This window comes from Oxyura jamaicensis, chromosome 7 (assembly GCF_011077185.1).
Source record: "Oxyura jamaicensis isolate SHBP4307 breed ruddy duck chromosome 7, BPBGC_Ojam_1.0, whole genome shotgun sequence".
NCBI lineage: Eukaryota > Metazoa > Chordata > Aves > Anseriformes > Anatidae > Oxyura > Oxyura jamaicensis.
Window position 1 is genome coordinate 17,835,719 of NC_048899.1, and position 143,649 is coordinate 17,979,367.

Sequence of the window (143,649 nt, forward strand, 5' to 3'; positions counted from 1 at the left end):
CTTCTTTCTAAAAATACCCTTGGCAACTCCATGGGCATGGGAAGAACATTTGGCAGAGAAACACCATCCAAAAAAGCAGTTCATAACATGAGGACTAGAAAAACTTGGATCAGAAAAGTTGAAGCAAGTAGCACTTACTGCCTGGGCTTTCACCCAGGATCCTGAGGGACCACCTCATCTCTGCCCTTCTAAAAGCTGCTATTTTGAAAATGTTTCCTGTACAATGATGTCTCGACCTCTAAGGCGCTGGCTGACCCCAAGGCACCCAGAAGGACTGTGAGCTCCTCACAGAATGACACTTCCGTGAGCTTGTGACACGAGGGAAAACAGCAGCGTAGGGGCACCAGAAATCAAAGGAGCCTGGGCAAAGCTCTGCCAGATGCAACACTTCATTCAGGAGCTCACTGCCTACTAACTCCCTGATAAAAGATTAAAAGTCCTTTCTTCTCCATTCTCTGCAGGGCTGACAGAATCAGGATGCAAACAAAGAGGCCCATTAGGTGGATTTGGGAGGGTGCTTTCTGGTCATGCTGCCACTGTAGGATCTGGAGTAAAAGGTAGGTAGGAATTTCTATGAGCTCTGCATTGTCACCTACTTTACCAGCCCTTCAGTAACATCATCACTGCAATGTTGCAAGCAGGAAGTCTAGATAGAATTTTGGGTGTCTTTTTCTTCATAATCACACAGATACATTCACAGGCATTGCACCAACCACTAGCAGCACAACAGTTTAATTTAGCAACCCCTCCACTGTTGCTCCTGGTCACTCCCAGATATTCAACCCACTTACAGTGACCAGAAGATGAGTTTGGCCATTACATTTCCAAAAAGCACCCCAGAAATCTTTCAGGTTCACATTCTGGTTTCACCTGAGTATCCCAGTCCTCGTCCCTGCAGCACCACAGCGGTGACTGAACCACAGGGATCCCATCGCCCCAAAATGGGCCGTGCAGCTCTCAGTTTCCATGGGTGAAAATAACGTTTCCTCTTCTCTCCACATCTTCTCTTTTATGCTACAGCAGCAGTCCTGAGACTTGGCCCAGTCCTAGGCCGTCAGGAGGAGGCCTGGCCAGCCCTTGCCTCGTCCATCATGGTGCTGGAGGCAGAGCCAAGATGCCACAGCAGATCTGGTGGTCTGTCCAAACGGCTCGGAGGGGATGGGATTACATGTTCTGCTACTCTCCCATCTGTGCGATGGGGCCTCTACAGGAGGAAAGCCAAGTCAGCAGCTACCTTGCAGCACGCAGAGACACGGATACAATTCTCCAAGTAACGCGCAGTCACTGGACAGGAAACTTGATGCATTTCACACCAGAGGAGGAAAGAAGAAAATACACCCACTTTTACAGCAGCAACCACAAACTCCATAGGTAAGAGAGAGGCCAGGTACTGACAGCAGAAAAGAGAACGGTGCTGTTGTAAACCAGCACTGGCACCGAGGCAAGGAGACTCCCTCGCACGCTACAGGAAGATGAGAGGCTCAAGTACAGACACATTCGCCACGCAGAAGTGCCTCTGAGACCCAGGGTGTGTGTAACACAGAGCAGTAACAGAGGTAGAGTCATAACAAACAGACATATGCTAACAGGTACAGGATATACTGGGTTTGCTCATGTACCAGCCACACACACTTACTGGCCTCACTGCCCAACCAGCCACAAACAGCAGATCATCAGTTTAATAACTGGTAGCTTGAGTACAGACACACAAAATCACCGCACCCCAAACTTGGAGGGGAAAATCACAGGGGCAGGCAACTGTGTGCACTCCATGAGCAAACCAGTATTTCTCTGTGGGGGTAGGGCTAGGATTGGCACCTGGCTTTATCAGCTCACTCGTTTCGCAAACCAAACTGTCCCAGAAAGCAGCCAGTTGCCCTTTAACTGTGTTCGTGAAGTAAAAATTGTTTAATGGGGTCTGGGACTGGAAGGATATGGATCAGATCCAGACGAGATTTGCCAAGTATTCTCCGTACAGCTATGCGGCAGAGAGACAACAGGCTCCGGGCACACCCTGCAATAAAGCAGAAGAACTGGTGAGGGACAGGGAGAGGAAGAGGGAGAGATAACAGTGTGCACGTCATGCTGAGCTCCGGCTGGCAGCGGCGGAGCCACTGACCCCTTCCAAACGCTGAGGCCATGTCCTGCACAGCAACCTGAGGGCGGTACGGGAGAGCTGAGTGCACACAAATCCTCCCTGCACAGAGGCCAAATCTTTCTGACAAGGATTCGGAGTGATCACAGCTGCTACGTGGGCAGGTTGGAAGGGAAAAGTGGCAGCTGCATGGGGCTGTGGCACCACAGGGGGTTCAAGAGATCACTGCCCAACCCTCACCAAGCAAGGCTGTGGGAGGCTTTATACTAATTGCATCATTTTTAAAAGATGGGGACTTTCTTTTTGCACTAAACTGACCCCTGGAAATCAACAGCATTGATGGTCAGCTCAGGACGGGGATGTCCATGTTGATTCAGGAACTGGACCTCCAAGGCATCCCTCCATGGCCCTGTGCGTTACACCCAAGGAGTCCCTTCTGCCTCCTAAACACAGGCCTAATGAAAACCACCTGCTCCATACTCACATCTCTTCTCAGCAAGAGCCCAGGCAGGTTTAAAAACCAGGCATGTGCAATGTTGAATAGCTTTGGGGATGGGGTCTGGGGGTTGTATCCCACATCCTGAATCCTTTCCCAATTTCTCTGGTCTGGAGTGCAAGAGTGAAACCCCACTTCCAACCCTGGTGCAAAGCCCTGGCCTTCACCAGCTGAGCCTGGTGGTTTTACGAGGTGCTGCCATTGCTGGAAGCAGGGTACATGCTGAAGTGATGCTGCTTTTGTTATAAAAATACATAGCAGGTAAATTTAGGCATGTTTGAGCTTGAGGCTCTGGCTTTCTTCTGTAACTCATTTGCTTCCCAGAGAATGGTTAACCTCAAAAAAAAAAAAAAAAACACCTTTTTCCACCATTTTCCACCACCATCTAAGCTCCCTCTTTCCATCTGCTACCACCATTGCATCTTTACTTCCCAAGCAGCCTGCCCAGACACAACTGAGCACAGGGTCACTCGAGAATCATGAGGACACACCTGCATGGTGCTGGAGACCTGGGTCTGACTGGATATGCCTTAACCTGGCTGTGGCCCTGCTCTGACACCACCCCGCTGCTTAACCTTGCCTCAGGCAGCTGAGGATATCACCAGGCAATGGAAAAGAGCAGGGAAAAAAAATTTTAAAAAAGTAAAATTGTGGTCAGAGACTGGGATCACTGGCAGCTCAAGGATTCAAGAAAAACACCGTGTGAATGCACAAAATGCACCAGGAGAGAAAGAGGGAGCTAGACAAAACCAGTCGCTGCAGTGAGCCAAAGCCACTGACTTACCCCGTGCTTCTTTGAAGACCTGCAGAGCCTCAGGGTTCACTTTGACCCTTCCCGTGGAGTCAAATTCCAAGGCCTCCACTTTGACCAGGTTCAGGTTGGCTCCAAAGTCAATCAGGAGGTGGATGAACGCCGCGTCACAGCCGTGCCGCAGGACAGCGTCCATCACGCACACGGGGGAGCCCCGCGAGAAGCCCTGGAGGTTGATGGGGCCGCAGCAATTAAAATCGGGGTTGGCCCCGGCCTGGAGGAGCAGCCTGAAGCACTGCAGGTTGTGGTAGGCAGCGCTGATATACAGCGGGCACACCACCAGCGTGGTGAGGGGCCGCAAGGAGAGGCTGGAGACGCGAGAAGCCAGGTGGTGGTTCACATCCACGTCTGCGCCGTACCTGTGTGGGAGAGGAGAGACCCTCTGGACAACACCACCACCACCACAAGCAGCGCAAGTGTGGGTGCCCCTGTCCTGTTCTTCACTGACACACCAAGCAAGACAAAAATCGGATTAAGGCCACAGTGGTTCTGAAGAAGTGTGTCTGCAGGCAGGTTTAATGCAGCTTCACTTATTTACCTTCAAATTCGAGGGAAGCTTTTCATCATGCCTCCCTCCCAGGGAGGGGCAGGGAGAGGTTGGAGCAGGGATGCTGTATCCAGTGTGGTATGATCTTCAGGAATAAAGCTGTTCCTCTGCCAGCACCAGCACAGGCTCAGTGCAGAGGAGGAGCAGCTGAGGGACACCTTTCCTTGCCCTCCCGAAGGACGTGCCAAGCTCAGCCCGGAGCCAGCAGCACGCGATGCTGGATGCTGAGGGGCTGGCTGGGAAGCAGGGGATGCTTCCAAATGACTCAGTGGAAGAGATGCAGTGAAATAACTTCCCCACCAGGATAACAGGCCAAAAAGCAATACATGCAATTGATCTGACTGTCGCAAACAGCAGGGAAATGGAAACAGAAATCAGTGCATGACAAAATCCTGCTCCCAAAGGAACTTGGATGGCTGAAATCCCAACAGAGAGGGAAAGAGAGATTCAGCCAGTGTTAATCTCAGCTGAAGGGACGTACCTGCCAATTCTGAGCATGCAGGAAACTGGAAAAATACAAAATAATTGCATCAGACCTCCCGCTCTCCCCGTCCATCCTGTGCCACTCACCTCACAGGTTGTATTTCACACCAGATTAAACTTTTACATTTAACATAAGTTTTAAATTTTAATATTTAACACCAGATTAAACCAGGGAGCGAGCTAAAGCCCTGCTCGATGGAAATCAGCAGCATCATGAAACAGGAGCAGCAGCCACGGCCTACCTCTTATCAGGAAGTACAGGAGGCACTAAGTTTGACAGAGCAGAACACAAGGCTTACTGCCTTGGGTCCTTTTTATTTTTATTTTTTGTTTGTTTTAGGAGGAAGTGAAGAATACAGCCAAGAAAATGGGAGCAAGAAGGCCAAGTGCTGCTCTCTAGAAAAGCATGGAATTTGGTAACGTTGCACAAAGAGAGAGCAGAAGTAAGCCTTTATTCCCCCAGGGTGGGTAACACCCAAGCAGTGGGGACACTGTAGCTCCATCTGCTTCACGTGCAGCTTGGACTGGAGCAAGGAGGAAGACAACACAATCCCCTAAGGAGTAGCTGGTTTTAATTGCAGCCTTACAGATCAAGTCCTGCCCCTTCCCCACACAGGAACAGAACATTCCTTCACCCGACAGCCCCTCTCCCAAAACTGCAAGCCACGTGTTCAGAGAACTAGATTTTTCTGTCTCTGCAGATATCATATAGTATTCCTTCCTGCAGTTAATAAAACAAATAAGCCACCTGGGGACAAATTCTTCCTCACTGCAAGCACGACTCTTTCTGAACCCGGTAGGGGTTGGTCCCTCTCCAGCAAACACTTCACCAAGGGCTTCAAGTCAGAGGACAGGAAGAGTCTCATTTAAACTAATCATACCTAGAACAGGGGCTGAGGAAACTTGTCTAAGAGCTGCAAGTGGCATGCAGTGTATTTTTACCCCAATGCACTGGATTTCTCAAGCAAGAACATCTAGGCTAAGATCTCCGGAGACCTGAGGGGTGGAAAAAAGCAAGGGAAGGCTGCGGCGAGGCAGTAATGACACTGCTGAATGCAGGCTGGTTCTAGCACCAGCCACAGGACCAAGCTTTGCTCCCCAGGCCAGGCACCTGGCCTGGTGCTTGCTGCACACTCGGGACATTTTCCACCTCCCAGAGACTTCCACAGCACTTTGCTGAATTTGCATCACTTCATATTCATTGAGGATGGGATTCATCCCCGGGTGCTGAAAGAGCTGGCAGACGTCATCGCGGAACCTCTATCAATTATTTTTCAACGATCCTGGGAATTTGGAGAGGTCCCGGTAGACTGGAAGCTGGCAAATGTTGTGCCAATTTTCAAGAAGGGTCAGAAAGAAGACCCTTGCAATTACAGGCCTGTCAGTCTCACGTCAGTGCCTGGTAAAATCATGGAGAAGATGGTTCTCGAACTTATTGAGGCGCACCTGGGGGACAAAGCAGTCATTGGTCCCAGCCAGCATGGGTTTGTGAAGGGTAGGTCCTGCCTAACTAACTTGATTTCCTTTTAGGATAAGATCACCCGTATGGTGGACCAAGGGAAACCAGCTGATGTGATTTTTTTGGACTTCAGCAAGGCTTTTGACACGGTCTCCCATAGGATCCTACTGGACAAAATGTCCACCATACAGCTAAATAAAAACATCATACAATGGGTGAGCAATTGGCTAACGGGCAGGGCCCAAAGGGTTATGGTAAATGGGGCTGCGTCAGGCTGGCGGGCGGTCACTAGTGGGGTCCCTCAAGGCTCCATTTTAGGGCCGGTACTTTTCAATATTTTTATAAACGATCTGGATGTAGGAATAGAAGGTATTTTGAGCAAGTTTGCTGACGACACCAAACTTGGAGGAGTCGTGGACTTGAATGAGGGTGGAAAGGCCTTGCAGAGGGATCTGGATAGGTTGGAGAGCTGGGCGATCACCAACCGTATGAAGTTCAATAAGAGCAAGTGCCAGGTCCTGCACCTGGGATGGGGAAACCCTGGCTGCATGTACAGACTGGGCGATGAGACGCCGGAGAGCAGCCTAGAAGAGAGGGATCTGGGGGTCGTGGTAGACAGCAAGTTGAATATGAGCCAGCAGTGTGCCCTGGCAGCCAAGAGGGCCAACCGTGTCCTGGGGTGCATCAAGCACGGCATCGCTAGTAGGTCAAGGGAGGTGATTGTCCCGCTCTACTCTGCGCTGGTGCGGCCTCACCTCGAGTACTGTGTGCAGTTCTGGGCACCACAGTATAAAAAGGACATGAAACTGTTGGAGAGTGTCCAGAGGAGGGCTACGAAGATCATGATAGGCCTGGAGGGGAAGACGTACGAAGAACGGCTGAGGTCACTGGGCCTGTTCAGCCTGGAGAAGAGGAGGCTGAGAGGAGACCTCATCACAGTCTACAACTTCCTCGTAAGGGGGTGTCGAGAGACAGGAGACCTTTTCTCCATTAACACCAGTGACAGGACCCGCGGGAACGGGGTTAAGCTGAGGCAGGGGAAATTTAGGCTTGACATCAGGAGGGGGTTCTTCACAGAGAGGGTGGTTGCACACTGGAACAGGCTCCCCAGGGAAGTTGTCACTGCACCGAGCCTGTCTGAATTTAAGAAGAGATTGGACTGTGCACTTAGTCACATGGTCTGAACTTTTGGGTAGACCTGTGCGGTGTCAAGAGTTGGACTTGATGATCCTTAAGGGTCCCTTCCAACTCAGGATATTCTATGATTCTATGATTCTATGAGTACATGAGAAAAGGTGTCTGCTCTCCACAGGCAATCACATGTGCTCCCTGTAGATAAAGAAACGTCTTAAAATTGGGCTACACAAGCGTTTGAACAGACTCAGCTGTGCTGCTAGGGAACTTTCAAAGGAGGGTTGTGGGGCCACTGCCTCCTATGGCCACGGTTCTCACCGGGCAGCAGGTAGCCCCTCACTTCAGTCCTCTGCTTTTCTCTTAATTATTGTCGACCAAATTATCTGTAGAAACCCCTATTTCCAAGCAAAGCACACAATGCTGCTTTTATTAGAGCTGGGTACCTGTCTGAGGCACTGGCATGATTTGTCAGATCTCTTTCACTGCTTTTAGCATGGCAAAAGCATCCTCTCATCCTCAGTACACTGGGTCAGCCCTCGGTTGTGCTGCAGTCCAATGCCATCACAGCATGATCACATAACAGGCTGTTGGGAAAGTAATCTACACCCTGGAAATATAACCGTAAATATTTCCGCCAGTTGTCTTACAAAAAGGGATCACCATTCCCCACCTCCGTGGTATTTACTATTAATGGATACAGTTTCACCTATTGCTTGGTTAGCTGTTTCAGCAGTTGTGGTAGGGCTCAGGAATCCCCATTGTGCTGCCATGTGATTATAAAAAATGAACCAGGTGATGTTTAGACACCTGCAGCAAGCCTGACTGGGCTGGGCTTTCTTTTCAGAACACTGAGGGTCTTTCAAGCAGCATATTTCGAGATATTTCCTTGCATCTCCGCAGAAGTGTCTTCCTCACTGCATTCCCCCTGCCAAGTCCTTTAGATCAACATTGTGAAAATCTGAGTGAGCTTTGTAACATAAGACTGCATTTTAAAGTAAGCAACTCTGAGCAGATCTGTGAAATCCGTACTCCGAGATATTTGAAATTTTGGGCAATCTGACAATTTGGTATTAGCTTAGCAGCCTTGGGAGAGACATCGTCTAATAAAAAGATATTGGACAAACTCCAGTTAATTTTTAATCCTGAAAGTTTTCCAAAATCTTGCTTTTAATATTGCTGGCAAGGTATCCCAAGGAGTAGACACATAAATCAATGCATCAGCTCACCATGTGCTGAAATACCATTTGCTACATTTCACCCTGCCTTAGTGGATATCAGGGGAGATTCTCAGGAATGCAGCATGTATGCTGAACCCTGTACCAACAGGCATGGGGCGACGGGGACGTCATTCTCTCAGCTTGCACAAAAACGAGCAAGGAAGGGGCTGGTCTCCCCTTCTTTCTGCTTGCCAGCATCCTTAGAGCTGCACTTGTGTGAAAATTAATTTCCCCACCAGCAAAAATCCTTTCCATTGTTATTTTCTAGCAGCTACGGTCATTGAAGGGGTTCCTTGGAGAGTGTTTCTCTGTGAATCCAAATAAGCTTTCTACTTTTTCCTGAACTTTTACTACTCCTTTCTACAACCTGTATTTCCCCCCTATAATCCACTCTTATTTGGCATCAAAGACTCATATAGTTGCTCAGCACGGTCCCTTATACAAAAAAGCTTCCAGTTTAGAAGAAAGGAAGCATCATGGCACACCACAGAGGAAGAAACTCAAGTTCACACAGCCTACTGCTCAGCCCAGAGTCCACTTGCTGCTGGTGCACAGAGAGAGTCCTAGCGATGGGGTGCGTGCCTGGCAGCCAAGAGCAGACTGTGCTTGTGACAGACACCTCTCCTCCTAGGACAGGAAATGGTCACAGCAGCAGGACTACGCAAAGGAAGGATGCATTTCTGAACTATTTTCGGTTGGGTGAGTGATCCGCCCCACTCATAAATTCAGCCAGGTGGGGCTGAGCAACAGGGCGTGGGGCTGGCCCTGGGGGAGTAACAGCAAGCAGGCAGTCAAGATGAAGGCTGTGGGGAAGCTGCTTTCTGAGATTTGGCTCTAAGACACTCACTGGGAGCTTCTGCATTCTCCCTCCCACCCATCAGTGGCCACTCTCAGCCAGCTTTGCCAGGCCTATGGAGGCACCAGGCATGCAAAGAGGGAACAGATGCTCCAAAGATCCCAAGGGGAGGAGGAAAGGGAGGTTAGAACCATTCCTCTCCCCATCGGGACTATCCCCAGCCTGCACCCACTTCTTACCTGATCAGCTCCCGGAGGATGTCTGCCCGGCCCACACGTGCCGCATGGTAAACAGGGGTGCTGCGGTGGTGCCGGCTGCCATTGGGGTCAGCCCCAGCTTCCAGGAGGATCTTGGCACACTCGAGGTGCCCGTTGACCACAGCCACGTAGAGGGCAGTCTGCCCCTTGACATCCACCAGGTCAATCTCGGCCCCTTTGCGCAGGAGGAAGTCAACGCAAGGGCCGTGGCCAGCGGTGGCAGCGATGCGCAGCGGCGTGCAGGGCAGCCAGCCGCAGCACCACACCGACTTCTCGTTGATCCGGCTGGCATGGGTGGGAGAAGCAGAGGGTCAGAGAAAGCCCCCGGTCACCAAAATGCTCCCAAAAAACCCCGCCCCCCTTCTCCCTTTTTACAGGGAGATGTCCCAGATCAGAAGTGACTGAAAAGGGGACTACAAAGGTTTAATTCAAGCCGCTCCAAAAGTGGCAGAAAGTTGTCAAAGCAGCAGGGAAACAGGAAGAGGACACAGGAGGAGCAGAGAAATGCTTGAAAACGCAGGCTTCTGTATCCCTCTGCTGGTACATTCACGTGCTGAGCCTGGCACCATGGGATGACATAAATGCAAATCCAGGGAAGCTCAGCACAGCCCTGCCAGGAAGGAGCTAGCTTGGAGGGGCAGCCGTGATAAACAGAACAGCATAAATAGACCATTAGCATCCTTGTTAGACAGCCACGCTGGCAGAAAAGCTTTTTTTAATTTACACAAGACATGTCTCTGGTTGGAGGCTGCTAGGATCCCCTCTGAAATCACCTGTACTACTTGTCATACTCATCCAAATTTCAGGTTAGCCCTACAAATATCATTAATATCCAGACTCAGTCCCCAGTTCTCTGCAAGTCTCTGTGCAACAGAGAAACAGCATGCAGAGAGGAAGGGATTTCTTTAAGGCCAGCACAGGCAGGCAGAAGTGCACAGCAGTGGATTTGCTCTTCTAGCCCACTCCACGCCAGTCTGTGTAATTGGTACAGGACAAAGCAGTTTTCATACACTGCAGTTAAGGCAATTTGCTAGGAGAGCAATGCCACAATGTTTTTGTTCAATCATGTTTTAGGAAGAGGAGTAATATAAACCTTGCCATCAGGCCCTCAGCTGTGAAGTCTTTTGATAAAAAAGCTCCCTTTAATCCATGCAGGTTTGGGAATCTCCACCCCATACTTACTACCAGATTAAAAGAAGTCCCTTCTCTGCTCATTCCACCACCTGTGTGATGGCGCTGCAGGTTCTGCCAAATTTTGCTTTTTCCTGCAAGGAAGGATGCCAGGTTCAGCTTGTGACCTCAAAGGGCTGCCTGGCCCTGCTCAGTAGGGTTACCACATAGCAGGGTACAAAAATAAGGCAAAACCTCAGACCAAGGGACCAAGGAGTTGCAGTACAGCAGCCTAGGTGGCAGAAGGTGGGGCTAGCTCATTCTCATTTTTGCTGAAATTATGTTTTTTTAAGGCTAGTAGACATTTTGCACTCTAAGCAGTTTTCTCCACGGTGCAGGAAAATTAATTAACCATCCCCACGGTCACAGACTTAGCACTGGGCAGATTTTGTAACATAGGGTGTTTCAGGTTTATATTTGATTGTAATCCCTTTTGTATGTTTTTCCCATTATACGTAGACTCCTATTTTCAAGGTATTGCATTTCCATCATGATCTGAAAAGAGTTTGTGCATGGACGCTGCACACTCACAAACTGGCTTGAGATTTGCCTCCTGGGAGACCGACAGGGATGATTTCAAGGGTGAGCAGAACGGCCTCCCACCAGACACATCTCCTGTAAAAATGGAGCAGGGCACTTCTACCAGCAGGAAAGGTCTGGAAACGAGAAGCAGGCTGTGGGGAAAAGGGAGAGGATGGTGCGGGGTGGGCAGCCCCGCTGGATTTAGGAGTCATTAACCAAAATCTTCAGAATGGCTTTAAGTCAGACCTCGCACCTGGTCTCCCCCTTGGTCCCATGGGGATATCCAAAGCCAGCTACTGTGTGGCAAGCCACCAGGGGAGGAGAAGCACCCCTCACCTTTGGAAGCTCTCCTCTTGCAGCAAGCTCTTGAGCGTGGGCAAGTCCCCGACGTAGGCTGCGTCGTGCAGCCGCGTGTCCTCACAGTGCTCGATGGGGTGGTCGCAGAACTGCTCCCGCAGCCACTCCTTGAGATTACGACCTGCGCTGGAGAGAGGGGAGCTGGGTTGAGTCCTGGCTAGAGGCTGCTGGGGGAGGCAGGTGCTGAGGAGCCTCGGCGAGGCTCCCAGGTGGCCACAGGGCTACCAGGGGGCTGGAGGAGAGCCTGCCTTGCTGGGAGAAGCCACCAGCATCCCTGCAGGTGCTGTGACAAGGGAGCTGGGAGGCGAGGGGTTGCCCCCATCCCGCACACACCTGCAGAGGTGACACTAGTGCTCAGAGCCCGCCACCGAGCACTGCCAAAAACAACAGCGGTGGGCACGTACGTCCCCAGCCCCAGAACTCTGCACATGCTGAGGCTGACACCGAGCCCCCCAGCAGCCCCCGTCTGCAGGGGGAGCGCAGCAAGTCCCCAGAGCTCTCCCTGGGAGATCCTCCGCGCAGGGAGCTCCGTACCGAGCGGGGAACCCCTGCCCTGCCCCGGGGCTGCCCCAAGCAGCCTCCCCCGGCCACCCCCAGCCTCCCCGCGGGGTCTCCCCTCGCCTCACGGTACCTGCGTGCCCGCCCGAGGCTCCCAAGGAGGCCGCCGGGTCCCCGCCACCGCCGCCGCCCGGGGCGGCCCCGGCGCCGGGGGGGCTGCCCTCGGCCATGGGCCGCAGCTCGGCCCGGGGACCCCGGCGCTGCCGCCCTCGCACCGGCCTCCGGCCTCCTCCTCCCCGCCGGCAGCCTCCCGGCGGCCCTCCCTTCGCCGGGCCGGCCTGATTGGGTGCCCGCCGCGGCTTCCTGCCTCGGCGTTAAGGTGGTTTTCCCCGGCCCGAGGAGATGGCGCCATGGTGCCTCCCTCAGAGCACCCCCGGCATGTCGGGGGAGGCGGCGGGGCTCGGCTTCTGAAAGCTCGCCGGGGTAGGAGCCGAAATGGCCCCGTGCCCCCCGGAAGCCAAAATGTCGGAGCCTGGGTCTGCTCCCCCACACGGCATCGTTGGTCCGAGCCCCGGTGGCTCATAAGGTTTCTTTCTAAAAATGAGCATGTCAAAAGCACAGAGCTCGTTTGTTGGTATAGAGACCTGGGGGCACCTTTCAGCAGTCACCAGAGGCAAATGTGGCAGGATATCTGCCGAAAATGTGCCCAGTTCTCTGAAACAACCCCACAGCCACCACCTGCTGCAGGGATGTGGACCAGGTGTGTGAAACCTGCCTTGTTGAACTGGGAGATCAGAAGGATTTTCTGTTCTTAGGCGGGACAAGGTTCACCCATAACTCAAAATTTCAGCAAAACACATTTCCCTGTTTTTCCCTGCAGCGTAGCTCCCAGGGTCCTGCTCATGTAAACACTGCTAGAACAGGCATGCTGAGCATGAACAGGACTGGAGCTGAGCAGGAAGGAGAGCCAGTCATGAAAACATGACCAAGAAACAGCAAGGAGCAGGGTCTGAGCAAAAATCCACTACTTTGTGTAACCCCACCAGGTATTTTCAAATACATCACTCTGAGCTGCACCCTCAGAAAGCAGCGGAGAACTTGTGAGGTGCCCGCACTTTGGAAGTGCAAAGTGCAAAGAGAAGTACAGGTGTGTAGAAAGATGCACACGTGCAAAAGGTCTGCAAGGAGAGGAGTTGACACCGAATCCAGCCTCTTTCCATGGCAGCTCTCACAGGCGAGCTGTCATAGTGGCTCGCTGTGTTGGCGTGCTGGCACAGAGCCACCCTCCAAGCATTTGAAACACACCCTGACTTGTGAGTGCACGTTTGAGTCCCCAGTGCCAAAGGAGAATGGTGGTAATCCATCTAGCTTTCCTGTAGCTCCACTCCTGCTGCTCCATGGCAGGATATCAGTCCACAGATGCCAGACTCTGACTGCAAATATGGTTTCCTGTAACTTACTATTTGGTCTCAAGCGATCCAGAGGAGAGATGTGCAATCTGCAAGTCAACACTGTTTGCCTTGCCCAGTAAAAGATCAAAAAGGGAGAGGAAGCAATGGGATTTTCAGAAGCCACCAGCACTGGCTAGCACTGCCACCTTCCCCTGCTGCTGTCCTTATGCCATTAAACAAGGCAGACCTGGGGCCAAGGAATGTCCCCTGGAATGAATTGCCTGCCCGTCTGGAAATGTGACTCAAGGTCTGTTTGGCCTTCCCCGAGTCAAAGGGACCAGATCTGGAAACCAGACACTGGGGCTAGGTGGAGCTCCAGCCCTCAGTGTTGTCGGCCTGCGCTCCCCCACGTTTGTGGAAGACTCTAGGATCAAGATGGGATCCAGCAGGGCTTACCTCAGGGCTGGCCAGTCCCAGGGATAATGGAGCAGATTAACCACCCTCCAACAGGCTCCTCTGTGAGCAGCACGTTCCTCCTATGGTTTCTAACCTGAATCTACCATTTGATCCCACAACAGAGGGTCAGTGTGACCAGTCTCTTCTGCTTGCTGGCAGGGAAGTGGCCTGGCACTGGGCAGCATCACAGCGGCTGCCACAGTGCTGCCAGGGGCTAGAAATTGAAGCTGGGGCTTCAGCAACACAGGCAGGGGCTAAATCCATCTCGATGTACATCTCAGTTCCCTGTTGCTATGTCTGATAATAGCACAAGACAGACCAGAGCAACTTGCCAGTGATTGCATTGTCTGGTGCCCCCACAGATTTAATGGGACGAGATTTAATGAGCTCCCCCAGCTGCAAAGCATTGTGTCAGACTGCTGGCCAGCAATGAGGTCTCATCCAGAGGAAAAAGGCACATTAGTCCATGGGTTTTCATATACATGGCCACAGACCAGAAGCTGTAATGCCTGTGTGCACAAGGGGGTAGTTACTGCAAGGACAGAAACCTTTGTACTTCAGTGCCTGAAGTAGGAAGAACACGATGCCAGTTTTCAAAGCACTTAGGAACAGGCCACTCCTGCTCAGCACAACTTCTCTTTAAAATAGATTTGTTTATTCGCTGTGTGTCATCTGGAGCTGACTCCGCTCTTCTCCCATGGGTAAAGTGTGGATAGGAAAGAAAGGGGAGCAGAGGAGGCAGCAGTGTTTACTTGCAGTATGTTAGTTATCCCCGTGGACAAAGCACAGCCCCAGAGAGGCACAATGTGGCTGGTAAACAGTACAGACAAAGCTGGAAAGTGAGTGTCTGGATCACTTGTGATAATATATTCATTCAGCACTTCTTGTAGCAAATGCCTCCTGTTTAACTACTCATCTCTATATCCACATATTTGTATATGTTTTTATGTCCTTACGTGCTGCAATGAAAAGCAGGAAGATAGTATATACCATATCCCATTAGACTTCCTAGTAGTCTACTTTTTTTTTATTTTATTTTTTTATTTTTTTTTTTCCCATGAAAAACAAAAACAATGCATCCCAAGCTGTCCTAACCAGCTCTCATACAGGAGTGGTAGGAAGGGGTGACCATGGTTGTCTCAGCCTTGGAGATGGCCAGTACTGGGAATCCGTGGGTGTCTGAGAAACTCATAGAGAAATACAAGCTAATGTACATTTTTATCACTAAGTCGGTGCTATGGAAAAATGTGAATTTTGTGAACGTGTTAGCATTTAGCCAAGACCTAGGAAATGCCTTTTGCAAGTTTGGAGAAATAATTTTAGGTCCAGTGTAGCTAGCTGCTCCGACCAAATCTATCTGTTACAAGCTGAAGGCACAGGCTGTGGGCACCCTGGGTGCTCTTCCAGCCTGCTCTACCAGGAGGTTGGACTAGATAACCTCCTGAGGTTCCTTTCAACCTGAATTATTCCATAATCCTAATAATTTCTGTGTCTGGAGCAGTGCTGAAGAAAAGCAATGTAATTAGCCCAACTCTGTAGTGTGGATAGGCAGCAGCATCTGCTCTGGAAAACCACTTCAGCTGACAGGCAGTTTCATGTCATTTACATGTGAAAAAGTTACTGGGCTTAGACAGTGGATTTACTTAGAAATCCAAAAGAAGAGTCCCCACATGTATGCTGTGAGGAATGTCCCCATGATGGTGGTATCCAGGATGCTGCCCAGCTCCAGGGCTCAGCATCAGCAGTGATCTGCTCCCAGAGCATTGCCAGAGGTCTCCTCAGAACGGAAGATCACCGTGGAGAAGCAGAGTGTCAGCCTTCCTATCACATAGTTCACCATCAGAGCATGCTGGAGGATGACCTAAGCTGTGCTCCCGAGGTCCATGGGCTGTTTCCAAAAACTGCAAGAGGCAGTTGCTGCTTGTTTGAGGTACACTGGGTAGCTCCTCCACTGCATGGGGTTGCAGAGCTCCTCTGGATTCAGGCAGCCAGGGCAGGTGAGCTCACTTGCCCCCCTCTTTGCTCCATGGCAGGCAGTCCATTACCTGTGGGTGGCCTTTCACATTGCTGCACTGATCCCACCCCGTTTGAAACCAGATCCACCCAGCAGTCGGGGCCTGTTACTCTCTCAAGGAGAGCTTCCAGCATCTAAAAATACCCAGTAACCCAACACAGCCAACACACACTGACTCACTCATTAGACAAGACCTTTTCTCCAGCTCCTAACACTGAAGTAATAAAAAGAATATATGTGTGTATATATATATATATATGCAAAGAAAGCTCCTTCTATTTCTCCAGAGGAGCCCTCAGCCAGGGGCAGCCACCCCACCACATTCACTAATGTTTGGTTGTTCACCTGTCCTGCTCCTGAAAACACTCAGCTCAGGTCATACAGGAATCCTCACATCTTCTGGGGCGCAGCTGGAGTCCCTGCATGCCCAGGCCTGGCAAGCACCCTCCAACCTGCTTCTGTTTGCCGAGGCTACCTCTGTGTGCCCCTTGCCACCAGATCCCAGAGCCCAGTGGTGGTCTCCATTCTGCAGGGTGGCCCAAAGCCCCCGGCAGCAGCATGTGCTTGTGAAGATGATATCATGGGGCACAGACATACAGGGACCTGCAGCTGAGCCCGTCCTTCTGCACTTCTGCACAAAATGACAATTATATATACCTGGTGCTAAAATGACTGGTTACCCCCTCCATTCTCCCATTGGAGAATGCCCTTTCCAGAGGAGCCACCTTTTAAATCCCCCAAGGTTCCTTCCAGACCTGCCAAGCCCTAAAAGAAAGATGCATTATGAAATACTTAGCAATGGTATCTGCTTCAATACCACAGTAACAGTTAGGCTGCTCAAGAAGAAAAGAAAAGAAAGGAAAGGAAAGGAAAGGAAAGGAAAGGAAAGGAAAGGAAAGGAAAGGAAAGGAAAGGAAAAGAAAGGAGAAGAGAAGAGAAGAGAAGAGAAGAGAAGAGAAGAGAAGAGAAGAGAAGAGAAGAGAAGAGAAAAGAAAAGAAAAGAAAAGAAAAGAAAAGAAAAGAAAAGAAAAGAAAAGAAAAGAAAAGAAAAGAAAAGAAAAGAAAAGAAAAGAAAAGAAAAGAAAAGAAAAGAAAATGTCATAGCCATTACTGTAATTCACGCTTAGCTCAGTCTATAAAACTTCTCTCTTCCTGGATCTAAGCCAACAGCTTGAATTTTTAGTGAACGCTAAAGTTAAGTTGCCCCGGTGATAAATGCATCTGTGGGGAAAGAGGGGGAAAAATCCCTTCCACCCCGTTTTTAGCAGAGCTCAACAGTTTTCTGTGGGATTCATATAATTTCTGAAGTGGACATGAAGATGTACGTTAACAAGGGGCTGCGACAGAAAACAGAAATGAGCAATGGGAGGAGAAGTTAATTACAGCATCCGGAATTGTCATTAGGATTGGGGCTGTAATCACAAAGAAGACAACAGATAGGTTACTTGGAGTCTGGTGAGCTCCTGGAATGAATTTATGAAAGTGCAGAAAGTTAATAATGCTGCAAATGTGTCTTGACATTGCTTAATATGTCTGTCTTTAGGGAGAAGAGAAAACTGATGCTGTATTTATATGCATTTTGACCTTCCATCAGGTGTCTAGGACTTTGCTCCTTCAATTCTGAACACAGGAAAGTGGGAAAGATGGAGTGGAGGTTAAACTGAAACATGACAGCAAGGCAGAGACTAGAAAATCCCACCTATCTGTCATCTTCACCATGGTACAAAATGATGGAGATGAATGGTGATCCTACTGCTCCCAGCAGACCGGTATGGTTGCTCCTGCACATGAGGAACAAGGGCTAAGACTGGGTGAAGAACCAGCAGGATAAACCCAGATAAAATCAGAAGCTTGGACACAGGGGCTGGCAGGTCATGAACATCTCACCTGCAAGAGGGATCACAGCCCCAGCACAGGGGGCTCTCCTTTCCTAAAGGAAAGCTCACGCTGGCTGCACCAAGTAATGATGCCATTAAGGCAAAATGCCCCAAACTGCTTGTATTTCACACTGGTTTTGCCCAGAGAGATGTTGGTCTGGGCTCCTTGATGCTTGCTGTTTGCTATTTTTTGCTTTGAGGGTGCCTTTTTATGAGGGTACAGGCCACATGCCAGTTGTCCTACTTGCCCCCTTCATTTCTCCCGATAATATTATGAGACCTTTTGAGATAGAGCAGGTTTCCAAGCACTTTTTTTGAAATCCTGTCTCAGGAGCCTTTGGGTCACCAACCACTCTGGGAGCTGGCCTCAGCTCATGGATGTTGTCTGCTGGTGGCTATTTACTCTCCAGCACACATTACTCTGATCAGGCCATTTCCAGCAACAACTACAGGCAGCATCTGAGACATCCCCAGCAGGAGACAGGGGAGGGAAACACCAGTGCAGTTTTTATCACTATTTTCTAGGCGAAATTGCCATCTGGACCCTTCTCTGATGGCAGATGTGGGAGTATCAAAGGAGAAGCAGGCGCCTCCTTTACCTCAGTCAACAAACGAAACACCTCCTTGCAAGCAGGTTAGAAAATAATATAAAATCTGCTGAGGAGAAGTTTCCATTGACAGCAAAGAGCTGCCCAGAAATGAGTCACGCAGGAACATTTTAGTCAAATTTCCCCCACTCCCACCAGGGAATTTGCAGACAAAAGATACTGTTGGTTTGGGGCTTGGGGGGGATTTGCTTTTGTTTTTGTTTTTGGTGGGTGTTGGTTTTGTTGTTTGTGGGTTTTGTTGGTTGGTTGGTTGGTTTTGTTCAGAATATTTTCTTCAGAAAACATTCAGATTTTGATGGGGAAAAAATTGATTTATTTTTTTTTTCTTCTTTCCACTTTGAACAACTTTGTGTGCAAATGTCAGAAGAAATACCTGAAGGAAAAGCAAGAGCAGCAAGAAAGATAGGAGCTATCAGAGAAGAGGAGGAGAAAAGTTCACTTCCAGCACACACAATCCATGTACAAGCCACTCGTCTGCAGCCTTCCCTGTCCCTCCTCTTCCTCTGAGTCCAGGCATTACCTGCTTCAACCCCCTTCCAAGGAGCATCTGCCCTCGTGGTGCAGTAGGATCTGCAGCAGATACATGCCCTGTGCTCAGGGTCTTGCAGAGGAGCGAAAGACAGGGTCTGACAAGAAGAGATGAAGCAGGTTTCACCACCATGGGTGATAACCCAAGCACAGGAGAAATTCAGCCCCATTTCCTATGACTGGTACCACTGCTGGGGCTGAGCTGAGAGCTGGTGCCTGCCTCACACAAACCACCACCACCAGCACTGCTGTGGTGCTTGCATTTGCTCTCAGTGTTGAAACACGCCCAAGTCACTATGCTGAAGAACAAAGAAAATGGCTAAATCCCCAAGAGAGTTTTCTAGTTATGACATAAGCAAGCAATGGGAATGTTAGGAGCATTCCCTTGGCTATTAAATAAGCAGAGGGGTAAAAAAAAAATCAGTTATGCCCAGCATACCTGCATGGAACAGGGAGGGGATGTGCTGTCACCAGTGAGAAATATCCAGCAACAGGAAGCATTGATGAAAGCAATAAGCAGAGGTGATGTGGGATGGGAGGCCCTGCTCTGCCAGGTGCCTGATGGCCAGACTCTGGTGCTTTTCCCTCACCTGTTGGACCCACAGCTCTGATTCCTTTCACCAAGCACATGCATCCCTATGTAAATCTTTCCCATTTCATAGCTTTCCTGCAATAAACCAAATTGAGTATTTACATTCCTAGGAACAAGTTTTACTATAGGTACTTCAGTTAGGCTTAGAGATCATGTTGGCTTAAGTGGGACTGAACTTGATCCCCAAACAGAGGGAAAAAAAAAAATGAAAAAAAAAAAAAAAAAGACTGACACAATACACAATTTGCTTAATAATAGGGGAATGTTTGTCCCTTGCTTTGCTACTACCATTGCCGAAAGCATTAAAAATGTACTTAAGTTCCTAGGGAAAAATGTCAAATGTTTGTTCAAAGTTAGCGTTGGTCAACTGGTTTCATCCACTCTTTTGGCAGACTAGAATTTCCTGCACTGCCTCCGTCCTTGGCTGAATGAAGAAGCTGCTCTAACAGAAACACTTGGCTGGGTTTTGCAGATCAAAGCTGAGGAGAACCTAATCTGAAAGGAATCACTTGCATCTATTTGTAACCATCCAAAATTTCATCAGGAGCAAAGTAGGGAGCAAATTAACTCAAAGCAACAAGACCGGCTCATCTCAAAGCAGGGTTGCACTTCAAGAAGCTGAGGGCATCAAAAGCAGTAGGAAAGCAAACTTCCCACTCCTGCCCCTCGCTGTGTGATCTCTGGCAAGTCCTGGGTGCTCCCTGAGCCACTATCCCCTTCTGAATGTGAAGGCAGAGATTTCCTAACCCCCATGTCACAGCAGAGCCAGAGATGCTGTGAACAGCACTCGTCTTTCATTCAGAAGTATACTGTGAGCTTCATCAATGGGGAGAATACTTTGAAATTGTGAGTGGAAGGGCAAAAATGAAAAAGTTTTCTTTTTAAACCTGATGCTTTGCAATATCCATTTCAGATCAGGAGCTAAGGGTCAGGAGAGGTCGGTTTTATGGTGTCCCAGTGCTTATTGCTGGCACGACACTTCCTCTGCCTCATGGCTTTTCATGAAGGTCTCTCAGGCAAAGAACATGGTTTATTCTGTGACCCATCACCACCAGACCCACAGAGAAGAGGAATCACCACGGAATACTGCCATTTGAATGCATCCAGCTTTTCTGCATCAGTCCATCCCCATGGCACAGGGCCAGGCTTTTATTGTTTATTGCACTAGAAAGATGCAAAATGTCCCAAACCAGAGCTGTCTCTTGACACGCAGAGCTGTCAAACAGTGAATAATTGCCTCAACAAACTCATACAAACTCACAGGACATTGGGGATGTTTAGGATGCGAGGAAATCGCCTCAAGTTGCATCAAGGGAGGTTTAGGTTGGATATTAGGAAAAAAATCTTCAAGGAAAGGGTGGTCAGACACTGGAACAAGTTGCCCAGGGAGGTGGCAGAGTTCCTATCCCTGGAGGTGTTTAAGGGAGGTGTGGATGTGGCACTGAGGGACACGGCTTGGTGGTGGGACTTGGCAGTGTCAGGTGATGGCTGGACTTGGTGATCTTAGGGGTCTTTCCCAACCTCAGTGATTCTGTGATTCTACAAGTGATAAAAGGCTCACAGAGTCCCTTATGCCAGTATCTACACCTCCCTCGTCCTTCAGAGGCAGTGCTTTTGGAGACATCTGATTCCACCACAGCATCCAGGAACAGGCACCAGGACCTCCAGGGCATTGTACCTCTATGGAGAAAAAACACTGCGAAGGTGGCAAGTTCTGGCAAAAGCTAGGAAATGCCATAACTGTGAAAAACAAGCGCGGGACCACGTGAAAATAGGAGAATTTCATAATGTGCTCACATAAACAGATGCATTAAGTCTGCTCTCCAGACAGTTCTAGCCTTGCGAGTGCTTGACTTTCCCACCTTAACACCATGCTCTGAGCAGGCTTTTTTTTTTTTTTTTTTCCCTGTGCCTTGTATATAGAAAATAGGGCCGCCCACCTGCCCCCGGCCCCAAAGTAAGAGAATCCCCGTGCTGAGTGAGTGCAGGCGCTCTCGCGGGCTGACACAGCGTCCCCGCACAGCCACGGGGGGCTCTTTACAGATCCGGGGGGCTCTCTACAGATCAGCTCTGCAGGCACACGAAGCCCGGACCAGCCTAACCAAATAAGCGGAGAATAATAAACATCTTTCCCTTGGAAGTGCCTCGCACAGTTTCATTAAGCCAGACGATGCCTGCGAAGGAGCCGGATGTATATTTATTGAATTGAGCCCTGAGAGAGTACAAGGGAAAAAGAAGCCCCCAGCCGCTATGGTGAGGGGGATTTAAGGAAACTAAACAAAGCAAGAACTACCCCCTACTCCAATCCCAACACTAAAAAAAGAAACTACAAAGTTGTTTTCAGATGTGATTTCCGCAGAGGGTAATGCGAACACGCTGCGGTTTTAAAACAATTAAATGAAGAAAGGTGTCTTTGGGAAAGAGGGGCATAAGAATTACGAGCATGTTCCCAACCAGCGGCATTCCTGCGTGTTTTATGGTACGCTCTGGACGCGGGCCCACCTCCGAGGTGGAGTGTGAACATAAAACATTTCCCCAATTGTTTTCCCCACTCAGAGGCAGCGACGCCGCGCAGCTATGAAGCGACTGCAGGGCAGCGCTCCCTGCCCTGGCTTCCACTTGCGGTGGCTGGGCGAGGGGGCTTAGAGCTAATTAAGAAATGAAAATCGACTCTCGGCTCCACACATTGAAGCACCTCTCCCTGCCCCAGTCCTTCCCAGGGAAGAGGTTTCTGTTTCAAGGCATTTCAGATCAATCCATGTTCATTTTTCTCTGCTTCTTTTGCCTCTTTTTTTTCTTACTGGAAGCAGCTCTGGAGAGGCTATTTTAAAATGCTTCAGCCACTAAAAATCAGCTTCCAGTAAGGAACTAACATTGCCTGTTCTGATAACCCTTCTTACAGTGTCTCCTCCATCCAGTGTTACACATTTAACAAATGACCCCAAGGTCTCACCTGTCCCCTCACAACAGGGTCCTGGACTGGAGATGCATTAGAAATGTCACCCTGTTCTGCTTCAGAGAGAGAAAATACAGCCGTCCTTGCCTGGAGGACACAAAAGATCAGAACAGAGACAAAGCAAATTAGTGGCAACCCAAAGCATTTTACAGGTACCTTTATGCTGGTACAAAGGTGCAATTTTGGCTTTTGGCTCGCATCCCTACTAAGAAAGGATGAAAGATGTAATGAACAAATGGAAGAGGAAATAAAAGGTGTAACAAACGAGAGATGGCCTACATGAGGACAAGAGGGGCAGGCAGGGATGTGTCTTTGCCGCTGCACCAGTAATTCCCTCCAGCAGGTTCGGCCCCGCGTATGGCACCCTGGAATGGTGACTCAATGCCCTCCGTCTGGATGGATGCTGCGGGAGCTGACGGTAACACCATGCGATGCCACGACCCAAAAAGCATCTCTAAGCTATCTATGCTTTTAACAGCATCCCTCGCTCAGGTCAGGAGTATCATGTTACACGGTCCTGCTGCTGTGAGAAGTGGGAAGGAAGACAGCATAGCCTCTCCAGAATATTTCGGCTGGGCTGTACATGCTGATCAAGCGGGCTGCCTCCCCTCCCTGGTGCTTCACAAAGCTTCTCCAAAAGCACAGATCCACGCAAGGAAAAGGCTACTCACACCCCGGGCTGTGACATCTCGGCAGCCCTGAGGACCCTTCTCCAGGCAGAAGCAGGTGCTGAGGCACTTTGCACAGTGGGGTGAGTGGGTCTCCCACATGTTGCTGGACTCGGGTGATGGGGTATGATTATGGGGTAATTGTCATCCCCCGTTATCTGGGCAGGTGCCAGTGCTCCCTGCTCAGATGGAGCAAGGAGTGCCACCACTGCTCCCTTCTCAGATGGAGCGAGGCAAACCTCTTAAGGCTTCATTCCCCAAAGTGTGGCAGTTAAACTCTAATACAATGCAACGTGTCAGAGTTTAATTTAAAAAAAAATAATATATTTTTTAAAAAAGCTAAAAATAGAGAAAGGAGCAAGAAAAGCAGAAAAAAAATACAGTCATCAGCACCCGGTTATTACCCGAATCCACAGGGTGTGGAATCTGATACCCGCTGCCTTTATCAGGTCAGGGTTTGACAAGTGAAAGCAGCAGATTATGGCAGATTTTCAAAGCCTTTTTAACAGTGCAGACAACTGCAAAGCTGGCTACTCCAGTCTTAGCCTTATTAAAGGCTATTTTCATAACCATAAACTAAGAGAACAATGTCTCATTTTATAATTAATACATATTGTTATTAATAGATTTAAACAAAGCTGGCTTTCATTCCTTCATTTAGTGGTGCATTTGGTGAAGCACTTAAAGGGGGCCACTCCAGTGTACACATATAACTGTTTTAATTACATCCTGTGAATTTATTTTTCCAGGGAGAAATATTTCTTGGGGAAAATGTCTATAAAAGTAACTTTAGAAGCAATGTAATTTTGTGTGTGTTTCCTCTAGGAAATCTGTTTAGTTTAAGTCCCAGGTTCTAACACTCTCCTTTATGCAGCAGTGCGACCTGAAGAATGCTGCTGACAGCTGTATTAAGACCTTGTATCTCTTCTGAAATGAAATTGCTGATGGATTTGTGAGTCATAACTCAATGGTACCTTGCCTCTTCCTTCTTGACTGAATTTTGTTTGCAGGACTCCTTCACAGCCCCCCAGAAAGGAGGCAGCATACGTTAATGGGCACTCCAGGCGTTGATTTATCTGCCCATGTTGGTGTTGCATTTGTGAGTTATTTTTACTGTCATTTATTTAACCAAGGACAGCCCCACAGGAGCTTGGCTTTAGTTTCCCAGGTACAAGAAGGAAAGCTTTATGGATTTCACAGCCATCAAAGCAAGAGTTCCCAGGGAACATATCCTCCAGGAAGGCTTCACTCAGGCTTGAGCATTTCTTTCTTTCCCCTAGGAAGTGACAGACACAGCTGGAAACCCAAGTGCACAGCCCCTTTTTCACCCTTAAACTCCTAACTTCTGGGACTTGCATGTATCATTTCACCTCCTAACTTCATCCCCATCTTCAAGAGTTAGCAATTAGTAGTGTTTTGTTCCTTTGCCAAGGAAAAACCTCTGGGTGACTGGACACAGAGGACAGGGACAGGCATGCTGTAGGTCCTCCACTCTGCCAGTCTCTTCCCTGCAGAGCACAGGCTGCTATCCATGTGGCATAAGCCGTATGTCTGGGTCCTGGTCATGGCCAGATCCTGAGGAGCTTGGACTTCTAACATAAGGTGATGGAAAAAGTATTAAATGTCAGCTGCTGGAGCTAGCAAATCAGCTTTTTCTTCCATGATAACTTCCTTTTTCTTCCCTGATAACTTCCTCTGCAGCACTTAGGTCATCCTGATCAGATGTTGCTCTATGCCGCATCGCCATGGAAGAGCAGACATGCCCCAGCCCTGCAATGAGAAGACAGTGAGTTGTACCAGCACTGCAGGTCCTGCTTAGAAAGCCTTTCTCTGCTGTACTTCCTCTGGGTGCTGGTGTGAGGAGTCATCTAGAAGAGAGCACTTTTCCTCATTTGAGGAAATTACCCTGCTCCCGAGAACACCAAAGGAAAGCAAAAGCAGTCTTCATTCCATCACACTTTTCCTTTCCTCCAGCAGTTTTTCCTTGTCCATAATGACAAGGAAGCAGACACTGCAAGCAGCCCCTCACCAGCAGCAGGCTCAGGTTAAGCAAGGGAAGAAGAGTCAGGTATCCTTTTGAGACTCTAGGCTCCAAAGGAGTGGCCAGCTGTATGTCTGGAAACAGAATCCAGCTCTGTGCATGGCCCTTGAAGGAAGTTCATGTGGCTGAAAGTTTCTGATGGTAACAGTTGCCCTAATAAAAGGCAGTCCATCAGCTTACAGGAGGACAGTATTGTTGGGGTTCATTGCATTCTGCCACATCTTTGATGCTAATTCTCTTGGGCTGATTACGCACTACCTTGAAATTGGCTATAACTTGCATGCTGTGCCAACAGATCCCTTATCAGAAAGGTCTTCTTCCTTCCTTTCCCTTTCCACCATTAAACCAAGAGAAGTAAATGCAGTGTGTGTTCTTGAAAGTAGGCTTGATCAACTCTCTGTGAACTTCTTCAGCTGCTGTGAGGTTTCATCCGCCTTGAAAATTACATCCTTCCACTTAGGGTTTGAGTCATATTAGTCATAGGAAAAATAATAAAGTAAAATACAGAGAAATTAGCTTTCCTGTACGTAGGGTATGGTGGATCAGCTTTGCCAGCTATAAAAACCTATCCTGGTTACTTACTCCTTGTGGTGACAGGTTATTTTCACTGTTCACTTGAGACAGTGCGCAGTACATTAGCAGTACCACAAATTAGCCTGTAAGGACCATTCTTTAACTCCAGGAAAGCAAGTCTGTCAATGCCACAAAATGGGGAATGGCATTTCATTCTGCCAAATACACTTATGGAACGAACTGAAAGTGCTATAGGCCAGTAACACAGGAGGAAAAAGACAGTTGTACCTTATCATATAAGACAGCAAGTCTCCAACAGGTGGAGTCATTACCAGCCCCTGCTAATTCTTCTCTGCTATTATCGATCTGTTTGCACCATTGTAAAACCTAGCTCCATTGCTGTAAACAGCATGCCAGGATGGTACTGTGAGATCCTAGTCACTTAAAGTGATGGAAGGGAGATAGCCTCCCTCAATGACAGAGATCCATTGCAGAACTGGAGAGGAAGCCCATGTAGTGAATGTTATTGTGTTCCCTCGCCAGTACTCAGTGCTTTGGTCTGCAAGTCTTTGGCAGGACTTGATGTCTGATCTAAATTTATCTGGATTTTGGACTGACCTGGATGGAGCTGTGTAATCCAGCAGCTCAGTGGCTTCATGTTAAAAAAAATCTCATCTACTCATTCTTAGCTCTAAGAAAATCTGGATGGCAGACTTCAGATCATCTTGAAAGGCTGCACCTTCATCACATCAGGTGCTGAAGTTTGGGCTATGACCAGAAAGCACTGACTCACCTAATTAACTCCTAAAACTCAGAAAGGATGGAAGATACCCTATTGAACGGATGAAATGGAGAACAGCACGAATAGCAGTTCCTAAACACTTTCCAGTTGGATTGCTTTGAAGGAAAAAGCCAAGCTTGGAGCCAAGGCATTAATAAATGGCATGGAGCACTCTGGAGTCCCGATGGATATGAGGCCTAAACCATAAACCCACCACAGCAGGTTTCACACTGGTATTTTAGGCTCATGCTTTCTGGGAAAGCTTTTTTTTTTTTTTTTTCATAGACTCACAGAATGGTTTGGGTTGAAAGGGACCTTAAGGATCAGCTACTTCCAGCCCCTGCCATGGGCAGGGACCCCACAAGCAGAGCAGCCCCCATCCAGCCTGGCCTTGGGCACTGCCAGGAATGGGGCACCCACAGCTCCTCGGGGCAGCCTGGGACAGGGCCTCGCCACCCTCACCTCATGTTTTTGCCAACCTTGGACACACAAAAAGGTCCTGGCCTATAGCCAAGACCTGGAGGAAGCCCTTGTGATGCTTTCATGCGGAGCCCAACACCTCTTGGTCAGACTTTCCAGGAAGATGCCAACTTCCTCTGTAGATAGTTAAAAGATACATTGCTTAATGTGAAAAGAAATAATGGAGATGCTTAGGACAGAGCGTGAAGGTTACGACTCTTTCCTTTGATTGAGGCTAATGGCTTCCATGCACTGAAGTGTTCAGGCAACTGGCAAATTCTCTGTGGCTGGTGTGTCCCCTGGCTCCTCTGCCAAGGCAAGGATACCCACATCCTCTACAGCACAAGAAAAAGAAGTTAAGGCTTTATCTCCTGTCACCCAAGCCGGTCTCTGGCTTGCCTCTCCCTTGTGAGCCATCCTGCATTAGTACTGGGAGTTGGGTTGTTTTCCTCCTCCCCCTGCTCTCCAAGGGGTTTTAATGAGCATTGCCATTGTAGTCCTTAATTTGACTGTATTCCTGGCTTCCAGTTTAAGCCCCCCCCCCCTTTTCTTTTTCTTGTTAAGAGCCCTTTAAGACACAGCTGTAAAACTCTGCAGACCATATATCATAACACTTCATAATCTCACATTTTAGTAACACGAACAAGAATCAGCTCATTCCTAGCAACCTGGAGAGCCCGAAAAGCAGTACGCCAGTTAATAACAGAGCTGGGAGCGAGGCATTGAGCTGGAGCACCACTGCCCTCAGCCACCATCCCCAGTGGTCCTTTGGGAGGGCCCTGGTGGGTCAAGGCTGAGCCCAAGGGAGTCAGGCAGCGGGGAGCAGGACACTTCATCCCCTGCAGAGCCTCTCCATGGGGGCGGATGCCTTCTGGGACATTTTATCAGTGGGGCTCACTGGAAACCACCCAGTCAGCTGGAAAACACTGCTGCCCCTTTTCTGTGCAGACCAAGATCAGCATGGGACAGGGTCCCTCTCCTGTCATACAGCACTTAGCACAGCAAAGCCCCAGTGTAATTAGTTCCTTTGGCTATAATTACACCAATAACAGCTGCAAGACCTTCCCCTCCTGATCTTTTGCAGCTGCAGCTTCCACCTCATCACAACTTTGTTCTCCCTAGGACCATTTCCACCAGTACATCCCCTAGTTTTCATGGCAAAGGGCAGTGCGATTCCAGCTCTCACCAGCCCCTCCTCTAGCCCGCAATGTGCTGCAGCACACCGCTTATGTGTTTTTCTTCGTGGCTTCACGGTTAAGGCCTTGATCCAATGCTCTGGGAAGCTTGCAGTGCACTTGCTACTGACTCGAGCAGGTTTTGGATCAGGTGCCGCATGTAAAATTTGTCCCAGCCAGATATCAGTCACTAGGGTGTCATTTTTGAGGCTGAGTTTATATACTGAAGCCTGGGCCTGGAGTTGGCTCCCTTGCTGACCTTTCAGAAAGCTTCTTCTCATTTTGCTTGGCTGCTTTGCTGGTTCTGGAGCCGCCTGTGGGTTTGGTAGTGGTTCATGTTACTTGCTGATGGCCTGTTCTTCTACCTCTGCCTTTCAAGAAGAGTTCACTCCAGGATTTATAACAGGTTTTTGGTAGCACCCTCTGTACTTAAATCTGTAAAACCATTTCAGTTTAACCACCTGTTTTCACATGCTTATAATTTCACAAAGCATCCACCTTTTGGGATGAAATTTTCCATGCTTCAGCTCTTGCCCAAGGCGCTATTATTTCTTTAAACAAAATTCCAAAAATAAAAAAAAAAAAGTTTGATCCAAATCCTTTCCACATTTCTACACTTGACCCGAGGCAAGCAACTTTCCCCATTGAAAAAAACTTGTAACCACACTCATTGTTGAGGCCAAAGGGGAAAAGCTGATGCTCGGGAGCTGCCACAAACACCCTAGAAAGACAACTGGAGCCCCGTGGGCTGCCTGGCATGGGGAGGTGACGGCTGATGACCATGACCTTGGGACTGCCTCTGCTGTTCCCATCTCACAGAGCTGTGAGGGACATGACCAAGCCTCTTAGGACCTGGCCTGGCATCTTGTGGATCCAGTGGCAGCTTTTCTACCAAAATGGCCTTTTGGTCAAGCTTGCAACTGCACTGCCGAAGGGGGGCCTGAAGAAGTCGGTGGGAGCCTTTCCAGCGACCTCAGCTATCTGAGCAGCTGTGGTTCAAAGGGTTGAGGGGGTCTGTGGGAGAAGCCAGCACAGCTTGTAAAATACATGCCAGGTTTTATTTTAGTTTGCACTCCCTGCTCTTCAGGATGTCTTAGGAAATGAAATGCAAAGAAATAACACCAGGGCAATACTCAGGCTGTAAGATCAAGCAGTTAAAGTAATCAGGAAATTGTTTAAAAAAACCTTGTGTTGCTCCAGAAATGTTGTCTCAGCTTCACTGAGCCATTTCTGTTTTCCCCAGTGTTAGAGGTAACATATCACTTGTCTTGTTTGAATCTCTCCCCATTCCTATTTCCACAGTGCTCGGGTCCCATGCTGCCCCCAGGGCCTCTGACTGGGGCAGCCTGCCTTCCTGTAGTGTGCTTACAAGAGGCACAAGGGCCTTGCCCCCGGCAAAAGCTGCTCTCAGCTATCAGTAAGCAGCTTCACTTCAAGCAACCATGCTGTTCTGGATGCCTTTTCTGCCAAGCAAGGCAGTGTCCATTGTCTGGCCTCTTCTACACTTCCTAAGGAAGGCTTAGGATTTCCTGCTCATGAGTCCAGTAATAAGCCCCAAATCCTTATATTCTGGCTGCCTGCTTTCGGATGTTTGCAGAGATGCTGATCTTCCTGGACAGATAAAGCCTAGCATCACATTCAACACCTTTTTGCTCCATGTTACAGCAAAAAATGCCTGAAGATCTCTAAGGCAACCACCTCCAGAGGAGTCCGAGCCAATTACATATAAATGTGCCATTGTTGATTAACACCTGCTTTTGAGTCTGGGAACACACTTGGGAGGCTCTATTTCCATCTCCCAAAGCTTTGGAGAAGACAGCTCAGAAGAGCTTAAACAGCTTCAGCAACATCACGGTTTTCTGGAGGTCTTTACCACCCAGAGACTTCAATGCAAGAACCAGGACTGTCACCAAGTGGTCATATCAGTGGCTGAGCTTCTCCTTCAACAAAAACTCATTTGACCTCGTAGCTTTCCCAGTCAAACATGTCTGCAGCTTTGATGATGAGTGCAAGGGTGTACAACAGAGAGTCAAGCTCCAGGAGACAGCCAGAGCAAGTACTGCAAGTGTACGAAGGTGTGGGGGTCCAAAGTAGGAGCGATGCAGAGGAAAAGGGGTAGCAGTGATGCAAATTAAATACCTGACCATTAAGCCTCCTATTCCCCTTTTTCTGCAGAAACACCAGCAGGTGACCAGGACTCAACCCTGCCACAAAGCCACCCTGCCTGCGTGAACCTGTGTAGTACTTTACCCCACGCAGAGGGGCTCCTTTCCTCTCCAGGCTCACCTTCTCCCCGGGGAGACATCCTCTCCCTGCACCACACGGGGGTTTTCCCTCTGACCCCAGCCACCGGTGGAGCCAGCCCAGACGTGGATACCAAGGCCAGCGGTGGAAGTTTGTGCGTGCCTTTTATTGTGGGCCGCCGTCGCCCCGCCGCGGCACCGCGCTGGAAGCAGCTGGACGTCTCGGGGTGGTCCTGAGCTCCGGTTGCTCTCCACAGCCGCATACTGCGAGCCCACAAGCCCCGTGCAAACACAGCACATGATACTTGAGAAAGTGACATTTTAACATAATAACACGTTTAATGCGTGTTCCCACACGGCTTCTGATCGCTCCTTCCAGCAGGTATAAAACGCAGCACAATAGAACAGTATTTAGCTGCAAGAGACCCCGGTCTCTCACCCTCCATTTTGGCTCCTAAAGACAAGTATCCTATTAACATGGGCTCTGAGTTTACAGCCCCCAGTCTAACAGAGTTAAACATAAAACCAGCCCTTTCTTGACACTTCTGTGGACGGGAATGAAAAGCTGACACCCAGGGAACATTAAAAGTGGAGGAGAACACCCCTCCTTCCTCCCAAATTACCTGACTGGCAGAGGACTACACACAAACCACAGCCACTATGTGGGCCACGCATTCCTCCTGGCTCCAGGGCTGGCCTCCGGCACATGCAGGTCCTCAGCTACCCCTACAGCCACCAGCCCCCAGTGGGATGCTGAGGCCACCCAGGGGGCATTTTCTGCTCTCCTCTGCCTTGTCCCACTCTATCTAAGCTTCCCTGCATCCAGGCTGCTCAGAACCAGGCACCACTGGGTGTCACTTGAAAACTAGATCTCTTGGGGCATCCTCCAACACACCTATCCCTTTGCTCTCCTGTCAGGATCTTCTTGTTTGGACCCAAAAGCTGTTCACGGAAGGCACAGAGCATTGAGACAGAGAGGCACTTTTACTCAGCTTCCACCCTGCCAGGAGCAACAAGAAGCATGAATAAAACTCTTAGCATGACTAGAACAAATAAACCTTCCTGCTACATCAAGCTGCACGCCCCAGGAAAGGCTATGCATCTTCAGCCAAACTAAATATCATCTATCCCTCTTTGCAGCCCTCTTCTCCTCCCTTCTCCAAGAGTAACTAACGTTCACTGAGGAGAATGGCCTGCAAGAGGTGAGCACAAGAAAGTGACATGTGCAGAGGATGCTAAACAGAGGCCAGGAAGAAAATCCCTCCTGCAAGAACTGAAGAGGAAAATCCAAATGCAGTTGTACAGCAAAACATAACACAACAAGACATCTTGAAAGAAAGATGAGCTCCACATCAGCTGCAAAAGAATTACGGTCCTTTGCTGATATGTAAAAAGGAGCATTTTTTTCCCTTCCTGCTCTCTTTCTCCTTCTCCCAAATCTCCAGAGAGACTATGCACAAAGAGCCAGGTGAGTCTGCAGTAATGACAAACACAAAGAGCTTGTGCGCACGCTGCTGCACCTAGCACTACTTCGGCCAGGATGGGGTCATGGGCGACCATGAACCAATATGGCTATAAACCCAGAGCAAGAAGAAATGAGGTCTCAGCTTGCTCCTGTAAAGGCTAGAGTGATATGCCAGGTGAGAGCTCACCAAGCTCACTCCTGCCTGTAGCTTTACAGTTTCCTAAAATAAGAGCCACCATTTTTCAGTACATCCTGGGACCTTCCAGACACAAGCACCTCTGGGGTGATAAACAAGGTCTTTAGCTATTTCCACCACCGTTGACACAAAGCTACAGCAATTATTTTCATATTTTTATATGTTAAACCACTTACTTTTACAAGCATTTTGTTCCAGTTGCCCAAACTTACAGACATTACTATCCATGCAAATGAAGGCCAGGAGAAGAAGAATCGCTTTTTAATATTCACTATTTCTTGTCAGCCTGTTTACCTTCACCTTTCTCCCCATGATACAATTTCTGTATCTTTTTATTTAACCATTCAAGTGCTTTGTTGACACTGTCTGTTGTGTCATCAGACCTACTAGACTCCAATGCCATTTATCTGATATCCATTCATCAGACTTGCAAGACACTTCCCGATGTTGGTGGAGTCATTCTTTGTTCTCCGCATCCTCAGACGCTGTTGTAACTGAGAACTATTAAAACAGCTTTTGTTTCTTTCCCGTCTCCGCTTACAAGGAGAACTACATCATGGTGATGCATTACTGGGGTGGTCAGTGGAATAATCTGGGTGCTGTAGAGAGGAGTATCTCAGTCTCTCTCTTCCTGCTACCTCTCCAGAAAAAAAAAAATATATATATATACGTATATATATATATAATATATATAGTTGAACGGTGTTTGTCTGTCTTTAGGAGGATGTGAGGAGAAAGCCCAGCATGCCTGCTCATTCACAATCTGTCAGAGTCACTTCTGGTTCCTACCTACCAGTTCCTGTGCTCCATGCACTGATGCTGACCCAGGACCTACCTCAGGTTGATTCCAGTTTCCAGCTTTGTAACGTGCACTGCAAGTACCACCGAAATTATTTGAATTGGACAGAAAGACTTCCTTTCTCTCTAGGTTAAAGCCAGAGCAGCTTGGAGCCTCCTGCTCAAAGCAACTGCTTCTTATCCAAACAACTCCTCCTTCCCAGACAGCTCTGCACTACACCGTGCATCCCCAGCTCCTCCCAAGCACAGCCGTTGCTTGGTCTCCAGCATCAGCAGACACTGTTCCAAAAAAGCAGAGAAACCTGAAAGTACAGAAGAAATTAAGCACCTCTTATCCAATGTAAAGCTGCTAGCCAGAAAACAGTCCCTGTGGCTAGGCTGCCAGCCCAGGAGTTGAGAGATACTGTGCAGCTCCTTCACACTGCTTGCCTGTACCATTTCCCATCCATTTCCTTCTAGACCGAGTCAGTCTTCCAAAACAAAAAGAGCTCTGTTAAAATATGCCTTTTCCATTAAATCAGTAAAGTCCTTTCGGTTTGTATCTCTGTCATCTGGAAGTGGCTCTTCTGGCCTTTTTTGGGAGGGAGGAAGGAATTTATGTCCATAATTAGCCTTTCACACAAAAGCAGTTACACCGGATGGAAACCAAAGTTATTCCCCTTCCAGAGCAATGCAGCACGAGACCTTGCTAGATGTGGTTCAGCAGGAGGCCGAGAAAGCAGGTTCTGGTATACCTGGGCACACAGACTGTATCTGGTATTTTTCACAGGAAAACAACATTCCTCATGCTTGTCACAGCTTTTTGGGTTGCATTAGTTATTTCAGGTATTTAAGTAGATTGTACAGATTGTACAGATTCTCTTCTTCCTGTTATTAGCATTGTTGACCTTTAGGAGACCTTGCCGTAAAGATGGGCATATGAGCCTGCCAAGCTAGATTCATCTGTTCTTCCATTTGTCACCTACACAGCATCCTCTTGGGATGCCTGGCGCTGTCCCTCTGCAAAGCAAGAACAACTGGAAGTATTTACACTGCAGAAAAGGCCAGGAATCACAGGAAAAAAGAAAAAAAAAAGTTTTAAAAAGAGGTGAAATAAATAAATAGCCATTTCCACTACTTTTCTTTAAAAGAAATTTCCACTTCTTCAAAAGCTGAAAAAAAGATTTAAAACCCAGCAGAAAGGAGACTTTTATTTCTTACCAGACTTTTCACTGTGTGGAGACACCAGTTTTCCATGGAGACGGTGACCCATGTGCAGAACATGTCTGTTTTCTCTCCTGCTTCAAGGAAAAGGCTGTCACCATCCGCGTACGGGGGCTGCTTTTCCTGTAAAGCCAAAGACAGCTTTTCCACAAGCACCTTTGGTTCCTCCACTTTATCCAGTGCAAGGCAGTGAGAGTAAAGTAACGCAGCACACGTAGTCCGCATCCTTAATGGTTGGATGCATTTTCAGAAGGTGCCCTGTTTCACAACCCTAACTGTAACACTAAGCCTAACCCTAATTATGACCCTAGAAAACAAGTACGGCGCCAGTTTCTCCCATCAAAAAGTGCTCCCAACGGAAGCCTTTGGGTACACCTGAACTCACTTTGGGAGCCTTTATGCAACCCCACACACAACAGGACTCTGTGCCTTCTCTTTCCAAACAACCCTAAACATGCCCTTCATTTTATGTCCCCCAGTCCATTTCCCATTTGGGGGAAAAGTACCAGGCCAGGCAATGGCTGGGCACCCTCTTTCCATGTGTCCTGGGTGTCCCTGGTGCCGCACCTGGATAGAATACCTTGAGCACACTTACCACCAAGCAGAGACACCACGACAGGATCCAAGGCTTTCTAGGAGTCATTTAATCTGGCCTCACGTGCCTCCTAGCTAATCCATTTAGATCTTGCCACGTTGATTCTCAAACTTTTGGCTAACGGGGGAGGTGAGCTCCATCACAGCCCCAGTTCTGATCGGTTTTCCCCTCGGTGCAGAAACAAAGTACAAGTAGGATGAAAGGAGGAAGATGCCCTGTGTCACCTCTCGCCTCTGAGAAAAATAAATGGCCCTACAACTGCTATTACCCAGTGCCATAAATCTTCCTGGTTCTGCTGAAGTCCTGAGATGGGCAAGGGTTCTCCATAGGTCACATCTGGGCAGACACTGGAACTGGGAACAGAAAGCTCCCTTGTATCAACCTACACCATGAGACTGAATGATCCCAAAGGAAGAAGGCTTCTGGGTTCTTCCCCCAAACAGGGAGAATCCCATCCTGAGCCCCTCAGTCCAAATAAATGTCAAAAAAGGGAAACATCCTGGGAGGGAGAACCCCACATTGCAGGGCCGAACACATGCTCCTCGCATGTCTGAACACACATTTTGCTGTGTGTACAAAACCAAGAGACCCAGTGGCCCAAAACAGCACCTGAGCACACAAGTGACCTGTGAAAGCAGCCAACAAAATCAGTTTTCAGCCCATTCCCGGGCACACAACAAAGTCAAGTCTGTGGGACCCAGCGCAACATAAAATAACGCTAACCCATGCAACCTCTGCTTCACAAGTCGTAAATCTGGAGTGGAATTTCTCTCTCTTTTCTTCTCGGTAAGCATTTCCCTTCTGTGGCTGTCAGACACAATTCGAGGCCGGGCTGCCATCATCGCAGGTTGGGATATGGGCAGAAGGGGGAGGGAGCCGATCCTTTTTTCATCACATTAAATTAAACTATAAACCATACCTTTTAATTCCTTCTAATTAAGTTTCTCACTGGAAAACGGAAATATTATATCTTAATATTTTCTCACAAAACATGTCAGGAAGCATTTTGGAAGGGGCATGCCTCAGCCCTGCAGGCAGCTCCCCGGAGCACGGCAGGACACGCCGGGGGCTCAGGGCTGAAGCTCTCCGTGCATGGCAGCTCCACAGTCCATCACACGCACATTCAGACTGTGATAAGCACAAATTCAGCTGAATCTCTCTGCAGCCGTCTAGCCCAGCCCCTTGGACTCCACCAGCAGAGAGGGATGCGTTCCCTAAAGCCCTCAAAACTGCCACACAGCCTTGCAGCTGCTGGGCTCCACGCAGCTTCTGTCCTGCTCTTTGCTTCTGCAAATGCAGCAGCAACGTCAGGCAGTGGTGGTTGCTTCCTCAGAGGATGGATCCAAACCGTGTCAGGGAAAAAAAAAAAAAAATCACAGGCACTTTTTCATTTTTAAAGTGAAGCTGCCTGGGAGCCCATTTTCAACTAGCTTTCAATGGGCTGCATCCCCTAAATCACGTAGGGGCTGGCTGGCCTACAAATGCCCGGCCTTTCTCTACAGACACAGGATACCAGAGCTTTGCAGTCCTAAAGCATTTAAAAGTAATTGGCATTTTCCCCCTTCTGTTCCAAGATGTGCTCAAGAGAAGTAACCCAAGAGGCAAGAGGCTGTCTTTGAGGCCTCTAAACTATTCTGACTTCATGAAGGAAGAAACCCAATACAGCAAATTGCAGCAAGGAGACAGCCGAAAGCAAGGGCGTGCTCCGAAAGCAGCAACAACGTGTCCTGCTCTCAGTCCTCCTGGCTTAGCAAGCAGTGCCAGGACTCTGTGCCAGAAGGAGTTTCCATCTGGGCTTGAGATCTCCGACAGCACAGCACCTCAGCGCTGCTGAGCCAAGTCAGAGGCGACTACAGCCAGATCGGGCACCGGGTCAAGGGAAGAGAGGAACCCAGACTGACTCAGGGACACGTGCTCTTCAGGTCTGTTGGAGATGGGATATCCTGCGTCACACACACGTGATCAGGAATTTCAGATTTCTAAGCAAATAATAATAATCATAATGGTGTTCCTTTTTAGATAGCAGGCAGCCTGGAGCCACAGTTCAGAAGAGACAAACCCCAGAGCATGTACCTCCAACCCTGAAACTCAAGCACTCAAGTGTCATCTCTGCTAAGAGCTGTTCATTTGCAAACCTGTTAATTCCACACCTACATGCCTCCAAGCAGGACAAAGTGCCATCAGGGCACAAATAAGACTGAGTTCTGCCCCTGAGCAAGCTGACTGAAGCAGAGAAGCTCTCTCCATGTGGAAGGTACCAGTGGGGACTGAGAATTTGGGGGATAAGGGGCACACAGAGCCTGCCACCCAGAGCATCTACATTCACAATTAGTAAGAAACCCTGTAGATAACCTCCACTAGATAGGACAAGACCTGATCTGGTAGCTAAGGTGCAGGGTTTAAGACTGAAGGACTCCTAACTTATGGGTAGGTGAGACTAATCTCAAAAGTTCAGATACCAGTGACCCCACCTGTAGCTCTGGGCCCCAGCACCAGCAGGACGTGGAGCTGTGGGAGCAGGGCCAGAGGAGGCCAGGAGGATGGGCAGAGGCTGGAGCACCTCTCCTACAGAGCCAGGCTGAGGGAGCTGGGGGGGTCAGCCTGGGCAGGAGAAGGATCCGGGGAGGCCTTGTAGCAGCCTTTAAATGCTTGGAGGGGATACAGGAGAGCCGGCGAGGGACTCTTGATTAGGGAGTGTGGTGATAGGACAAGGGGTAGCAATTTTAAAGTAAAAGAGGGTAGATGTAGATTAGATTTACGGAAGAAATTATTCACAGTGAGGGCGGTGAGGCCCTGTCCCAGGCTGCCCTGAGGAGCTGTGGGTGCCCCATCCCTGGCAGTGCCCAAGACCAGGCTGGATGGGGCCTGCTCTGCTTGAGGGGTGGCACCGGGTGGGCTTTGAGGTCCCCTCCAAACCAAAGCTTTCTGTGCTTCTGTGAAGTGAACAGCTCTATCTTAGCTTTTTTGTCCAATGCTACTGTTACAGACAATGCAGAGAACTGGGCACTTCTAGGGAGCCTTATGTTGTTTTACCTCAGCCTGCCATGAGGTGAATTGAAGAATTTTCACAAAATATACTGAATTTAGTAGGCCAGCACGTTTGGACTCAGGACGCCTGTCACTGGTGACTCCAGTGTTGAGGAGGGGACTAGCTGAGCGGGGGACTTCCACCACCACAGCTTTACACCTTTGGAGTTTCAGGGTCCTTGCCTCAGCTCTGGCCAACCCCATTTCACACACCTCAGCCCTTCAGGCTCCCCTTCCCTTGCACTGTTGAACACAGAGAGCTAATCCTCTTCCATCGCCACCCCAGGGAACAGCCTCTGATGCACTCAGACAAAGGACATCCAGTGCCCATGTCAGCTGCAATCCCCCACCTCAGCTCGCCCAGTTTGTCCCCTCCTGGCCTCCTCCGTCCTTGAGTCCCACTGACCTAGGGAGGTCCCATCCTTCTGGACCCCCGGTGTCCCTTGCTGGCTAGCAGCTGCATTTCAGGGTCCTGCCAACAGCTGTACCTTTTTCGGCCAAGAAACACTCCCTGACCCTAGACCAGAGGGGTTGGCAGCCACCTCCCGACCTGCACAAGAGGGAGGAATGTCAGGCACATCGTGAAACACAAGGCCTGCTTCCCAGAACTGTCAGGCTCCATTAGCTCTAAAGGGGGCTGAGAATGCAAGTTTTTTAAACCCCAAACCACCGCTCTAAGCGAGCTCTCCCTTGCTAACGAACCACCCACAAGCTGAAATGCAGGCTCAAGGCACAGGCACGGCGACGTGCGCAAGAGCCACAGGCAGCCTCACAGACACAGGCGCTGCTCTGTCCGCTCCCCCAGAGGCTCTTTTTCCCTTCACGAGGCACAGATGTTTATTTGCTTTTTGCAGTGCTGCATCCTCAACCTGCCTTTAAAACTGGAACAAGGCTCAGCTCATTGGCACTAGCTTCATTCCACCGTACTGGAAAACAAAACCAAGCTAGACAAAGAGCAAGCTATGCCTGCCGGAGAGGAGATGCATTATTAAGCCCTAACACCAAGGGATTCTTGTTTGAAGTAATATCTGATGCAGAAAGCAAGCAGTGGCCTAGGGACACCAGCCAATGCATTATTACTGCTTATTATCTCTGCCAGCCAGGGGCTTGGATCCTCTCTGACAGCAGTCGCACAGAGAATAAAAAGGTGTCTCTGGTCCAGACAGCTTCTTCCTCCCTCCCTTTCTCTTGCCTCGTGAATTTTATGCTTATAGCCCCCACCGGGGATGTATCTGGGCTAACAGTGATGCTGGGCAGGATTCCCACCTCCCTCTTCATTAAAGGAAAACGCCTGCATAAAGACGCCAGGAGCCATCCCAAAGGTCTCCCAGAAGAGGTGGCAAGCAAGCAACTGTACCAGTGCCTACCACCCCATATTCATATGGGCACTAGGCTTTCCACCCCATTCCAGGGGACAGTCACATCTAATACAAGGACAGATGAGTGTAAGGCTCACACCACCACACAAAGAGCATGCAGCATCCTTCAGCAGGGGAAGACAAGGAGAGCAGGCCTGGAGAAGGGAACTTCATGAAATGCAGCAACTGAGGGAAAGGAAAAGTCATGATTTAAACCCTGCTTGACCCAGAGAAGAGCTGAAATAACTTTGTGTCCATGGGGAGCATCTGAAACACCCTGCTAGTGGGTAAAACAGGTCTCCTTTTCTCTCTTCTTTCACAAACCCCTGCTTCCTCTCCACTCCCACCAACATCCCGTGCAGCAAAGCATCCTCCCCTTACGGTGACCAACTCCTGCACCTCCTAGATGCAATGTACTGTTGATTCCTTTGAGCTCAGAAAATCAATCACTTTACACCAACAAAATATTGAATATCTGTCACACTCCCAAGTTCTGGGGTGAACTACCTTTAGACCTAAGCCTAGATCACTACACAGCAAAGATATTTGTCCCGCTTATTCATTATAACAAACATACAAAACCCTTAAACCCTTTAAAATGTCCGTATTTGTATGTTAAATACTCACGCTATCTGATGATTATCCTTTTGGTAGATTTTTTTGAGGTCCAGATACCAGAGGGGAAAAAAAGAAAGAAAAAAAAAAAAAAAAAACAGATTTGCCAACCAAAGAAGAAAGGACACTGCCACTTCATAAATAATCCAAACAACATGGGAGTAGATGTACTCGCACGTTATAAAAATCTTGAGAGAATAGCCTTGCAGAGGACTAAAGCCTCCTGTGCTCAGTGCAGTGTCATATAGTTGTGTCTATGCTAACACGCTTTGCAGATTTAGTAAAGCTGGACTCTAACGTGCAGTACACTCAAGAGGTCATTAAGAAAACAGTACAGACATCTGCAGCTAACTAAAAAAATCAGTGGAATTATTCACATACAAAAAGTTACGGGAACATGCATTTGGGAGGAAACAGGTACTTAAATTAATCCTTTCCAAATGAACATATGCAATAAAAATGGAATTAACACCTGTGCAGATAAAATACTTCTGCTCCCTTACATGGTGATGCTTGTATTGCATTTTCAGTCCTTCCTAATAAGACTCCTGATAGCTCTGAAAACATGACATCATCTCTGTAACGATGCAAATAAGTGCAAGTTACACAAGGCTTTGCTTCTTGATCTTGGGGGACTTTTTATAGCTAACTTTGCAAGAGCTGTAAATGATGAACAGGATTCAGGAACATTCTGACCTGCAGAAATTTAGAACATTTTTCCTTAGAAAGGGGCAAAAGAAGCATCTCGTGCCCATTTTTCATGACCGCGTGTCCAAAAGTAACCTCAGTGGATACGAAGAGAGGAAGGGGATGCACGGAGAACTGGCTCAGAAACTCTGCTCAACAGCTCACAAAGGGAGAGGGCGGTGAAGACCTGTTAAGTAATAACAGTACACATCTAAATAAACAAGTTATTTTAATAGCTCTGCAGCTTGAGCATTCAAGCAAATATAATTTTATCCTGGGTAATATCAACATCTGAAGATCAATGTAATAATGGGATTTTATATAATTTTTAGGCTTCTGGTCCATAACCATTTTACATCTAAACAGGGCATATCTTAACTTTTCTCCACTATTTTTTTATGTGGTAGGAATGTCAGTCAGTCCCAAGGCTTTTGTTTGTTTTCCTTCTTCACCTTCTTGAAGACAAGTTTATGCTGAGAACCATCCTCCGGATTTTTTCCTCGTTTTTTAAAATATTAGCTTTTACAGCACAGATCTTGTCTTGCTGGTCTTTAATCAGCTGTTCCAGTTCAGCCAGTTCAGCTTTTAGTGGTTCTACAGCACTGTCTGTGATGCTGAAAGAGACACAAAGACCATAATGTTATTGGAAACATTACGCTGCTTCACGTTACTTAAGCCTCCAAGAACGTACATTTAATACTTGAAAGTTTGCAAAGAATTTAAGTTGTGCCCACCCTTCCTGAACGAAAGTTCAGAATAAGAAGCACAAAGGCAAAGCTAACAACATGGACAGAGAAGAATATTGTTCAGGAAAGATCACCCGCAATTCAAAGTGAAAAGTACCGTCTTGGTAATGTAGCTTTTCTGCTAAAATCTCCATGCTTTGCAGTTATTTCACCCCACCTTACACGTGTGTCAAGCACTTTACCCAGCCAAGAGCTGCAACCACCTGGCCCAGGGACAAAGAAGCTTGACTCTGCAGGACAGAACACAGCAGGAATACTCACCTTTTACTGGGGCCCCTCTTTGTTACCATGGTGTACATGGTGACAGCCATCTCTCTGGGCCTTGCCACAGGCACATTGCAAAGCAACAAATTCAACTGCTGTGCGGGTTGCTGGCCTGCTACAAGCTATTTCCTCCAAGAAACCAGCAGGCCAGCAGCAAGACACCAGTGGCTGCCAGCATCACCAAGTTACAGCAGGTAAATATCTGATAAGAGGCAAGGTACATGAAAACTAACCCATCACTAGCTGCTGACAAGGGCAGGCAATCCTACACTAATAGGAAATTTAATAAAAGGGAATTATATGCTAATAAACCACAAGCACAATGACAAATCTTAAGTGAACGGGGCTGTTTGGCTTTAGAAGCAACGTGCCCCTTTCTGTGATGCTTAGCTGATCTACAGGAATGCTTAACAGCTCAGGAATCAATGGACCAAACCAGCCCGCTGTCATTCTGAATTACCCAGTCACTTTAAGGACTCATTAGCTAAAGTCTGCATCTCATAATCATTCCATTTTCTCCTCCTTTCTGCACCATCAGCATAAATCACAGAAAAAATCACTAGAAATTGCACTAACATTCCCCCAATGGAATCCTTCAATTGTCTTTCACAGAAGCAAAAAAAAACCAAAGACACACATCCAAATTCCACTACATATGGGAAGCATTGTCTTCTTCATGTCTGATACTGGGTAATTCTTCATGAAGGATTTGACATACCATAGCACTGCACTGATCTAATTAGGATCTAATACTGGTCTTCATGAAGTGCTGCAATTTGCTGCGGCAGTCCTACCTCGTAAAAGGGAACTGAGTGGCTCTGCTGAAGAGATGCTACCCTGCATGAAACAGCTGTCCATCGTAAAGCTTGGGTCAACATCAACCTGCAAACAAAGTCAGTGGGCTAGTTCCTTCCTCCTCTCCTTCGGCACTAATATGAAGGTGACAGCTTTGTCCGAGGTACAATCTGCCAGGGAACTTAGGGGGCAGAAAAAGCCAGTTAAGCACACCTGGAAACTACGCTAGGAAACCAACTGAAGCATAGATGACTTCTTTGGCCACAGTGGACCCAGCAAGTGAGCACGTGCTTGGAGAACTGCACGAGATTTGCTCCCTATCCCTAGCTCTGGTTTGAGCTTTCTGGCAAAAGGAAGTGGGTCGATGCCTCAGTTTCTCCAACAGAAAAATAAAGTCAAATGCCATTTCCTTTCCCTTTGCAGAGGTGGTGCATTCCAAGGCCAACCACAGTTTAAAACTCTGCCAAGGTTCCTGGATAGAAGGTGCTATGTAAGTGCAAGGAATTAACATCATTACACTTTATATGTGAACCAAAGCCCTAATTCCCACCCCAGCCCGTGGACTAAGCCAGCAGCTGTAAAACTTCCAACATTTAACACATTGCTACTTACCAAGATGGGGCTTAGCTAATAATACCACTCAGAGGCATACTTGCTTCTACAGGAATTAAGCATATTGATTCAAGGATGAGCAAATTTAACTAGTCTCATTATGAATCTAAGAAGATAAAATTGATTATAAATACCTAAGATCATTTTTAAGATCAGAGGACACACAGTTGGAATGGTAGTTCTGTTTCCAAGGAGAATAAAAAGACATCGGTGAGGGAAGTAAGGCCAAGAAACTCTTTCTAGGCTTGACCTCCTTGACTCTATCAGGCATGTCACCTTTCCTCTCCTTGCTTTCTGATGTTGTTTCTAGGCCATACACAGACAATCACCACTGTTATTACCACCACTGCAGAATACAGTCTTTGATGGCACACAGAAAGCAGTTTATGATTTGGGAATCTGATGCTTGTCCCAGTTCACAGCCCAGCTTGTCTCTTAAACTGTTCCCCCCATTGCTCCTTAAATATTTGTGAAGGAAAAAAAGCAAGACATTAAGCCCTCTCATCTCACAAAAATGTCTGCATCTCTGCTGTCACATACATCGTGTGAAATTGAGCTGAAAAGGCCTTCAGACTTTAACACTTCAAAAACTAATTTGGACAGCAAAAAAACAAAACAAAAAAAAACACAAAAGTGACTGATGACAAATTCGCTTTTAAAAGCAAGTAAAACTCTCCCTTCTCCTTGAAACAGAAATCTGTCTTGAGAGATAAATCAAACTTTCCCTGACCACACTGACCTTTGCTCTTTCTGCAGAGCTTCTGCATGCTGTCTGTTCTCATGCCGCCACATCTGCAGCTCGTTCTTCATGGCATCCATGTCTTCCTGAATGTAATCCATGATTCTGCCAAGTGTAAGGGCACTCCGGCACAGTGTCTGAATAGAGACCTGAAACTTCTCGATTTCTTTGGCTACCAGGTCTCTCTCTTTCTTCCTAGCTGCTTCTGATACAAAAGGCTTCTCCTAACAAAAAGGAATGAATAAGGAGGAGAGCATGAAAATTAGGAAAAACGTTTGTTGTACACGAAGATTTGAATGATGAATGCTTTAGAGACTGCTAACTGGAGTATCTGGAGAAATTTTTATGACAGTTTGCAATGAAAGGGAAGAAACGAAGCAATAGTCTAGAAACAGATGAGCAGAAAGTCTACCATATCCAAGTCTCACTGCTAGGGAGAGCTGCTACAAAACTCTGCAATAACATCAGCAATATTAAATTGCTTTCGGGTCAGAAAGCACACAAAATTAAAATTAGTATTTGATCCCATAAATGACCTCACTGATGTTCTCGACATGATCTTTCCCAGAGCAGTGGGGGGGGGTGTTGGGGGAGACCTCCTTCTCATTCAGTCATGTTTGACTGAATACCTTCAACTCAACATATTTCTGTGTTAAAAGGCAAGCTTCTGGGGCTTACTGCAGCATCATTACACAGGATCTCTCAACACACACGTAATGCTGCACAACACTTTTGTTAGCGATCTGCTGCTGCCACTGGCTGCCAACAAGTTCTCTCTGTAAATCACACATCCGTCCGTCCTTCCCCTGCACACCGGGGGGCTGCCCAGCACAAGGGCTTTGTGGACTGATATTCACTCAATACTACTGCAAGTCACAACACAACCACACCAAAAAAAGGTCACGTTCAACTCCAGAGGACAATGATCATGACTTCTGAGAGGCAGTATTTTTGGAGAAGCAGAAGCATCCCTGCTCATGATGACGGGGTACTACACCACAAACATGCACCGGACCTGCTCAAGTCAGTGTTTTGGGAGCTGCATTGGATGCTCAAGAGCACAGCCACCTTGCAATATATAGTTTAGTTCTCCAAATCGCTCCTTTCAAGATGCTTCTCTCTTTCCACCGGCTGTATCTGGAGTTCCAGCTCCTAATGCTGGTCCTAATAATAGCGCCGCATGCTGCACAGCTGAAATAGATGGTGGTTATCCCCTTCCTTGTAGTTCCGTTAACAGTGTTTGTAAAGTCATGCCGACTGCAGATGTGGCCTCAATAAACTGCACTACTCAAAAATAATTTGGTCCTGCGCACGCTTCCCTCGTGCGCAGCCAGCAGACTGTCTGTGGTCAGTCTCACTGCAAGTTAAATACAGGGAAAGCGCATGCTAAAATGGCAGTCACAAAGAGCAAAATGATGCCCTAAAAAGAGCAAAATGATGCCACATTACAAACACTTTGTCATTACAAACACTTTATTCCAGGAAAGCCCTCCCCGAAAACAACAATCACCATGAAAGAAAAGTCCACAGTTTTTCACCCCCAAGAAAAACAGCCAAATTTCTTTCTTTCCCAGAGCCCTAAATGTCTAAATTCCCAAACCGAGTTTTTCTTTAAGACACGCAAAGCTTTAAATAAAGTTTATTTAAAGTAATTTCAGTCATTTAATGCATGCCGGAAAACAAGAAAGGTCTTTCTTTACCACCCCAACCACAGGATCAACCCATTACGAAGCAGAGTTCCTCACGGCTATATAAACACAGGGGTGGCAGCGTGCTGCTCCCTTGCAGGGACACAATATCTACCACACTGTCCCCTCCTGCCCTCCTACCCAATTGGCCTGTCTTCCTGTGCGAGCTGTGGGCTGTTTGTTCAGCTGTGTTTGGAGGCAGCAGGGACTACTGCCAAGCACATTTCAGCAGCCCTTGGCTTACTGATGAACTCAGATATATATTTTAGAAAAATACTTCTAAAGATTTGAAGGCTGAGATTTACTTACATCTGATGCTTGTGTTTTACCACACACACGGTGCATGAAAACTGTGGGACTTCTGAGTTGACTGTGATTTTATAACATTAAAGTTGTTTAATTAGCAACTGGGCTGAAGTGACAAATGCTGGTGAACTCGTGACCTTCGCTTCCTAAGTCAATTCATGAGTGCTGGCTAAACTGTTAAAAATAACACTCATCTTAATTCCTTCTCACTCGACCTGTACCTCTCTCACAGAAGCAGGTGTTTCATTATGCTACATCACATAAAACACGTTATTCAGATACTTTCTGGAGGCATCCATGTGTTTGCTATCCTTTACAACGCAAAGATGAAAGCACTGCTTTTTGACCCATTTCATCCTCCGAGAGCTGGTGAGCACCCGCATTCAGAGCAGAGCTGCTCAGGCTCGAGAAGATATTCTCCCCTGGGTCTCCTCCTTAGCAAACCTCGGAGTACCACAGCCATTGACTTCATCTGGCCTCCTTCCCTATAGGTCTTGCAGCTCCCCAGAGAAGAGAGCTTTTGCCCAGGTGCCCCTGAAATCACAGGACACAGTCCTGCACACCTGCCATTTTCTAGGGCTCGGCATATATCTGAGGTTGACAAAAGTTTCGTTTCCAGTGGTATTTTTCTTCCTGCTAACTTGCTGGACCTCGTCATGACAGTGCAGATCCATTCATATGTCCCAGCACTTCAGATCCTATGCCCTCTGTTCTATCTCATTTTTTTCCAGGCAAGTTCTTGCTAAGTGTTGTGCTCCACCAAGGCCATATGCAAGGCTTAATCCATGGTACCAGAGTTTCCACATGTAACTGGTAGGTTAACTATAAGCAAAATCACCTGCAGTTCAATAGTGGAGCAAGGCTGTATCATAATCAACAGCTTCCCAGGAAAAAGTCCTGCTGCCTTGTTTTTGCTCCTAAGTGCACCAAACCCTCACCACTTTGCCTGCTGTGTAAGAGGCCACAGCCAGGAGGTAAGGAATTTGTTTCAAATACAGTTATCTCAGAAGCAAGAAGACTCGGTCAGTTCATTATCCAAGGATACATCTCTGTGTGCGTGTGCGTGTTAAAAATGAAGTATTCTTCTTGTTTTATTTTCCGAGTTCAATGTTTTACCTTTTTCTAGAGCTGCACGACCTCCCTGATGCCTACACACCCCAAGCAGCCACACCTCTCAACTCCAGCAAATGTGGTATGAAAATGAAAAATAGAGAATGAACAAAGATCCCACAATTTAGTAAATGAGCAAAGCAGAATTGTGTATTTTTAAGCATGGATCCATCTAACAATTTGAAATATTCCATATTAAAATACACAGCTGCTCAAAAACCTCAAGTGGAAATAAAACACAGTGGAATATTTTCTATTAATCACGAAGATGCCCTTAAAGTGTATTAGAAAATATTAAAAAATACTTTAGTGTCCCTGTAACTTCAGTACATTTTATGTAGTTCAATTCTTCAAAACTAACATAAAAAGGACAAAATATCATCCCATCTAAAGTAATTTCGAGTAATGAAATATAAAAACATTACAAATCTATTAAATATTATTCAGACAATAAAATGTACAATAGCAGGGTTGTTAGAAGCTCAATGTCTTCGAAACACAAAACTGCAGAATTTAAGTGGTGTAAGAGCACAAGACCTTTTCAGTGTATCCTTCTTTAAAAGATGAGCACTTAAATTCCAAGCTCCCAAGACAGATTTCCCAACACCTGAAGAAAGGCACAGTCCCTCCTCAAGTTAAAAAACAACAATCAATCCTTTCTTTCTTTCCGCTCACACTTCCACTCCAAGATGCCACATTACATTTCCTGCAGTCCACAGGAGGCTGAGCTCAGGGCACAGAATTATCATCACGGAGAGGTACACAAGCTTCGCCAGCTATTGCTGATTATGAGCAACTAAGGAAAAAAAAAAAAAAAATACAACCACCATACTGTCTGTTCTCAGTTCCACAGGTACAGCTATGGGTTAAAGTCTGCATGGGTCACTCTTAAATTACTAAGAATTATGGCAGATGGTTTATTACAACAAGCAACGTGGGTGGTAAGAGTCCTGAATGCCACCTTTACTCATTCTGCACAAACATGTAACAGGATATATTCATTTTTAAGAAAAATGCCAGAATCAGAATTGTTCCAGTCTATTTAATTAGGTCATACACCTCAATGAACTCTCCTTTCACAAAAGCCCAAGAATCAATAAATTATCCCCATATAAAAGACTATATCACTTCTGTAGGCCCAACACGCTTCCTTTCCTTCATGTTTTTCATAAGGCACCAAGATAAATGTTTATTTTGGATTCCTGGGAAAAAGTCTGCCTTTCCCATTACCTCAATCCGAACAGAAGACAACGTGGACTCAAATGCAGGGGACCAAAGAAATTAAAAAGCAGAAATTTTCTTTTTAATCAATACAGGGGAAATTATCAACAGGGTTCCAGAAACCACCAGAATTTACCTGTGTTTAATTTACCCTCACTAAAGCAATTAGTATAAATATTCCAGCGTGCACAGCTCCATAAAAAGGATCATTCACAAGACATCCATTTCCAATATCCATACTGCTGAGGGTATTTGAAATGTCTAATGTCTACTAAGTTAAAGAGGTGGCATGATTTTTTTTCTCCCCAGTGTTTTTGAAAGTTCATTTCTAGAAACAGGATTTGATTGCTTTTATATAGCTTCTCCTTTGTTTCAACTTTTAAAATTAACAGTTTTTAAATATGAAACAAATTAGAGCAAACATCCATCAAGCAGCTAATAGTTTCTACAGCCCCTTTTAACTATTGTGTTATGTCCCATTATGGAAACAGACCCAAGTAATCACAGTTTTATTGAGCTGTACCATTTCCCTCCCAGCTCTTTCTATGGCTAGGACAGGACAGAAACTTCATTTTGGACAAGTAATTTTGATACATTCAATGCAAAAACAACAACGTGGGCTTTTTTATTGTACAAAATATTTTTTGATCATAAAGGGTGTTTTCTTTTCCTGGTTTTCACAGAGTCTGCATTTTAAGTAGATTGTAACTATCCACTAGGGATCACCATAAGAAACTCTTTCACAGAAACAGAGGGGAAAATGGTAAATGTTAAATCACTTCAAATGAACAGGATGCTTTTTCTGCTTATGCCAGGTACTGAGTTCAGTAGCAGGCCAAGGCAGAGACATGATGTTCTTTGCTGCGAGACTCACCAGAGTTAGGCTGACCTCTTTCACACTTGGAAGACACCAAAAGCCAAAAAAAATGGTTGCTCTTTTTAGGGCAGGGAACTGGGGATTCCACACACACACACACCCTTCAGTTCACATTTAACACCTCTAAAAGAGCTGGAATTTTCAGACCTAGGTAAATATCCCACCTCAGCCCATTGAGCCAGCTTGCTTTCCTTCCCGTTACCTCTGTGCTGTGGAAAATAAAACCTCATGCATTTGGTGCAATGTTCAGCATGCTAAGCAGAATCCTGGGAGCCTGACCACACACACAAACCACGAGACAACTCTAGCAGTAATTAGTGAGAGCAGATAGTATTAACTCAGCTGTAAGGACATATTGGGTGCCAGTCCTGCCCTGCTTGCCTTTTCTTCCTACACTGCTGAAACTGTGGGCCCATGACCTCCTTTTCTCTTGAAACAGCAGCCTGTTTCCTGTCCAAAAGGAATTTGCAGTCCTCATGCTCCTTGTGTAAACCAACTGCTTCCACACCAGTCTATGTCCCAGGAGAATATCCTAGCCAGATCAGTTGATAAGCTTCTTGTAATACATGAAAATCACATGCACTGTCTCCTACACCATGCTATTACTACACAACTGATACGCTGCATCCTTTCCTGGGGATGGAAACCACAGCTGCCTTGCTGCACTTTTGTGCATGCTTTCTGTTTAACATATCCATCTGCTGTCTCATGTTGTATTTATATTATATCCACAGGAGAGAACATTTGTGTTTTTGTGTGCAAAGGCCACAGCAAAGGAGCCATGACACCAAGAATATCACAAGAGTGACAAAAATCCCATTCCTGTGTTCACAGCTTGTAACGCAATTACTTGAGGGCCACATTTCTTTTCTGAGAGTTATTTCTATAACAAGGACACTCAAGCATAAACTCATTCAATTCAAACTCCTACGATGTCTGTCCATAACTAGACTGCTGGGTACAGCTCTTATTTTTGAGGAACTGTAGTCTTGCACCAACAATTTCTCATGGCACCTTTGTTTCTATCACTGTGCAAATATCACATCATCACGGCTGTCAGACGAAGACAAAAGCCCTTCTGCACGTAATTCCTATTAAATTTCCCTGTCGGCATTTTTCATGAGATATAAGCTGGCAGGATGCTAAGGAGCTGTGGTCTTCAACGGTGAGCCTCTTTAAAACATCTAAATGGTGAGACACACAAATACATATGGTTAACACGTCACATTGCTAATTGCATTGACTGGAGGGGACACAACACTGCACAGCTGTTGGATTAATGTAAAAATCAATGTCCTGAAGAACTTTAAACAAACAGAATCAGCAATGATTCTGTTTGTTCTAAGCTTGGAAGTACCTACTTAATTTACAACATCTGTAATTAGGGTTAATATTGTCCAGGTGCTAAGCTATTTTAATATCACTTGTTCCTAGCACAAACCTCAAAGCTTCTTTTCTGAAGCCTATGAACTGCATTTGGTAGTGTAAAGATGGGAATTCTGTGATCCCACTTGCTTAAACTATTTAATAACCTGCCTATATTTTCCACACATCAAATAAATGAAGTGGAATACAAAAGGTACCATCTGTTTCTTTCTCTGTTTAACATAAGAGGATTACATTCTAAACAAATACATTTAGGAATTCTTTTTAGGAACTCGTTAGGCTGAACACAGCTAATCAAGGCAGCAAAAATCTTGTGTATTTCCAGAATGACCTCTTTGTTTGACCTGAAAATCATGTATATTATTTTAAGTTTCTGCACATGCAAAATCTACATGATGAAAGTCCCACTCTTTTTTTTTCCCCCCTCTTCATTTTCTTTATTAAAACTTCTTAAAAAGCAATTGTACGTTTAGGAAACTCAGCACAACGAAGGTTTCAGATGAATGTTTTTAACACAAATAAGTTCTCTTCTGCAATCAGCAGTTAGAAGTAAAGGTGTGAAACATGCCCAGGAGTCCGTGAGTGCTACATTTTGATTAAGTATCAATTCAGCAGCTTCACCTAATTTCTAATTGACTAATCCACAATAAATCAGGTAGATCCACAGACCAGTTGATTGCTGAATACTGGACTCTATAAAGCATCAGCCAAAGGATCCAGTGCTCAGAATACAGATATATCCTCTTCTCCCTTCATTTTCTCGACTTGCAGAAAAACAAGGCTTTAAACTAATGAATTTAACTGGGAAAACATTTCATTTATTTTATACGTATTGAACAGTTTAACAAAACCATGGAAGATAAACATTCTTACTGACAGACACGAGGATAACCTTCAGCTATAATTTCCCAAAGCAAGTATTCTTTCTATTTTTCACTGGAATTTAGTTACCTTACTCCAAAATGCAGAAGTAGAAGCACATTTTACTCTTCCATGCATAATACATTTTGGAATACTGTTGCATACTGATGTAGGAGATATTTCTTCTGGAGAGTTTGATGGAAAACAAATTAAACAAAAGAGCTGACAGTCTGGGGAGAAATGGTCAAATCTCAGACTGATACTGTTCCCAGCAGACTGCAGAGCTAGACCTGGCACAGAACATACGGCTATTTAACACAACACGCTGGCCAGAGTTCACTGACCCATTCTCACAGTCCCAGCAACTTAACAGGACTTGGTTCCACTTGCCTGCCTGGAGCACTTGGCAGGAATAAACCACTTGAAACTCTTCTTTCTTTTTAATTACTTTTGCTGCCTCTCCCCAAAGAGATTCCACAGACCACTAACTATCCTTCTCAAAACCGCTGGTCTGCTCTCTTACAGGAATAATTCCTGTCGCTGTTTTCTTGGGATCTCAGGAACGTCTAGGTCACGCATAAGCTTGCCAGACCCCTACCTGCTACACGCTGTATATCTGGCCCCTGCTAGAGACAACACCATGTTGGAAATGTATTTTTTTTTTTACATTTACTTTCTCCTGCATCACAGCATCTCTATCCTCCAAAATAAATCCCCAGAACTCAGTACTCTCTCCAGCTCATGTTTTCTGAGCTATATCTGTCAAGTCCCAGGCACCAGCTCTGAGTATTTTTAATCACCTTGTGCACTGATTTTCCCTCTGCTGTCAGGAAAACTATGCTTCTCCTCTCTCGATCACGACAACTTCTTCGACATAATTTGAAAAGCAGTAGCAGCAAAGAAACCTAACACAGCAGCAGCCGGCTGCTTGGATATGAGATCAGATGATATTCCAGGAGCTTAGTGCTGTGTGTTGCATGTGACAGACCAGGAAGTCAGCAGGGTTTTTTTCCAGAATTAGCCATCCATTATCAATACTGCTAACACAGATCAGTGTTTCAAAAAATGCAACAAAAGACAAACAAGGACTGAATGAATGTTTTAGAGACTGAAAGTAGGCAACGGGTCTAAACAATGATTGTACGTGGACACAATTGTCCACATGCATTTAAAAAAAATCTAACAGTGAGTCATTTTAGTTAATAAAAAAAGGAAAAAAAAAGAGAAAAAAGCTTAGTACAACCACCAGAGGAAGCTTCCCGAACATGAAATCCATGAGGTTTTGTAAATTCTCCCCATTGTCCCTTTCTAGGTCCAGTGCTCAACCTGACAGGACACAATACAGAACAATACACCTTCAGTACAATTCTGTAGTGGCAGGAAAAATCATGAAATCAACTACTACTGCCGTCCCAAAACATAGTCTGGAGATTGGTGATTGAACAGCACCACCTAGTTATAAAACCAGGAACAGGAACAGCTGTATCTCGTGTTCTCACAAGTGCCAGCTCAACATACACTCCAGTAATGAGCTTTAGAGCTACTGCATAAACACAGCAATATCACCTTTAAACCCTTCTTTTCTCCAAACAGCTATATAAAGACAGAACTTACTCAGCAGGCAAGTTTTCACATCAGACATTCATTAGAAATAGCCAATAGCACTTAAAAGATCAGCACATAGGCAATACAAGCTGCATGTTTATAATAAATGGTACATAATTCAGCAATTAGACAAAGCTGTATCCGTTCATAATGGATTATGGCCAGGAGAGCCAAAGGTGTTTTCCTATTTTAGGAACTATTATTTTTCTTCTTTAATCTCAGCCCTTGCAATATGTGACAGGGATTTTTTTTTTTTTTTATCAGCCAGGCAGGCCTGGACCTTAGACAATCTCAAACTTCAGATAAGAAGATACTTCCCACAGCTCTGATCTACCTCCCTGTTTTTCTCAGTGTGTTGGGGATGGCATGAAACAGGCTGGTCTGTGTGACAGCATAACCTACTATCACTAAACAAGAAAGCATATGGAAGCGTCTCTAAGAGAATTGTTCATTTTACCCTCCCAAAACTGCAACCCTAAAAAAGTTAAGGCTGTGTCACTTCTGCTGCAGATTGCTAGAAACAATTATGAAGTCATACAAGTTCTACATAAAAATATTTTTTTAAACAGCCTACTGTCTACCACAGTTTTAGTCCCTCAGGGACTGTTTTTTTTCCAGCTGTGCATTTTACTCATTGCCAAATAACTATATTTGATAAAGTGAAAAAAGGCAGTGAAGTGGTCAAGGCTTCAAAAAGTCACTACTGATTTCAGAGAACTATTTGAAAGAGCTTGATACTCAGCACTGTGAAAAATGTAACTCTTGAGGTCTGAGTCAAGGCATCTTAACAAACTGCAGCATGCCAAATCATGGATCATTCCCCCCAAGAAAAGAATATGGTTGGTAAAAAACTACCATACTGAATTAACATTAAAAGAGATGTGCAATTGAAGATATGAGAGTTCTTGGAAAGTATTTGTCTTTCCAAAACGTGCTGTATCTGTCTGTATTTTTATAACAGCATTCTGAACTGCACTCCTCAGTGTCTCCTCATCAGCACAACAAACTACCTCATTGATTTAAAAACTTGCAAAAGGGTCAATGGACCAAAAAAGTCAATCTTAAAATGCCCTACCTTCTGCTTCTTCTTGCAACATGAGCTTTGCAAGGCTGAAAGGGCAAAAGCTTTCCAGTTGTGACAGGAAGACATTAAAATCTTGGTGTTTCAAACATTTGCTTTTTTTTTTTTTTTTTCTTTTTTTAAACTACTGCTAGACCTTTTCTAGATACTTTTTAAGCTGTCAACCCCCTTCCCCTCAAGGGAAAGCAAAAAACAACACAACACAATCATAAAAGCCATACACCCCTACTTCTTTCATTTCCCCAGCTGCTGGCTGGGGAAATAAAATAAAATTACTTCATAGATTCAGAGTGTAACATTGGGGTATGCTAGATGTTACTAGGGTAACATCCAGCGACATGAAAACACTCTATATGGTTAACTGCACCAGAGGTCTTATTTTTTTAGGCAATGATAACAGTTGTTGGGCAACAGGACACTGTTCTTCATATGTCTAGAGGACAATTAAGATTGAAATAATAATGCTGCAGCTGTACAAATGTAAAGTATGTCCTACTTCATCTAGGGCAAGGCTGAAATCAGCAGACTTTGTTCTGGAAAAAGAACAAGCTAAAGACTACCTGAAAAAGTTTTGGATTTTATTCAGTCAAGTTGAAAAAAAGTCAAGTTGAGAAAGAGCACAACACAGAGAATGTAAAGGACTGAAGGAGGAAAACAGTGTTAACACGTGAGGCAGATAAGTTTGGTCAAAAATAGAAAAAAATCAGTTAGGGAGAGAAAAGGTCACTATTACAATATTTAATATGCACGATTCTTTGAAGGCCATTACCATCTTACCCTCTCTGTTGCCTTCAATGATTTTGGTGATGATTCATAATCTTTCTTTGCTTCTAAGATTCTTTTTACAAGCCCACCTGGTGAAAATTAGTACATTTCTCAGCATTGGTTGACACTATATTATCCAGAATATTCAGACAACATTAAAACCCACATGAACACCATTCTGTTATATATTTTAATTACAGAGACAAAAGGTATTTTTTGATCTATTTTTTCCAATATCTGTTTATACACACACACACGTATGCATATACATATACCTTTGCTAGGAATTTTTTGATACAGCTAAATATGTCTGCCTAAATTACATCCAATGTAACCATAATGGATTAAAGCCTCCGAATCAGAGATCTGAGGTCACGGGAAAGCAAGACTTTTTAAGAACCAGTATATCTATTTTTCTAGAAGCTTTTCTATAACCTGCATTCAACAACAAATCCCATCTCCTATCTCAGAGAGATGTATACAGTGAAACTGCATTTGACATCAGCTGTAAATCCTGCTGCTCAACTAAACAAGGTGGTATTTGATAAGTATTTCCTGGTTTTCTTGCAAAAGTTGTAAGCTCCTGTCCCCTCAAGAGGTTATTTTGCTGCTGTATTCAGCATATTAAGTGCTCAGCACTTGGTTTAAACTTGTGGTTTTATTCTATACATATACGTATACAAATATATATAAAAGCAAACAAACATACCGTGCTTTTCATCCTCAACCAGATCCACTTCTGGCTCCTACACATGCAGGAAGAAAGCTTTAGTTGCAGAAAGTTGACATTGCTATAGCACACAACTAGTCAAAGAAACATTTAGCTAGAAGCTACTTAAAAAAAAGAAAGCTACAAAATACAGAAGAAGGTGCTATAATTGCAACATTAACAGACCATTTCCATCTCCCGTATTTCAGGCACTGGTGGGGCTGCCTCCACCACAAACTGGTCATCATCATCATTAGAAATCTGCTGGTCTGTGATAACATTTGGGACTGTTTTACCACTACCACTCCTGAAAGAGACAAAACAAAAATGAAAATATATTAGGATCTGTCCGATCCCATTAAGATCTATCCAGAATAAAGGAGACAGCAGTTCTCTCCCTTCCTCCCATAAAATAAAGCAGCACATAAAGTTCTGTCATTTCCAGTCAATCCAAATCTGAAAACAGTCAGACATCCTCCTCTTGCAACAGGACATTACTCTCCTGGACACACTGATTTACTGCTCAGCCCTTATTAGAGATCACCTGTGAGCCATTTTGACCATCATTTCAAGTGGCTGTTTCAGCCTTTTTTGAGCATAGGATATTCACTGCATGTTTTATGGATCTCTTCTAGTGTTATTTTAATGTTCTAGCCTCGTCTGTTTCAGAGTTCCCAAAGGCAAAAAAAAATAAAAAAAAGTTGTATCTTTGAAATTCCAGATGTGGCCACTAACTGTAACTTTTAGATAATGCACTGGATTTGCAGAAATAGTGAACAAATAAAGCAGGCTTGAATTTTCTAATCTGAATCAATGAGCAATACGGTGATCCCCTGCTAATGCTATACAGTGGCAGGGGATGGACAGAAAATCTAACGCTGTGGCATGAGAGCTAGTGACGTCTGCTCCGCCACCTCTCACATTCCTTACCTTTCTGGAAGTAAGGCCTCTGTGCTTTCTTGACGTTTTACTATTCGAGGCGGTGCTGGTCTTGCACTGCTGGGACGGGGAATACGCCTGCAAGAACAGAGACCTTGCCATTTATACTTTAAAAAGAAGCCTCACATCTTCTCCAGAGAGAAAGACATTCATATACATATGAACTTAGTAATTTCGTTGATGCATAAAAACACTCAAAACATTCCCAGTATATAATCCAATACAGCAATATACCCTCTATCCTAGTGGGAGTCTAGGAAAATCAAAATCTAGGAAGCGTGACCTTGAAGGAAAAAAAAATATGATTTGGTGTAGAACCACCTCTTGATTTGTATCCAGGTTATTTTTTAGTGAGACAACAGTTATTTAGCATTAACAACAAATTTAGCATTAAAAATACGTGCTGCATTGCAAAAGGAAAAAAGCAATGCAATACAGCAGCCTTTTTCTGGGAAAAGAAAAAGTAAATTGGGATTTCAGAGGCAAATTCACCTTACCCTTAACACCATACTTCGGAAACGCATCTGCATAATGCAATGTTCTTCTCAATAGACACTCCACACATCCCTCTTAATTTAATAAGATCGCATCAAAGCACTTCGTGGATTATGAAAGTAAGTCCAAAACACTTTAAAATGTTAGTTTTGTTTATAGAAGGAAATGAAAATGAACAAAACAAACCATATATGGGATAATCTTTATTATTTGATACCATAAGCAGAAACATACTGTTCCAAGTTTCCTTACTAATTTCAAATTGACTGAATTACCTCTAGACACTATCACAGCTTCATTCAGACAGAATAAAGAAAAGAAACAAACCTTTGGATAGCCTGAGGAGGAAGATCATTGGGTACTTCACCATTTTCAGATACTGCAGGCTTTTCAGGAGCAATGTTCTCTGCTTCTTCTTCTATTAAATTAAAAAAAAAAAAAAAAAAGTGTAATTTTGGCTTAGCTGTCAAAGTTGCCAAGGAAAATCTAACTTTTCTTTACGACAGTACTTCAAGTCTTATCAGCACTATAATTTATGTTAATGAAATACATCATATGACAAACTTTATAAATAAAATTCTATTCACTTATATAAAAGTTAAATATCTTAGGAATTTCCAGTTTTTAGATACTTCAGAGTATTCACAATTCAAAAGGGACATTGCAAAAACATTTAAACTTTCTTCATTTTTTATTTGTTTCTTAACATCGTGAAATTCCCTCATATGTTTAAATGACATCATCTCACTCTTTTCTTTCCTAATTTCATGGCAACGTTTGGAGTGTTTCAAGTTATTCATTCTACAAAGTCACAAGAGGAAAAAAAAAGTTTTAAAACTGTATCTCTACATTGATTTTTTTAAAACCTTAATTTTATTTACATTAATTTAATTCCTTATTTTCCTTTACTGGTGCTCTTAGTTGACCCTGACCTGAACAGGGCTGAAATGGAGTAGCTGACACAACCACTCAGAAACCCCCTCAGCAACAACCTCTTCCAACCTGAAGGACTCTATGGCTGGAGGATGAGTGTGTATTCTATCATCCTGCCACTGTGATGCTTTCCGTAGGGCTGACCCATTTGCTGTTGAAACTGGACAGACGATGCAGGTGACGACATGACCCCACACCTTCCAAGCTCAGGTTGGACCACCCTCCACAACAGCAAAGAAGATAAATGGCATCTTTGCCCTGACAGTCTAACTGAGCAGGCATCATTCACCACTTTCTGCTTTAACGTTGCTGCAAAATAATTTTGGTAGGTAAAAAGCAGTTGATGTCCTTCAATTCCATCTAGAAAACTTGCTCAGATGAACAACCTGTCAGTAAGCATTGCTCCTGTGTAATGCCTCACACACAAAAGACATCTCTAACACTATTTCTTCCATCCTAGCATCCCTCGGCTCTGAGATCACCAACGAATGGCACCAAAGGCCAAGTCACACTGACTTTTACAAGCTGAAATCTAGCTAAAGAAAGTTTTCTTTCTCAGAGTCCCTAATTCCACCTCCCTAATGTGTTTGTGTATTCTCTGAACAGCCATTTCACTTGTAGGACCTTCCCATTTAAAACTACTAAGTAGTTTTATACAGTATTTTGAAGAAACTTTATGTTTAAAAGCGTATTAATGCTACATACAGTCTACTGGAGAACATATGGAAGATACATAAATACACTTACCTTAGTAAGCACTAAATGCACTTAACTAGTAAGCACTATGTTAAGTTTTCCCTCAGTCTTACTGGTATGGGGAGAAACAGCTGTGCCTCACACGAGCAGGAGTGCTCCCTGCAATAAGGCACTGGGCCTGAGTCCTATAGTTTTACCCAGTTGCTGGCCATATCATAAACTTCCTATACTTCCCAGGGTGGCTCAATTAGCATACCTGCCTAATGGGTGTGATAGGGGTTTCCAAATCCTTCTACATGGCAAAAGGCATTTTAGCACAAGATGGAGATCACAGAAGTAAGGAGAAAGGAAAAGCAGAGGTCTGTTCCTTACTGAAAGATCTGCTGTTGCATGAGGACTCTGCTTGGAGCCTGCAGCTGCAATCCCAGGAGCTGAGACTGGTGACCAGGTGTATGCCAGGTAAGTCAGACCGAGTGAAGAACTCTTCGGCAGCCCTTAAGGGTTTGGGGAGATGCGTGTGCCCAGTATTTCTCTTGGATGTGTCACATTCAGCCTACTAATGGCACAGCTTTACTTCTCTTTCTGAAATGCCACTACGCATCTTAGACACAGCTGGTTTCTGCAGCTCTGTGGGAAGCTCATGCGGTCCTCACATGCCCCTATACACACCTGAACCTCAGGAAAAAATGCCTACAAGGTTCACTGTTTCTGTTTTCAAGTCAAAAGCTACCACCAAGCAAGGAGTGCACACTGCTAAATAATTTAGCTTTTGGAACAGCATCAGCTGTACCCAGGGCTTCTGCTGATTTCTTGCTCTTGCTGAGCCTTGACACATATCACACTGACTTCACAGAGACAGAAAGCCGATGGCTGACAAGAATCCTTCAGGAATTCATCTACTCTGTGTTAAAAACCTCACTCCCCTGGTTCATCCCAGCTCCGACGATGCCTCAGCACGATGCTGTGATGTTCACAGAGCCAAGCCAGGGAAGCTTTGGGGCTTCCAGGGGATTTCTACGCTCACCCTTTGTTACTGGCCCAATTCTCCAGCGGTTGTAGGGAACTTTTAGTGGAATAAAACTATCAGTTCAAATACAAACAGAAGCCACAAACACGAGTAACAGAGCACAGCAATGTCCCGTACTGACATTAAGAAAATGGAAAGTGTACATTTTATTAAACTGGTTATTAATAATAATGACCTGTAACACATTGCAAGAAGCTCCTCACAATACCTGCTTATTTTCAAGTTAAAAACCATAAAGTGCTCATAAAACATCACTTTTTTTTTTTTCCTTAGGAAAGCACTTAGCTAAAGCACAAAAGCACTTTCATAGATGGCTTTTTGGTATTCTTTGAACTAAAAACTACTTGAATGAAGTCTACTCAAAGTATGCAAACACAAATTATATTTTTATTCAGTTAAAAAAAAAAATCTTCAATGTATAGCATTAGAGGTTAAGAGTCCCACAGAAGTGCTTTATTTATTAAAAAGCACTACTTTATTTCTACCAGAAGTTTTTAGCTATCATTGGTATGCTCACTGCTGGTCTTTTGTCGCTAGAAACTCAACTGATCCTGAGTCACTGGCAAATCCACCTGGAAATACCAAACACACTGATTTTTCAGAGAAGTTATATGAAATCCTTAAAAATAATCTGACCAAGTGAGACATGAAAAATACACAATGAACTACAACCAGCTTCTGACTCGAGAACTACTGCCAGAGCCAGGAGAACAGGGATGAACACATTAGGGATTGTTTCCAGCAACTCATACTGCAGTGCTACAGACATCAATGTTCTGGTCATTAAGCAGATCAAACATCAGAAACGAAACATTTTTAAGATGCCAAAAGACAGTGGAGGACCAAAACAACTGTGTGGATAGAATAACTGAGTAGACACTCCTGAAAGTTAAGTAAGCTGTGCAAAAAGGTACAACAGGTGACTAAAGAGGCAAAGCCATGCCCATCTACCTTGCACTGCTGAAAGCACAGCGATTGCTCTCCCTTCAACGAGCAGTTTACAGAGTCCTCAAACATACATAAAAGTCCAGAAGAAATTCAGAAGCAGCTCACAGATTTATTTACGTATTTGTTGAGTAGTCACAAGTTCCGTGCGCACTCTTGAAAACCCCATAGGAGAACGGAGTTCAGCTCCTCCCTGACTAACCTGCTCCAAAGGCACAGCTGCTGGGGAAGGACACCAACTGCGGTTTTCAAGCAGTCTCATCACCCAGCTCCCATTTAACTCCAATGGAGTACAAATCTAATGCATAATTAATCAACCTAAATGCTAACATGGACCAGCTGCACAAGCAACCGATGCTGTGCCTACACATCTTGCTGCAACTGATGGCTGGGATGCTTCAACAAACGGAGCTAAGTTTCAGTAACTTCCTAAATGCCTTTGCGAGCGTCAACTGGCACTGCCACCAAAAAACTCCTGCTTCCATGCTTCCCACTCCTTCCTGTTAACGCACACATTCACACACTGCTTAAAGTGTGTGAATGGAAAGGACACACTGGAAAGGACGTTCACATTTTATATGGGTCAGGTCTGCACAGCTGATGACTCAGCTGAATGACTGTCAACATCCCAACGTTACTGTAAGATAAACTTCAGAAGGAAGACCAGCATTACTCCCCGCAGAGTACCTCAAACACAAGTACCAGAATTGTGAGAACGACCACCACCAGTGGAACCCCAAACAAAGCTCGTTTTAGAACTTAACAATGTTAAGAAAGCCTTCAGTGTTAATCATCACTTCTGAAAAGCCTCATGAAGGCCTAGACTTCATATAGTGACCGTAAAATGCAGCTGTTCTTCCCTCCTTGCTGCAGTGGGTGCATTTATTTGCATATATCTAAAAGAAGTAGAAACTAAGTAACTTCATGGGTGAACCTCCACACTCACATGAGCAATAGCTGAGGCAGGAGGTACACCCTACTGCCACGAAGCTTTATACAGATACTTCTTATTCAACAGGCTGCTGAGAAGTAGCCAACAAGTATTCCTAATAGAGGACATCCAGAGAGAATAAGCAACATGTTGACAAAACCACATTTATAAAGAAAGGAAAAGCCTCTGTGCACAAAGGCAGAATGTATGACTGAAGCTGAATGCAGAAATTACTATTTCTGCCAAAGGATCCATCAAAATAAGTTTATTTCAGCCAGTAAACAACGCTTTCAAAATCCTATAAATGATTATTCACAGAATGACAGACTGGCTGAGGTGGGGAGGGACCCCCGGGCCCCCAGGCCTACCCGCCCCAGCCCCGCTCCAGCAGGGACACCCCGAGCAGGGTGCCCAGCCCCACGTCCCGGCGCCTCCTGAAGCTCCCCAAGGAGGAGACCCCAGAGGCTGTGGGCAGCCTGTGCCAGGGCTGCGGCACCCGCCCAGCACAGAAGTGCTGCCTGGTGCTCAGAGGGAGCCTCCCGGGCTCCAGGCTGTGCCCAGGGCCTCTCAGCCTGGTGCTAGGCACCGCTGGATGGAGCCTGGCTCCTCCTTCATTGCATCCTTTGGAAACTTTCATTTGCAGTTATAAGAATAAGACAGAAAGAAGGAACAGGTCACTTCTGACTTATGCTGATTGCTACAAAAATATGCATTCAACTTAGCTATCTGCAATGACTGCTGTTATAAATTGTTGTAAGTGATTTTGCATTCCAATTGTGAAAGCAATTTAATGTGTGAAATAAATTTTCATTCCTATAAGAACTTACAGAAAATTAAGGTTCACTAATGTACTAGCACATTTCACTCTTACTGAACAAAGCTGAAAATACTGATTACTTGTATTTTATACCACCTGAAAATCTGATCCAAATCAATACTGAACCTGGGAGTATTTCCCTTATACACATTCAAATTGGAAATACAGAAATATAAAATTGTATTTCATAACAAATACATTCCAATAGGCAAGGCAGCTCCAAAAGATAAAAGGAATTAGCATAGAAGTTCTCCCAGTTGTGTAAAGTCACGCAAATGTCTTGGCCAACTGTCTACATTTCATTGGACTGACCCAGCTATGAGGCCCTAAAGGCCACAGGTGGACTGGGAAACAGCCTTTGACCTCCCACATACATGGCATCAACTCTCCTAACCAGGTCAAGCATCTGGATCTGGAGAAGATAAAAATACAGCTTTTTGCTTAAGTGTCAGTTCTTTTTCCTACATTTTGCTTCTATTACTGCATGTATACTGTATCTGGATACAAATAACTCATTAACAATGTATGCCTTGGGAGCCATACACAACTTTAAAAAAAAAAATGGAGAAGCAGGAATGCAGAGATGGAATTTATCTCTAAAATCCTGTAAAATGCTAACACTAAGCAAGACTCCCAAACATTTGCACAAAAAGGCAACATGCAGTGATTCACTTCTTACAAAGAAGAAGTCACCAAAGGATTCAGGCACATTTTTCCTTGGGACAGTGTAAACTCTGAGAACTTGCATAAGGGTAAGAAGGGATAGGATACAAGACTAACTTGTTTATCAGGGAACACACACACATTTATCAAACCAGGACATTAATCACAACATTTGATTAAAATACAAGGGAGCAGTTGGATTGGGTCATTTAACTTAAATCATTTTAACTGCATGGATTCAAGCTTGACCCCAAAGCACTCAAGTTAAACTTTCAAATGCAGACAAGCTTTTATTCTTCCTACCATTCTGTTTGACTGCGAGTCCTGATTCAGCTTTCTCTTGCAGTTTAGCAACATTGTCCTCTGAAATCCCATCTGCCACACTTTTCATCTCTATATTTCCTATAAAAAAACAGTTTATAGTTAAATGAAACCACAGATAAAATAACAATTTTAAATAAAAAGCCCTGCTAAATACCTGTTAGACTTACTAGCTGTTTAAGAGCTACCCTACTTTAATAAAACATCTTGAGTGCAAATAAATAATATCTAAAATTCACAAACGCTTTTTACATGACCACTGATTAAACTCCTTATGTTACTGCAAATTAAAGGCAATTTCTTCAACTGAGAACTGATTTAGAGATATTTATTAGCCAAATAGCTGGTAACACAGTACTGCATTTACCTGACAAAGCCTAAGTAATTACTACAATATGCAATGTTGTTTGTACACTACTTGGAATGCACAATGCACTTTTATTTGTTTCAAAGGGTTTCACTTTAAACACATTTCATACTAAAGCCGTTAAGAAATTTCAAGCAAGAAAAGCTTTATTTCCAGTATATGAATTCCACAACTTGCTGGTAATGCTATAGAAGAATCTAGTCCACCACTTCTGATACTACCTAAAATGATTATTTTCACTAAAAAATGAAAGACTGTTTTATTTACCAATTATCTTAAGTAAATACTCCCACTTAAAACAGGACAACATTGACAGAAGCAAGGTAACAGGCACTGGAAGAAGAAAGCTGAAGTGCAGCTTTACTGGTGATTTCTAAATTATGCGACAAAGGAAAAAGAGACGTTCGGGGCACAGAGAGACAAAGGAGGAATGATTCAGCACCATTTGTAGATGATTCCTGAAAACATGTCTGAGTATTTACCATGTTATTAAAAACAAACAAACAAACAAACACCATACAGTTTGTCACAAAACATAAAGAACGGGTAGAATATTTAGCTTTGGTCTTGCCATTACAAAACACACTTAACGTACAGTAAGTGTTCAGTCTTTACACTCGTCAAATATAACAGAAGCAGAAGACATTCAGAAAGAGGAAGGTGCAGAAAGGTATCTGCAGATACAGACAGAGAGGGACCCAAAGTGCTGCCCAAGAACTGAACTGAGCATTTCCAAGTCACCTTATCTGCATACAGGTAACTGTAACACAAGGGTAAAGGACACACTCACTCTGCCCCTATCCCCAGGCCATATTTCGACCACGAGAACAAGTCAGCAAACAGTTCTGAGTGCTCAAGAAAAGATTTGCCAGACAGAGGCCTGCCTAACACTTAAGGTTGAAGTGTCCAACACTTCCAAAACAGTGATGCAAGCACCAGAAGCAGCATAAAGCTGATGCTTTCAGGACATACAGATCGATAGCAGAGGATCTACCCCTGCATCCTTAACACCATATAACCTGTTGAAGCAGCAATGTTGAGTTCTGCTTGCTTATGACAAAATTAATATGCAGCAGCAAATGGCCAACAGCCCTTTCATTTACCTGTGCTGACAAAGACAACGATGAGGGGCCACTTAATAAATCTGAAACAAGCATTTTTAAAAATATCATCACCAACCTACATAGCTGTGCCACACGGCACCCATGAGGTCGGGAGCTTTGCAGGGTTTCATTCAGAAGCTAATTACATAATGCCATATATTAAAACAATTCCCAAGGCATCCATTGTTGTAGATACTAACCCGCCACTGATAAACAGCTATTGGCAGAACAGGTACAGACTGTCAGAGAGATGCTACAGGCTAGACAGATGACTAATGTGACTTCCCAGGGCAGTTCACACATTACCTTCTGACAGTCTCCAATTATCCAGACAATTAGATCAGACTCAGACCTGACATGACAAGGACTGCTTTCCCTTACTTGTAGGGCTGGCTCAGCTCTCTCTCTGGAGGCTGTTTGAGCACATCATGAATTGTTGTTTGCTTCCTTTCTGCCTGACAAAGTAATATACAGTGAGGTATGCACAACAGACAGCAGGCACGTGTGGTGACACCTCAGAATTAGCCACTGTGGTCCAACAGGCTGGCAGTCTGCCATTGGGTTATTCCCCAAATTAGTTGTTTTAATTTCCCAGCAAAAAAGGCTCGGTTTGGCTCCCTCCTGCATGTACAGTATAACAACCCCGAGAAACCACTACATAGATCACAGACTGCAAACCAAGAGCTCTTTGCATTCAAAAGCTGGGTTTCTAATAAATTCTCCTGTTTTCACCTCATCGTCTTCTGTGGCATCAATCCTTATTACAGAACCAGCTTTCAATATTCACAGGTGAACATTCAAGTGTGTGGGCAGTTTTCTTCCAATACACACATGTAGTGTGGCACACACACCATGAGCATTACCTCATAAGAGTCAACTATTTTCAGATGCAAAATATTCAGTGTCTTAAAGCAAATTTGTTCATATCTCAATTAAGAACAATTTTAAATTTTTAAAAAAAGGTGTATGTAATTTATAACTCAACTTTTAAACGAGCAAAAAAGATCTCTACAACATGAAAACAGCTTTGCTGCAAGGCATGTTGCAATTATGAAATAATTATGGCCTTAGTAATAAATATAACATTAACCATAAAAAAAATTGTTCTAATACCACTAGAAATTTGTTCTTAATACATAGATGTGAGCAAATGATGTTACAACTTGTTTTCATTACCAGGATAGCAAACATGCTTGTAATTGATTAACTGTCCTCCATTTTCCACTTCAGTTATGTTTATCTAATAGGATGAATTGGCATTCACTAGCCCCTTTCTGTTCGACTGGTATGCATGTATTTATCTCCAGTTAGCATTAGAAAATACGAAAGCTCTGATCGTCATCGTCCATCACTACAGAGAACAGTGAGCAACAGGCATCAACACAGCTCCAGAGGGTTTTTGCTACCCTCTGGATTACTTGTTGGAGTATCTATGAGCCTTACCTATTGCAACTCTGCTGTACTAGAACAAAAAGAGGGTTAATGCCCCCAAGTGCTTACCATATAGGTAAGCTGACATTTGAGTGCACTGGCCTGCTGCATTATGAAAAAATAAATAGTTTAAAATATTTACCTTAAAGACAAAACATGGGATAAAAGGTAAATCACATTTCATTTATTAGAATAACTGGATACTGATTTTAAAGAAGAAAAAGAAGAAATGATGCCATAAACATGCCACATCTGGTCACTGCAGTTTAGGTACTGTCTAGGCTATAAGGAAAATATTCCATTTTGAAATAAATAAATAAAGTTGTAGGATCAGCTAAGGATCACTACGTAGTAAAATAAGACTACATTTAATAGAATCCAGATGGTATTTTTCAGCAACAGAATTATTAAAACCTCACAGCATGTAAGTACATGAGACGTGATATAAAATTTTCAATAAGCACTAAGTTGACCTAAGCTCCTAAATAAACACTTGTTTATTTCAGAGCACGCCTAAGTGCCAGAACATTTTAAAGTACTTAAGGTGCCTAAACATCTTTTTATTTTTTCCAAATTCTTTTGAAGATATGACTATTGATTGTTATGAATACGGTATCTGAGCTCTAATACAGCTTCCCTATATCAACACGGACATTTATAAAACCCACCGAAATACAAACCCAAAGGAAATATGGATTCTTGGGAAGACACGCAGCAACACAATCTCTTTGCATATGGTAAAAATAGCGATATTGGGAAAGGGCATGAAGATCCTCATGCTTCATTAGTCTAAACAAAATCAGTCTTTAGCCAAAATTAGCTATTGTAACAGGTATCTGTTCACAAGTGTTACTGTATCTTCTGAAATGAGATGTTAAACTGATTTATGTATAGCGACCCTTCATTAGGAATAAAACATCAGCTGTCAAGGCACAAGACTACTGAAAGAAAACTTGAACCATAGTAAATAACCAGGTCACTGACATATAACTAAAAGGAAAAAGACATTTAAATACATATGGAAATAGCAGTTACACTGTCATTGTACGAACTCTGGTTATTAGCCATTTTTGTTCCTTACCTATGCGCTTCTCTGGGCTCTTCCTATTGGCTTACTTAAACAAAGGCTAGCTGTACTATGTTTAGATCCTTTTATTCCTGATGCAGAAGTTTAAGTACTCGGGATATTCTGAAGATAATCTAGTTTCAAATTAGGATGCAAATACAGTATTGAATACACTTACTAACAAAAGCTGGTGACATAATCAATTACAATCAATGAAACACTCTAAGAGATTATTTCCTTATTTGCAAGTCTTGCATGACTGTCTATTATATTTAGTTAAAACCACCTCAAGACTAAAATCTTCACTTAAATCTTGTCCAGAGACAACAAGAAGTGACCAGTGAGTGGCAGATGAGCAGCGATGTTTCTCGATTATTGTACCATTTGCATGGAGCTCCAGAGAACAAAGATTTGGAAGAGGTTATCATCCAAAGGCCAGTACTCCACAGCTCTACAGCCTGTCAATGCACTTCCTAACAAAGGCACCAAAGCAAGGACACCACCACCAAGGACAACCCTTGGCTGGCACAAGGTAGCCTTTTACCACTTCTCATGTCCTGCTGATAATCCCTAGGTACTAAATAAATATCTTGCCTTCCTTCCCCTGCACTCTGAGCAGGAAAGCCACAGGGTTTGGTTCCCTTCTTACATGTGGCTAAGATACTGAGGAAGATAACAGGGGACAAGGATTCAGCACTGATGACACCCAGACCACCTTCCCTGTTCCAGCTCAAACCACAAGGTCCCAGTCTGACACCAGTCCCGGTACAACAGCTGACCACAGCTGTGGTTACAGACTTTGGCCAAAGTCAAAAATCCACCAACACATGCCATGCTCCAAAACTTGGAGGAACCTTCACTTCTTCAAAGGGGCTACAAGCGAGGGGTTTTAATTACCAGCTTCACCTGCTCTCCAGCTTACACCTGGACTACTGCAAGTATCTCAAGTTATGGAAATTACTTGAAAAGATTTGGCTAGTCTTGAATTTACTCAACCATCTTTTCACTGAAAAAAGCCCAGAAAGTATGGTTTAATGTATGGCTTATCAAACAAATACATAGGGAAATTAATTTCTGCATCAAACAGTAATCAGTTAATTCAGGAAACGTCGTTTTTTTTTTTTTTTTTTTTTTTGACAAATTTGATCTTTTCATCTATAAAGCCAAGATTTCTAAAACCAAATACACAAGGACTTCAGATGTTTGAGAAAGGATTAAGAAATTAAGAATATTAATTAAGTCTGCTTCCTAAATTTGGCTAGGGAATTCACACTCTTCCCAAATATTAGAAAGTGATGAAATTAAATATTTCAGGGTTCTTAATTATATGATTATTACCTACAGGAAAGCACATCTTGCCTCACAAATTTCTTTAATCTTACTATAACGATCTTCAACAACATAAGTCTTACTTAAATAAAAATATTGTGCTGAATATTGCTCTTTTCTGAGTATTTAAGGAACCTTTACATGTTCTTTATGTAACGTGCAATATTTTAGCATCTGAGACAATACTATCCACATACTCTCAATAACAGAAGAGAAACAAAAATTAAGCCTCCTAAAGTTGTGCAAGGCATGTTTGTCTAATCTTGCTAGATTATGGAGCAAAGAAACATTTTTTGTGAAACTAATGGAAAAAGGAATAGCTGTAGAGCAATTAAAATCACTTTCAGAGAGAAAACTATAAAAATCAAGATGAGGCTGAATTTATATCTGTAATTTTGCTTGCAGAAAGCAACCAAACTGAACAAAGTACCACTCTCCACATCGCAAATATATGCAGAAAAATTGCCTATTGGATTCAAAAATGCAGACTGAGTAAAAACAAGCACTGAAAATAATAAACAAGGATATTTAAGTATTTATCCTGTTCCAGGATAATAATAACCGTCCAGCATATTTAATAGAAAGAATATCCTCCTCCTAGTTACCTTCTCCTCCGGGTTTGGCGCGTTGCCTTGATCCTTTTGTTGAAGGCTGCCTTGATATCCCTGCAGGACTTTCACTCTTAAAAAAAAAAAAAAGGCACAAAATTATATATTTCTAATACAGAAATGTATATATTTAGATATAAAATTTAGTTACATGTTGCTTTTTTGTCTACATTTATTATGTATAAAATAGAAATAAAAATGATGCACACATATAAAAATATCTGAAGTCCATTTTCCTCAGAAGAGCACAGCTGTTTTTGCTGGATACATGCTAATTACATATATATTTTTTATGAATTTATATGATTAGATTTCACTATTGTAAAGACAACTTCCAAAAGTGAACTAAGCATCTTCAAGTCAGAGAGATTTTGCAAAACCTGCAGCACACCTGTGATGCCACTACTGGTCTTAGAATAGAGTGCTTCGCTATCAGTGAGCTACCGAAAGGGATAAGATGCTTAGCATCACCTGCATGTTTCAGATATATCAGACTCACAGTTCTTCTTTAATCTTCTGGGAAGTATTTTGAATTTATTTCCAGAATGGAAGCAGACACGAACAAAATCGTGACACAAGACTCAGTCTTTCACTCTATGGAGACTTCCCAGGACAAACTAAGAAATGGGTCCTGTCAGAAGGACCAGCAAACAAGCAATGGATGACCTGAAGGAGCAACCAGTACAAAGAGGATGATAACAGTTCAAAAGCGGAAATATAAAACTGAAGGAAAAATCAGGACATTCATGAGGACTCTGTCCTAAGTCCCAAGTGATTCAGAGAGGCTGGGAAATGAAGGCAGGCAAGCACGCTCAAGTTTTATTATTTTGTTTTCTCTGGATATATCTTTCACCGCCTGAAGTTAAGAACAGCTGACTGACAATGCTTTCTGCAAAAGCACCATGTTATGTGCTTCAGTAGCCATAGGTCCTTGGAAAGGAGCAAGTTAAATCAGCAGGTCCACTTGGCTGGAAGCTGGAAAGGCAACATGCACAAGCTGCAGCCTCTCGAGTGATGAGAGCTGCACTGGTTCTAGGAGACAAAGCCACAGGGGTCCTCAGAGGCCCGATATGTGAAGAGATAACTGAGCCTACACTCAACATTTGTTGCTAAAAAGGATGCAAACACCTCTGAAAACAACAGATGAAATAAATACAGGTGATTTATAGAATACCATTTTGCATTTCTATGCTCTCTATTCCCTATAATACATCCCCGCATCACATTCAAAACCATGAAATATGTTTAGCACCTCACTCCTTATCTGCTTTTTTTTTGTAATTTGTGTGAACTAACAATTCATGCAGTTTGCATTCAAGAATAGCTGCCAACTCTGCTGATAATGTCCATATTCATAACATGAACGAGAATTACATATTCTTCAATTTCTATGCAAATGTTAACATTATGTTCCAATAACACAAGTAATAGAAAACTGCCAAATTACACAATGTAAATGTAACGTTCATTTGCCACAATATCTTACATATACGACAATGGAACATATATGCTGTAAGGGAAAATAACACTACAAAATGTTTCAAAATACAGGATACCAATAAGGAAGTATACTCAAATTAACTTAGGTGACCACACAAGAGAGAAGCCTACCTCTACACACCTACAACAACGTACCCTCTGGCCCCGCAGGCATATTTACATGAAGGAGAAGGAAGGTTACACGCCAGGAATGTAGTTGTAAGTTTTATTTGAAGGCAAATGTTGCTTCTTTATACGCTACAAACTACCAGCTCAACAGGAGTTCTCGGCAAACAAAGGGGAAGTGCTTATTAACACCACAAAATTATGGTACACAAGTCATGACAGGAAAGTCAGCAGCTAAGCAGGAGTCAGCTCCAACAATTAGTTTGGGTAATTCAGAAACTACATTTCCTTCACCTCGGCAATGCAATATAGCATGCATGTTGAGAATTCCAGGAATCCGGTATTGAATTAGCTAGAACAGAGCCCTACACCCTACACTTGGCAAAAAGTCTAGCCAGTAGCTCGGTTTGGAGTCCTGCTTTGACATAGACTAGTTTTGATGTAAAATACCTTCACTGGATTGCTACAATCGCTGTTTGACCCACACCCAAAACTACCAATATTTTTGTTTTGCTCTTTGGGAAACACTGCCTCATTTTAAAGAAATTAGATAGAAGGCCAAAATGCACAGCTAATACTGAAGTGGTTCATCATACTTCCTACCACCTTTGGCAATCACAGCCATATATGAGGAGGAAAGTAAAGCTCCCATACCATCATAGCTGGGCTCTACAGGCCTGCAGGCCACATCTGGCACACTCAAACATTGGCAGCTCCTTGGGTGATGTAATTATTAGCACAGATGGGGAAGGAGTTGAGAATAGGTGCTGAGGCTTCTGGAGAAGTGGAGTCAGTCATTTATTTATGTCAGGTAGTGGCTGCAAACACTACTCGACACTTTCGTAGCGCCACATGTGCACGCTGGCAACAGGTGCAAAGTAAAAGTTAAAATTTAATCACTATGGTAGCATACAAAAACATAAATCCCACAATATTTATGACTTGAGCCTTTCCAAAGGGAGATAAAGTAGGTCATTCTTCTTCTTACAAATTCAGAGGTTCCAAGACTTTGAAAAGCAGTAAATGCAGCCATTAAAAAGAAATCTTACACTTCATCTCACACAATGCTGGAAAAAACATTTAAGTGGTATCCGAGATGGATGTACACGCACTTCCCCGTTTTGAGTAATTACATTTCTATTTGGAGAAGATACAGCAGTCTGCTGTAAACCACCCAGTGTGCTACTTTGTCCTCATTATTAGCCTTTATATAGGTTGGTATTCACTGTAAGACATAAGAAAATAATGATTCGTAACATTTCAGCTGATCAGGAAGAGGAATACACTGTGAAAAGACACCCTGCCAAATGGTTCATTCCTCCTGCCTTCCCTGCAGTAATCAAACTCTACATTCATGAAAGGATGTCACAAACAGCTTCTATCAATAACTTTTATACACAGATCCTCGGGCTCCATATGCTTTGATTTTGTGAGGAAAACTAGTGCTAAAACTCACTGACAACCCCACGGAAGATGAGCAGAAAGCAGCACACAGAGGATGCAACTGGTGTTACAGCACTCACACAGCCCCTAGGTTTTCTTAAGACAGCTGCTGGGACACCAAGACTAATAGGCAGCCCACCTTTGTGGGGTAATTCTTTTTTCTGTATTACAACCATGCAGTTCGCCTTGTGGGTGAACCCCCAAGGGTTTCTGCCCTCCTAGCTAATTCTGTACATGCTTACATACCTCTACAGCCATGGAAACTACATGCATCTACAGTCAATGGGAAAAAACGAAAAAACACTGCCACCCAAGCAAAGGAGGAAGACAGCTCTTTACATAAACCAGCCACTGTGAATTGCTCCCTGTAATTCATCAGAGCGAGTGATAGTTCACTAATAACATGTAAGAATTGAATCTGTGCAGAGGGATCTTTTTCAATCACCTCTCTGTTTTGAATGACTTTTCTTCTGATTAGATCCACGGAGCCAGGAGGCATATTTGCATGTGTATTCTAACATATACATAGACAGACAGATCTTTTATATAAATAAAACTACATATACGCCTATATATACACCTATAAAAATATTTTTTATTTTTGTGCAACAGGCTATTCCTCAGCACATTAACACAGCTTGTTTCTAAAGCTTTTAATGCAAGTTACATATCCAAGACTTTGATTGCTCTTTCTCTCAAACTGCCTATATTTCCTGTCTTTATTTCTAAAACAGCTATAATTATTAATAGGCATAATTCATTAGTGTGCAATAGCAACATGAAAGATCTATATTTGCTAGGCTTCATTTGACTGCAGTGGTGATAAAACTAGGAAAATATTGATCAATTATCTTTTCCTGAGATAGGGGCTCACAAGATGATGTTCTATTGTCGTTGGCCTCTGCTAATTAAAACCTCTCAGACTCAAGAAGAGCCATTAGAAAAATTCTGTTTCTTAGAATGTAAATTTTAATGGTCGATTTCTACTATGGGAGCCAATTATGAATAACTTGCACCCAAAAGAGTTCCAGTTCATAGCACTGGAACAGAACTATCTGAGCCATGACCGGGAGACTTCCATGGAACCTTTCTCTCTGCTGCTTCTGGGGCAGTTATGTCTTTTTTCATTCAGTGGTTGTTTCATTATACATTCTAGATGAGTTCCAACAGAAATAGACGTTCATTGGACAAGACTTAGAGGCTGACTCAAATGACCAGTTCCAGAGCAATACAGTTTGAACAGCAAAAATAAAAGTTATTATAGAAGTGGCCAAAAGTGACAGGATATTAAAAAAAGCTTTAGCCAAAAGTTTCAGCAGCCATCTGTAAAATGGAAGAGACTTTTCCAACGTGTTTTGCCTTAGGGGTAAAATGACATACCTATTCAGCAGCCACTTTCAGATAAACAGCACCATACGCTCCAAAGGTCTACAGCTTGAATCACTTCTTGTTAAAAGACAAAGTTATCGTCGCTATTTTGTAGCATGACTGATTGAGCTTCTAAGTCTCCATTTTAAACAAGATTTCTACCTGGACTGAGAGTTAACAGAATAGAGCTTAGCTAGCACTGGTCACAGTGTGGTATGCAACAGCTAGCCTTCACACAGAAAGCAGTCTCCTTCCGTTTGCCATGTATTAGCCAAAAGTTTCTTCTTAATTCCTTAATTACTTATAATTGCTTTCTTTTAGTTCCAGAAAATCATGGATACCCTCATGATGACTATTATATGATAGGTAACATACACTTTCTTCAGTACAAGGAAAATACATTAAAAAAAAATCAACCTGTGAAATTTAAATCGCATTTTAAGGCTGGCTTTGGATAATTAGCAGCAAGAAAAAATGAAAATTTCAATGAGTAAAGATAGACTCTTATCTAGACTCCTAATCTCAAGGGAGCAAAGGCAGGAATTAAACTTTGCTATATGTGTACAATACAAAAGAAAATCAACATTAACTTGTTCTCTAAAGTAAATGCAGCATAGAATCCATTTAGCCTGAAATTCCATGGACATCTCAAATTAAATAAAAGCTCCAATTTCCACATTGTTTCCACATCCTTATGCTGCGAAACAGGCAGCATGTCTGAAGGAAGCACCTGTTTGAAAAATAGTGAAAACAAGATACAATCAAGTGGAAGACGAATGGCACATTGCAACATAAGGCCAAGGAAGACTAGGTTTAGTAAGAAAGAGAAGCTGTGGCTACAAGAACAAGCACAGAGAACAGGACTAGAAGCCAGGGATACGTAATTCAACACAACAGGAGCAATCCAGAAAAGGTCAATCCCTAGGGCAGAAGAGAGCAGACATCATGTTAGGCACTGACTATATCAGACATTGCTTGAAAGGGCATGTTTCAAATTGTTTCACTTGCTGTGTATGATAATTACAGAAAAATGGATGCTAAAGATTAATTAATTATGCAACAGAAACTAGCAAATAATACAATTAAATTACCTTCAAGTGCATAAACACATAAATTGTTTCCTTTCTTTTTAATACATTTGTTTTGCTGCCACATGACTTAAATGGTATTACAGTAAATCCCTGGAAATAAAGGCATTATCCTGCTGTGAAACTACTGCGAGGAAAGGAAGATCAACCCCAATCCATTAAGATGCACTTCCCAATTATTTAATGCTGGAAATGATTCACTCACTTTGCACAGCTTTCCCAGCTCTCCATCTTTAAAGATTCATTGGAAACATTTTCATTTTGTTCCTCTCTTCCAGTCTTAACTAGGTGACCATTTGTCATGCACTAGTCTAAAGTGTATGTTTTCATCACCTAAAAGCTAAGCACTGTCTACCGTTACGCAAGCAAGCAAAGGAAAAGCATGTCATCTAGATTTAAGGTAGTAAACCAACATGCCTTGGAATCACTCCCAAAAGCACTTAAGACGGGAAATGAAACTTTACTGCCCTAGCGTATTATAGTGGTGCCCAAGAGCACTACGATAGCTTGGGATGAGGCTCAGAATTTCCATTAGAGACCCAATTTGCAGGAAGTTTAACTTGGCCATGAATACTTGCTTCAGGCTAAAAATTATTTTATAAGCTCTCCCTCCAAGCGCCAATAATTTAAAAAGTTTGGTTGGATTTCAGTCAAAGAATGACTATAAATTTGTCATCTCATGCAGAAGACACAATGATGTCAGTGGCCCACAGGCTCCCAACTGAGACTCCTGCTAGACTTGGGATCCTGCCGATTTCTTCCTAGCCTGAACTACTTTAGGTTAATTTATTGAAGGCTCTCTCTTTAAACATTTAGCCAGATGGCTTCATAATTCCCCAAATTGCCTCAGGTCATCAAGAAACAGCAGATGCAGACAATGGTATCACAAGCAACAGCTACTGTTCAGAGGCAGTCTGAATTCCTATTCTGCCCTACCATCATCCAGCTGCAAAACACAGGCTCAACGCAACACTGGATTCATTTTCTTTCCAACAAAGCAACTTCTATTAAAGTCCCTCTCTTGGTTTTGGGACAGGTATTCATCTTCATAGTAGCTGGTGTGATGCTGTGTTTTGGATTTAGGATGAGAATAATGCTGAGAGCACCCGGATGGTTCAGTTGCTGTAGAGCAGCGCTTGCACAGAGCCAGGGCCTGCTCTGCTCCTCGTGCTGCCCTGACAGTGAGGGGCTGGGGGTGCACAGGGAGCTGGGAGGGTCACAGTCACGACAGCTGGCCCAGGCTGTCACAGCGACACCCCATAGCCACAGGACTGGTGGCCTGGCCAGGGCTGGGGGGACTGCCGTTGCTCAGGGACTGGCTGGACATAAGTCAGCTGGTGGTGTGTGAGTGTGTTTTGCATCACTTAGATTTTTTCTTTTCTTCTTATTTTTTTTACTGCTCTTTCTCTCTTATTAAGCTGTCTGTACCTCAGCCCAAGAGTTCTCACTCTTTTACCTTCTTCAGTTCTCCCCCCCATCCCACTGCGGAGGGAGCGAGCGAGCAGCTATGTGGTGCTGGGCTGCCTGCTGGCCTAAACCACAAAAGTAAAAGAAGCATGCAAACATACAACAGCATTGCAGGGAAGATTCAGAGGAATAAGGAGAAAACTTTGAACAAATAAACATTTTTCTGAAGTACTCAACATATCAATAACTAGAACTAAAAATCTGGAAATGAAAATAAATTGATTAGGCTTTTTTTGACCAAGCTATGAGAAATTTAAAAACAAGCAAGAATCAGACAAGCACCTGTTTTAGAGCCCTAAATCTCAGCATCTGCCTATCTTTCAATCTGACTTTCATTACATGCAGATTCCCAAGCCATTCTAAAATGTAATACTCTCAATAATCACCTTCCCAGATCTTCTATACTACTAACCTCATTATCTGGCTGGCACTTGCTGTCTTTAGTTGGCCTCTGCAATTTTCTAAGCTTGGATTCCTCAGAATCTGTGGACTAAAAACAAGTAATTGCTTTAGATTCCATGTACTGAGGAGCAAGCTACTTACCTGAATTACATGAAAGGGGAAATAAGAATAACATTGTAACGTTCTCATTTCTGCTGTGTACTCATCCTTCTACATACTCTATTTACCTTGCCTGGCTCTCTTGGAAGCCTAACAGAGCAAAATTAAACACTCTTTTTGAGTAATACCAAGAAGCCTCAAAGCCAGAAAACAGGTACTGCCAGAAGTGCTTTCTCACATGTAACAAAAATTAAGCTACCTCCTAACAGCAGTGTCCTTGATATCCATTAATCCTGAATATCTGCCTTGAACCAGCAAACAAAAGAAGAGCAAAGGCAAACAACAAATGTTTAGATGAAGATTTAAATATTAAAGCCAAGAGATGGCTTTTAAGGCACCTCACAACTTCACACTGAGACCCGAAGTAAGTTGTAGTGGCAGCCGTGTTCCTTCTCAAGGATGCAACACAATTTGCACAGTCTACCACAAACAGAGCACCCTTGCTAAAGGAAATGATTTGACCCAACTGGGTTTCCCAACAGTTCTTTCAAGAAAAAAAAATGAAGTTGAAAGCAAGCAGCTTAGACTAGAAAGCCAAGAAAAAAAATATGGACAAGTGACTCCATCCTATGGGTTCTGCTATGAAAGAAGCAGGCTCAAGAGATAGATTAATGACCAGTTATAGCTCAAAGAAACTCTTTTCAACCCCCATCCCAAAAGCTAGCTATGGCTGCAACAACAGCATGCATTACTGGGAAGACATGTGAGGATGCAAGTACACAGTTCCAATCGTCACTGCCACCCTGCTCTGACAAATAGAATCAAATGTGGTCAGGACAATTCAAACAAGAACAGGTCAGAAAATAAACTGCTTGTTAGATGTTCAGGAAGCACAGTCAGACGATTCCAAAGACTCAAAGACAGCCTCAGCCACGTTCTTAACAGATCAAATCCATACCAAAAAAAACCCTTTCAATTCATGAGAGTAATTGCTGTTAAAGAAAGTACTTAATCATTAAGTGAACATAAATACAAAACACATGACCATTTCAGGAAAATATTCAGCCCTTACCACAGCACGCCAGAAGTTATTTTTTCTCTGAAATAAAATTTCAATTACCTTTTTCTCTGCTTTATCCTTTCCATGTTCCTTTACATGCTCTCCATCTTTTCCTCTGTCTCTCTGCCTATCCCTGTCCCGGTCTTTTCCCCTTTCTCTGTCTTTCTCTCGTTCTCTGTCCCTAGCCTTATCTTTGTCTCTTCCTTTCAATCTGTCTGTTTCTCTTCCTCCTTCATTTTTTTTCTCCCTTTCCTGTCCTTTATCATGTTCAGCATCATCTTCTCGTTCTATGTCTCCTTTCCTCTTGATTTTTTCTGTTTCTCTTCCTTGTTTGGTTGTTCTGCTTCTTTCCCTTTCTTGTTTTTCCTCTTCCTTAAAGGTGTCCCTTTCAGTGTCTTTGTGCCTGTCTTCATTTTCTTTTTGTTTATCACTTTCCTTTTCTCTTTCTTCACTCTCTTTGGGATCTCCTTTGGGTTTTCTGTCTCTGCTTGAGCTCCTGTCTTTAATTTCAGTATCTTCTTTTCCCTAAAAGAAAGTAAAAACTAGTATTTAGTTTCAATACATGGCAAGTTTATAACACAGTTACTTTTCACAGATAAAATGTACACTAAAAGAAATTAAAAACAATAATGGTAGCCACTGTACCCAAAAGTTGCAAATGCCTACCTCTTTATCCCTATGGATTTTTTGTTCTTCTGTTTTGGGCTCTCTGCTTTCTTTGTCTCGAGATTTAGAGGACGGAGGTTTCCCTTGAACATCAGCTCTTTCCCCAGCTAAGATCCTTTTTACAGCAGCTTCACTGGAGAGCTGCAAGAAACAGAAAAAAATCCCTGAAATGACTAGGTTATGTTGTTATTATCTCCCTTCTTCCTAACTCTGTGGTCAACGTGACTTTTTTTCCTTTTGAAATAAAGCTTCTATTTCTGCTCTTCCTTTAAGTTAAACAGCTCTTTGTAATTCTCATAACAATTTGACCACATGTACCAGGACTATATAAATACCTTGTGCTTTTACGTATGTTAGCAGAATTAGCAATTCTCATTGCAACGCCTTATACGTTTTTCAAAATGATAAGGTAAATTGCTGTCAAAACCTTATTCCATGGCTGCTGGATCAGTTAAACATTCTTAAAATTGCATTGCTATGTATCTGCATCCATTCTCAGGCCACTTCAGTGATATATAATACTTGCTCAGCAACAGTCATTAACAAGGAAAACTACATTAAGAGTGACTTTCTGTAAGCTGCAGTCACTGCTTTTAAAAATCTTTTGCATTTGGTGAAGTTTTTAAGAAGACAAGCAATTCTTTAAACAGTTAAGTTAAATGTAAGTTTTCATGTCTAAGTGACAAGAAGTTTGACTATTCTTAAAGAAAAAAAAATAAATTAAAAACACACACACACACACACTCACACACACACACCATCACATTGCTGAGGAATTCTTCCTGAAACAGGATTTACTTCTGGATCACTAAAAACAATTTTGCCCTGAGGGTTGACTCCTGATCTGTTAACTATAAAACTATGGATTTTGGGGGGTTTTCACATTTGGACACTAACGTCTGCACATTAACAACACTTGCCTGAAGTACCCAACTCCAAGCATCACGGTCAGCTCATCACTGAAAGCATCAAGCTAGAGCCTGAAGCAAATCTTTTCCACAATGCACATCAAACTTATGTTTCACTATAAAGCCAACGGGCTAATTATCTTTGTTCAAGTGGGTAGACAATATCCTTTGGATATTAAATCTCATCACACCATGCTAGGAGGCTGTGCCATCAAGAACATTCTCTAACTTGTCCCATCTTAGTGCACATGCTCATCAACTTCCTCCTTCCTGATCTAAAGCAATCTGTACAGAAGAGGTCGGTATAGAACACTCAGCTAACTAAAAGAAAATAATATAAATTTAAATTAATAGATTATCAGACAAAGATTATCCAAATAAAATCTCCATACAGCTTGTACATATTATAGGACTTCACTGTTAAATATACACAATTTGTTCACATTCATAACTTCAAGGGTTTTCCGCTAAGATATCCAGAATGTATTTGTGTGGGGACCTGGCTCAAACTCTGCTAAGGATCACATATTATATTTCTGTTAATATTATTATTAGTTATTATTATAAGTGGTGACTCAACACAGTATATCTTATGTAATTAAAAATAGCAATGAATGTCAATGTCTGTCACAAATAAGCTCTGATAATATGTAAAATAAATAAATATGTAACTATGTATATAAAATATATATAGTGATGTCATACCTTATTTAAGCAACACTTCCCAATTGCTTGAAGAAATTCATTTGTTTTTTCAGGTTCATGTCCAGCCACAACACGTGCTGGTTTTACTGCCAGTGGCTCTCCTGTTACCATTACAACAGCATCAATTGCCTTCTGAAGGAAGCTGATTTTGGCATCTTTATCCTAGAAAAACAACAATTAAGAAATAATATTGAGACTCTAAAATAATTTCATACACCACGTAAAGGTTAGGAAAGCTCCGACTGGAGGAATGGCTGCACAAATTGTCTGGACAACAGGAGCAGCTGAACTGTGGCTCATGAGGAAGCTTTGCCATGGCTGCCAGGAGCCAAAGCATGGCTGAGCTCCCTAGGGACAAAGCACCATGAGCCACTCTGCCCACACCTCTGGGTCGCCCCGCGAGGGCTGGGAGCCCAGCTTAGAGCTGTCCCTAAGCCAAGGGGCATCTTAGGAGAGCAGTTTCCAAACATGAAACAAGGGACGTGTTTGTGCCTAGATCTCTGCACCTTTTTTAGACCCTCCAAGGCAAGTCATGAATTTGGAGGGTCTCAGGCCCGTGGGGATTTGGGCACATGGTTGGTACGGTCAGGGAAGGGGGCTGCCCTGCTTTAGTTAGCACTTATTTCTGATTAAGAAATAACAACTTTGAACAAGGATGAATATTGAACTTCAATGACCAAATTAAAAGTAGAATTTTGTGGTTTGGGTGGATGCTTTTATTATTGTTGTTGTTGTTATTATTATTTTTAATATATTTATCATTCAGCTGCAGTACACTTTTAAGACCCCTCTAAGACTTTTGACACTCCATTTTCAAAAGAATAAAGATGTTGCAGAAAATACAATTTTGTGTAAGAAATTATGCAAGCATTACCAAAAGAAACACTGAAGAGTTACAACAGGATTGTTACAGCAGTTATTGATCAGAAAGACAACCATGTTACCCATTTTTCAACACACAAGTCCCAATCTTATTGGATGTGGGAGTCCAAACCGAAAGGCTTACACGCTTATACACGTACTTTACAAACCAGACTTAACAGTGAATAAAGAAAACATACAAAGGATGGTGACCAAGAGATACAGGCATGTATTTTATCTCTACAATTACCAGATGTGTTTTAGTTTTACAATTACACTTAACAAGCAACTTTCCCCAAGTACCCTTCAGCAAAAGCGATGACTCTTGGTGATTATGCAAAAACATTAAAACAAATGAAAGCAAAACAAAACAACACCCACCAACTAAAATGTTATCGGATGGTTCACAGCACAGAGAATGAAATCATGGTGTGAAGTCTCTGCAGCTGCAGAATGTTGGGGAGGGGGCGTGGATTTATTAATAAAGCAGAGTAAAATTCAATGAATTTTACCAGTCCCATCACAGAAGTCTACTTACTCATCCTTTACTTTCTTGAGTGGAGATAAAGATACCTTACTAGCCTGTTAAAAAGTAAACCCACATGAGAAGAGTTCTGTATGTGTGTTTTAACAGGTACTAGTTCAGAAGAATATCAACGACAGCATTTAAGCCGATAGCCAAAAAGCTGACCACTGACATTTCACTTACTTCAGCAAAGTGAGCGGTTTTAACTACCCAGTAAAACACCTGGTTTTGCACTGCACTTCTTTACTGTCTGGGCATCTCAGGAGCATGGATCCAGAACGATCTGGACCTAATTTGGCAAACATACCGAAATAAAAGAAAGCACCAGAAGCCAGTAATTCCTCAGCTGAGCGAGGCCAATACTCTTTAAAGGCCATCTGGCAGCATTATCTGCTCCTGTGGCACTGGAGCATTATATGGCTGTCCGTGTGATATCCCAAGTCCCAGAGCTGCTCCATAAACAAGACCTGGGTTGTACTGCAAGCATGTGAATGATAACTCAATGCGTGGGAAGACAGTCTCCAGAGCCAGGGCACTTCCCGTCTCCAACTCTTCTGAACAGATTAAAACAAACAACTGCCACATAGCTAGGATTTTCAGATGTCTCCATCAACATCAGGGCCACTTCACCCTCACCAGTGATCCCTGCATTCAAAAACAAGGAAAGAAAAGGAAGGAAATGCTGCACCCTCCTTTGATTAAAATAGTTACCCACCCTTTCACAGACATATGCAATCTGTTAATTCAGGGAAGGAAGCAGGACACTGTTCTAAATGAAACATTTTAAAATAAAAGTGATCCAGAAGTCCCTCCTATATCCTTGTCTGTTTCAGCAGTTACATTATCAGTGTCTTCTGTCTGAACTTGAAATCTTTGTGAAGCCAATGAGAAAACTACAGATCCCACCTGGATCAGTAAATAAAGTTCTACCAGAATAGAAACAAACATCTGAAACAGTGCTGAGAGCTTTAAACCACCAAATAAAAATTATTTTCTATTAATCAAAGGCATCTATACTATTCCATGTGCCAAGACGTTTCATATATATAAACAAAATATAAAGCTGATAAGACTAAAAGAGCCTGGCATTGTCTTTCCATTCCAACGTTTTGCTAGACACGACGAGACAAATCTTTCTGATGACCACGAAGGCAGCAATACTGCCCAATGCCATTGGTAGGAAGAGGTGAATTTGTTTCAGAAAAGTCCCAGCCATTCAGGAAACCTCACACGTCCATTCCCTTACACTTCAATTTCCCTAAAACACATCCCTGAACCAAAAAACAACTCAGTGAGATCCACCTGCATGCTCTGCCGGCCTGATTTGTTTCATCAGATGCTTCCAGCCTGCCTCCCACCTCTTTCTACACAGGAGGAGGGGACCAGCTATCCAAGCAGTATGTATTATTCCAACAGCAGAGACAAACAAAGGTCCTAAAGAAGAAACAGGGGGAACTTCAAAGATCCCACTGCTGTGCCATGTAGGAGAGGCAAATTGAAACCCAACCCAAAATGGTTGCTGCACATATGAATGCATGTGTGCCACCATGCAGCTCAGAAGGGGATTTCAAGAGCAAGAGCCAGTCCCAACAGCCACAGAGGCTGACCAGGACAGTGCCATGGCTTTGGGCTTTCATAGTTTCAGCCTGTGCTTCTTGAGATCTTGAACTGCACACCACGACCAGCTTCCGAAGAGCAGCCGTCAATTCTTCCCAGCCCACAGCAAGCAAACTGGACCATGGCACTAGGAGGGCTATTTCACAGCGAGCACAAACCTTTCCTTTCTTGCAGAAAGACCCCTGTTCATCCCACGTCTGTGTGCCCATTGCCAGATCATCACTCCAGGCGAGCATTATTCCCCCGAGATACATAAAGCAGATCACCCTCATGTATACAGTGATCACATCGTGTACTCCAGCTGCTTCTCTCAGCCTCCAGACATCTGCAGGTAGCTCTGGCCTCCACAGAAAGATTCCTCCCCTCCTAGCACAAAATGCTAACTCTCCTGATTTTCTTAAACTCCCAACAGAAATCACAGTAAGGAAGCATCCTGTGACAGACAAACCTTTCTCCCAGCTTGTGCTTTGAAAAGAGGTACACAAGCTAGAGACATTTTCCTCAGCATTTTAATCTCCTTTTCCTGAAGTCTTGAAAACATGATCTTATGGACTGCAGGAAAAAACTCTAAAAGAGCTACTCAGGAGGCTGGTGCAACTTCACAGATATCACAGTACAAAGATATTTGTATCTACATACAAAGACCTGCTTCAGAGCTGCTAGGAAATGTTTTTTTCAATCCACAAAAGAAAAAACGAATAGCACTCTGCAAACAAGAGACAGCACGTGCTTAGCTGCTCGCCTTCACTGACCCTATTGACAAGCTTCAACAGGGAAAGTATGAACAAAACCAATCGATTGTGTAATTTAATTTTAGTTATCCCTGCAACAACAGGAACAGTCACAGAAATAAACATACCTATGAAGCCAATAATTAGCTGTGAGCAGCACATAAATCATCCATGCAACTGGATGTAGGGTTGGCAAGCCATCACTTTAGTTGCTATGTTAAACAGTCACCAAAGGATGTAGCTGCTTAATTAGCAACACACAACAGCGATTGCGTGCCATGCACATGTGGCACAAGTTTTGAATCAAGTTGGTTGGTGGGGAAGTCAGCAGCCCTGGCTCAGCAAAGAGGCAGACACTGGGAGAGCAAACACAGCCTGAAGTGCACTGAAGTGCCATCTGTGCACTTAAGAAAAGCATTTCTCAGGAATAGCATTAGCTTCCTCTTTCAGTAATTGGCCATTCACGGACAGCAGTAAAACTACTGCAGAGCACCTATAATAGATGAATGCCTTATTATAATTGTATGATAAAGCAATCATACTTAATGGATGTGTATACAGCACACACAGATACGCCTGTATATACACACATTTTTTAAAAAGCAATAAATACAAGAACATGCATTCCATCAGTAGACCTCCAGACTCAGTAAAAAGCTGTGTGCGGATTTCTAGTGTTTGAGATCTACTATCAGTGCCTAACTGCTTCAAGGCAAGTTCACTACATAATGATTATCATTACCTGCAATACAGCAGACGCTTGGTAACCTAGGTTTAGTCATTGGTTAGATCTCTCTTTCTCAGAAATAGTTCTTTAAGCATGACAGCTTGTTTGTGTCCACCCCCTGAGCTATACCTATAAATGTAATCTATAGGTTTCACCCTACACATTGCATAATCTAACCACCAGGCTGCAAATATCCTTTTAATACTTCTTCACAGTGTTAAACTAAAGGCAGGCAGCAGAAGCTGAACACAAAGAAGACCAGAAGAGCCTTGTGGCAAGTTTCAAAGAGTGTTCATGTTGAAGCTGGATAAACAGGCAAGTTTCATACCCACCTTAACATTATCTGATTTCAATTCAAAATCCGTGTAAAGTCCTTTCAAAAAACCTGTCACTCTGATCACCTAGAAAACAGAAGAAAAGGCACAAGTTAGGAGCACTCAAAGGTTTTGGGAGGATAATGCTTGGGTGGCAGCAGCAGGCATGATGGCCTGCTTCACTTCCAGAGGCAGCACAGCATCTGGGGCTGTGCGTGCGGCAGGATCGGGGCCGCTCGTGTCTGTGCACCAGGGAGATGTAATCCTTGCTTACGGCTCCGGCCTCCCTCCTGTTTAATTCCACCTTTAACCTTGGCGGTCGGGGAACATGGGACACCCGCAGCCTCAACGCAGGCACGCACACTTCAAAGTCAGCTTACTGCTGTTACCACTGACCTCTTCGTGCACAGCCACGTGTGGAATCAGAAGCTCAGGGAATTGATACACACACATATATATTTTTTAAATTAAAAACCTACTATCCCCCCACTGACCTCTTGGTGCACAGCTGAATATAGACCCAGAATCTCACTGAATCAATACACATAAATATTAAAATAAATAAAAACTTACTATCCCCCCAGTGACCTCTTCATGAACAGCCACATATGGAACCAGAAGCTCGGGGAACTGACACACATATATTAAAAATAAATAAAAAACCTACTATCCCCCCACTGTCCTCTTCATGCACAACCGCATATGGAACCAGAAGCTCAGAGAACGAATAGATATATATTAAAAATAAATTTAAAAAGCTACTAAACACCCACTGACTTCTTCGCACACAGCTACATTTGGAACCAGAAGCTCAGGGAACCAATACACATGTATATTAAAATATTTTTAAAACCTACAATCCGTGTCACTGACCTCTTTGCGCACAGCCACATACAGAACCAGAAGCTTAGGGAACTGGCAGATATATATTAAATTACATTAAAAAGACCACTATTCCCTCCCCGACCTCTTCATGCCCAGCAATATACAGAACCAGAAGCTCAGGGAATAGATACGTATATATTAAAAATAAATTTAAAAACTGCTGTCCCCCCACTGAGCACAGCCACGTATGGAACGAGAAACTCGTGGAACCGACAGATATATTTTAAAAGCTCGTGGAACCGACACGCAGTAACTAAACCACCCCAAAATCCCCCAGACAAGCCCCAAATCCCCTCCCCAACGCCCCGCCCGCAGGGGGCGCGCTGCCGGCCCGGCCCCGTTGCCTAGCGACGGCGGCGCACCTCGGTGATGACGTCGTGCAGGTAGCGGAAGGGCGGCCTGCTCAGCAGCCGGTCGGTGAGCGGCGGCCGCCGGATCACCCGGCCCAGGGCCTCCCGCGTCTGCCGCAGCACCGCCTCGTTCATGGCCGCCCTCCGCCGTCGTCGCCGCCGCCGCCGCCGCCGCCGCCGCCCCGCCGCCCGCCACCGGCCGTCCCGGCCTGCCCCGCGGTGCCGAGCGCCTCTCTGCGCAGGCGCGCTGTTGCTAGGCACGGCGCGGCCCTAGCAACCGGCCCCGCGGCCATCTTAGAATCCCAGGATCCCAGAATCGTTAGGGCTGGAAAAAATCTCCGGGATCTTCTGGTCCAGCCGTGCCCTGACACCTGAACACGTCCCTAAGCACCACGTACGGCCTCTCCTTAAACACCCCCAGGAATGGTGACTCCACCGTCTCCCTAGGCAACCCGTAAAAGTCAAAACGATCCTGTAAAAATCAAAGAAACTCTGTAAGACCCAATTTGGGCTTTTAGAAAGCAGGCATTTTTTATTTGTGGCACCAGATGCACAAAGGATCGCTCCACCCAGTGCGCATGCCGAATTAGAATTGTAGAATAGCACAAGTTGGAAGGGACCCACAGGGATCATCGAGTCCATCTCCTGGCTCCGCATAGAAGCATAGAACCATTAGGGTTGGAATAGACCTCCAAGTGCATCTGGTCCAACCATCGCCCTACTACCAATGTCACCCACTAATCCATGTCCCTAAGCACTGTGTCCAACCATTCCTTAAATACCCCCAAGGACAGTGATTCCACCGCTTCCCTGGGCAACCTGTTCCATTTGTATACAACCCCTACAGCTCGGACAATTGTTTGGACGTGGTACTTAGGGACATGGTCTAGTGGATGACATTGGTAGTAGGGCGATGGTTGGACCAGATGCTCTTGGAGGTGTTTTCCAACCCTAATGATTCTAATTAAAACATATATATTCATTAGATTTCTGAGCAATAATTAACACATGCATACTATTTCCCATAATTTGTTAAAATATGTAAATGTTCCTGTTGCGTGTGCATTTGTTTCCACTGGTGGTCTTCCAGGGTCTCTGGTGATCATCAGTAGTCTTCCCCCCTATTTTTGCTGCTTGAACCCAGTTCTTGCACATGCTCAGACCATTTAATTTCTTATCTTGTTGTTCAAACTTAGCTGTGCATACTAAACTAAGTCATGTACTCATCCAAAGACATGCATACCATGAGTTCATCTCCTATTCTTTCCAGGCACATTCTCCAGGTTTAGGTTATCCAGCCTTTCCTTCTCCTGTCCTGGGACACAATTCTGTATAGTCTTACAGATAAGGCTGATTCTTTAGTGACTTTGGTAGCATTAGACATACAAAGTTTCTGGTCTTCTAGAAACTAAGACTAGTTAGTCTTCTAACTAAACATAGTAAATTCGTGATACAAGCCAGGATGCCACTGGTCATTTTGGCTCCCATGCTGGGAGCACCCCTGGGAGGGAGTTTCTCTGAGGGGGCCTAACAGCTGGCTTGTGGTGAGGTGCAATGGTCACTGGGCATCAGGGGAAGGGGTGCTGCTTAATTTGGGGTGCTGCTTTATTTGAGATGCTGCTTTTTCAACCTGGTATCCCAGTGTGCTGAGGAGCAAGGGGAGTGTGGAGGTGTGCAGAGGCACCACCCTGCTGTATGGCAGGTCAAAAATGCTGTTGGGTATTCCAAAGCTGCTTATACAATGGGTGTGAAAGGCCTGTACAGCTTCCTATCCTGGAAGTAACCTGAAAAATTCAAGCATTTGCCTCACAGACATGCAGACCACTCCTGGTGCAGCAGGACTAAAGTTTCTGGGAAATGCTGTCCAATGGATGTTTGATGCTCCCTGCAACCCCATGTCCCCAGGAACTGCCCCCCAGCTGAGCCCAGTAACCACAGCACACACACAGTAATGCCAGGGCAAGCTAGTTCGAAGCTGCCTGACAGCCATGGGTCTGTCTGACTTCACCACGTTTTGGGAAAAAAAAAAAAAAAAAAAAGAAAAAAAGAAAAAAAAAAGAAATTGTTGTGTAGCTGTCAAACCCTAGTTCCTTCTTCAAATGCTGTTCACAGTCTACCCACTTATAAAACAGAAGCCTGGTCTGTTGAGGTACAGCATGATTTTAAACATATGTACCTGTTACTCTAGGATACTCAGAAATGGAAAGCAGATTCAAGATACAGCTCTCTACACTGCAGAAACCTTTGGCTTTTCTTTAAAAGTGCTGAAGCAATCAGTAACAAAGATCTGAGAATAAACAATAGGCATCAGCTTCCTAGCTTACTGAGCTGGTTGAAGCCAAGTTTCTTATTCAAGCACTGCCTACAAAGTGAGGACAAAAGATAGTGAGAATATGTTTACTCAGGAGCAAAGCTCAGAATCGAGGAGAGGGTGATTCCAGCTACTTCAGAACAATGTGATGGTTCCAAATACAAGTGACCTGAGGAATATATTTTGCTTCACAGGCCAGGCAAAACTCATCTCTGATTAGGCACTATTACAAGGTAAAAGTACAGTGCAGGAAGTGTTAGGTGTGGTAGCTGATTATATGGATAAAATGTAACATCTCTGTGTGTCCTATCCCATCCATGCCAGAACAGCCAGACGTTCTGGGAAAGACTCCCTGGAACAAACCCTAAAAGTATCTTGTCCCATGCAACTAGTCAGACCTCAGTCCCTTACTTGAATAATTATCAGACAAACAGTGAAGTACTAAGCGTTCAGAAAATTAACATTTCTTGAGGTGTTTTTTTTTTTTTTTTAAATCTGTTCTTGAAATAAAGTAGAACATAAGGGTGAAGAACTTGGGGGGAGCCAACTTTAAAATTCTCTGATCCCACATCACATTCCCTGTCAAAGCCAGGACAAGGCAAGTAAATGAAAGGAGAGCACAGGGTCCCCAGCACCATCGTTGTCTCCTGCAGATGAAAGACACCACTGCCTTCCCACCCGGCAGTTTACTACATCCTCTGTGCAACCTCCTTTGTTCTTGCCACATTACATCCCTTAACAAAAAGCAAAATCTTGGCTGTTCCTAAATGTTCATGCTGCTGCCAATTGTCCAGACCATGACTGGGAACCTAAGAAAGAAAATACTACTTTTCTGCTTGACCAGTCATAACCACTAACGTGTGAGATTGAAGCTTCAATAGGACTGCACACAGTCTGAGTTGCTGTGTATTGCGATTGCCTACTTGTTTAACAGCCCAAACCTGGAGCTCACTTGACTTGCTGCATTTGTGCATTTTGTTTCTCACACTGGTTGTAAAAGGCATTGTTACCAGCTCTTCCATGCCTGCTCCAAGTCTCAGATAAAAGAAAGCACAGACTGAGTTACAAGAATGACTCAGATTTAGGAACAAGAAGAAACACATTACAAGATAGATTTACCTGGTATAAAATAGATTTATCTGGTTCATGCAGGGAAAGAGGTTGTTCTTATGCAGAGGAAATCAAGTGGACAGCTTCCACACTGACAGAGTAATTACACCTGGGCTCCTGAGAGCAGGTAGTTCAGCAGGAAGAAGTTGCAGGGAAACAATTTGTTTCTTCCCTCAGCCTAACACACTCATAAATTGATGAGATTCCCAGACAGACTGTGACTACAGGATCTGGTGAGCCTGGGAAGAAGAAAAGGTGTTGACAGCTTCTACATACAAGGGCATCAGAAGAAATCTCAGAGGAAGCAAGAAGACTGGGAAGAAGCTGCTCTGGGGAAGAGGGTTGTTTGTTTTGGAATCGTGGTTTATCTGGATTTCTGCCACCAGCTCTCTATGAAGCTTCTGCAATGCCTGAGAATGAATCTTAGGGGTTTTGTTAAATTTGACCTTTGGCATGCTCATTTTGCTGAAGAGGTAGAACCCTGAGGAGGCACAGATCAATTTAACTGAAGAATCAAAAGCTAGCAACCCACAAAGACTCCATGAATCCCTGTGGGCCTAAAGGGAGGCAATGGAATTTTTAGAAGTACCCTAAGGCTGTAAAACAGCTTGAGGTTTAGTCTGCAGATGCAGTCCTTTTGAGGACCTTGGACTAGAATTGTTATTAGGAATTGGGCAAGTTGAGATGTTGTCACGTGGTGAAACCAAGGACAGAGATTATCACAGTAAACCTGGCACACACTGATGGCTGGTGAACTGTGGAAGCAGTGGGGGCACTTACACATCTTTATGCTGCTACGTTAAGAATCTCACGCAGTCCTCCTGTCAGTAGAAAATTCAGCTGGCTGCACAGTGCCAATTAAGAGATGAATCAGATTATCAAACAACTCAAGAAAAGAAGGGGGGGAGGGAGGGTAGAAGATCCTACTGCTTTTGCTGCAGAACCCAGAAAATGCACACCAGATGATAGTCTGCCATCACTTCTTAAGACATAGGGAGTTAGTGTTCCCCTTTCCTAACTAAACTTTTCTGAAGTTAAACAGATACAGACCCTGTGGTTATCTACTAGGAGCCAAAGCTGCTATAGTACATGAAATGCCCACTGGGTGTTCCTGTGAAATGCTCTTTTTCTGTTGCAAGAACAAAATTTGGGAGTCTGAAATCCTCTGATCTTTTTTAGTGACTCTATGACATTTATTAGGTTTTTTTTTTGTGCTTTACTGGGTCTCCCAGTTTTAAGACTTTTGACAAGGTAACTGGAAGCCAAATAGTTTGCATTCCTGAAGCAGAAATAAACATTCATGCAGTACCCCTTGCCCTAACATCAAGAACTGCAACCAAACCACGTCCACTGAAAGAGCCTGGGATGTGGAAACAATGGCAGTGCCTGGGGAACAGCCTTCCCCTGAATGTACCCTTGCAGTCTCTAATTCCCTCTCCTCCTTTAAACAGCTGTGGGTTCGTTTGCCTTTTAAATTACTACCACCCCTTAGAAGTCAGGTTTTGCCTTTTGAGCTACTACTCAATGTGGAATTTGGAACTTTGTCCAGCGATCCCACACATTTCAGATTACTGTCAACCATCAAAGTTACTCTCAGGCCGTCAGGTAAACATCAAATGTAAGTGCAAATCACCGTGAAGACAGCTTGGTTCTGAAGATCAGCAGGAAACTGGTGAGACACAAACTACTGTTGTGCTGTGGCCCATTACCTGGACATCTTTGCTCCTTGTTGACCTGAAATAATCGTGTTTTGATGTTGCACACTCATTAAATGTTTGGTTGGCAGGTTCCACAAGATACCTTGAAAAATATAGATTTAAACTGACAGACTGAGCTCCCCATTGTTGGCTCTGCATTGCTAGGCCAGTGCTTACAGTACAAAAAGTCATTTTATCTCATGAAACTTCAGCCTTGCAGACTGCAAAATCCATGTTCAGCTATCTATTGATTGCACCTACTCCTCTCCGGCATGCTGGATAGAGGTCCCAGTGGCTCCGACTCACCAGCGTGGACAGATACTAGTGACTGCTCAGCTTCAATCCGGTACCTCAAGGAACTGGACAAATATTTCAAAGTGCTCGGTCCCTCCTATAAAAGCATAAAAGTGATTTCACACCAAGCACCCTTCAAAAAAAAAAAAAAAAAAAAAGAACCATGGCCAATGGGATGGAAATCTATGGCAGAGGGAACTCGTTTGTACCAGCTACCTAGTGACAGGTAAAGCATAGTCATAGGCATCTTCCACATAATTTTAGAATTTCAAATACAGGATGAATCTCAGGAAACATTTCTCTGCCAGCTGAGTTCCTGGCATCTCTTTTGGGAGCTGGCATGGCTTGGGGTAGTTGTTTCATGGCCCAGTCACTGTGCTGTTTCACATCTTGGCTCCTTTCCATGGGACACATTTGTAGGACTTTCAGCAATGTGAAGGCTCTGCTGCCTTGCCTCTGCCACCCAGCAACCATCCAGCTAGAGAGACGTGTCCCAGTGATGCAGAGGCAGCTCTCGCTGGGTGATCCCGCCTGCAGGCTTGCCTCTCCATCCTCAAGGGGACACAAAGATGCTGTGTCTCAGGAGTTCTGCATGCAGAGCAGTAAAGTGAGTTGCCTTTGTGAGTTATTTTATCAGATATGAAAACATTTGATTGATAAAACACACCTTAAATTACCTCATGTGGAGGTAATAACTAGACAAACAGAGCTGCATGGTTTCCTAGATAGCTAGTTCCTGCTGTTTTCAATCAGTTCATTACAGATTGTAGACAAACCTTAAGATATTTTTTCTTATCTTTACCTACTTAAGATACTTAATGGAGGGACTATTCAGAACTCTAGCACATGTTTGTTTTGGCCAGTTATGTTTGGGTTATTGGATAAGATAAAACCACCACGAGCAGCCTGCAAACTGCATCATGTTTACTCCATGGAGTGTTAGTGGAAAGCCTTGATTGATTCGCTTAAATGAAGTAGAATTAATTTTGCAATGAATACCCATATGTTGCATATTCAGATTTGTTTTTATCAAGAGAAACAGTTCCTTTTCAATTAATCATGCGTGCAGTTCTAGTGTGGATCTATCCTATCCACCTTGCTGTAACTGATTTTTTTCACAAAAGCTGGGTCTCAACAGCATCACTTCATTCCCTTGACCCACATGTACCCCTGCTCCCGCCCACTCCCTTCACCTACTTTTTAATTCTGGCTGTATGCTACTTTTATTTTCCCAACCTCTTCTACAGCTGTCCATGCTGGCCTTTATTTGTCCTGTAATTCAGGAAAGCTTGTCATTCAGAGCACAGCAGCATAAATACATTTTTATTAGCTAGTTTTGCAAATGAGCTCAGCTTTTGAATTTTACTGAAATGACCATCGAATTTCTTCTGCACAACACAACTTCCCCATGTAATTTATATCCCTATTTCATGCAGTATCCTCTGGTTCAAGAAACATGTAACGCTTCACATTTCAGCGACTCTCTATCCCCTGTAATCCTGTAAGTCACTGGTGGTGAAACACTGGTGAAGTTTCCTCAGTGGCTCATTTATGCCCATTTTCCCCCCTCCTTGAAGCACAGCCATCACCATCACGGTCTGGCTCACTGGCAGCCCAGAGCTGTTGTTTCACTGAGGCCTTCAAAGGAAGACCAAAATCTGACTGTGTACAGAAGCAGGGGTTTCTTTACACGCCAGTGGTTGGTTCCACAATGGAAATTTTGGTCTTTTTCATGTGAGACCATAAAAGCTTTGCCCAGAATTATCATCCCTTCACTGGAAGTCGGTGCTTCACTTAAGATTTATGATGGGGAAAGACCATCTCCCTCAGGCTGTGCAGCAAGCCCTGGTTATCCCACACCTTCACCTCTCTTATCCTTGCATGGCCCCTTCATTTTGCTGCTGTTCCCTGTTAGCGTAACGTGGCTCAGTTATGCTACATTGTTGCCTTTTACATTGTGATTTCTTATTTTCTTTAATATTTTTAGTACAGAAATATGCTAAGCCTCTTCTAAGAGTACTATTCTCTGTCCCACTCCTGAAGGCACTGAGAGGTGTATGCATCTCCTCTGTTTCTCTCCGTTTGGCTCTAGGGGACTTCACGGTACCTGGAGACCCACAGTTCATCCCCAGGGAGCCAGGTGTGTCCAGCACAGGCTCTGTGTGAATGCTTCAATAAATCAATAAACCTCGATTAAAAACATGCATGTTGCTGGGCTGATTAAGGACAGCTTTTGTAAGAAGGTTGTTCTGCACCTTGGCAGGAGCAGGATATCCTGGAATTCCAGCTGACGTCCATACCCAGCCATTGTGCAAATACAGAGGTATAAAGGGACCTTGCCTTACCTGGGCCTGGGGGAGAGACGGCGACAAGGACACCCGCTTCAAGGCATCAACAGGAGCCACCAGGTGAGAGACCAGTTCCACAGAAATGGCTTTTTAGGCTTGTTGTTGAGGAGGACCAGGCATTTCTTCCCCGTCAGCATAGCTGCTCTTTGTAGGTGGGCTGCTGCTAGATTTAATTGTTGGTTATTAGACCAGTGAACAGCACCCAGGTGAGGGCTGCTTGGCCAAGCCAGATAACAGAGATCTCACGTGCTGAACGGAGTAGCTGGCAGGACAGATGGCACCTGCTGCCCCATGGCTATTTCAGCCAACTTTTCCCAAGTCACCCACCAGGCTCCAGGTGCATTCAGACAGAGCTGACCTTATCTGCCTTGCTCCTCTGCCACCCTACCTCCCACCAAACCTCTCTGGAGCTCTGACTGATCCATGCTGGGCTGAAAATATAGACCACTTCAGAGTGGATTGAGCAGCTTATCTCTATGCAGGTGAGTGTTAGGAAAAATGCACACAAATGCTGAAATTCAGCAGCAAGGCAAGCTACAGAGTTAAACAGTTGTTGCTGCTGTAGACAGCTGCAGCTGTTTTCTCTTGGTGAGATCAACCAGCTAGACAAACCCTCAGAATCACTTTAAAGGTTCCCTAAGCTTTTGCTCGGACACCCTGAACTAAAACTAACAGGGAGATGAATGTTTTGTGGGCTTCTTTCCAGTATTTGCCAAGTTCTGCCTGCCTGAGTCAACCCTTTCTCTCTCAACCAGAAGCATGCATGGCCTTCCATTACTGTGCTCCCTCCTTTTCTGCAATGGCCTAATGGTAGCTGCACAGGAAAAGGTTCAGAAGCCCCCCAAAGAAGAGGAGGAAAGCCCCGGTCAGATACGGATCCCACAGACTCTCTCTCGAGGTGAGTAACCAGGATGCATGAAGCAGCCCTGAAGCACTCATATTTCCCTGTCACAGTGCCTAGCATGTACCTCCAACCACACACCCAAGTAGGATATGCTCTAAGAGCAGCAGCTGGGAGTCCCTCTCTATCCCCAGGCAGAAGCAGAAGCCCAAAACTATCTTCCACAGGTGACGTGTACAGTGGCCAAGAGCCCTGTTACATTCACCATGTGAGAAGTCTTCCTGCTCTGTACTTGGGAACAGGCAGTTTCTTTGCTCCAAACCTGGGCTGAGGATGGAGCCAGGAGCCAGACTGTTAGGCTGACTGCTGATCAGCTTTTCAGAAGCTGAGCCCAACAGGCAGCCCCACCAGCAGCTCCTAACCCTACCAAAGCATGCTGAATTGGCAGGAGGCTGCAGTCTCGGAGCCAAGTGACAGCCAGCTCAATCTTTCTGCTGTCCTTTTTCCTGCCAGCATTGTAGGTGATACACAGGCAGCAGATACATCCCCTTCCCATGGGTTACACAGCTCATGAGCAGGGCACTCATTGGAAGTGGTTTCAGGCTCAAGTCCAAGCTTTGCTCCGTCAGGTGAGCACATCCAGGCACATCATGCCAAAAGCATGCTTGCATCCCTACCCACCCTAACGTCAGCCCACCAATCCCTTACTGCAGGATGCAAACATGGGGTCTGGTTTGGCTTTTTAGGAGGGTGTTCAGGGAGGAACTCAGGGTTCCAGCTTTTGATGGGCTGGAAATGCCTGTCTGTAATCCTAATCCATTATCTGAAACCCAGGAAAGGTGGGGTTTCACCCCCCTCTCCCTATCATGTCTCTTTATACCTTTCTGCTTAGGACTCTCCTGGTACCCACAAGAACGTGGAGGGTCTGGCTACCCTGAGGGAAGGGGTGTAGTTTGTGGCACCTGCGTGCATGTGTGACTTTCAGCAGAAAATCCTCATCCATACCGAGCAGTAAATTAACTAAAAGGTTCTCTCAACAGGCTGGGGAGATGACATTGAGTGGGTGCAGACATACGAAGAAGGTCTAGCACGATCAAAACACAGGTAATCCTCCATTCTTTCTATGCCATTTCCTGTGTTTAACAAAACAGAACAAAGCTATGCTCTAATGTGATGCTCAGACTGTGCACTGTGTAAGCAGCGTTTAGCTGTATGGTAGAGGCTGAACAAGATTTTGGTGGGAGCTCACCTTCTAGGACCGAGTCTCACATCCTCCAAATCTTTTCTAACCTGCTGCCCTGCTTGATATTAGCCACACTTGTAAGAGTTTACAAGCCATGAAAAACACCTGGGAAAGCTACAGGAATTTATTTCCTTCTCTATTGGCTTCCAGAGCCATAACAGTAGGAGAGAGGTGCGGGCTGTGGCCTCCTGCACAGTCAGCATGTCTCACCTTCACCTTCAGTGCATGTGAGCAGTCAGCTGGGTACAGCCCCTCTTTGAGAGGGGAGTTCCTGGTGTCAGTCCAAACACCTTTGTGGTGCCTCCAGCATTACCTTCTTGGGGATCTGCTCCCTCTGAACGTGGCTATGCCTGCACCTCCCTACTAGCCAGGCTGCTATTGCTCCTGCAATGCGAACATGGTCCTGGAGCAGCTTGGTGGTTTAACTCCTTGCAAGTGCTGTTTGTAATAGCTCTGATTTGCCTCCCCACTCTTTTCTTGCAATGTCATTTCAGCAAGAAGCCACTGATGGTTATTCACCACTTGGAAGAGTGTCCTTACAGCCAAGGTGAGCAAAGCAAACCTTTTCAGACAACATTGGGGGTCAAAATCTCTTAAGCCATGCACATTCATGTTCTACCACTGAGAAGGAAATGTCTCCATACACCAGCATTTCAGTGTCCCAAGGACTAAATGTCTTATGCACTTTACTTTAATAGAACCAAGTCCTCCAAAATTTCTGTGATATGCACATGTCAGAAAAGTATTGCTTTACTGGTAGGCTTATGATCAACGTAAGATACCGCAAAACCATGAAAAGCAGTGATCCTTGTTTGTTGTGTTTTTTTCTTCCCCCACCCAAATAAACCATTTATTTATTTATTAGCTTTGAGGAAGGCATTTGCTTCCAGCCCAGAGATCCAGCAGATGGCCCAGGAGGACTTCATCATGCTTAATCTGGTGGTAAATTTGTAATTTAAAATATTAATCTGAATGTTTACTGTGGAGTGGAATAATCCATATTAATAGCAGAAATGGATTCACTTTGCACAGCTTTGGAGCTGTATTTGAAACTCTCTGGTTTTCTGCTTCTCTGGGAATGTACAACAAGGTTTGCAGAACAGCAGCACAGCTCCTCCTTGGAGAGAGTGCAGGGAGACTCTTTCATACACACACTTACTGGTATGGAAATACCATTCTGTATGCTTCAAACACAAGTAATACTCTGATAAAAGTTTTTTTTTTTTTTTTTAAAAAAAAAGTCATCAGGCTTTCTCAGTTACCTGCCGGGGCTTTCTGTCCTCCCCAAGGATCTAACATGGGACAGCTTGGACAGAACAGGGTAATTCCCTACTTGATCATACCAGAATTGAGACAAGCTTAGCTGGTTCAGTCCATTTCTAGAACTTGGAGGAGTGTTTTGACAGTTACCCTTCACTAAAAGAGGCTATCTATCTGACAGCATTCCAGCAGCGATGACAACATGGCACCTGATGGCCATTACGTCCCTAGGATCCTCTTTGTGGGTGAGTGTATGGGCACGGGAATAATCAATAAAACAACTGATTTATTTATTTATTGTATGGTCCCCACTGAATTCATGTTGCTTTAAGTAATTGCTTATGTTCTTTTCAGCACTAAAGCTGTGAGAATAGCCCAGATTTTCAAAAGGGAACATCTCATGTTGAGAAACTCAACTCAGGCCTTATTTCACATTACTTGTTTAGCAACTAAAGTCAGACATCCAAAAAACACTACCTATCTTTTTGTTTTAACAAAAAAAAAAAACAGGACCATGACAGGCTCATTCCACTGGTGGAAACAAACAGCATGTCACTCATATCAACAACTAGCATACATCCTGTAAGAGTCTGGTCCTGTCTGTGACACCGTGCCACACCTGAACACAGCCCCTTACTACGAGCCCATCCTCAGATGAATGACAGAGGCTCTGTCCAAGCCTGGTGCTTCAAGATTACCTTTCTGCCAGTCAACCCCTTTTAAAAAGCCTCAGATTTTTCTCTTCCTATATTATTTGCCATTGCCTCACTTCATAAACCATACATTACTAATGTCCTGCATTTTCCCCCCCCACAAGACCCTTCTATGACAGTTCGAGCTGATCTAACTGGCAAATACGGGAACAGGATGTACGCTTACGAACCAGAAGATATTTCGACCCGTGAGTGAAATAAGCTGATTCCCTTTTTAACCATCTAAAGTTTACACAAGCAAATACAGTTAAAGGAAGGCTATAAGAGAATCTTGAGAAATATTTTGAGAAATATTGTCTCAATTTCTGTTATAAAATCCATTCTCAGCACTTCAGAAACAATGTAATTTTAGTCCAAGCATCTTCTGGGAAGACGATGTTGAGTATTTCTGAAGAACAGGGCACTGAACTATGATGAGTTGCCCTGGGTGTCTGAACCTCTGAAGCCTGTTAGGGAACTGGTAGAGTTTTCAAACACTGTAGTTTTGCTCCTGAAACCCACCTGCTTTGATTAAAGACATTTGCAGACTTCAGTGCACTGCTGCTCTGCTTCATAATCTGAACCACTGAAGTTGTTTCAATCCAGTCCTAGGGGTAAACAAGGTTTAAAAATACATATTCCACTGAGGACTCAAGTTAATGCCTATGGGTTGGTGTCTCTACACTCCCCTCTCCTGGCTGTCCACTTCACTAACACTTAGGAAACTGCATTTCTGAGGTCTCAACCCCTAGGTCATAGTAAATTGGGGTATACCAGATTCAAAAACTATGGGTAACAAAACAAACCCATTTCCACAGATAAGCAGGATAACAACGAGGCTGTGATTTGGGTTCACAGTCCTCTATTTTTTCCACTTCAGCAGTGCACAGATTTTTGTCTGGCACTCAAAGCTTTGAAGCTCAAAGGATCTTACAGAGGAACACACAAAACATCTGTGCAACCTGTGAACTGCATTAGATGAACCCCATCAGCACTTCAATGACAGTTTGTCACTGGACTACTAAAACAGAGTATAATATTTCTGCTACCAACAAGAGTTACCAAAAATAGTCCAAGAAAAAAATCTCAAGCCAGTTATTTAACAATTTCTAGACGCTAATTCCAGTCAAAACTTTGTTGCTGAGACAAAATAACTAGTCAAAACTACACATTAAAAATGAAAGAAAATAATATTAAGACTTTTTAGAAGTCTAGCTATCCTGAATAGCTTTCATTTCTGATTTTTAAGCTCTACAGACGTAGGAATCTCACCTGTCATCTTTAGGTAACTTCAGTGCTCTCTCCACAGTGATTGAAAACATGAGACAAGCAAAGCTGCTTCTGCACACAGAGCTCTGAGCAAGGAGCACCAATGACCTGCACACACAAAAGCTGGAGGGAGCAGCCCCAGGAGCACTGAGGAACACTGCAAAGCAGACGTGAGCTGTCCTTGTACCTTCCCTCAGAGATGTTTACAGAGAAGCTACATTCCCAAGAACTCTGTGCATCCCACATCCAATAGATGCACGGAATGAATCATTACCCATTTATTCTTAAGAAACTGTTTACCTCAATGACTTTACATTTATTAATAGAAAAGAATTTTGTCTACAAACACTTCTTTACCCAATTATAAGTTTGAAAAGGATACTTACTGACATTATAAATGCATTTTCTAGGTTTGCCCTGTGACTGACTAGCTTACTTGTACATGTAGAAATTGTACTGTGGAAAAACGACTGCTCTTTTCTAAATCACAAATCTTTTAGTTTGGGGTTATTTCCTCATTTCCACAAAGGAGCAGAAGAAGTTACTGAAAAAACAATCGATTTGAAAGCAGACAAATGTTCCAAGGACATCTGTGAAGAAACCAGGACTGAAGAGGTCATCTGGTTTACTTTGTGCCATTTGATCATGAACTATCAGAACGGAAGCTAGAAATGGCTATCATATCCCGATTTTACCTTTTTGACATGTACATTTTTTTGTTTTGCCTTTCTCATACAGAAACCTATATTAAATACATCTTCACTGATTTTAAATGTGCATAGTAAGAAACATAAGCATAAAACTACATTAAGAGACAGGTTTTGTATTTTTATCACTTTGTGAATTGCCGTGCTCATTACTGTATATTTCAGAAAATGGTTTTATTATTAAAGCTTTTGCTGTATGATTTGAACAATAAAAAATAAAGGATCAGCCTATTTGCTTTTCAAATTTCCTTTCCTTTTTCACATTACATGTATAGCCAATAAGAAAGTGGTGCTCTATAGGAGTTGAATGAATCCCTATTATTAGAATTACATCATTAACAAAGTTCATTGAGCAAACTAGGTCTAGGAAATAAAAATTAAGAATTCATAAGTCACAAGTAAATTCTGTCTGGGGAATCTTTAATTGTCCTACACACCACCCCCAGTGAGGATTCATTCCATGCGTACCTTATAGCTACAGCTGTAATGTTTCTATAGAAACATTAGTTTATTAGTATTACACATTTGTTAAGGAACCTAAACAGGCATCAATTTAATAAACTATAGTGGCTATACCTAGTTCCAATGCAAAAGAAGAGATCACATCCTGTCCCTGTGTCCAATGGGGACAAAATAAACCATGCTATTTAAAATACTTCCATGTAAGAGCCAAAGGAAAGGTGGACAGGAGAAGAGTTAGGCCTGTATTTTTAACGCCCAAAGGGGTTTAACGCCCAAAGGAGTTTAACTCACAGAAGTCACCCAGGAGCTGTTTTACACCCAAAATGTGGATCTGGCCAGCAATGGTTAACCAGCTGCAAGAGGAGACAGTAGAGAGAGCAGCACAGTTACTGTGCTCTCATCATCTGCCATGTTTAACACAGATCACATGCATTCAGAAGTGATCAGCATTTCCTGTGACCACTAGGAAAAATGTGACCACAGAGGAGTTTGAAGGCAGGACCTGTCTCGGTGGTGGTCACTGGGGAAGATCCTAGTGGATCTGCATGAATGATGCTGCCAGCATGGCAAGGGAGAAGGCTCCTCAGATCCTCATGAGCAATAAATGCCCAGGGCTTAGGGTTATTGCAGAATAAATGCACGCAGGAAACTAAGAGTGCTTAATTGGTGGAACAAAAAATAGTTACTGAACTCCAGTAGAACTTACCACTCATGAAGCAAGTATGATGGCCAACAGCCAGGTTATTATTGGTGGTGGTGGGCTGCTTTGTTTGTTTTTAATGTGTTTCTCACTAGCCAATAGAAAGAAATTTTTGAAAAAGCAGGTGTTTAAGCCTCACTGATCACCATCTGAATACAGAGATTAGAGTAAAAACTGATTTGAAGTCCAGTTAAAGTCTACAGGGAAGCTTTGTAATGTAAGAGTTTAGAGATTTGCTAAGCAAGAAGCTGCATCTCTCTTTGCAAGAGACATCCAATCCAGCAAGAAGATACCCTTAGAAGCCACAAACAGGCTTAGATGAAGCAGGAGCAGTGGTATTTGCAAACTGAATTCAACAAAACATAGTCCATGGGGCTTCACTTACCTGGCTAACACAGATCTTTCCAGGGATCTTAGTGATTACTGTCTTCTGCATGTCTGCACACAGTGCTGTGCTACTCATTCACTCCTGACCAGGCATCAGTCAAAAATATTAATTTAGTTGTTAGCTTTCTAGATACTGACTCCAGGGCTGGGAGCTCTCCCTCATTTTGGTTTCTCTAAGCTTGCTTGCAAACTCAGCTCGATACTATTACTCATCTTGTACAGAGGCCTTGGATATGGCAAGGGCTGAAGATGAAATTTTCCTGTAATTAAAAAGAAGTGCTGGTAAAATCCCCAAACTCCAACTAACCACGCTAGAGGGCACTCCCAGCATCCCTTGCCTTTTTTTTTGTTTGTTTGTTTGCTTTGCTGGGCAAACAGCAAAACCAGCCAGCAAGTCCCAGAACTGAGTGGCTTCCTCCAACTACAACCTGCCTTGGCCATCACTCACCCGTCCCAGCTACACACCCCCGTGCTACCCTTTGTCTTCCTTGTACCTGTAATACCCTTCACAATGCCATGGCTCTGTTCAGTGGTGTCTGAAGGAGAATTAAAGAGAGAATGAGAGGCTTTTTAAACTGTCCACTTCTTCCTGTTCTGTAATCACTTCAGCTCACTGGAGTGGAGTGAGTTCTGAGAAAAAGGGAAAAAAAGAAAAAGTGTTCCCATAATAAGATCCCTCAAGCTGAGCACATTATTTTACAAGGACTTTACCAGGATCAGCTATCCAAGACAACTATTCTTTAGCAACCTGTTTCTTACTCCGTGCAGATCACTGTCCTCTGGATGATTTATGCTACACCTCTTTAAAAATAGATCAGATTAATACATCTGTGCGCACACACACGTTGTTCCAACTCCCAGTTAAAGTACTGGGACATACTTTCTGAAAAAAAGAGGAAACAAGTTAAAACCACCAACTTGCACCAAAATCCCAATCCTGCAGCTGAACACAGGGCTTTTCACACTGCAAACCCAGCTGGGTTGGGGAAGTTTCTTGCGGAGATCAAAATGCAGGCTTCCAAAGAGATTTGAAAATTTAAGCTTAATGAATGTTATGCCCTGTTCAGTGTTAGAAAATAATTCATGCCATTCCTAAACATATCAGTGAAACATATATAGACAAATCAAATAGACATCTATAAATCACACTTTATTTTGTGAAGAACACTTGAAAAATAAAGACAAAAGCTTTTCCAGGCTATGGAATATAACCATCACAAACTGTGGAATCACAAAGATTCCATTTTAAAAAGGTATTCCCTCTCCCCACCCTGCTTTTAATGAACTCTCATTGTGGAATGATCCACAATAGCTTTAACAACAACAAAAAGAATTTTGAGCCAACATTAGAAATCAATACTTGTTCAGTGCAGAAGCTGCTACATTACACTTCAAAGGCACATACTAGAATTCCCCCGCCCCCCATTAGTCCTTGTAATTCATATTTAAATTTCTCCAAACCACGTTTTCAAGAAGAGAATAGAGTTATTAAGTAGTTGGGAAGGTTAAGTCCAATACAGCAGTCCAGCATGGAACTGTAGGAAATAAAGTGACAGACAGTAACTGCAATGCAATGGAACGACTTGCAAATAAAAAAGCTTTCTCCTTTACCTTACTAATCAGCATGTGCCATAGCTTCTGTAAACCTTGGCTCATAAGATGACTTGCTGACAGGGAAGAAGGTTTCACAAAATAAGTTGGATACAGCAAGCTGAGTTGGAGAGAAAGAAATTGGTTGCCCTCAACTCAATCGGAAAAAAAAAAAACTACAAAACTAGGATTCCAAGAGTTCAAGGTTCAAGTAAAACCTACCTATGACCACAAGAGTTAGGAAACTAAAATACCCCCTTGACTGAATCATCATAAGAAAGCTCAAACTGCTGGATTTTAAACCTATCAAAAGAATTAAATACTAATCACATGCTTCAAGATGAGATACTTTTGACTTTCCTTTTGTTTTGTTCTTAGTGTCAGTTTGTCTTGAAATTGTCAAAAATACCAGAATATTACTAATCTACAAAAGGTAAGTCAGTTAATTTCCTCACTGAAGTCAAATTTTTAGTAGTCTGCTGTACTCGCATCTTCTACAAAATCTTCTCCATAAGTGAAACAGATTAAATACCGTAGTGTCCAAAAACTACTTGTATTTTGTTCACTCAGGATACTTCAGGCTATGTTGAACAGTTGTTTTTAAAAGTTGCTTTGCTCATTTCAAAGCCTTTCCAAACATTTGTGCAGTTCAAAAAAGCTGTGTAGTGTGTTTAATAGCAGATTCCATTTGATACAATAATCAATTTGCACAGGTTCCCAGCAGTAAAAGGCAAACACGTTACATGCCACCAGCATTTTACTGCTGCATGGAAATGCTCGTGTTATCTTCCACTATTTCATGTTCACCTTATCATTCATAGTATACTTAGAATTTGATTATAAACAGTTAATTCCACTAAGAGTTTGAGTACAACTAATAGTGACAATTTTAGCCAAAGAAAATTCTGAACCTGATGGGAAATTAGGTAATGAATAGGCATGTGCAGTGGGGGAACACAGTTTAAGTATTATAAGCATTAGAAAAGTTAGTATCTGAAGATGCTAAAACATCAGCTTTTAGTAAACCCTGATTCCCAGCTTCAAGGGTAAGAACATATGGTCTCTTGTTAGCTAGTTAGCTGTACTTTCAGTCTTGAGATCCAATCTTACAAGCATTTGGTAAACATTCCACTTAACATTTAAGAACCTTTGATACTGAGTTCGGCTGCTGGTGGGCTGCCTACACGCCCTTCTATTGTGGAGGCTGTAAATCAACCGTCTGACTCCAAGAGAAACATTTTCTTTTTCCTCAAGTGTAACAAATAGTCTTTTTCCTGAGTACACTAAAACTCATACAAGAACAAACAACAGGTCCGCCCAATTTTTCCATCTTTTTGTTTATCGAAGCTTGTGAACAATAAAAAACCACCAGCAACTTTAAAATGTAGGGCTACTGCACTACTATTTTGTGCCAGAAAGGGTCTTCAGGTTTAAGAGCTTGACAAATTCTGAACTTAATCCTCTCTTAGTCAGTTTACTACCCTTTGTCTAGAGACTTCCACATTTCCTTCATTCCTGAAATGGGACTAGAGTTACTACAGATTTAGGTTTATATATAAACAGACAAAAGTAAACTCTGGTATAGCTAGTAATTTCAGTGATCAGAGATGGAAAAATAACTTCTAAAAAGATATGTTTATGACAGCATTAAAAAAGGAAGCAAACTTCGTAGTAATGGTGCAAGACATCAGCATCTGACAAAAAAGAGCATTTAGGGTGATTATAAAAAGTCACCAAAAGGTAATACAATATATTATTCATTTTTATCATGAATAAAGTGCATTTACCTAGCCTGAGAATAAGTACCACATTGACAAAGGGATGCAAAAGCACTTCCAAGAGAGATTAGAAGAAAATCAGTTATCCTGAATCCTATATCCAGTTTGTCTCGGTGATTCTTGAAGACACTTTAAGAACAAGCATCCCTCTTGCTGGTCCAGTTGAGGTACTTCAATTCAGTACGTCGGTAGTAGGTTGGCATCAGCAAAGCATCTCCTGTGCTATCTGAAAACTCCCACGTTGATAGAAAGAGCCACTTCTGGTTTACGTTGCTTAATATTCATTTTTTTCTCAGACAAAACATGGTCCTGTAAGCATTCAGCTTGCCGACTATTAAAAAAATTAAGATGCCTGAAATTAGTATGAGCCTTAGCACCTAGCACAGAATGAAACAGCAGGACTGCAAACCCGATTTCCACTAAATTATAAGAATGATACTGCCAGTTCCCACTTATGACCTCCACATGGCCAGTGCAGGAAAGGAGTTCATTTTTCATCTCCAGAGGCAGTGTCAAACTATCCAGCATGTTGCATGAAAAAAAGAAAACTAAGGTAGGAACATGGCACTTAAAGCCAGAAGTCTGAATTATCTGAGTGCTTCGTTTGGCACTACTGAAATTGTACCCTGTAACAGCTAGCACTGTCCCAACAAATTATCCAGGTAATAAGCTACTCTGAAAGACTAAAGAACAGCTTTCACATTTCTGAACAAAAATAGAATATTCAATACCTTTTCTTTTTTTCTAACGCAAGCTGCCTTTGTTTCTCCTTTCCAAGATCATCTCTCACTGTGCTGAAGTCCTTACTGTCATCAAGGAGAAGATTCTGTTGTCAAAAGAGATTGAGTGTATTAGCTTATTAATTCCATCTACCAAAACTATTTCCTACATATTGATCAGTTTAAACAATAAACTTAAGGCATTTCATCTAATTTTACAGCAAGTGATTTCAAGTTAAATGCAGGTTATTAAAAAAGACAAAAAAAATCTTCAGCTCCTCTGAACTGGCCTTATTCAGAAATTTTCCTCAATAGTCTGATACATCAGAATAGGACACCAGACCTCTAGCGTACTGCCTGACAATTCAGCAAGTATGTTCTTTCAGAGGTCTGCTAAGTAACTTTTATTACCAATTCAGAGTTCAATATACTACTATGTAATTTAAGTATTTAAATAGATCTGTAATAATTCTTTGGGAAATGTAGTGGTTTTTAATTTAGGATATTTTTTAATGGGTATTGTTCTTGGATTATATTCTGAGTTGAAAAAACAAAATGAGGGCAAGAAAAAACTCAGTTTCTTCTGGACAGTGTTCAAGCATAGAGCAGAAACTGACTAGCTTACATTGGCTAAGAGAGCACTGCACAAGAACCTCTAAGGTGTTGCCCTCTAGTGCCAGTCACAGGACATAAGGGGGGAAAAGCATGAAACTTCCATGACTGGTTAAGAACAGGACGAAAAAAAAATGTAACAGTACCAACAAGGTTCCCCCTTCCACACTAAATACTTCCAGATTCTTATGTTAGAACTTTCATACGGATGTAGCAGGATACAGAAAAACCAGAAAGAAACTGATTTACTGCAGAGGGGACGGTGTCTGAACCTAATCCTTGGACAACAATTAAAGCCACATTAGTTTACCTTCACCCCAATTATATCTCCATCTTTCAGGTTATAAGGCGCTGACTGTAAACTCTCCTGTTTTTTCTTCCGTTTTCTCTTTGAAATTTGCTGAGTCTGTATAAAAATCAAAATAGAACATTCATACACAGATGATTTCAGAAATTTGCTTAAATTGACATTTGCTGGCAGTCCTCAAAGTGTAGGGTCCCCCACTAGTTATCCTTACACAATCAGAGTCTTATTTTCATGAAAATTAAAGTCATTTTGTCTTCTGTTGCTTCCTCATGAAAAAAAATACTTATTTCTTTCATCTTCCACACAATCTCTTGCAGCTCACCTATATAAAGTAAATGACGCTTTGCAATCAGGGACAACTCTCAGCCAAAGGACCTCTTGTATAGTGAAGAAATGCTCTGATTCTGTTACTTCTACAGATGTCTGTCATTTCCATTATCTAACTGTGACAGCAATAGATTGAAAAACTCAAGCAAAATATACATTTGCATAACACCCATACTCATGAACTGCGAGTAGCCTATACAAGCAAATCCAGTAATACATGAAAAACCTTGAATAAACTACAGATTTATCCTGTGCCAACCACAACTACTCTCTTAACCACAGAAAAGTCTTTTGGGGGAATTTGGCAGAATTGCAAGTTCCGACGACTTGCGGTGTAATCAAAAATCCTAACGTCTTAGCTATAATTTGATGAAGACCTAACAGACTCTCGAAGAAATAAACCACTTCCACTAAATTTACCTCACATTTATGTTTCAGGAAGATAAAGATGTGCATTCAAATATGCATGCTGAAGAACTGCAGCACAAACCAACATGTACACTTCTCAAAACAACTGTTGGATTCTGTCATTTCAGGTCTTACCCAGCTTGATATTGGCAGCCACTCAAATTTTTCAGGGAAGTATTTGGCTATTTCAATTTTATCTACAGGGAGACAATAGTGAGAAGCCACTCTTTGCCTCAGTGACCAGGTAGTGCATTCTTTGGAGATATCCCACACCAAATCCACAGAGTCATAGTAGTCCCTCTCCCCTGGTATGCCCATCTGTACTCGAAGCAGCAATTCATGTGGGCTGTCACAAGAAAGAGAAAATAAACCACTGCTGTGAATCATGTTTTTAGAATCAAGAATAACTAATTTTCACTGCCTCCCACCCTCCCTTATTTTTAGGCAACAGCTCTACCATAGGAAAATAAAAAATAAGCCCCAAAGCATTCAAGCATAGCGACATCCGTGATCTTGACTGAAAGTATTTAAGTAAAAAGCTGCTAGATTAAGCTGCATCTCAAACACACTGCAGTAAGAAATAAGTATTTTCAAGACTTACCCCAAGTTTTCTTCTTTTTGCAAAGGTTCTATGCAGATTGCCACTCTGGCACCCAGCTTATATTCACTGAAAACAAAGATTGTACATATTTTCAGTCATGTATTCTAAACTCACAAGTAGAAAAAGTCACGCTTGTAGTCAAGTAGATCCATGCTGATCTGAACCAAAACAAGAGGCTATTGAAACAACAACAAAAAAAACCTCAAAACTGCCAAAACTGCATTTAAAAATACAAAATAAAGCTTAGCATAACAAGCGTGGTATGATCTACGTATGTTCACACCTGCCCATTCCATACCACTCGAGTTGAAAATTGTGTTGAGCAAAAACTTGAAATAACCAGAAATGGGCTTTATTTGGCTGAGCCGATTTCTCTCTCCACCAATCTATCTCACAATTCAGTCAGTCTGTTGCAATACTACTTGTGTGTTCAGTAAAAAACCTACTTGAGTTGCTGCTTGTTGTGTCGTAAAAGCTTGCCTGGGCGCTTACTTTCCACTGTCCAGGCTCTGAGAAATGTGGGCAGTGGGACAACGTGCTCCTGATGGCATGGTAAGGTAATAGCCTGAAAAAACAAACATTTATTCAATAACTTCAGCAGCCAGTCTGCTTGGAAATAAAATGATTGATTCTCAATGCTATACTGAAGCAATTAGACACAGGGCAAAATATTTAGATTTATTCCAGCTTGTGACTCACAGATAGTGAGCAAGATCAACATATTTGCTTTACGACCTCAAAGCAAGTTGACCTTCACTCCCTCCCAACACTTCTCAATTTATCCTAAGTTTCTAAAAGTACTCTTATTTATTATTATTTTTTTCCCAACCAAAATTTGTATAACTTGGAGGGAATGAGGCTGACAAAATCATTACCATGATAAAGTGCTGTAAAAAGCTTCTTTAAACCCTTATTGAGGACACAATACTGTTTCCATGCTAGGACAAATCTCATTCATAAGATGCAAATGGGCAGTTTTATATAGCAGCAGTTTGGATGAGACTGTGAAACTGAAGTCATACCCAAAATGGCAAGTACTGGTATGGATTAGAAACTGGAGAAGTATCCTTTCCCATGCTGTTAAGTAGAATGACTTACTGGCTAAATAATTGAAGAGTCTTATGATAGTTGTTTGTTTGTTTGTTTTCCCCCTTTAAAAGTGTATTAAACTTTTATTTTTCTGCTTAAAAGAGCATTAAAAGGCACCTCAGTTTCTCGCCAAATAAACTAAGCTATAATTTCCTGAATGACAAACATGACCTTCTGTGCATCTAAAGCAATTTTTTATTCATTAGAGTCAACATACAAAAAAACACGCAGAAAACTAATACAAGAACAATGTGGAAATGAAAAGTGGCTTTTGGGGAGTGCTTGTATATGCGTTCTTGTCATGAATAATTTGTACATTGTGAAATAAAAATAGGGCTGCAAGCCAAAGTTCCAGATGAAGTGCAATAAAGGCTTTTGCAGCTCAGGACACATGACAGGTAGAATGGCAACTGCAGGGAACATACTAAGGAATTATCTGAGCTACATGCTCAAACTGCCTCTTGGTACTTACCACTGAACATGGCATATAAGCAAATGCCATATCAGAACATACTAGAGACAAGGGAAAAGGAAATAAAAAATATGTATTAATATAGCTCAATTAATCACAGTGTTGCTTTACATTTCCAACACAGGAGAGCATCTAACCTGCATCTTCAGATCTTCCAAAGTGGCTTCGCCTGCTATTTCTATACTGCCAGCATAACACAGATCCGTGTCTGTTTGGACGCATTCTGGTGAGTCTTTAGAAGGGGGCAGGAGGGAAAGAGGGAGGAAGAACAACAACAGAAAAATGAGTATGACATTGTCCACTGTCCTAAGAGATAGGTCACTTCTAGGTGAGATTTCACTTAGAGACCTGACCTAAGTTTTGTTTATGGTAGTTTAAGAAACGTACTCAAGTCTGTAAATAGTATTAATTATTGGTTATGACTCTGAAGTGCAGAGTGTCTTGCAAGGAAAATTAACAATTCTTACCTACACTACTCAACTCAATATGGAAGAAAGTCACAAAGTCAGACTCTGACAAAGCTTGAAAGAAAAGGAAGAAAAATGGAAAAATCTTCTAAACTTCTGCAACACAGCTCCGTAGCAAAGGAAGAATTTTATTCTTACTAAAGAGGAAAAATGGTTAGTTTTCCCTTTTCCAATTTGTTGTTTTCCATGATTGTTTTTCTCCTTTCTTTTCAACTCTGTATGTAAATGTAAAATTTACTCATTGCTCACTCTCCAGCTTCTCCAAAATCAATTTAGCTTGAAGTGAGTTAAATGTGATACCAAAAATCTGACATTTGAAGCCAATCACCTGCATACTCTTTGAGTTGATGCCTTATAATACTGCCACTGCCTTCCTTAAGTATGGAGAACCAATTCTATTTGCTGGCAGATAAACAGCCCAGGTTTCAGAGTCTAGTGAAAATCTGTCTTGACCAAATACAGCCATGCAACAAGAACAGTCCCAGCTGGCATTCTTAGTCTAATAAAAAATTGCATCTGTCTCTTACGTGGCTCCTTTTACCATAAGGTTACTGAAACTTGCACACAGGTTTCAGGAAGATTTTAAAGCTTTGGATTAAAATTTAGATTTTTGACCAAAAGCCCTCATTGCTATCACAGGCAATACAATTCCATTAAAAAACTGATCAAGCTCACCTCCTGCAGGAGACACCTGCAAATCATCCATCTTGCAGGTCAACCCATTCACTTGGTCTTGTCCATTTTCTCCATGTTTCATATGGCTTGAAGGCTTGAACCACCAGATGGGAATTTTCAGAAAACCCTGAAAAATGAACAGAAAATACCAGTCAGCCCATATGTTCCCATGCAAATTAAAAATTTTACCTTCCTCTGGTGAAGAAGGAAAAAAACTTGTTCAAGTCCAAGCTCTTGTAAAGATATTGGCACTCCTTTTACAGGGACTACTCAGTGGAAAAAAAAAAAATCAGCCTATCACACGTTATCACCATCCTGCTCTGCCGTATGGTATCTAACATTACGTTTTCAACTGACTGACATTTGTCTGGAGATCCAAGCACACAAACATAAATACAACCTTACCAGAGGAAGTTGTATTCATTTAGCTGGAACACCATTTTGCCACTTCAGAAGTGCTCCTGATTTTCTTACCTGCTTCCAGCCAGGAAGGGACACTAAGAAAGGAGCAGGTAAGTGGATGTTTCCCTCCTTTTCTGAGCAGGATATAGGCTTTATTTCTTTTCTTCAGATGCAGCTCTGAACTGCTCTATTACCACCCATTGTACTATTGCAGTAAGCTCTTATTATTTTTGTCCTCGCAACAACTATGCTAAAAGTATCTGTTTTTCCTTGAAGAAGCTTTATTCACCATAAAATTGCTGAGATCTCTACTACATACCCATTGCTTCTTGCGGTCTTTTAGCCTCCTGTTCCAGCTTATAATGCCCTGTAGCACTTGAGGTTTGCTTGTGCAGAAACCTTCCATGACCATTGCCGATGAGAGTTTCCCAGTAGGGCCCTCCATTTTCAAGCACAACCATCAGTACAAAATCTGACTTTAAACTTAAATTCTTTTATTTTTTTAAATGATTTTATGAGGAAATAGCATAAGAATTGCACCTTCACAAGAACCTTGCATTCCAGAAATACTGATTTCTTCCAGATTTGTTAACCTTGACACACTTCTAGACAAAACTGCTGCAATGGCCAAAAATTTTTACTACAGAAGTTTAAGGAAGAATATAGACAAATTAGGAATATTATAAATATTGATTTAAATAAAAAAGAGCTGTAGAAATACAAAAAGCATTATTCACTCTTTCTGACTAAAATATTTCAGTTGAAAAATTCTAGAATAAGCAAGAGAATAAATTACTTTCATATTCAAGTATCAAGATACAGTCACCTGACTAAAGGACATAATTTATTTTTACCTTCGGTGGAAGCTTTCCTTCAGTTATAACCAAAGTATCTCCTCTACAAACATTAAGTTCCTTCAGAGTGGCATTCTGCAGGAAGAGAAAGCATAGTGCACTTATGTCTCCATGTTCTTGTGCTTTGTTTTCTAAATTATGGTTTATCTTTTTTATGCAACATGTGCCAAAGGTGTTTTGTTTTTCCACATCTACCACTTGGAGACAACTTTACAGCAGGACACAACTATTACACCTACAAGAGTCTGTACTGCAAGAGCCCTTCCAGTGCATCCTGCTGAGCTGCACATTTTCTTCACACCTCTTAGCTATTAACATCTCATGTTTGTAATGTACTTAACATGTGCTAATCCTAGACTTCAGGAAAAACTATGTGGATATGGCTTAAAAATAATCCCTGAAAATAGGAGCCAGGTGTGTAAGATTTCCATTTCAACCTATTGTTAAAATGCCTTCATACGGCCTTGTGAAAACAGAACACTGGGCTGAGTAAAGTAGCACACAAAAACACCACACACTTGCTTTGTAGCAGTTCTCTTTGGGAAAGTCTCAAAAAATGGAACTATTGTGTGTTTCAAGTCAAAGCTATCATGTGATTCAAGTCAAAAATAGGATCCTCTTACTTCCTGACTTAATGCTTCCCCTGCTTCATAGCACCAGTCAATCCTTCTCAAATGCCAGCTGTCACCTACCAAAGAACAAAAACACACATGGAAAACTAATTAGCCAACAATACTGTTTCATGGAAGAAGACACACACATTACAGATGTCTTAATTGTAGTAATAGTTAAGGTTTGTTCCTTTTTTTTTCTTGCCTCCCCCTCTCCCAGTAGAAAACACAAACAACTCCAACAAACTGAGTTGCGTGACACCTTCACATCCTTCCTCAAACCCTAGAAATATACTTTGCTGTTTGGAAGTTTTTATAAACACCTGCTTCCTCACCTACCTATTTAATTCCCCTAGTTTAAGAAGAAAGCAAAGCAAGTGGGCTAACAATACTTAACCAAAAAATATTCAAAAAAACTGTACATTAAAAAATTAAAATGCTGGGGGGGGAGAGGGATTTGGAAATTCTGTTTGTGAACTGCTGATAAACTTCCCAATTCATTATACCATTTAAATCAATGACAGGCTCCTTAAAATGAAAGCTATACTATAAAGAAAATCCAACTTCCCCTTCCAAACTGTTTATCTTCCAGATTTCCAGTATACTTCACAGTGGAGGACAAAAAGATGGTATAGTTCAGAAACTATGACACTTTAGATTGAGCACCTATGCATAAAGCATCAAGTACAGAAGGAAGAAATACAACTAAACTTTTTAATTTGATTAAAAGATAACAGATGAAAATACACCTTATTCTTTGCAGAGTACAAAATCTGATTTTCACAACTAAACAAAGCACAGAAGGAATCTCATCAATAATTTATGCGGAGAAAGGACTACTTTGCAGTCTTTTTAAACAACAACAAAATTCAGTGAAGCCTGACATTTCTTCAAGAGAAGTCAGATCACAAAGCTCTACACAAGGCCAAATTTAATTTTCCACAAGCAGTAATATAAAAAGAAGGCAACCAAAACAGAATTGTTGTTTCTTGGCAGTAAACCTATACCACAGGGAAATAAAAAAGGTTAAGCTTGTATTAAAGACATCATTATGTACTCCACCCATATGTACATGCAAACAAGAACACAATACTTAATTTTATCTTGGGCTACTCAAAGTGTATTCTGACAGCGATGTTTCATGTGAACATTTGCTTTTATGGAGTATGGCTTAACAAGCTGCCATCAGTCCACCATAACAAATTCAGCGTTTAATGAATATTTAAAAGTCATACTAGAAAACACCACCACTCCAAGTCTGTTCTTCCTCCACATCAGCAAAGACATTCAGCCAGGACATTCACGTGTGATGCAAGTGCTGTCTGTATCTCTTCCTTAATCCTCATAAAAACATTCATTAACAGGAACTCCTACTACTCAGATTCCCAAACAGTGACCAAACTGTGATCTCATTTTGAACAACGTGCTTTTGCCAAGTGACCTAAAAATGCCTTTTTCTTAAAAAGTTCATTACATGCAGAGGTTTCCAATGAAACAGATGTCAAAACAGCCAAACACCTCCACTTGTGTGTGCATTCCAGAAACTGGGGGTTTTCCCGTATTGCAATTAAATATAAAGCTGGAAGCTGCACAACCAGTTTTTATCAGAGCAAAACCGTAAGTTTGTAATTCTTTCCTCTCCCCTCCTCACATTACAATGACATGCAAATCATTGTAACAAATTAAGTTTTAGGGTACCAAGACCTGTCTTAGAAGTCTGTAAAATTAAACAACAATACAACTAACCTGATAATCCGGATTTTTCCAGCATTAAATTTAGACACTGGAAAAAAGAAAAGAGAAACATTAGTAGAGACTTCACATTCTCAATTCATAGGTTGGGAAATAAAGTTTTCAGCAATTCTACACTAAAAATTCCTAAGACACAGAAACAGAGTGACTGATTCCTGTTCAACTCCTAAAAGCAATATAGTTACATAGACATGGTGCATTTGAGCTAGATATTATACCCTTTAAATAGGGAATTTTTCTCCTGTAGGAAGTTTAATGTGTCAGGTGAGTAGGGTCACACACACCATTAAAAGAAATTTGTGCTGTCAGTTTGTTGATTCACTAAAAGAAGTTCTGCCACTGAGCTCAAAAATGCACTTTTTAGAAATAAAACCCGCAAAACTCACTTTCCACTATTTCTAGATAGCAGCAGTCTGTACCAGAAAGAGGAATCTGCAGTACTGAGGACTGGTTCCCTCACTCTGCACAGTTCTTCCTGACTCCTATTGCTCTAATTTTGTCTATTCAGAGTTTGATAAACTACAGAATAAGTGTTTGTAGCAAAACTGTCTGTAGCAACATGTCTTTAATCCAGTAACCCTCACTAGCTCTTGTTCTCCATAAGCAAGGTAAGATGATTGTCTTAATTCCAAACTCTTTCCAGTCCATATACAGCCTACCATCCTCCACAAACCATGCAACTATCGAGTCTGATCAACTGGTCCAAGATACAGAGAGTTACGGTGCTCACTGCATCTTCCTGGATTTTTCTGTTTTGACTGTCAAGCACGTTAGAACAACTTTTTGAATACGCATTCCCAAAGACACTGCACCATCCTCATACACTGCATTCTATCTCACCTTGACTTGGCCATAATTATCATCAAAAGCTGCCTTGTCCTCTTTGAGCAATGCTGTCAGAGTGCAACTTGCAGACCTGTTTTTTAAAGTCTAATTGCACAGCACGACTCAAAAGCATGCATATAAAACCATTCAGGCTGTAAAAGACCTGTAAGATCATTTAGTCCAAAGATTAACCTAGTACTGAGAAATAAACTACCACATACAAAAATTTAACTGTGGCAGTCTCTGCCATGATTACATCTCATTCTGAGTACTGCTGTTTATAAAAGGAGTGGCTAGCCACGCATGAAGTAGTGAGACTACGTTCATCCAAAGGAAATACGATGTCTCTCTTCTACTTGGTGAAAGCTCAAGGCAAGTTGAAACACTTCCTTTGACGCGATGTCTCCTGGCAAGCTGAAGTGACACATGGGTACAAAACAAGGTTCTCTACAAGCAGCAGACCTGACCCAAGCATGATATAAGCTTTTAAGAGCATCTAGACTTACTTCTTTCACAGAGGCAGTCTCTTCCACAACTATCTCCATCTCAGGGTGCGTATGTTGGTCGTGCCCAATAATAAAATGTAAGAAGAGCTAAAAAGGCAAGTATAAACTGTTTAGAATACACACTTAAGTACGGAAATACTGAGAGAAAACTCTCCCTAGTGCATGCAGCTATTGCATGCAGTACCAGCTATTGCACTGTTGCCATCAAACAGCACTGCAACTACAGAGAACAGAGGAGCACATGCAATTGAGTTAGGGCCATAAGGAGAGCTTCATTAAGCAGCTGTACATCTGCTTTGCCTGCTGCAAATGAGAGAGAAAACCTGCTAGCTTAAGCCATATTCTGGCACTTTGATCATCAGAAATATACAGCTCCCCCCCATGTTTACAACTTGTGGATATTAAATATAATATTATCTCCCTTTTCTTTATGCTCTTTTGCTCATATGCACATCACAGCAAAGATGGAAAACTGCAAACAGATCAATTATAAGTGATTTACAATTAGTCAAATGAGCTATATTAACTAGTTGTTAGTGTATAGACTCTTGGCCTTTAGCACCTGAGATAAATGATGTGAACCTTCCTGATAATGCATATAATTCTTGAGATTAGTAAGCATTTTTCCCCCATACCAACTACCACTACAACCATTATAAAAGTACAAAGACGACCACATGAAATATTGGGAAACACAAACAAAGCATAAAAGCAGCTCTAGTCCTTTTTCAGTCCCAGCCCTTTTATACCTGTGTGGAAGTTGGAGCTTTTCCCCGACACAGCCCAAGCAGGCTTCCCATTTTCAGTTCCGCTTCCTTGACAGTATAATCCTCAGGCACTTCACCGAAAAGAAAATAAGGAAAACATAAGGTGTTGTTTCTTGAAAATATCCGTTCTATTATGCTGCTCTTTAGAGAAAGATAAAAACATTCAGTGACATTTAGGGAGCTTATTTTCCACAGTGTTTACATTAGATCCATAAGCCTTCTATGGCTAGGGCAAATCTGCATAAAAGGTTTCTCCCAACCACCCCTTGTACACCCTTGTATGGGGTGACAGAAGACTTTAGGATAGAATAGACATTTTTAGGTTATAGGGCTCAACCCCCTGCTCAAAGCAGGACCAGCTCTGATGAGGTTTTTCTGTCAAGCTCTGAACACTTCCAAGGGTGGCTAAATCCATGCATCCCTGGGCCCCATGCTTATTGCTTGACCACTTAGTGTGAATTCCCTTTCCCCTGCTACCACACCCAGTGGGAATTTCCCTTGCTGTAATTTGTGTCTGCTGCCTCTGATTCTCTCATCCAACTCTGGGAAGAAACTCTGGGAAGAATCTGACTTTGCCTCCTCTACAGGTCCACACTGAGGAGTTAAAAAATGACAGTTACTTCCCCCAAGCCTCCTCTTCAGGCTGAAAAAATGAAAACAGCTTCCTTCCTCTCATGTCCCAGTTCCCAAACCATCCTGGATGCTTCCCTCCAGACTGGCTCTAGTTTGTTAGGGTTTCCTTCTCATACAGGGGAGCCCCCAAAACAGATACCACACTCCAGATATTGTCTGACAAGTGCTGAGTAGAATAGAATTAATTTATTTGGCCTCCTGGTTGTACTTTGCTTTAGCAGTGTATCAGTAAAATAGTAAAGATAGAGAAAATATTTTCCAACATGTGCAAAGCTGATCTATAGTCTCTCACTACTGCCCCAACAACAGTGAAAATAAAGCTCAAGTTTCTATTCTACTGAACGTTGACCATCTGGTGCAGAGTTATACAGTGACAGTAGTATTACACACATCTAAATCACAGAGCAGGCTGTGGCATGTACATGTTCCTCTATTCCTGTGGAAGCAAGAGTCCACATATTACTCTGTTTAACACCACAAATACAAGCAGCCTTCTCATAGTGAACAGGAGCATAACAGTGCTTCCTCTGTCACCACAGTATTCAAGTCTTATGTTTCAGCTGCACTAAAATCCAATAATTGAACCTTGTGCTTCACTTCAAGTCTCCCAATTTAATTTCTTAAAGAATTATACCAAAATAAGTAAATAAATTTACCTGGAGAGAGAAGTTTCCCATTTCCACTAACAGGTCTAAGACAACTGTCACTTGCTGTAACAAAAAAGGGTGCAGAAGAGAGGTTGATAATAATTCAAATAAGAAATTTGGCTCAAATTTAGACAGGTAACATTTCAGATTAATGACAACAACAGGTTTGTCATAGAAACCTTCCTCTGGAGATATTACATCAAAAGGAGTGAATTCCTAGGGACTTCATGAACAAGTTTTTATCCTTTCAGTGAAAGATTACTTTCTCTTTGAAGACACCTGTTAGCCACGAGTAAAATATGAAACTGGCCAAGTGTTTCCAAAGACTTTTCTTCGAGATCTTCAGGATGCACCAGGACATGGGGCTGGGCACCCTGCTCAGGGTGTCCCTGCTGGAGCGGGGTTGGGACAGGTGGACCCAGGGGTGCCTCCCCACCTCAGCCAGTGTTGTCATTCTGTGAAATTCTAATGTTATCAGATGTTTAAGTGAAGCAGTTGAACACTTACCTAGCTCTTTGTCTAGTTGAAGCTCCTGTATTGCTTTCATTTTGATATCTGACATCACCTAAAAGAAAGCAATATTAACACCTCCAATACAAAAAGCCAGTATGTCTGCTGTTCAAATGCCAGTCCACAAAAGGCAGCTTTCACTTGAAATTCATCCCAGTTATGTTCTTATTCCTGCTAACATTATACACGGCTAAGAAAGCATTTCTATAACATTACCACACAGAAATAAGATATCTGTACATTTATTACCTGCAACATATTTGGGGAATTTTTTCTTATAAACAATATTCCAAAGAAAATAAAATGGTATTTAACTTTTGCATTTATCGAACGACTAATATTTGGCAAATAGTCACTTCGCAAGCAGTACATTCTGTAACAGGAAATAACTTAAAGCAGAAAAGGTATCAGAGAAACCCATCCCTTGGCAAAAACAGCATTTCTTTCTTATCCTGTTTTGAAATGAAGAAATAGTATTTTCTTCCTCTTTCAGATTTTGTTACTGGCAAGGCCTAAATACATTAACAGGATGGTCCAAAAAGAAAACTGTTTCACACAAAGACACTAGTGTAGACTGCACTGTTTTAAGTTACCAGCGTTATGGTCTTATTACAGAACACCAAAATATTCCAGTAATTAACTCCAAGCTGGATGCTATTTTCTCCACAGAAACTTCAGTTCAAATGCTAAAACCAGTCCTCATTAAGCTGCCCAACTGCACTGGCCAAACATCTCGGGGAAATAGCCTGTCTTAAATGCCTCAACAATCAGACTTCTTACTGTTTCAATGGTGGCAGTAATTTTAACATGTTTCGCTTCATCTTCCGTTCCACAGAAGTTTTTAACTTGGAGCCAGCTGATGTCGTATGTAAAAGCAGTCAAATTGCCACTTGAAACGTTCACAAAGCTGTAAAAATGAGCAGTACAAATAAAGTCAATGGCAGGAGAACTTTGTGTTACCTGGGCTAGATTGCTAAATACCAAAGCTCTCAAATAAATCAGAAATGCCTAGGTCATTAATAGTGATGGCCTCAGGCAGAATCCAGGCACCACTAGGCTGGCTATTCAGTAAACCAGGAAAAACTGTTTTGGTAACTGTCTTTCAATTGAAAGAGAGCTTTTGAAGGCACTCAGAGTCAAAAGTCACTTTGTGAGGCTGGATCTAAGCCTTCTGGAAAAAATATTTTAAAAGCATAACAAGTAATAACTAGACTTTGAGGCTTTGTCTATGTGTCTGCTACTACACAAACAGAGAAACAACTCTTTGAGAAGAACTCTCACTCATTTAATTGCAATTTTTCAGAACTGTTTCAGCTGGAAGTTAGAATTTATATAAAAAGCACAGACACACATCCCTAAAAACAGGAACCTACCCTCAGGACTATGCACTCGGAAGGGAAATGAGACCAGGAACTTGCCTCTGGCATCTTTAGATTCAACTTGGAAAATTCAGCAGAGCTGCATACTCTTCTGATACTGCACAGTTCTCTCATTCCACCAAGTCTCTCAGAGAACCACAAAACTCAAGACTTAGAAATTCAAGTTACTCCAAAAATGTGCCAGCACAGTGGGCACAATTTGTTCTCATTAGGTGTTTCCTATTAAAAGTGTAAGTCAAAGGATGTGACTGCACCTGCACTTCAGGAGCAAAACATCTAATGGTTGATAAAAGCCTGATCCCAAAACTGTAAGACTACATTATCTTGAATATAAAAGGTCACAAAATGAAAATTAATTTGAATAATATACATATAAACATATATACATACCCACACACCTAGCATAATTTTAACCGAACAGATTTTGCCACAACTGCTTTTTGATTTATCATACTTAAAATCAAAATGGTTACCTCTGGTCATGGCTGTCTAAGATTAGCACTGAACATCCATCTGTCAGACCAACACTTCTGATCGTTTCCTTCATATGTTCTTCAAGAAGAACTTCCCAGTTCTTGCCTTCTCTATCAGGTCCTGAGCCATTCTTTAAGATGAGTCCTCCTGACGGTGCTAAGGCCCTGTGCAGATCCTGCAGTTTTGTGCTGCATGGAAAGATGTGCTGCGATTCTGTGAAGTGTTGACCCTTCCCTCCTTCATTATACTCTGCCAAACGAAGAACATTTATGATCACAGGTTCGTGATCAGGGCCTGTCATCACCTTTGTGCCACCAACCTGCAAGTAAGGAATGCATGGTTTATGTAGAGATCAATAATGCACATTTTTGTAAACAGGAAATACTATACAGCAGTAAGTGACAACAGTAAAATTATCAAAGCAAAAAAGGTGGAACCTCTCTCATTAGAAATAAGCCATTTTAACTAAATGCCTATTGAACAAACCACAAGAGTAACTCAAGCATACTCGGACAGGAAAACCTACTGCTCAGGTCTGTTCCTTGTTTGCATGTATAGTAAGTAATGTAACAGTGATTGGGTAAACAGTGGGTGGAAAAATCAGTCTCCACCAAATTTAGAATAGCTGACTTTAACCCCTCAGGATATTAAAAAATTAGTGTGACTGAGGCAGGTGAAGAGAGTTAGATTCTTAAGATTGTGCTTTTTGATTTGTTACCTAGGCCAGGAATATAATTACTTGCTGAAAGCAAGTTGATTGTGTAAGAAGCTGGAGCATTGAAGACCACATCAAAACTACAAAGACAAGAACTCTGTTACTGAAAGGTTGTTTTTGTCTTTCCTTGATAAATCAGAGAAAAAGTGTATACTTTTACAGCAAAAGTCTGTTTCAAGCAGTATTTTATTCCATAATAGAGATGGAGGGCAAACTTCTGCTGTGTTCACAAATGTAATCACAAACAAGCATTTGAAAGTTAAGCACAAGCCTGGATATTGAGGGGACCCAGAAGGAGCATAGCATTTCAGGGAGACCATATGCAAAAATAGGTGAATGGCTCACCACAGGCCATAAGTTATGACATTATCAACTGATCTCCTACCAAGAGGCACCAGATCTTCTCACGATTATACTCCGGTGTTACTGGCATTGGATACCTACAGGCACCTATCAATCTGACTGTATCACATTCTGCATTCTGTACAGTTCTACCAAGAACCACACTGTACATCACACAGAAGGTTAACAGTGACAAATTGTAAAAATACTGTATTCTAGATGAGGCTGAAGGGGTGTCCTCAAAGCCAATGTTAATATTTCAGTAGCACAGCTGCCAAATAGACTGAAGCTTCCAAAAACACATCTAGAGACTACATCTTATCTCTTGAGAACTGACAAGAAATATTTGGTTTTCATTTACCTCTTTCCCATTCCACACAAAAATGTCTGCTCCATCAACCAGCCCAAAGCAGTCCAGTGTCAGCTCATCTCCTAAAGAAGACAAATCATCAAGTTCTTCTCCCCCAAAAACAGACACACAGGGTCAGCTAGTAACTGATATATTCTGGCACATTCTACTCTGGCTCAAGTCCACCACTACAAAAGCTGCTGTGTGATTAGAATTTACAGGGGGTAAGTTAGGGTTCACTCAAGTAGCAAGGGCAACAAGAATAGGTGCACAGTGAAGACGGCCAAAGCACAAAGGTTTCAATTCCATTTCCTTCACAAGTCAAGGCTCACACTAGCACTTGATAAAGCTACTTGGTCAGGATTATCTAGATAAGTTTTAATAGTGAATCATTAGATTTCAAATAAAAAGGCTGGCCTTAACGAGTGAATTACATACAATGTGTTCCATGCATATTCTCTGAAATACTAACATCCACACTGCAATTCATTTTACCTTCCTACCATAAGCCAGACGTAGATTTTTTAAAGACTTTGTCATTTGAAGAACCATACTAAGATCCAAAGCAATACTGACAGCTTTGAGTGCATCTGCATTTTGATGTCAATATTTAAAAGTTGGACTATGTTCTGAAAGAACTCTAATTTTCTGAAACAGACCATAAATCTTGTAAAAATCTAAAAATAACTGAGTAGATTTTTGAAGACTTACACCTAGAATTACGTTACAATGCAAAGCTGAAGATGGAACACATGGTTTTAAAATATGAATTTTTATGTTGAAATTAATGTTATTTTCATGTAATAATTTACCTTTGCACAATTCCTACTTCAGCTTAAGCCTAAATTACATTTTTCTTTAGTATCACCCTGGCTCCTCTCTCTTATCATCTCCTCTACCTATTAGGTAATTATTATAAAAACACATACTCATAAGCAAATCAAAGTCAAAATAGAGGTCATTATCTTTTTGTCAGCAAATATACTTCTCCAAGATGTTTTACATAAGAAATCCTCAGTGTCTTCAATAAATACACCAAACAAATAACACAGAACCCCTGTACGTGGTAGACTTACCATCAAGAATCTCGTAAAGATGCAGCCCTGCTGGTAAAGGTTTGGCATTACTGAGAATCATGTCTCCTTCCCAAGATTCCAATATCTAATTGGTAAGAAAAGGAAAAAAACACACAGTACTTCAACAAACAGTGATTCATACCACTCAAAATTACAGCTTTGCTGAAAGCTGTTACAGACTGGCTACCAAGCTCACTATGGCACTTAACAGGTTCCTGCTATTACTTTCTACTAAACTAGTGGCACAGAAAACACACAAGCTGTTTAGGACTTGTGCTTTCACACTAGTCACCAGACTAAAACAACTGGATGGCAACTGAAAGCAAACAATATTTTCAGAGAGCAAGTTAACTTCAATTTACATTTTCAAAGTCAGGTTGGGTTAGGTTTTGAGCCATCTCATGAGCAGGAGGTGTCCCTGCCCGTGGCAGAGGAGCTGGAACTAAATGGTCTTTAAGGTCCCTTCCAGCCCAAACCATTCTGTGATTTTAATGACAGATGTCAACAAAAAGTATTTTACAACTTGTCCCATTCCTTTAACATAGTAAATACAAAAGACACCACTTTTAAGCTTAAGATTTCTTTTAATTAATTATTAATTTTCTTATTTCTTAAACACCTCTAAGCATTGCTTGTTAAGGCCAGCCAGCTCCTTGAAAACACAAATACATGTCACAAACCAAAATGTTAAAGTCTAACTTTTTGCAAAGTGGCTGCCCAAATACAAATAAGTAGCTTATGAACTTTAAAGTCTAATTAATTAAAGCTTCATCTATCAATCAAAAGCTTCATCAATACGTCAGAAGTTGACCACATGGGAATGTTTCCTTCTGTGAAAATTCACATAGCTTTGAGCCTCCTGAAATTACATTTACTGTTAAAAATTCCATTGAAATAAAATTTTTGGCATAAATACATACATAGAAAGCAGTTGTATCTCAATTAAAATGTTTGGGTTCATTCAGCATAGTAAATACCTGGAATATTGACTGTCGAAGATCTCCTAGAGTTTTTCTTCTGTCAATAGTCAGATCCAGAACACTCTCTTTCCAAGTAAGTGAAGGATGCAAAGCTCCATTGTCAAATTTGTAACATGAGCTCAAATGGAGATGTAAATCAATACCATTGTTTGCTGAGTCACATTCCGCTCTTTAAAGAGAAAAAGACAATAATGAAATGGTGAGTTTAATACTCACAAACAGTAGCTTATTTCAGACATGCTTCTGGGCAGTTGTCATGTAAGTGATAACATCATGACTAAATTCAGTGTCACATTCTCTCCTCTATTACGGAATATGCAGAGGTGCTCAAAAATGCCATATATGTGTGTATATATAATTTGTACCTACAATACAGAGCAAGCTTAGACATCCTCCACATACACAGAACACGCTGTTATAGGGCTTGTTCCTACACCTTGCTTCAACCTTTCTAAACAGGACAAAAACTTTATCTTTGGGGATGGGGAGACTATGGTGCTGTTTTGTTTGTTTTGTTTTTTCCTCTCCAGACTGTTCCAGAGCAGTCCTCTTTAAACACAAACATGGAAAAAGAAAATTCCTGGAGAACTGCCAGGACAGACACAGCCATGCCTTCCTCCTTTATAACTATATTTGGTTCTATTAGAAAGAAGCTAAATGAAGCAGCAAATGTCACTTAAAAATAAAAAACATCATCAGCTCTGTGTGTTCCTCACGAGAAGGGAAATTTTCAGCCAACCTAGGTACCACCAGCTCTCCCATGTTTCAGGCAAAGGATACCATTTATCTGTTGTTTCACAGGAAAGCAAGCCATTCCCCCTTCTCCCAGTGGAGAACTCCCTCTATAAATATAATTAAAATAACATATTCCATTCTCCTTCCAGAATTGTACTTTTCCATGAAAAACTGGTACAATTTGAGGCTGTAAGTAAATTTCCTTTGGAATTTTGCAGAATGAGTAGGTAGGCCACTAACCAGGAGGTAGGTGACCAGTAGAAGACAAACTGGATGTACAAATTGTATTCCTTGATTAACCTCTATGATATTGAGTCATTTTAGTATCTAATTCTACATCTGTTCCATGTCTTTCTTTAATTTTAAATCGATTCCAAGAGCTACAGATTAAGAATGCTGTTTAAGAGATTCATAGTTATGTTAATATACCTCTTTTTTTGCAGCTCAGTATTAGCAGCATTCATTTCATTCAGAAGATGTTCAGGAATTTGGTACCTTGGATTTCCTCGAGCTGCAACAAATAATATAGGCTAGTTTGGCCTCAACTGCTTAAAATGTGCTTTGGTAAACAAGAAAAGTGAGATGAAGCATTACTGTAATCATTGAAAACAACATTGCACTCTTTCTTAATTGGGTAAATTAAATTGCAAATGATACAACAGTCAAACAAGCATTTTTAATTCTTCTATGTTCACATCCATCTTTCCCTAAGCGGAAACATACATGAATGCCTTTAGCAACAACTTTTATTGGTTTAAGTAGAAGATATTCCGCTAGAATTTGTGAAGCATATGAGAAAAAGGTTAGTGTTAGCTATAATCAATTAACTGTTCATTAGCTCCTTGGAGCTCCTTGTATCTTGAGTCAAGTCTTTTTTCCAATTAGCACTAGAAAGTTTGGTAAGGACAGAAATGCTCAACTGCCTCCACCCTCCACAAAAAGCGTCAATGAAGGAAACCCCTAGAACATAAAGATGAGTTGTGCATACCTTCAGGAGGTCTTTTCAACTGCGACTTCCGATAAAACAGCATGTAGGCACTCTCTTTACCCTGAAATTGTTGCTCAATATCCTCCTCCTTGATCGGTTGGACTTTCGAATCATTCAGATCAAACCAATGGCAACCAACAGAAGTGTCCTTTAGCCTTGTAGACGTTTTTTCTAAATTCCACTGGATATCATTCTTCTGAGAAGGTCTTTGGAGATCAAGTCCTTGAGAATCTGACTGAAACGGAAGCTTATATTTTTCCTTTAGACCAACCTTATTTTTGTCAGGACTGAACTGAAATATCTGAGGATGATTTTGCAAATACTAAAATGAAAGCAAGTACAAGAAAGAACATTTTAGTAAAGGAAGATGCTCTGGATTAAATATAGCAGACTATGTTAACTGCATGTCCTGATTTGTCCTCAATTCATAGACAAACTTTCATTTGTGGAAAACTATTCCAACAAAGACAAAAAAATAAAGATCTGAATTACAGTTTTAGTCATAATCAAAATCTCATTTGATGGCTCAGAACATGTAAACTAATTTACAGTTATTGCAGTTCTGCACTGTCCAATGTGGTTTTGAAATAAATTTGGCATTTGGTGAAAAGTCACTTTTAGTAACATTCACAGTAACACTGAAACTTTGAAATTGTTAATACTGGTTTACCCAGAACTTGTTTCTATCAGTGTTCTGTCAAAGTCAGAAAAGCATCTACCCCTGTGGAAGACTCATTCAGATTTTAAAACTACTTTTAAATAGTTTGTTTTGAAACTTGCATGGCTTACTTAAACAAATATGGATTTTCCACATATCCATAGCACAAATGCAGAAGTATTTTTCTTAAAGCATAAGAAAATACAGCAACCAACTGGATAAATACAAGACTTTATTTCAAGAGTTAATTTTACAGACGTGCCCTAAGCAACCAGAAAGTGTCTTTTTTTCCCCCCTAAACAAAGCTTATTTCACTTATTTCTGTTACAATTGTGAAGAGTTACTGTGTTTCTTTTGTAATTCTCAGTGCTTTTATGTTCAAATGGCATTCATTTTGTTGCAGCTTCATCCCCAAGTGAAAAAAGGTGTAATGGGCAAAGTTGGTTATTTTTTAGGCCAAAAATATAGATGGAAAAAAGATGCATGCTTTCAAGCAGATGGTATGTTCAGAAAATCTTGTCCCTGCTCCCCAGTCTACTGATTTGTCTCACTAACCTCTTATACACGCTTTATCTTGTTAGTCCAAGTGCCAACATTTTAATCTACCATCCTGTTGACCATTCAGTAGGAATATAAAGTTATCTTAATAATAAAAAACTAACATACATATTACCTTTCGTAATGCTCCATATTGTTTTCGGTACTTCTTGTTCCAGGACACTTTTTTTTTCTCCAGTAGCTTCTGCCCTAATTGATCCACAGGAATTTGTTTAGATTCTTCCTACAGAGAAAATAATAAGTAGGATGACGGACTACAGGTGTAAAAGAATCAAAGTAAGTACTTCTGAAGTGATTAAATAATTCCTATTTGTTAGTAATCCAACTTAACATTACCTTCTGTAACAGCTTGAGCAAGCAACTTCAGAAATATTCCAAAAATGGCTTTTTTGCTATGAATAGTCACTATCTGTATTGAAGTTAGGTTAAGTTACAAGCTTTATGTGCTTCACAATAAGCTCAGAAGAGTTCTGCGTACTAAAGCCTGACTCTTGCATACTTCACCCCCTCTTCTGAGTTCCTTAATATCAAAATATAAGCAATAAACTCTTTACATACCATACCTCTGATAAAATCCCTTTCAAAACTGCCAATGGATTTTCTGTTTCTTTGTCATTTTCATTCTCTCTTAAAGCCTTATGTTCAATCACCCTATCCTCATCTTCCTGTAGAAGAAAAATAATAGATTCACAAACACTTCAAACACAGGCAGCAGTGTTCCAGTCAGTACTAACAACAGTGTGTGCAGTTTACAAGTGTAAAGGAAGTTCTCTGAATGCATGTTTTTGAGCAAGCTGTGCATAGTGTTTTACAGAGGATTGTTTCTGCAGCCTCTTTACATAAGCATCTGGATGCTGTACAAAAACATCCAGTTCATCATATGACACACAACACGTGGCAAAGATGCACTCAAAGACTGCTACAGAGCTCAAGCAGCTTGCACTGACTGGAGTGTATACACACCCACACTGACTATCTGTGCACATGCCATACAACATGCAGTAGTAATACAACAGCCCAGTAATGTTCAGCAGGTCAGAAATACAAAATTTGCTCCAAAATCCTGAGAGTTTCCAACCTGAAGAGATAGTATACTCCCAAAAAGTAACCTCCTCAAGGAGGTAAAAGACCAAACATCTCACTAAAATAATAACTTGGATGTCTGTTCCGTTCCCTCAGTACTTTTTTGAAAAAAATAGACATAAGAAAAAGAAACCTTTAGCACTTACTTGTAATTGCCAGTTTCCTAATTCATCCACATCTTTGATATAAACATGATAGTGTCCTCCATAGCAGCCACCTTTATGTATAATAACAGAGAAGAGCTCATACATGTACTCTGAATCATCCATTTCAGTCTTCAAAAAGAAAAATAATAATGATAATAATAAAAAGTATCAGCAAATCTTCCACATAAGGACAGTTTTATACCATCAGCATAGCTTCTGACACTTCTCAATGTGCATTTGCACATGCAAAGGCTGAAGGGGCTCTTCAGTGATGGGAAACACTAGCAAGGACCAACATGAAGCATGGACAAAGGCTCAGGCTTATAAAGCAACCTTTTAGATGTTATTCTGAACACTGGTGGAAAGTCATATATTTCAAATTTAAAGTAATTAAATGTTGATGCAAATAACAGAAGGGCTCAAATTGTTTGTAACAATAGCAGCTTATTTCATTTAAAAGAATGGAGGAAAACATTTAAACTAACTGAAGGCTTCTTCAAATACAAAAAAAGTAACAATGTTTTAAGAAAAATCCCTGCTTCAATAAGAGCACATCTAGTAAGTATATTCTATACATACTTTAGGGATCTAAAACTGGCATCAGGTTATGGTGTAGCTCAGTTTACAACCAAAATATATGTATCTGAATAGAGAGAGGAACTTGTAAGAAAAGTAACTACTGACAAAACATATGTAGCTAAATTCATGTGACAACATAACAGATATATGTTCACAAATATGTAAACAGGCATTACCAATACAAAAGTAGATTTAACTTCTTAAAATCTCAGATTAAGTTTTAGGTCATTATTAAACCCTTCCACTTTGTATAGCTAAAAAATATTTCTCATTCTCTTAGAAATGGATCTTTTGGAGATATTTTACAAAAGCGTTGGAACTAGGGACACAGGAGGAACCCACAAAGTTTCCTTAACATCCAGCTTTGACAAAATGCAAAATTAAAGATACCCCGTCCTGAGATATTAATTCTCTGCTGAGTATATAGAAACTTTAACAAATATAACAGTACAAACCTGCTCACAAAAAGGCCTCAGGTTTATCTGGATAGGGAACGTATAGCAACTAGTTTCCTTGTATCGTTCGCACTTCTCAAAGTCAAAGTTAAATCTCAGGAGAGAAATGGTGAGAAAGGGAGGCAACTTCCGTAACTTAGCAGACTGCAAAACGATAAAAAGATATAAGCATATTGTTATATAGAATAATGCTTCCACCTTGCTATGGTCAAATCTTTATTTTCCAGCAAAGCTTTACAAGGAGGCAGACATGGCCAGCATTTTCGTTACTAGAAAATGCCTTCCCTAATTCTCAATTTCCCTGTCAACTAGCCATTCTAGAAAGCAACCAATATCCTTCACTTCTGTGACACCCTACACCTTCCCTGATTATCAGTCCCATACTTTATCCTGCTACAAAAACAAATCAGAGCATTGCTGAAATTCAAGTCCGTAGTTTCCATTTCCATACACCACATGTTCTTTGTGAGAGGATTTTCATAAATTTTACACTATGGAGCAACTGCTTCAAATCTCTGGGTTTGTGCTCTCCCGTGAGGTCAGGCTATGCAGTGTTTTCCCAGCAACTTTGCTCTTGACCCCTTGCATAGCACATGCCATCACCAGACCCACACAGCTCCCAGGAGCCCAGAGAGAACACACGGGAACTCAGCTCCCACTTTTAAGGTGCTACAGGAGAGCAAGAGCTTCACGGAAGCTTTGCCATGCTCTGAACTATGGTATGAACAGCTATGCTCTGAACATAAGCATAGATTCGGTGGCCTCTGAGCGCTTCCAGTGTCTCTGTCCAACTCTCCATTTACACAGCCATAGCAGTGTTTATCAGGAACATATGTACAGCTCAAGAAAATTAGAATTAGGTATTCCATTTGTATCAGTTGTGACGACTACTTTGCTGAGGCACAAAGGATTTTGCTCTTCCAAGCAACTCTTCCAAGTTTAGAGTGCTAATTGGATTGTATGATTAAAGTTTGATAAAGTTCTTGAACATGAGATTCTTCAACTACTCATTTTTTTAAAAAAAAAAAGGTCAGGACAAAAGAGGGGAGAAAATAACTTCCAAAGACCCTCAGAAAACTGAGGAAGAGAGGAGTGGCGTGGATAGGTATGGATCACCTTGTCTTTGAAACAAGCTAGGTGCATGCAGAGGGTCATGCTGTTAGACAACTGCCTCCCTAATGCCAGCTACCTGACCAAATTTCAAAAGTAGCCAACTGTTACCTTGCACTCCCTTGAACCCGGCAAATTTTAACTCAAACCCTCATAAACAAGCCACATGAGGCACTGGCAAACTTTCATGAACTCTCCTAATGTACTGATTAACTTCACCTGACCTGAATTTGCCTCTGCACCTCCTGCCTTCCACATTAGGCATGTTGCAAGGTTTGGATCACACTCATTGTGGCACAGAAGAATGTCCAAAGCAGGCCAAAGAGCTTCGCTGTTGGAAAGAGGGCAAAATACATAGAAGGCAGAGTGCACTAACAGCTATGCCTGCTTCCCCTTTACAAAAAAATACCAGGAATATGAGGAAAAATGAGCAACTTTTTTTTTTAAAAAAAAAAAAACTTTACAACATCAAAAACAAGCACAGAAGAAAGCCAAACACCATTTTGTCCTATCCTGAGGAGACCTACAATTCAAAGACCTACAGCTCTAGTACAGCACTCATGCAACTGCCTTTCCCAGACCTTGGCTAAAAGCACAGACAAGACACAGAAGTCTTAACACATTTGATTACTATGATGGGAAAACTACTCTGAATTGTAAAAAAAAAAAAAAAAAAGATACTGTAAGTATGCTGGCAGACAGAAAGTAACTGTATCATCAGCCATGCCAGGAGCATTCAGGGTCACATACACAACTCCTCTGAAGGATACCAATGTTAACATGTGTCAAGCACCTGAAACTTTCCCAAGGTGCCCAGCAGTGAAGGCAGAAAACCAAGCCAAAGGAAGGAGCTCTTCAGTCTGGATGTCCCTACACTCCTAGGGATTGCTCTCAAGGCAGGCTTAACCTTAACAGCTCTCAGCTGAACGCTGATGAACTCCAATGACTCAGCACAGGAAAGGGTTGCTCACTGCATTTGGCTTTACAAGCAATTTAAAAAAAAGCAGCAACAGTAAATCATTAACTAGAAGATAATGACAAAGCAGCACAACTCAGCAGATAAATCCATCCACTTCCTCCAAAAGCATCTTCAAGCTACAGCCTGAAAAAGGAGATGCTTTCACAGTCACTACTCTGACCACAGGAAAATGACTTTTCGGCTCTGCTATCTGCTTTCTGCCTGGATTTTTATCCTCCTCATTCCTGGCCTCTCTGAAGGAGGGAAACTGCTGGTGGTGCCCATGGATGGGAGCCACTGGCTGAGCATGAAGTAGCTAGTTCTTAAGCTCAAGGAGAGAGGACATGAAGTAGTGGTGCTTATACCAAAAGTAAGCTGGCAGATAGGAAAGGGACAGTCATACATTGTGAAAACATACCCAGTGGATTGCACATCAAAAGACCTGGTTAGTTCCTTTCACAAGTCTGTTGTTACTCACCTGAAGGCTCTAGCACTATATAGCATCAAAACAGATGCTTTTGGTATGTTAATGTATCACTGCAAGAACCTGCCAGTAGCAGAGAAACAACCCAATGCCTGAACCAAGAGAGCCCATTTCCCTGGGCAGAGCAAGAGTTGCTTATTACCTGTGCTCTTCATGTGAGAATTTCCATGTAGTTTATTTATTTTTTTTCTATATGGCCTAGCAACCTATTCACCATTGGCTAGATTAAGGCCAGCGACAACACTCAAGTCAAGAAATGAGTCACGTAAGCTTTTGATGACAAGGCTGCTGAGCTTTAACATGCAGGTCCATTTAAGATATTCTAATCTGGCAGTATGCAACAAGAAAGGTGCGGATTTTTTATCTCAGGGTTACAGGGTGGACACACATGTAAGTGAAGTTTCTAATTGCTAGCAAATCAAATACTGAGTGACCTAGTGCATTACCTTTGAAGCTTCAACAAGTTTATCACAGGATCCGCATCGATACAAGTTCTCATTTTCGAAGTATTCTTCTTCCACATACATGTTCCACAGGGCCTCCTCCAAGCCAGCTACACCTTTTACTGCCACTGTTAGGTCTAAGAAATCTTCCTATGCAGAAGTACAACGAAAAATGAGACAGTAAGTAGTGTAAGTTTACAGTACATTAGAAAGATACTCATCCCATTTGCTGCGGCAGATGTGAGCACTCATTTTGCTTTCATCATTGATGGGTAAGAACATACCCCCTAGATTATTTTTTAATTACAAAGAGCAGTATAACAATGTAAATATATGTTTTACTGTTGTTACCCCCACTGTTCAGCTGTCTGCTATCTACTACAGGCAACATTTGCAACACAGATCTAATAATGCTTTTTTTTTCTCCTAGTGAGTCACTTTTTGATGTAGGTGGTTTAGCAAATGCCAGCCAAGATTTAGCAACAAAGTCATGCATAATTTTCATGTGTTTACAAGTCTGCAGTGCCCTAATCAATACACACTACTTAGATTCAAGAAAATTACTAATGACACTTCAGAAAGTTGTCTTTTTTCTTTCTGTTTTTGAGTTGGGGAAAAAACATTTCAAGAATCTTCAAAAGACCGAACAGAAAGCTATCCTGGAAAATCCTCCTGCTTTACCTGTCTCTCACTGATATTCTTGCACTCTTTACAAACAATCTGGTTGACAACAGTTCCATGGTACAATCGATTAATAAGGTCATGACCTGAAGTCCCCACAAGGGAAGTCTCCAAAGCACTAAACAGAATCCGATTTAATTCCTGCACATCGTGCTGCCTCATTTCCTGCATGAGGAAAAATAAACTTGAAGAAATGAAAATGCCATTTGCTATGCTTATTGCTTAAAAAACAACTTACAGTAAGCATGGCAGAGAGCTGCCTCAATCGTTACTCATGTATTTACTACCCCAAAAGAAATTTATTACTACATTATTTTTAACTTACACTTTTTGTAGTAGCTCCAAGTATATAAAATATACCACACAAGACACTTTCACCCCTGTAGATTTCCACTAAATTCTAAGCAGAGTTACAGAGTAACAATTTAGGTAGAAATTTAAGTAAATAAAGGACAAGCATCTTAATTACTGCTGGAAAAAACATTCCTGCAAAAACAAAGGGAAACAAAGGAAAACTACTGAAACTGCATCTAATAGAAAAATTTATTCTGTTGCTCACTGAGAACAATTAAATGTACCTTCCTGTGGAGGTACGATAGTATAAAACAACAGTTGACCTAATCAACTGCTATTGCCACAGCCTGAAATATTTTAAGATTTTTTTTCCATGTCAGACTTCCATATCAGTGATGAGACACAGGTGCCCGTTTGTACCTCATTGCTGTTCCACCCAAAGCTCTCGGTAAGGTCTGTCGTAGACGCAGCCTGCTGGTCTAAGAGCAGAAGCTGAGCAAATAACCGTTGAAGTTGCAGTGGAATTACTCGAACCTAGAAATATAAAGCAAAATATACCCAGCACATCAGAAAGTCTTTAAACCAATCATTTTGATTTAAAAAGAAAACTAATTTATTAAAAGTCTTGTAACAAGCCACCATTGTCTATGGCTTTCATAAATCAGATTACTTGACTCTCACCAAAACTTCTGCCAGCAGGGGTTGCCTGAACTGTACAATGCCTCTCCTTACTCAATACAGTCATGGAACATATGTTTTGTGATAAAACAGAACTGTGCAGGTTAAAATTAAGTCACCACCAAAGTAAACAATGACAACGTTATCTCCTATTTTTCATAGCCCTAAACCTTAAGAACTTGTTACAAGACATCCAGACATTGACTTATAAGCTACTCCTTGATCAGTTTAAAAAAAAAAAAAGGGTAACAAGGTGGAAAGACAGGGGCTAATGTCAACAAGCTTGATCAGCTGCCTATATCTTTGATTCACAAAGAAAATGTTTCTAAGCAACCAGCTTCAGCCCAAGAGTTAAAGAATGAAATACTGTAGTCAGCATTAGTAAGCACTCTTAAAATAAATAATAAATTCCAGTCCCATAACATCTTGTGTATGGGTGGGCTGTTAAACCTTCAGAGCCTCAATGCAGTCATCTAGTCTGCACACTTTTTTTTTTAATTGGTGAAAAGTAAGTCATGGCACTGTAGCTTTAGTTACAGCATAGAAAGTACCAAAAAAAGCACTGCATAAACTTTGGGATTGTTTTTGCTTTTCCTGAACACAGAAGAATCTCTACTATCAAATTCAGCAGAAACAAGCTCAACATCTTGCTTCTGAAGGAAAAGCTTACAGCACCAAAAGCTTACATCTAGTGTGCAAAAATGAGTATTGGCCAACCAAGCTGTTTTCCAGTATCATCCTCATGAGAGATTTCAGAATATTGTTTCAATTCACATGAATCAATGCTCAGTAATTACAGGAAAGTTTTAAATACCTTTGAGTCTGGTTTACTGATATCATCCAGAGTTCCAAGCTCTTCAGGTCCTAGAGAGAACAGGGCCTCTGTAATTATAAAGAAAAAATCTTATTTAAGAAAAAAATAAGTCTTCTCTTGAGATGTTTTATCCTAAGTACCAAGTATCATGGCTGTTTTTTCTGTGTGTTTCCCCCCCCCCCGCCTTTTGGTCATATTAAGACATTAAACAACATCTCAGTGTCATTCATCATTACAATTGGTTCGAGCTATGAAGTGCCCCTAAGCATGGAGGTGCTTAGATGGCAAAATATACATTTTTTAAAGAATTGTAGTGTTTGCATTAAAAACTAATAGCATGTTTTGAACAGCAATACCCTCTCTTATTTACACAGGCAGTAAACGGCTACCTCTAAGAAGATACAATACGTACATTATATTTTGTTTACAAGTGCCAATACTGATTTTAGAGATAAAACTCTGAGTATCCTGTAATAACTTATTTAAACTGAAGTGAAAAACTGTGAAAACAATCTGTGTTTGTGGTGTTTCTTTAACAAATAATTAGAAATGCAAGTCACTGCAAGATATTAATTCCAACATTACTATAGTAAGATTTTGAATACAGTACCTCTAAATTCGGGTGTGAAAAGCAGAGTCTGCAGAAGGGAATTGAGGTAGCAGGTCCCACCTTGATTTTTGATACCGCTTAGGTTGGTAAAATCTCTGGGAGCTGGAGGCTCAGAATCTCTGGGCTTTGATTTCTTCCCTTTTCCACAATGATTGTTTGAAATAAAGGAAAAATCCTCTTCAAATAAGTCCCCAAACATTGTGAAGACAAAACAGTCCTATAAAAATACAAAATAATCAATTTAGCATAAAAAAATGTAACTGAATCCACCCTCTTAAAATCCTCAATGATGAACCTTTCAGTCCTGAATCAAGAAATTGCTTATACTATTCTCTTTCATATTCTGTTCACTCTAAAAAGGAGTGTCAGATCCATACAGAGACATGCACTAATGTGACAAAAAGGCTGAAGTAAAAGCATTTATCCTCAAGTCTGAAAACACTTCTAACTAAAATCAAATTCGTCACATTTCAATTCTGCATCAGCAGAAATATGCATACAGAAAAGAAAAAAGGTCCTTCTCAACGCCTACAATTAACCAGTGTTCCACTTACCTGCAGGAAAACCTAGTAAGGCCCCCAAAATTTGTCCAAATGCCCGTGCTGGGTCTCAACAAATCCATCGATGCAAATAGTCTGTCTCTATTATTGGTCAGTTCAGGTGGGAAGAACTTAAACTGGTAAATATAGAGCAATATTTTACCCAAACATTTTCTTCGCTTCCAGATATTGAAAGTCAGAAACTCAATAGCAACAAACTGGTGCTTCTTCTTTTTACCAGTCCTGTTCCATAGCCCTGTGATCTTTTAGCACATACCAAGATTCCTAACTAGCTCCTGTTTGTACCTGCCACCCCATAGTTCCACGTGGTATGTTGTAATACTTGTTTTAGAAGTGAATAAACAGTGAGCTATATTGAAGCAGCGAATAACTATTCTTGTGCCTACCTTCACGTTCTTTACAATATTCCACTCAGGTGTCACCTCCAGACAAAAGCCCCTATAGTGACACATTCATTCCTACAACTGAACCTCTCCCCCGTCTTCAATTATCCTTATCAACCTCCTCTGATGCCCTTACACTTTTTGACATGGGAGGACCACATGCAATATTCAAGATGGGTGCAAATCATGGGTTTCTATACCTAAATTACAGAGTGCTATTTTGTTCTTGTACAACAGCTGAGCATTGAGCTGCCTTGAAAGAAGCTTTTATCATCCCAAGGCTTCACTCCTGTACATTTGCTTCACACCCTGCCACTATACAGTTTCCATAAATACATGTATGTACGTGATTGTTGTTTATCTCTGCCCCATGATGCATCTCTTTTGACTCACCTACAATCGATGCTATCAGCTATTGTATCGTTCAGCTGTTCAGCAGCTTGAAGACTTGCAAATTTCACTACTGAGACTCGACTACACCACAACATACAAGCTAGCTTCACAAGAAAAATTAACTACCTGACTTCACTGTAGTTCCCTGACAGTTTACATGCTGAACCCTACAAAACAGGCCCTAGAAACAGCACAAAGTAACAACCCTCACTCCTCTCTATGAGGGTTCATCTTTTGTTTCCAATCATTTAGCTGATTATTTAATCAAGCAACAACATTCTTCTCCTGTGTCAGCTTAATTTCTTCACGAGCCACCGGTGGCAAACTTTGGTGAACACCTTTTGAAAATCCAGTTGTGGTTTATGGCTTCTCATTCAACCAGCTGTTAGTTCTTCAGACACCTGTCAAAACTCTTTTTATTAAATAGCATTACATGGAGCATTTTTAGTCCTTCCCACAGCAGGGCACATTTTAAGCAAAAGGCTATGCGCTGAGAAGCATGAAAACATTCACTGTTCTTCTATAATGTTTCTTCAGCACTTCACACGATACATATCCACTTAGAACCCACCACAAAAAAGAATTATGCGGTTGGGTTCACTAAGAAGGAGCTCCAGTCAGCAAACAAACCACTTCGTTCTCGTCCCGACAGACTGTTCCGCCCTGAGCGCACCTCCAACACCGGAATCCCACCTCCCACGCTTCAGGGCATAACTGCCGAGCTTCGAGCTCCCTCCTGCCTCTCACCCTTCGCTTAGCCGTGCTGCACGCTACCGTTTAAGCGCACAAAGATCGGGATGCTTACTTCCTTACTTGCCTCGCCTGCACTCCCACTCAGAGCCGGCCCCAAGGCCCCAGCCGCCGCCCCGCCGCCGCCGCCATATTTGTTTGGGCGCCGCGCGAGGCACGCCGAGAGGCGGGGCCTCGCCGCAAGGCCTGCTGGGGGCTGTAGTTTTCCTGCTGGTGGCCATGCCGGGGTGTCCGCGTTAGTCAGCAGTTACCTTGCACTGCCTTGAACCCGGCAAAGTTTAACTCACAAACAAACCTTCGCCAGATAATTAAGCCAACCGAGGGAGATAGTGGCGTGCTCGCAAATGCTCAGAAGCTCTCCTGAGATACTGATTAACTTTACCTGTCCTGAGCTCGCCTCTGCACCCCCTGCCTTCCTTCCCCATTAAGCCCCCCCCGCTGTTCTCGTTAAGCACCCCCTGGCTTCCCCATTACACGTTTGCAAAGTTGGGACAACGCTCAGCACAGCACTGAAGGGGCCCAAGAGGAGGCCCAGGCTTCAGGGAGGGCAGGTCGCCTCTGCTTACGCCTCTTCAGCAAACTGGGGGTGCCATTACCAAAACATTTTCAAGAGAAAATATTGTTTATTGAACTTCTCATACTTCAAAGGATCATTTTAAAGTGTATTTTGCATAAATGTAGAAATAGTAGTTTGTTTTAGTTATTACTCGCCCATTTTTCCTTACAATTTTACCTAGATGAAAGGTAAAATTCCCCCAGCTCTAAAGTCCAAAGATTTTGTTTTCTGAAAAGTTACCAAGTGCCTAAAAGACAAATGCTTTCTGCCGCTTACTCTGTAGCTTCACTGCACACGGAAAAAGTTCCAGACATTGGTAAAGTAGGAAAAAGAAGTAAAAAGACTGACAGGAAAAACATGCATAAAGCTCTACATAATTAACATTGACATAATAAGCATTGACAGTGGTATGGAAGGGAGAGAAATGCTGCCTCTGTGTCTCAGTTGCGTTTCTAAGAGGACCCAAGGGAATGACAGGGATACTTCAGTCTGGGTGTCACAAAAAGGTTCTGGACCCAGAGGGTGGTCGGGCACTGAACAGGCTCCCCAGGGATTTGGTCATGGCACTGAGCTGCCGCAGTTCAAGCGGCATTTGGACAACGCTCTCAGACATAGGGTCTGATTTTTGGGTGGTTGTGTGTGAAGCCAGGAGTTGGACTCGATGATCCTTGTGGGTCCCTTCAAACAAAGGGTGGACCTGTGATACTAAATATCCTATGTTTCATTATTTTTCCACGTCACAGTGCCATTTAGCCATCTAATTGTTTAGGTGCTGGTAGCTCCAAATCTGCTTCAGATGCCAGGTCAGCCCTTCTCAATGTCTCTTGGTGTTACTGTATGCTGTATGATAGCTCCATTTCCTGCTAGCTGAAAAATCGTGGTTTATCTGCCCTCTTCTCTTATCCTAAGGTTCTCCTGTTCTGTCTTCAGAGAAATTCTCTGAACATCTGTGACTCCAACTGTAACGAAATGTGTTGAAGCTGTTTTCATTTGTTACTGTGTTATTGGAGTTGTTCTCACCAGACTTGCCTTCCGTGGCCTTGTCTAAGTGGTAAGACAAGACACAAGGGTGATAAAGAGGGAAGTCTTAAGAAATCTGATTAGGATGTTGAGGAGCTAGTTTTCTGTTAAATGCTGAAGAACTCCAATGACTCAGCACAGGAAAGGGTCACTCACTACATTTGTCTTCACAAGCAATTAAAAAAAAAAAAAAAAAAAAAAAAAAAAAAAGCATCAACAGTTTTTATCCATAGCTGAGCCCAGATCAAAGCAGTAAATCATTAACTAGAAGATAATGACAAAGCAGCACAACTCAGCAGATAAATCCATCCACTTCCTCCAAAAGCATCTTCAAGCTACAGCCTGAAGAAGAAGACGCTTTCTCAGTCACTACTCTGACCACAGGAAAATGACCTTTCGGCTCTGCTATCTGCTTTCTGCCTGGATTTTTATCCTCCTCATTCCTGGCCGCTCTGAAGGAGGGAAACTGCTGGTGGTGCCCATGGATGGGAGCCACTGGCTGAGCATGAAGCAGCTAGTTCTCAAGCTCAAGGAGAGAGGACATGAAGTGGTGGTGCTTATACCAAAAGTAAGCTGGCAGATGGGAAAGGGACAGTCATACATTGTGAAAACATACCCAGTGGATTACACATTAGAAGACCTGGATAATTCCTTTGCAGAGTTTTTAACTGTTCACCTGAATGGCCAGCCTTTCCCACTGAATGCTCTGGCACTCTACAATGTCTCAAAACACACTTTCAGAATGTTCCTTGTTCAGTGCAAGAACCTTTTCAGCAGCACAGAAACAGTGAAGTACTTGAATCAAAGTGGCTTTGATGCTCTTCTTACAGACCCTATTGCTTTGTGTGGAGCAACACTTGCTAAATACCTTTCTCTTCCGTACGTGTTCTTCATGAGAGGATTTCCTTGCAATCTACACTATGAAGCATCACAGTGCCCAAGCCCTCTGTCATACGTCCCGAGACTGTTTACATTCAACTCAGACAACATGACATTTTTCCAGAGAGTGGAAAATGCGTTGATTGCACTCCTGGAGCTTGTGTACTGTAATGGTTTCTATGAAGATGGATTAAAGCTTTCCTCTGAAATTCTTCAAAGAGAGGTATCCCTGGTAGACCTGCTGAGCAGTGCTTCCATTTGGCTACTGAGATACGACTTTGTGTTTGAGTATGTCAGACCGGTGATGCCCAATATGGTCTTCATTGGAGGTGTAAACTGCGCTCAGAGTAAACCACTATCTAAGGTATGTCCTTTTTCTATACATCTGGTTTTTGGCAGTTGCTTTCCACAGGCTGAAATGGCTTTACCTTGATGGAGGCAGATGACTGTTTTTTGAATTAGTAAAGATTTTTCTGACAAGTCCAACAAAAAATGGACTTCATCAGCCAGCTACCATCCTCAGTGAATATTTATTTTATTCTTCAGTCTGATGCAATTTTGGTTTCACTTTCATGAATTCTGGCATATATTTCTTTCATCTGACTAAAACTCCAAAGACCATGCATTGAGAGTCTTTTGTTGTTGCTGTTGTCATTAATTCCAGGCTCAGCAAAGTCAGTTACTTTGCTTTGGTTGTATTTTCATAACATACGGTTTCCTAACTGGCAGTCTATATTATTTCTGTTTGTAGATCATGGTGAAGCATCAACCTCAAGCTGAAATTGAAAGAATTATTCTAAAATAGCGTATTTTGTGAAACACATATACAAAATAAGAGACGTTTTTATTATGTGTTTCTTTACATTTATAAGAACTGTTCTGTGGGATTTTTAAAGCTAATCTAGAAAGTTAAAAACGATAATAGTACCAGACATTTCTTACCAGGCACATATTTCATTCCTGTGAAATTACTTTCTCACTTCTGAATTGTGGTCACACAATATCACTATATGATTGCACTACAGTATCTTTGAGTTTGTTTGTTTTTTTTCTATTTTTTTCCTTCTTTTATATTCTCTGATGGGCTTTTACACAGACGCCACTGAACTGCTCTTAGGCAAATAAAAAATAAGCTGACTGCAGACATTCTCAGGTGTTAAACTCGAGGGAGTGGCACTTAGTAGTTTTAGATTTAAGAGGTACCATGGCATGTTCTTTCTGATTGCGTGACATTAGTCTTCTATATGCTTTTATATCCTGAAGGTCTCCAAGCTGCATACACATTGTAGCTTGCAGCTTTCCAAAGGGGTAGAACCATCCTGCCTTTATTTTATACCTGCTGTCTCCAGTCTTCATACTGATGTTTGTTATTGAGTCGAAATCATATGTTCTGCATCTTTAAAAACCTTGCGTATTCCTCCTAACTTCATTCTGGCTTTTCTACCTACATTTTCTACAGAGAACAGAAGAATCACTCCTATTTCACTCAGAACTGCCCAGCAGGAAGGCCATAAGGTAGTGAAGTGTAAATATGCAAAGGGAGTCATGTGGGTGAAAAAAGTCTGCCTATCCATACACAGTTGTAAACTCTAGGTTAATCATCTTTGTTCATAAATATAGTCGTGATAAAAATAGATGGCTCTCTGAAACCTGGTAGCCCATTGCTCAACAGATAGGAAAACAAACGGTTAGAATGACTAGGAAAGAAAGGGAAAAAGAAGAAAAGAGAAAAGCTCTCTGAGCTACTCAGTAAGTCCATGGCATACTTTCATTCTGAATATTGTCTGACCCCTCATCTCAGAGGAAATTTGGTAGAACTGCAAAAGTACAGAATAAGGTGAGAGGGCTGGTAAAAGGCTTGAGCAAGATCTATTTTCTGATCGAAAAAACAGATCTATCGAACAAAGATCTCAGAAATTGTGAATGACATGGGCAAGATGTGTGAAGAATGATTGTTCTGTGTTTCTTGTCAGACAAAAACTACGGGGTGCTTGGAAAAATCAGGTATTGATTTAATGGTTTCAGAGCAAAGACAGGAAGGTGATTTTTCCTCCCATGTATAGGCAAGCTTTGAAATGACTTGACAGTGGCCATTATAGATGGAAAAAAGTTACAGGCGTTCAACAAGGGAATAGACAAGTTCATGGAAAACAAACAAACAAACAAACAAAAAAGAGATGTGTAATATAAAAATAGAACAAAGACAATATAAACAATATTCAATGTCAGCAATACAGTTTGTTTCAAAAGCTCCCTGAGCCACTTACTGCTGGTGGCTGGGAGGCTGCTCTGCATGCAGATTATTGCTGCTTTCTTACAGCATTCCTCAGCATTACTTGATGTCCAGTGTCAGGCTGACAATTCATTTTGTATGCCAAACTGAGATCCAGTATGAGATTTGGAAATCATTTACGTGGTTAAGCAATAAGCTCAGCACTGTGCCCAGAGCTCTTATGATAACTGCTAATTATAATGAAACCGACCCTGTGAATGATTGATTTTGGGTGATAAGACTTGCTCCTGAACTTCCTTTCTTGAAGAGTTTTCTTTGGGATTTTCTTTGGGGTTCCATACAGACCTAGAAGACATTAGTTGTCTTATTTCTTCATTGGCTGGCTACTCAGGTGCTTTTATGATATTCCCTGAGCTTTCAGATCAGTGGGATACTTCTAGTACTAAGGTGAAAGCCACTGGCTTAGCATGAGTCCAGTATTGGAAAAGCTCAGGCAGAACAGGCACAAAATGCTTGCTGATGATCTACAAACCACTATGTAGATGACACACTGGAAATATATCCAGTGCTTTGCACAAGAGCTGGACAGGTGAACTTCTGTAAGGCTCTGCGGCAACAGCCTGTCCCACTTCATGTTATAGCAGTCTGTAACAGCTCAGTACAACACTGCCAGGGTGATATTTTCTCCCTGCAGGAGTCTGTTCAGTAAGAAGGAAATGACAGAGTGTCCTTCCTATTCATGGTGGCTTTGATGTTCTCTTTTGATGCTCCCGTGTGGAGCAACAGTTGCTAATTGGGCTTTACTCCTATCTGTGCTGTCTGGGAGAGGATCTCTGAGTGGTTTACACCAGGAAACAGCTCTAGGAATCATTCTGCAGGTTCTGATGGGCTGCAGCTGTAATTATCCAGGTTTTGTGCAGGAGAATCATTAGGTGCATAGGCCTGTGCATCCAAGAGAAGGGTGGTGGTGCTTGGCTAGGCATTGTCACTTGGTCCGTTAGCAAATCCAGGCATTTGCAGTTCTATCAGAGTGGCACAGTGACAGTCACAGGCTTAGGCCTGCCTGTAGGTGGCCCGACATGAACTCCCTGAGCTAGGAGGCTGCTTATCTTGCCGTGAAGTGAGCAAGCATGGCTGTTCAGGATTACAGCACTCACAGGTTTACTGCATCTGCAGCCAGCCTCTTTGTGGCTGGAGATGTGTGGCAGCAGGCAATGCAAGCATCCAGCTGGATGGCAGCACCACTCACAGCTCCCGTGCTTTCTTGAGCTCTCTCTCAGGTTTTCCCCTCGGTGCTGCTGTACCTTAATAACCACCTGTAGGATAGTGACACGGATCTTCTGTTTCCCTGGCATTTTTTTTTTTTTTTTGATCACTCTGAAATACATTTTATCCTCTGTAGGTCAAAAATACTATTTCAATGTCAGATTTGGAAGTATGTCTATAAAGAAGCAAAGTTACAGGAAAGGACAGGCTGGCACTGAAGGCTTCTGATGAGTAAAGCACTCCTGGAGTGCAGCTTTCTTTTCTAAATCAGTGGAGTAGTGTTTCAAAATGAGTTTTCTTTTCTTAGAAGAGTAGCTTAAGCCACAGACCTTTCTGTTACAACATTTTCCATAGTTTTCCACAGGCAGAAATATCTGGTATTGTCACCCAGTTCCAGAAGAGGGCTCCTTTGTGCCACATCTGACACTGCCTGATGGAGTACCTGTTCAGGAGCTGAAGGCATTGCTGCGGAGCTCAAGTTTTCACAGAACTGGGCATATGTGTCATATGCAGCACAGAGCTGGGAATTAAATTCCAAATTCCCTGACCCTCCTGAGCCATAACATCATCCTGAAATACTCTCATCTAAGGCGGAGTGGTAGAGCCTTTCCTCCCTCAACATCTGACCACAAGACTATGCCTGGGGGAACACAAACTGCATTTATTCATTGACTAAGATAGCTGGCTGCCTCAGGCTGCGTTTCCTCTCATCTTGCAATTTGCATTGCCATCTGTTTTAGTTTCAATTACATATTCATTAACAGACACATAAACCCAGTTGCCAAGTCCCAATGTCATGGAGGTTTAATACAAGGCTTGCAGAAAACAGACCTGGTATCTCGACTGGGCAGAGGTCCTATGCCAGCATCATATTGACTCCTGAAGTACCTGAAGGTTGTCGTGATAAGTGTTCCCTCATTAGGGAGACCAGAAATGAACTCGCACTGTGTGTCCAGAGACACTTTGATGAATGTCTCATTTGTAACCAAAGCAAATGCAAAGCTGCATTTTTTTTAAGGCAGTTCACAAAGTTTGTGTAAATTGATCAAACAAAGTTCAGAGATGTAAGCTATAGCAACCTTTCAAAGAAGTTTCTAGCTTTTTAACGCCAAACACCAATTACTTATTTAAACAACTGGTCAACTTAAAATAGTAAACTGATTCAAGAAGATAGTTGCTCCAATAAAGCAGAAGTATAACTGCACAAAGACGCTGTGTTTAGTCCCTCCAGCAAAGGGATTAAGAAAACAGGCCCTGTTCCGAAACCTTGCCAGAGCCAGCAGCATCTGAGAAGCTCTGATAAGGAGACATTTCTAACTGCTCCTTTGAAATATGCTATTGAAGTGGAATTCAAAGACTTTGGCAAAAAGTCAAAGAATACAGTAAGCAGTACCACAACACACAGATATACCTGGTACGCAGAAACGCTTTTCAAAACCTGCACAACCAAATGTCACTGTTTGTCCTCAGAAGGGACGCACATGTCTGAGGGTACCATCACTTTTCTGACATAGGTAGGTGATGTAGTAAAGGTACAGGGCAGCTCTTCAATTTCAGCACTGAGGTAGCAATCATCACTCTGTTCATGAACCAAACAATAGGCTCATCTTGTGGTGCGATATTCAAGGAGTCGATGAACTTACTGACATTTCAGAGCAGTCTTATATCATGCCAGTAATTGTAAAGTTGTTGATCACCTTTAAAACTAGCCACACTGCTCATCTGCCTTACATTGCAATGGCAAAATACACATCAGGCAAATAAAAGCAGTGCTACTTTTGGGGGCGAGGGGGGGGGATTA

General features: G+C 42.5%; 5 protein-coding genes and 2 long non-coding RNA genes across 19 annotated transcripts in view; 3 read left to right on the forward strand and 4 right to left on the reverse strand.

Annotated features, from left to right (window-relative positions):
- Nucleotides 1-644: 644 nt before the first annotated feature.
- ASB1 (ankyrin repeat and SOCS box containing 1) lies at nt 645-23,054 on the reverse strand. 3 transcript variants are annotated; one of them, XM_035331135.1, is made up of 7 exons: nt 22,262-23,054; nt 20,894-20,988; nt 19,156-19,383; nt 11,324-11,470; nt 9,278-9,580; nt 3,376-3,761; nt 645-2,014 (listed from the first exon to the last, which is right to left on the reverse strand). In XM_035331135.1, exons 3-7 carry the CDS (start codon nt 19,344-19,346, stop codon nt 1,881-1,883), a joined length of 1,161 nt encoding a protein of 386 aa, XP_035187026.1. In that variant the 5' UTR covers nt 19,347-19,383; nt 20,894-20,988; nt 22,262-23,054; the 3' UTR covers nt 645-1,880. The 3 variants fall into 3 exon arrangements, with proteins under 3 accessions (XP_035187026.1, XP_035187025.1, XP_035187027.1); XM_035331134.1 differs by having other exon boundaries at nt 20,890-20,988; XM_035331136.1 differs by lacking the exons at nt 19,156-19,383; nt 20,894-20,988; nt 22,262-23,054 and adding an exon at nt 11,976-12,132 and having other exon boundaries at nt 11,324-11,465.
- On the reverse strand, nt 14,741-15,417 carry LOC118169666. Its single transcript, XR_004752220.1, has 2 exons — nt 15,080-15,417; nt 14,741-14,850 (listed from the first exon to the last, which is right to left on the reverse strand). It is a non-coding gene; the product is annotated as an uncharacterized LOC118169666 (long non-coding RNA).
- LOC118169667 lies at nt 20,725-41,295 on the forward strand. The gene is made up of 3 exons (XR_004752222.1): nt 20,725-20,735; nt 25,324-25,327; nt 41,166-41,295. It is a non-coding gene; the product is annotated as an uncharacterized LOC118169667 (long non-coding RNA).
- On the reverse strand, nt 40,301-85,587 carry TRAF3IP1 (TRAF3 interacting protein 1). 4 transcript variants are annotated; one of them, XM_035331131.1, is made up of 15 exons: nt 85,359-85,587; nt 84,130-84,198; nt 79,336-79,497; nt 77,723-77,863; nt 77,117-77,581; nt 75,908-75,985; nt 68,522-68,597; nt 62,603-62,701; nt 56,615-56,699; nt 55,784-55,870; nt 55,040-55,160; nt 54,854-54,890; nt 54,157-54,233; nt 43,245-43,468; nt 40,301-40,702 (listed from the first exon to the last, which is right to left on the reverse strand). In XM_035331131.1, exons 1-15 carry the CDS (start codon nt 85,479-85,481, stop codon nt 40,537-40,539), a joined length of 2,010 nt encoding a protein of 669 aa, XP_035187022.1. In that variant the 5' UTR covers nt 85,482-85,587; the 3' UTR covers nt 40,301-40,536. The 4 variants fall into 4 exon arrangements, with proteins under 4 accessions (XP_035187022.1, XP_035187021.1, XP_035187023.1 ...); XM_035331130.1 differs by having other exon boundaries at nt 56,615-56,705; XM_035331132.1 differs by lacking the exon at nt 75,908-75,985 and having other exon boundaries at nt 56,615-56,705.
- A 7,438-nt stretch (nt 85,588-93,025) lies between these two features.
- Nucleotides 93,026-98,964, forward strand: LOC118169520 (anterior gradient protein 3-like). Its single transcript, XM_035330841.1, has 8 exons — nt 93,026-93,166; nt 93,858-94,004; nt 94,988-95,051; nt 95,685-95,737; nt 96,056-96,132; nt 96,632-96,695; nt 97,268-97,351; nt 98,452-98,964. Exons 2-8 carry the CDS (start codon nt 93,866-93,868, stop codon nt 98,499-98,501), a joined length of 531 nt encoding a protein of 176 aa, XP_035186732.1. The 5' UTR covers nt 93,026-93,166; nt 93,858-93,865; the 3' UTR covers nt 98,502-98,964.
- A 2,832-nt stretch (nt 98,965-101,796) lies between these two features.
- On the reverse strand, nt 101,797-136,062 carry USP40 (ubiquitin specific peptidase 40). 8 transcript variants are annotated; one of them, XM_035330881.1, is made up of 32 exons: nt 135,958-136,062; nt 133,809-134,025; nt 133,199-133,266; nt 132,127-132,240; nt 131,413-131,577; nt 130,735-130,881; nt 127,737-127,880; nt 126,703-126,831; nt 126,037-126,138; nt 125,589-125,696; nt 124,258-124,579; nt 123,699-123,780; nt 122,532-122,703; nt 121,555-121,639; nt 120,491-120,561; nt 119,072-119,391; nt 118,000-118,126; nt 117,217-117,274; nt 116,719-116,772; nt 115,412-115,500; nt 114,663-114,749; nt 113,326-113,362; nt 111,592-111,656; nt 110,969-111,043; nt 109,713-109,839; nt 108,708-108,802; nt 107,456-107,574; nt 107,010-107,075; nt 106,544-106,754; nt 105,677-105,772; nt 104,767-104,861; nt 101,797-104,366 (listed from the first exon to the last, which is right to left on the reverse strand). In XM_035330881.1, the coding sequence occupies exons 2-32, from the start codon at nt 134,005-134,007 to the stop codon at nt 104,258-104,260; spliced, it is 3,738 nt and encodes a 1,245-aa protein (XP_035186772.1). In that variant the 5' UTR covers nt 134,008-134,025; nt 135,958-136,062; the 3' UTR covers nt 101,797-104,257. The 8 variants fall into 8 exon arrangements, with proteins under 8 accessions (XP_035186772.1, XP_035186773.1, XP_035186770.1 ...); XM_035330882.1 differs by lacking the exon at nt 135,958-136,062 and adding an exon at nt 135,145-135,828; XM_035330879.1 differs by lacking the exon at nt 135,958-136,062 and adding an exon at nt 134,755-135,045.
- A 1,729-nt stretch (nt 136,063-137,791) lies between these two features.
- LOC118169554 (UDP-glucuronosyltransferase 1A1-like) overlaps nt 137,792-143,649 on the forward strand; it is a 35,393-nt gene continuing 29,535 nt past the window's right edge. The window contains exon 1 of the mRNA XM_035330890.1: nt 137,792-138,713. Within this exon, the coding sequence (XP_035186781.1) occupies nt 137,859-138,713 (855 nt within the window). The 5' untranslated portion in view covers nt 137,792-137,858. The remainder of the gene's footprint in view (nt 138,714-143,649) is intronic.

Excerpts from the sequence above, each read along its gene's own strand:
- ASB1 (XM_035331135.1), bottom strand. The coding sequence starts at position 19,346 with ATGTGCTTGGTGAAAGGAATCAGAGCTGTGGGTCCAACAGGTGAGGGA. Across the intron at positions 11,471-19,155 it reads CCCCTCCCTGTTCCATGCAG|CGCAGGTCGTAATCTCAAGG; the intron begins GTATGCTGGGCA and ends CCCTCTCTCCAG. Across the intron at positions 2,015-3,375 it reads GGTCTTCAAAGAAGCACGGG|GGTGTGCCCGGAGCCTGTTG; the intron begins GTAAGTCAGTGG and ends GCTTTATTGCAG.
- TRAF3IP1 (XM_035331130.1), bottom strand. The coding sequence starts at position 85,481 with ATGAACGAGGCGGTGCTGCGGCAGACGCGGGAGGCCCTGGGCCGGGTG. Across the intron at positions 55,161-55,783 it reads GAGGCCTTACTTCCAGAAAG|GAGTGGTAGTGGTAAAACAG; the intron begins GTAAGGAATGTG and ends TGTCTCTTTCAG. Across the intron at positions 40,703-43,244 it reads GCTCTGCAGAAAGAGCAAAG|CATCACAGACAGTGCTGTAG; the intron begins GTCAGTGTGGTC and ends TGTCTCTTTCAG.
- LOC118169520 (XM_035330841.1), top strand. The coding sequence starts at position 93,866 with ATGCATGGCCTTCCATTACTGTGCTCCCTCCTTTTCTGCAATGGCCTA. Across the intron at positions 94,005-94,987 it reads CCCACAGACTCTCTCTCGAG|GCTGGGGAGATGACATTGAG; the intron begins GTGAGTAACCAG and ends TTCTCTCAACAG. Across the intron at positions 95,738-96,055 it reads AGAGTGTCCTTACAGCCAAG|CTTTGAGGAAGGCATTTGCT; the intron begins GTGAGCAAAGCA and ends TTTATTTATTAG.
- USP40 (XM_035330879.1), bottom strand. The coding sequence starts at position 134,820 with ATGTGTCACTATAGGGGCTTTTGTCTGGAGGTGACACCTGAGTGGAAT. Across the intron at positions 124,580-125,588 it reads AATATGGAGCATTACGAAAG|TATTTGCAAAATCATCCTCA; the intron begins GTAATATGTATG and ends CTTTCATTTTAG. Across the intron at positions 104,862-105,676 it reads GAGATATAATTGGGGTGAAG|AATCTTCTCCTTGATGACAG; the intron begins GTAAACTAATGT and ends TTTTGACAACAG.